The sequence below is a fragment of the Notolepis coatsorum genome (assembly GCF_963971535.1).
Source record: "Notolepis coatsorum genome assembly, chromosome: 7".
Lineage (NCBI taxonomy): Eukaryota > Metazoa > Chordata > Actinopteri > Aulopiformes > Paralepididae > Notolepis > Notolepis coatsorum.
In genome coordinates, this window is record NC_140171.1 from 122,694,679 (window position 1) to 122,838,857 (window position 144,179).

The 144,179-nt window shown below is 44.5% G+C and overlaps 5 protein-coding genes across 8 annotated transcripts in view; 2 read left to right on the plus strand and 3 right to left on the minus strand.

The window, feature by feature from the left end:
• The first annotated feature begins 6,768 nt into the window (after positions 1-6,768).
• On the plus strand, positions 6,769-26,640 carry LOC311231917 (ras-related protein Rab-40C-like). The gene is made up of 6 exons (XM_084318548.1): positions 6,769-7,355; positions 7,775-7,835; positions 7,925-7,985; positions 8,091-8,168; positions 18,307-18,529; positions 24,259-26,640. Exons 1-6 carry the CDS (start codon positions 7,202-7,204, stop codon positions 24,546-24,548), a joined length of 867 nt encoding a protein of 288 aa, XP_084174674.1. The 5' UTR covers positions 6,769-7,201; the 3' UTR covers positions 24,549-26,640.
• Positions 26,641-27,194: 554 nt separating this feature from the next.
• Positions 27,195-29,996, plus strand: wfikkn1 (WAP, follistatin/kazal, immunoglobulin, kunitz and netrin domain containing 1). The gene is made up of 2 exons (XM_084318094.1): positions 27,195-28,211; positions 28,413-29,996. The coding sequence occupies exons 1-2, from the start codon at positions 27,948-27,950 to the stop codon at positions 29,931-29,933; spliced, it is 1,785 nt and encodes a 594-aa protein (XP_084174220.1). The 5' UTR covers positions 27,195-27,947; the 3' UTR covers positions 29,934-29,996.
• A 1,370-nt stretch (positions 29,997-31,366) lies between these two features.
• mettl26 (methyltransferase like 26) lies at positions 31,367-34,532 on the minus strand. The gene is made up of 6 exons (XM_084318159.1): positions 34,182-34,532; positions 33,608-33,770; positions 33,060-33,119; positions 32,492-32,559; positions 31,900-31,978; positions 31,367-31,694 (listed from the first exon to the last, which is right to left on the minus strand). Exons 1-6 carry the CDS (start codon positions 34,379-34,381, stop codon positions 31,638-31,640), a joined length of 627 nt encoding a protein of 208 aa, XP_084174285.1. The 5' UTR covers positions 34,382-34,532; the 3' UTR covers positions 31,367-31,637.
• A 127-nt stretch (positions 34,533-34,659) lies between these two features.
• On the minus strand, positions 34,660-97,339 carry ccdc88aa (coiled-coil domain containing 88Aa). 4 transcript variants are annotated; one of them, XM_084319377.1, is made up of 29 exons: positions 96,931-97,339; positions 96,752-96,843; positions 94,422-94,527; positions 90,695-90,764; positions 87,940-87,998; positions 85,663-85,746; positions 83,444-83,569; positions 82,410-82,588; positions 74,141-74,222; positions 71,063-71,221; positions 68,778-68,924; positions 67,005-67,149; positions 63,628-64,227; positions 63,116-63,321; positions 62,323-62,517; positions 62,002-62,132; positions 61,503-61,644; positions 61,109-61,282; positions 59,084-59,245; positions 58,512-58,789; positions 56,170-56,313; positions 54,556-54,742; positions 52,594-52,739; positions 49,838-49,930; positions 40,311-40,546; positions 39,117-39,197; positions 38,159-38,437; positions 37,860-37,928; positions 34,660-36,587 (listed from the first exon to the last, which is right to left on the minus strand). In XM_084319377.1, the coding sequence occupies exons 1-29, from the start codon at positions 96,991-96,993 to the stop codon at positions 35,470-35,472; spliced, it is 5,553 nt and encodes a 1,850-aa protein (XP_084175503.1). In that variant the 5' UTR covers positions 96,994-97,339; the 3' UTR covers positions 34,660-35,469. The 4 variants fall into 4 exon arrangements, with proteins under 4 accessions (XP_084175503.1, XP_084175502.1, XP_084175501.1 ...); XM_084319376.1 differs by having other exon boundaries at positions 37,860-37,925; positions 83,444-83,584; XM_084319375.1 differs by having other exon boundaries at positions 83,444-83,584.
• A 28,330-nt stretch (positions 97,340-125,669) lies between these two features.
• pld5 (phospholipase D family member 5) overlaps positions 125,670-144,179 on the minus strand; it is a gene marked incomplete at both ends in the record, with an annotated part of 91,711 nt that continues 73,201 nt past the window's right edge. The window contains 6 exons of the mRNA XM_084318368.1: positions 125,670-125,902; positions 126,375-126,465; positions 130,209-130,380; positions 130,961-131,112; positions 135,204-135,401; positions 137,710-137,837. Coding sequence (XP_084174494.1) covers positions 125,670-125,902; positions 126,375-126,465; positions 130,209-130,380; positions 130,961-131,112; positions 135,204-135,401; positions 137,710-137,837 — 974 coding nt within the window. The remainder of the gene's footprint in view (positions 125,903-126,374; positions 126,466-130,208; positions 130,381-130,960; positions 131,113-135,203; positions 135,402-137,709; positions 137,838-144,179) is intronic.

Consider the following 144,179-nt stretch of genomic DNA (forward strand, 5'->3'; position numbering starts at 1 on the left):
CAAGATCCAAGCTGTGGAGGATTGGCCTGAACCCACCACTCGGAAGGAGTTACAGAGTTTCCTCGGGTTCGCCAACTTCTACCGAAGGTTCATCCGGAACTACAGTCAAGTGGCGGAGCCACTTACCAAGCTAACCTCCCCCGCTCTGCCGTTCGACTGGTCCCCAGTGGCATGTGCTGCGTTCCGCTCCCTCAAGAAGAGGTTCACTTCCGCCCCTATCCTGCTCCACCCTGACCCCAAGAGACAGTTCATTGTGGAGGTGGACGCCTCGGATACTGGACTGGGCGCTGTCCTATCCCAACGTTCTCTTTCAGACCAGAAGGTACATCCTTGCGCCTTCTACTCGCGTCGTTTCCTCCCTGCCGAGAGGAACTACGACACCGGCAATCGGGAGCTGCTGGCGGTTGTGGCTGCGTTGGAGGAGTGGCGTCATTGGCTAGAGGGAGCAGAGGAGCCTTTTACCATCTGGACGGACCACAAGAACCTGACGTTCATCCGCGCTTCCAGGCGCCTCAACGGTCGGCAGGCGAGATGGGCCAGTTTCCTCAGTCGGTTCGACTTCTCGCTGACCTTCCGCCCCGGTTCCCGCAACACGAAGGCCGACTCCCTGTCCCGGTTACACTCCAAGGGGGCTCCACCCTCTGAGGACCCTACTCCCATCCTCCCGGAGGCCCGAGTGGTTGGAGACATCACCTTGGGCATCGAGGGTGTGGTTAGACGTGCCCTACGCTTCCAGCGTGCTCCAAGCAACGTTCCTATTCGTCGTCTCTTCGTCCCCGACTCTGTCCGGTCCCGGGTACTGCTTTGGGGCCATACCAGCCGGTTCGCCTGCCACCCTGGCGTCCATCGCACGTTCTCCTTCCTGGCTCGTCGTTTCTGGTGGCCCACCATGCGGAACGACGTCAAGGAGTTCGTATTGGCCTGCGCGGTCTGTGCCCGCAGCAAGGCCTCACACCAGGCACCCTCCGGGCTCTTACAGCCACTTCCCGTTCCAAGCCGTCCTTGGTCACATGTGGCGCTAGACTTCGTCACAGGTCTTCCCTCCTCCCAGGGGAACACTTGCCTTCTGACCGTGGTGGATCGATTCAGCAAGGGGGTTCACCTCGTGGCCCTTTCCAAGCTTCCCTCGGCGGCCGAGACGGCGGACCTCCTGACTCATCACGTGTTCCGCCTTCATGGGTTTCCCCAGGACATCGTCTCTGACCGGGGGCCCCAGTTCACCTCCCAGGTATGGCGGGCCTTTTGCAAGGGATTGGGGGCGACGGTCAGTCTTTCCTCTGGTTATCATCCCCAGACTAACGGACAGACGGAGAGGATGAACCAGAGCGTGGAGTCTGCTCTTCGGTGTGTGGCAGCCGAGAGACCGGCATCCTGGAGCCGTTTCCTTCCCTGGGTTGAATACTCCATCAATTCAATGGTCAGTTCCGCCACCGGCCTCTCACCATTTGAGGTTTCCCTGGGCTACCAACCCCCTCTTTTCCCCGCACAGGAGGCGGAAGTGGCAGTTCCCTCCGTGCAGGACCACCTCGACCGCTGCCGACGAGTTTGGGAGATCACCAGGACCGCGCTGCTCCGGACATCTGAGCGCGCCTGTCGTGGTGCCGACCGGCGCCGGGTTCCTGCGCCGACTTACCGCCCTGGGCAGAGGGTGTGGCTCTCCGCAAAGGACCTCCCGCTTCGGTCCTCGGCCAAGAAGCTCAACCCCCGTTTCCTCGGACCTTTCGAGGTCCTGAAGGTACTCAGTCCGGCGGCCCTACGCCTGAAACTTCCTGCGTCCATGCACATTCACCCCGTGTTCCATGTCTCCCGGGTTAAGCCCGTCTCCCTCAGTCCCCTTATGCCTCCAGCTCCTGATCCTCCGCCTCCCGTGTTGGTGGATGGTCACCCCCAGTGGCAGGTCCGCCGGTTGATGGGCGTTCGTCGGCGGGGCCGGGGGTTCCAATACCTGGTGGACTGGGAGGGTTACGGCCCTGAGGAGCGTAGCTGGGTCTCCCGGCAGCTCATCGTGGATCCCGGCTTGATCACTGACTTCCATCGTGCCCATCCTGATGAGCCGGGTCGGCCTGGTCGCCGGGTGGCTCCCGTGGAGGGGGGGTACTGTGAGGTTTTTGTCCTTTGCTCACTTACTCGCTCTGTTCCTTTAAGCCTACTCGCTCTATTTCCATTTGTTTTCTGTTAATCATTTCATTCCCCTATTCACACGCTTCTTCCCAGAGACGTCGTTGATTGGTTCTCCCCCGTCCACACGCTTATCAATCACATCCCTCAGCTGTCACTGCTTGTCAATTAAGCATTCCCGTATTATTTATACCCCGTTTCCCCATTCAAGTTTTGTTGGATCGTTTTGATATTTCAGTTGCATTCGCCGTTCCTGCTGCCTGCTGTTGTTTCCCTGTGCTTTGCCTCCAGGATATTCAAGAAGCATTCCTCTTGGACACCCTTTCCCCGTGGCGACGCGCTCGCTCCGTTCTGTTCCAACGCTCTTTACGCACAACGCCTGGGTGAGTTTTTTATGACTGTCTTTGATCCAATTCCGTTTTTCGTGTGTTTATATAACACTGAAGATTTCCAGCTTTTTATCAGACAGTCACTCACCCAGCGTTTAGCCTTTTTTGGATTGTTTCATTGGGATAATATTTTGGTCTAACATCTCCCACTGTGTGTTTACACACCGAAGATATTATCACATTGGATTTGTATTTTGGGACTTCGCTCACAGTGTTTATTTTGCACCGAAGATATCTATCACTTGGGATTGTGTTTGGAACGTTACTCACAGTGTGTATTTACACCGAAGATTCAGTCACTTGGATAACTCTGTTTTCGGGTACAAGTCACCTCTCCTGTTCACCTGCTCTGTTCCACCTGCACTCTGAGTTAACTCGCTCCCTCTCTCTCTCTCGGTCCCGCAACCACCTCGGAGATTCTGCCGAGAGAAGTCTGCAGAGCGGCTCTGACGTCAGCGTCTGCTTCCCCTGACTACCATCCCGGGAGAAGCTGCAGAGCAGCAACATTCATCCTTGCTTGTATTCCGGTCTTTGTTTGAACTCTTCCAAGTCTGTGCTGTTTATTTAGTCTTAATAAACAAGCCCTTGTTTTTGGCAACTCTGAATCCTACTCTCTTGTGTCGTTGCGTTTGGGGTCGGTGTCAAACCATAACAATAATTGACAATATCAAAACATGCTAGGGCTGTACCGAATAGTTCGAAGCTTCGTTCATAATGTTGACATTCGAATTCTAAATCAACATAACAAATTGTAATATAATTTTTTTTGCCAAGCATACCAGAACGAGTAACGACGCCCCTGCACTGTACACTGTACATTGGAATATTGACAAATATGCACCCTTTACCGAACAAGAAATACTAGCAACAATTAATTCAATGCCTATAGACAAAAGTCCAGGACCAGATGGCTTCCCGGCACAGCTATATAAGGAGTACTGGAATGACTTGAAACCCATTTTTATGGGAATGATTAACAACTTTGGACGCAACAAGGCACTTCCTCAAACAATGAGCTTGGCAAACATCACAGTACTGCATAAAAGTGGTAAGGATCCACTAGACTGTTCATCATACAGACCTATAAGTCTTTTAGATCATGATTATAAGACTATCACCAAAGCATTAGCGAAAAGACTTGAAACCATCACGCCGAAATTGGTAAACCCAGATCAGGCTGGATTTGTTAAGGGAAGATATGCTACCGATAACATCAGAAGGTTATTAAATATAACCAATCATTTGAATCTAAAACAGAGGCCCTCTCTACTCCTATCTCTGGATGCAGAGAAGGCTTTTGACAGAGTCGAGTGGAACTTCCTTTTTAACGTGTTGCAAAAACTTAATATAGGGTCAAATTTTATCCAGTGGATTAAAGCAATTTATCAAACTCCAAAAGCAGCAGTTATTACTAATGGCAATACATCTGATCCGTTTCTCTTAATGAGAGGAACAAGACAGGGGTGCCCAATGTCAAGCTCATTATTCGCAATAATAATAGAAATTTTGGCTGCATCTGTACGAGACAACATTAACATAAAAGGAGTGTATATCGATAAGGTTGAACACAAAATATCTTTATATGCTGACGACATTGTTCTATACATTGAGCAACCAGAAAACTCCTTATTACATCTGTATAACACAATCGAACAATTTGGAAAGTACTCAGGATACAAGATAAATTATAATAAATCTAATGCATGTCTCCTACATATGAAACCAACAAAAGAAATGCAGAAATCCTACCCATTTCGATGGTCACCAGGAGGTTTCAAATACTTGGGAGTACACTTTACACCGCAATTAAATTATTTATTTGAAAAAAATTACACTCCTCTTACAATTGAAATTAACACAGATCTAGGCAGATGGGACAAACTACCCCTATCCCTTCTAGGAAAGATAAACGTCATCAGGATGAATATCCTTCCGAGATTGAACTTTCTCTTTCAAAATGTACCCTGCTACCTATCTATAACATATTTTAACATATTGAATAAACGTATCTCAAAATGTATTTGGTCCAATAAAAAACCAAGGATTAAATTAGTGACTCTTATGAAACCTGAGTCCATGGGTGGTCTAGGTCTTCCCAATCTCCAACACTACTACTGGTCAGCCCAACTTCGAACTATAGTATCATGGTCATTGGGAGGACCAGACTCACACTGGATACAGATAGAAGCGGGACAGGTTGATCCTTTACCTCTAAACTCTCTTTTTTTTATAAAGAATTTTGACAAAATAGAAAATATAAAGCAATATTTCACGGTTATGAATACCCTATCTGCATGGAAAGATTGCTCGAAAAAGTTTGGCATAACTAAATGCATCTCTGTTTATTCACCTATTCATCAAAACCCTGACCTAAAAAAATATTTTCATTCAACTGATATAAACAAGTGGAGACACTTGGGGGTAACTCAACTTAAAGACCTTTTTCATAAAAACTGGAAATTAAAAGCATTTCAGGAGCTAAGAGAAGAATACAACATTCCTAACTCAGACTTCTTTAAATATATGCAAATTCAAAGCACTTTAAGTTCACTTACTAAAGAAAACAAGTTAAGCTTTGAAAAGACAGAATTGGAAGAAAAACTAACTACCTCATCCACAATTAAAGGTAAAATCAGTGAACTATATGAAATTCTAACTAATGAATGCCAAACAGTCTTCCCAGCTCTATTAAGATGCTGGGAGACGGACCTGGCAACGAAATTTGAAGAAAACAATTGGCAAGATATCTGTGATCGAACTTTCTTTCCCTTTACAAGCAATAAGATCAAAGAAAGTAATTTCAAATTTATTCATAAATTCTACCTTACTCCTGTAAAAATGCACAAAATCTCGAAAGAAAACTCACCAAATTGCCCAAGATGTCAAATTAAAGAAGGAACATTTCTGCATATGTTCTGGCAATGTAGCAAATTGAAGCATTTCTGGAACAAGATCCACTTATTTACTAAATCTGTCATGGAGTTGGAATTTGAGTTATCACCATGTGTCTATCCATTAAATAATATAACAAACTGCCACTTAGACCAAAATAAATGCAGACTGTTGGTATACATAACATATTTTGCAAAGAAATGTATACTTCTTCTATGGAAAAATGAAATCGCACCAACATTCAATATGTTCATAGAACAAATATCTCAGTTTCTTCCCTTATAAAAGATAACGCTTGAAAAGCACAACCAGGGTCACTTATTTCAAGAACTTTGGAATCCACTCTATACTCAACTGGAAACTCATAATGTAGTCCTATAAATGTGTCATATCTAAATAACAGACGTGGAGTTTTAGCAGATTAGATTAGCTGATCTGTTGAGGCTCTTTGTCTGCGTATAAGTGCCTGGTTGCCTGCGCATGGCTGTCAAACCCTGCCCCCACGGGGTCGGGTCTGGGAAAGGGAGCTGAACACGCAGCGGCCCGGACAAGCGGGTGTGAGCAACTGGGTGCTATAAAATGTCACTGTTTACAATACCGACATTTGCACTTTTATTCCTTATTCCTTATTTACTTATGATTTACCTACTGTCCCTTTATTTTATTTTATTTTACTTTATTTTTATTATTTTCTTTTTTTTGTTGTCTAATTGTTTATTTGTGTATATGTGGGCAAGTGTGTGTGTGTATGTGTGTGTGTGTATGCCTGTATGCGCGTGTGTGCGCGTGTACGTGTGTGTATGTCCCAGTGTGTGTGAGTGTGAGTGAGAGATGGGAGAATGGATTGAGTGGGGAGCACAAGGAAAATTGTTAAAAATTGTTCATGAGAGTGACACTGAACATTCTGTAGATCTGTCGATTGAATGTGAAACCTCATGAAAAATAAAAAGATTTAAAACGGAATATTGACAAAGCCATACTTGGTCATTTACTGTGTTTTTGGAGGGGGTTGGGTTAGGATGTCATTAATGACTTAATGTCATTATGAATTGACCCATTCTGCAATCTTAACAACGTTTTCAATCAATCAATCAACCACAAGGTATTTTTTTCCACATAACGTTATTTTAGAGACAGTCTCTGGTATATGTAACATGTATATAAAGAATGTATTAATTTCTAGGAACCTCGTGGTTAAAAACATTTTTTTTATATCGTAATCTAAAAATCAATATGTAAATTGCTTTGGATAAAAGCGTCAGCTAAATGACTAAATTGTAATTCTCAGATCGCTATTATGAACGGATGTTGCGTAGTTATGACGTCAAAGGCGGAAGTTCCAACACAGTCTATTGGATTAGAGACCTTCTCGTCAACAATCTAGTTACATTTGACCAGCTAGCCAACAGTAGCTACCAAAACCAGCATTTTCCCTCAATGTCTTTTTATCGCAAAGTCCCCAACTGAAATCAAGGATTTGTATCTAATATTAGTGTGTAGCCCAGCCCTTATCGGTGGTAGAATCAGAATGCATTCTTGTCTTTATTATTGTTACCTGGCTGAATAGCTAGCTAATGTTGTTTTGACTGTAATACCACCGTTTATAACACGTACTTGACTTTGTTTAGTACGGCGATTACCATGCTAGATGGCTAGTTGCTTGCTGTAGATTTAGATTGAGTGAGTGTCAGCTAAATTACAAACGAGGAGCATGTTAGCTGACTAACTACGGAGGTTAGCCACTGCATGGTGTTGTACACAGTCCACGATTGACGAGCTCAAAGCTCTGTACATTGGAGCCAATGCGTGGGATGATGGGAACACAGGGCAGCCCTGTCAAGAGTTACGATTATCTTCTCAAATTCCTTCTGGTGGGAGACAGTGACGTTGGGAAAGGTGAAATCCTGGACAGTTTGCAAGACGGATCAGCGGAGTCTCCCTACGCCTATAGCAGCGGTGAGTGAAGTGCATGGACATTGATTGAAAACTTTATTTAAAAGATTGCAGAATGGGTACAATACAGTACGGCTCAATACACACAATTGTTAAGAGGATGCAGACCAGAGAAACACGTTTGTCTTGTTTACATCAGGGTCCCCCATTTTCAATTCATCATGACATTTATGACATACAGATATACAGTACTGTTACATCCAGACATTTATGACATACAAATATACAGTACTATTTAAGAGACAGAGATCCTAAAAGAAAATATATACATTCGAGGGGGAAGAAAGAAATTATGTTGGGGGGGGGGTTGGACATTTACCGGGGCCAGTTTGCAGCCTCCCGTGGGTGCTCTTTGAGAGCGGTTTTGAACTGAATGTGATTAACGTGGATTGATCCTAATTGTGTGGATTCTCCCTTCTCAGGAATCGACTACAAGACCACCACGATATTGTTGGACGGGAGAAGAGTGAAATTAGAGTTGTGGTAAGTATATGATGCAGTCCAGAGTTGGCAAATCATTGCTGATAGTCCTACATCTATTTAGTAATGTATTTGTTTGTGTCTTTGAACAGGGACACCTCGGGGCAGGGAAGATTCTGCACCATTTTTAGGTCATACTCTCGTGGGGCACAGGTTAGGACTTGTTGACTGATCCCCCTCCCATCATTGTGAATCTAAGTGAAGCTTGTATGTTTCAGTTCCTGAATTTATCATAACTTTTTGTCTCTTGTCTCAAAGGGTATCTTGCTGGTATATGACATCACTAATGTGTGGTCGTTTGATGGCATTGACCGCTGGATCCGGGAGATCGATGAGGTAAACCAAACAACCCATTACTGCTTTGATGTTTGGAGGAGGGAGCCCCCCCCCCCACTTCCTATGTTCTTCCTGCCTTGAGAAAAGGACCATGTCCACTTCCTGTTCGTACATTCCAAAGGTTACAATTTTTTTCGCCATATTTAAGGCCGTTCCAAAGCCGTAGCAAACACAAAGAGGAAGCCTGGCGTTTCCTTGCTTGTCGTCCAGCGTAGGACACGTACGTGTATCCTCATGCAGGAGTCAAAAAATATATATATACATATATCTTTGACGTAGGCTGGTGTATACAGCTCCTCCCACAAATAGCACTTCAAAATGGCACGTGAGGATGTTCTATTCCTTCTAAACACATTTTGTTTCCTCCACCTCTTCTTGCATCTCTTATTTGTTTCCCCTGTGGTGATGTCATCCCTGAGGAATCAAGGATGAGATGCAAACGCAAATAAACCTTTGGAATAGACCCTGGGTGTAACCAACGAGTACTAAGCTCCCTTCGTAATCTGGCCTAAAAGTGGGAGTGGCCATTTAGCTGCTGCCCGTGTGCATTACAATAGGAATTTTAGGTTGTGGTCGGCCGTCTTTAGGCCCCATTAACAACTTGTAGCATGCTGAGCATACCGCCCTCCACTTCTTAGTTGACAAAATAGTCTAGGACTTTGTCTACCTATTCGATTAGTTGATTTGACAAATAGTCTAGGTCAGGACTTTGTCTACGTATTCGATAAGTTGATTTGACAAATAGTCTAGGACTTTGTCTACCTACTTGACTTCTATTTTATACTTACTTTTTTTTTTGATCCACTTTTTCTCCCATTTTCTATATTTTCTCCCATCCCAATTTCGTATCATCCAATTCAACCCTCCCCTGTCACGGACGCTGTTTCTTGCCTCCCACAAGCCGGCTGCAATGTGGACTAAGTCATACATAGCACAAGTCCCCTCCGGTACTTGAGGTAACAGCAGTCGCATCTTTTCACCTGCACAGCTCGATCTCTCAGTGGCGAGGAGTAACGCGTGGGAGGCTCACGCTGCCCCCGACACTTCCTGATTCTACTGCGCAGGCGCACCAACCGACCTGTAGGAGTCGCTGTCCAGTCGCTGTCCACAACGCCCGATCCCCACCCTTCAGTTTCCCTCCCCGTAATACGGCCAATGTGTATTACTGTGGACGACCAGCTAAACTGAAAGCAAATGTGGAGCACTGGGCTCGAACTGACGAGCCCAGCGTCTCCAGCATTTTGTGGCGAGTGTCTTGCCCACTACGCCACGTAGCCGCCCCTATTTTATACTTACTATACTTATTTTATACTTATCTATTTTTATCTAGCACAATCTCTGGAGCAAAACAGAAAGAAGCATTTTATATAAAAGTATTCTGTACTTCTGTATGACAACTAATAAAGAAACTTGAAACCTATTCGATTAGTTGATTTGACAAATAGTCTAGGACTTTGTCTACATATTCGATTAGTTGATTTGACAAATAATCTAGGACTTTGTCTACATATTCGATTAGTTGATTTGACAAATAGCACTGCTAAGGAGAGGAAGGCACTCCAGCGAGTGATTAAGGCCCTTGTTACACACAGTGTTTTTGTGCTCGTTTTTACACATTTTGAATATGTTTGCTGTCCCTATTACATAGAAATGCCGTTTTTGCCGGAAACGTTGTGGCCCTACTGAAAACACTAAATTGTGTTTCCGTTTTGGAATAGCGCCAAAAACTCGCCGACAACATGTCGTGTAATCTGCGCGGAGCCGTTGTTGCTCAACGCCTATGCGCAGTAGATACCATCTGCATGCCCTTTCGGTGACAACAGAGCTGTCCCAAATAGCTGCAGCTACCATGTGTTGTCAAGTTATTGTTATAAGGACCCCAGTCCAAGCTACAACAGTCTGCATTCCCTTAACAATTGTTTGTATTGAGCCGTATTGTATTGTACCCATTATGCAATATGTTAAATAAAGTTTACATCCATTCATTCTGCTAGCATTACCGATTGCATGAGCACTGCAGCTGGCTAACGTGAGCTAGCGTTAGCTAGCTATCAGACCCTGTTAGCTCAAGCTCCTCTTTCAATCTTAACAAGCATTAAACAAAATGGCCCAGTCATCTATTCACCTTTGTTTAATACACACAGCGTTGTCTCTAATGTTATCTAGCTCCCGATATCATCAGTTTGGTGCTGGCTGGTTAACGTGAGCTAGCGTTAGCTTCTAGCCACAATGCTATACTGTTATACTGGCATATTCCATTCACGTTAGCATGTAGCTAACAATGTAGCTAACAACATCGCCGATCCTTTTTGAGACTAAACTATCCGCTCTTGGTGGTCACTTGTGTTGATGTTAGTTTTGTTTCATCAACAAATGAGAGGCAGAACACAGTGAATGTATCCGTTTTGTTTATTGCACTTTTTTTTTTATCCACTTTTTCTCCCATTTTCAATTTTTCTCCCATCCCAATTTTTCATATCGTCCAATTCAACCCTCCCCTGTCTTCGAACGTTGTTTCTTGCCTCCCACAAGCCGATACTCGAGGTAACAGCCGTCGCATCTTTTCACCTGCACGGCTCGATCTTTCAGCGTCGAGGGTCTGGGCTTTGGAGGGGCCCCGCCCCCGTCGCTTCTTGATTCTACTGCGCAGGCGCACCAACCGACCTGTAGGAGTCGCTGTCCACAACGCCCGATCCCCACCCTTCAGTTTCCCTCCCCGTAATACGGCCAATGTGTATTACTGTGGACGACCAGCTAAACTGAAAGCAATGTGGAGAGCGGGGCTCGAACAGGAAGCATCCTGTTCGAGCCCAGTCTCCAGCATTCGTTGCGAGCGCCTTGCCCACTGCGCCACGTAGCCGCCTTGTTTATTGCACTTTTATTACACTTTGCTGAAAAATAAGTGCTGCATTGGGTAAATAGGCATTTAAAGATGGCGGCGCCTTGTTGACATTTTCTTTGCAGGAAGTGTATTGGCACATTCAAGTTCTGATTGGTTGAAAATTGCCTTCATGTTCGCCACCTACTGCCACCTACTGCTTTGGCAGTGTACTACATCACTGTACTCAGGTTGCAAAACGTATGTCTCACTCGGCTAACGTTGCGACCTGGAAAAGCGAAACTCATCTGAAAACGAAACTAAGGTGTAACCGCAGCCTAAAACTGCTCAGTACATCTCTGGAGCAGCCTTCCCCTCACTACAAGACATTTACTCTACCAGGGCCACCAGGAGAGCACACAACATAATTAAGGACAGCACACACCCTCAACACAGACTCTTCAACCTCCTGCTATCAGGCAGGCGATATAGGGGTCTGAAAGCCAGAACTACGAGACTGACCAACAGTTTCTACCCACAGGCCATCAGACTCTTGAATGCCTAGCCCCCCCCCCCCTCCACACACACCTTCTACTATGAACTATGAATCACTAAAGACACTTTTAACTGCTGCTGTGACCCACTGTCACCTCCATTCACATGATCGGAACGTGCAATGTAACTCACTGTGCCTTGTGTATATATTTTTTATCTATTTTACCTTATTTTCTAGCACTCTCTTGTATTTAAATTAGGGATGCACCGAATGGAACCGATACCGAAAATAGGAAACAGTTGGCCGAAAACCGAATGCCGAAAGGCCGAAAATGATTAATATAAAATTAAATATATATATGTTTTTTCTTTTTCTTTTTTTAGCTACCTGATTATGGCAAAAGACGTGATTATGGCTAAACTTAACTTAAATAATATTAATACCGTAATTCCTCTAATAGTAACCCCGGCTTGTATTTGTTTCAACTGTAGCGGATACCAGGCTTGTATTAGGAGGAGGCATGTATAAGAGAGAGGCCTATATTTCTAATTTTCAAACAGATCATAATGAATAAATCAACATTTTGTGTCAGTTTGAACCCAGTAAAATGTACTGGGTTCATTTATTGAAACCAAGTACTGTATGAAATACGGTAGTAAACAGTGCAATTACAGGTGGTCAAAAAAAGTTAAATAAAGTAAAATAGTGCAATCACAATACTGGTATAATAATAATAATAACTTCGTTTTATACAATTCTGAGGTAGGCTTACTCTCTTGGTAAACATTAACACCATACCATTATATGGTATTTACTGCACAGCCAGGCCAGCATATAACAACAATAACAAAATATATTACCTATGGTAAATCCGTTGAGGGAAATACCGTAATTCCTCTAATATACATGAAACCCGGCTTGTATTAGGAGGCCGGCTTATAATTGCTTAGCTCAACAGCGCACCCGGTCATTAATAGAGACCCGTTTTTAATTGAATACCGGTTACTATTAGATAGGGCTGGGCGATATGGCCTAAATATGATATCACGATATTTTCTGACCTTTCGGCGATACACGATACACATCACGATGTTTTTCTTTTTTACCCCAAACAATTCATTATGAGGCTTACCAAGACAGTATTTGATTTTGCAAGCTAACATTAAAGACAAAATAAAATACCCATGCATTTAGCATTTTTATATTATATATTAGATTTAGATTATTAGATTATATATTGCATATATTTAGCAATGAGATATTATATGATTTAGATATGAAATATGATGAATTGAAAATGGGGGACCCTGATGTAAACAAGACTAAAGTCTTTCTCTGGTCTGCATTTCCTTAACAATTGTATGTATTGAGCTGTACTCTACCCATTCTGCAATATGTTAATAAAGTTTTAAATCAATCAATCAATCAATCAATCAATCAATAGCATTTTAATGAAACTACTGTATATATGTATGTCTCTAAATGTTTTGATGAATTGAAAATGGAGGACCCTTATGTAAAAAAGTCGAAAGTCTTTTTCTGGTCTTCATCCTCCTGTACTGTATTGTACCCATTCTGCAACCCTTTAACAAAGTCTTCACTCATTCATTCTGACGGAAACATATAATTTTGATTGACAGTCGAGTCTGCCAATTACGTCACAGCGCTTGCACCCGCCCTGCTGTTCTTAGCACCAATCGGCAAGCTCCTAGTTTTTTACTTCCTGAATGTCCTGTGGCTGAACAACGTCAACAAAGCTACTAACGTTAGCTCCCCGCGGCCGTCGAGTAGGAGACCAGTGCTCAACAGGATGACTAAATGAGGCATAATGATTTTACTACAACGAATGTTATAATAAAAGCCTTTCCATACATCTGTCTGATTGAAAACTTTATTAACAGACCGCGGAATGGGCATATCTCAGCACGGGCTGAGATATGAACGAGTAACGTGTGGACAGATTGACGCGACACAATCCTCTTGGGCAAAACATCACGATATCCACGATACGTTGAAAAAGTGTATCGTTAATGAACTGTACCCGATATTTATATAATATCGTCATATCGCCCAGCCCTACTATTAGAGGAATTACGGTAATCACTATTATGGGCCCATAAAACATTTATTCAGCACTTTTGAATGCATACATTAATTCCAGACTGTTAAGACTAAAAGACTACAACGATTGATGACGACTTCCTGTCCTCGCATTTCCATTTCCGGTTTAACGATACATTTTCAACAACAGATTGCTGCTAATTAAACACTTCATTTAAACGGAGTAACGTTAACGTTATGTCGAGTTCATACGTGTAGTGTAGTATGAACTCGTCATAACGTTAACATTACTCAGTGTCCACTGTTGCTGCCACCGTTGCGTCGCAGATGGATGGTACACTGTTAGCTCCGTAGCTAATCCGCTCCTAGACTACTGATAGCAGTACCGTTAACGTCGGAGCTGATCAATACTCCGGTTTTTTCTAATTTAGTTTAGAACCGGGTTTCGGGGGGCATCCCTACTCCCAAGAGGAGTTAGTTATCACAGGCTGTAGAATGCAGGAAGAGCTGCCAAGCTGCTCACGTTACATGTTGCGCATGCTACCGGTATGTCTGTAGTCGCGTTTAAAAAAAAAAAAAATTTTACTTTATTTTTTTAGCGTTTATCGCTTTTCTGGTCAAGCATGACCGACAGAAACAGGTTGAAAATGGGATGTAGAGCAGGGGAAGACATTCTGAGAAATGACGGCGGGTCCGGGAATCGAACTCGTGTCCCCCAGATCCGTGACGAGCACGGTTTTCCCCGACGGAGAAATAGCGCCGAGATATGCGGTGAGCTACGGGAGCTCCCCTGTAGTCGCGTTTTGATGACATCATCACAACAACACGTTATTTGACTTTCGGTCATATATTTTCAGTGCTAAAACCCTTTCATTTTCGGCCGATAATTTTCGGTAGCCGAATTTTCGGTGCATCCCTAATTTAAATATGTTTAAGTTAAGTACTGTGTGATTTTTTTGTGAAGGGTGGACTAGCAAAGTAAGATTTTCATTGTATGGCAAACTGTCGTTTTAACACTTTGATCGCCATGGGTTAAATTCATAATTTACCATCCCTCGCCAGCTCTATTTGTCTATGGAGAAGTTCCCCTTTGCAGGGCTATAACTTTTTAAATTCTATTGCTACATTGCCATTATTATGGCCCATTCAATGTCCTATATGTATTGTTCAGGGTGTAGCAACGTTAAACTTTTTCATTCACATATTCATACTAAAATATGGTCTAAAGTATAAGTATGTTTTTATCGTTTTCTGCAGCTTTCTTCAGAACGTGATTTATAGCCCTAGATGCATTATATTGATGATGAAATACAGTTTGGTAGCGATCGGCGCGAGATGAAAAATTTCAACTGGACGTACTTCTAGAATGATCTACGTATGATCTGATGATGACCGGATGGGCGGGGGATCGTTTATAATTCCGTGGGCAACGTTAGATGATTCATCCAGAGTGGGTCATATGTTCATCATAGCAGTTTATATTGAACACGTTAGAATATAACGCTGAATCTTACCGTATGTTCCTCGCGCCGTTGGACGATCAGCGTGGAGTAGACCGTTTTCCATTATGGGATGTAGAAATGCCCGATCCATTTCCAGGTTGTATAATAGTATATACGTCCAAATAACGTTGTTTATTGAGTTAGGGCGAGCGATCTCAGTGTTTCGCGGGAGCTATAGAGAGTGGCCGGACCACATTTGCATGAGTACTACTGGTTCAAAGGTTAATATCCGGTTGGCGATCTGCCGATTGGCCACCAGATGGCGCTCTTGAACCGCTAGAGAGTTGAGAGGAGATCACACTTGTGTCTCAGGGCCCCGGAAAGGAAATATGATTTCGATGACAGATTTTTGAAATATTGACATCAAAGACTAGTTAAGGCGTCCTCGGCGGAATGAGCATGGCGGGGAATGACGAGTTCCGGCGTTTTCGGCGGTTAAAGTGTTAACTGTGCATATGACAATTAGGGCTGTCTTAAATACTTCGAAGCTTCGTTCGATGGCACAAGCTTCGAACATTTAAAAAAAAATCGAAGTTTTAAAAAAAAGGAAAAATGTATTTATTTTCAAAAAAAATCAATTTTTTTTTTTTTACTTCGGTGTGTGTGTGTGTGTGTGCATGGGGCCATTGGGTGGGGCCGGGGGACAAATACACTGGAGGAAAGTAACCCAGCTCAGCACTGCCCAAATTATATCATCACTATTGCCTGTTTGAAGGATATCATCCTCAAACACATATACACCACCTACACGCCTATTCTCAGTCCTTGCCCCACAATGGTGGAATGAACTACCCACCCCAGTTAGGACAGCCGAATCCCGTCCAATCTTTCGCCGTCGACTAAAGACGCACTTCTTCAACCATTATCAAATAAAATAAAATAAATCTAACCCTAACTAACCTTACTGTCATGCACTTGTCCTAATAAACTAACCTACACTGTAACACGCAACACTTTGATGAATATTGTTACTCAGCTGATAGAGTTGTATCCTTCCTGATGACCTGTCGTACAGAACTTATAAGTCGCTTTGGATAAAAGCGTCAGCTAAATGACTAAATGTAAATGTGAATGCCTTGTAGAATTCCACACATAAGAAAGAAAGATACTGGGATGAATAAACAAAATAGGAAATAAAATGTAGAAATGCATGCAATACATAAATAAATATGAATCTCCATATATGAAATAGAACATTTAGATAAGGTGCTACTGAGATGTTTTGGTGAGTTCTTTGTTTTTTTGTGGAAGTAGCCCTTCTTAAAAATGCATGAACATTCACTGATAATTGGTCTGTAGTGGAGTCTACAAGGTCTACATTGCCGGACCTTGTAGACTGACATAATTCTGTGCATAGTTTAGTCTACACAGGCCATATTTCAAATAATCAAAATCTTACTTCATTCATCTTAAACATTCTTGATTTGGGGGATTGGTAGTTCCCATGAAATCTGAAGTTGTTCAAACGACAACAGCGATCCACCTTGAATTAAATCACACAGCCGTGTTGGCTGTGTCACAGTCACGAAAGGGGCTACTTAATTCATTAATCCAATCCACTTTATTTATAGAGCACATTTAAAAACAACAGTTTACCAAAGTGCTGTACAAGTCCCACAACATAAGATAAAAAAAAAAATATATATATATATATATATAAAAAAAAATATTATATAAAAAAAAGAAAAAATTAATTAATTTTTTTTTAATTCGAAGCTTCGAATTAAAATCGAAGCTCGGCCCCGAAGCTTCGATTGCCAATAAAAATTCGAAGGTCAGCCCTAATGACAATAAACAATCTTGAATCTACCTATTCGATTAGTTGATTTGACAAATAGTCTAGGACTTTGTCTACTTATTCGATTAGTTGATTTGACAAATAGTCTAGGACGTTGTCTACCTAATCGATCGATTTTATCCATACATCTGTAGAAATTAGTTTGCTACATGCAATCATGCAGAATGACTAACTAATTTTGTAAAAAAAAAAAAAAAAGCACAATAACCGACTGAACCCTTTCACTGCCGTGCTACCAAACGGTTAACCCTTTTCACTGTGACAATTCACAGAAGGTTAACCCTTTCACTGCCACACAACAGCCGGTTAACCCTTTCACTGCCACACGACAGAATGTTAACCGTCGGTTGTGTGATAGTAAAGGGTTAACCTTCTGTCGTGTGGCAGTGAAAGGGTTAAAGTCTTAAGTTGACTAGGAGGACCAAACCAGCCTAATTATTGACTTAAGAAGGGGCAGTCCTACACTCTCTGGAACAGTATCCCTCTAGGCCAGAGGTTTTCAAAGTTCGAGGCTCTCCTCCCCAGGGGGGCACAAGAGAGTTTGAGGCTCTCCTCCCCAGGGGGGCACAAGAGAGTTTGAGGCTCTCCTCCCCAGGGGGGCACAAGAGAGTTTGAGGCTCTCCTCCCCAGGGGGGCACAAGAGAGTTCGAGGCTCTCCTCCCCAGGGGGGCACAAGAGAGTTTGAGGCTCTCCTCCCCAGGGGGGCACAAGAGAGTTTGAGGCTCTCCTCCCCAGGGGGGCACAAGAGAGTTCGAGGCTCTCCTCCCCAGGGGGGCACCAGAGAGTTTCAAGGGAGGGGAGGGTTAACATACATGTTCATGAATGAGACAGAGCACACACTTCATGATCCCATGAGAAATGGGCTATTAACCCTTTCACTGCCACACGACATAAGGTTAACCCTTTACTATCACACAACCAACGGTCGCCGGTTAATTTGTGCTCAAACTCACTGCATGATGCCCGTTTACTTTCACTTTCATTATCAAATTTACTACTAAAAACTCTGTTAGCAAGTGCAGACCTAGCTGTCATCAATAAAGCTAACAGTGAACTTAATTTCATCCATTTTGTGTCTCTTGTTATTCAATTGTTATATTTTATCAGATGCAAAAACAATTATTCATACTAGGCATTGGCTGCCCAGCTCTCTAAATATCGGTATCTGCATCGGCCATTGAAAAACTCATATCAGTCGACCACTCCTGCACACATTTGCTCAATAGATGAGGCTCAACACGATCCTGAATTGTGTGTGTGTGTGGAGGCGTGTTTTCTGAAGGAAGGCTCGCTGTCTCAGACTTTAAAAACCTCTGCTCTGGGCATTTGATAGCCTCATAATAACTAGGGTGTATAAATAAAGGGCAGAGTAAGACAATAAAGTATGACAGACTCTTTTTGGATGACTGATATTTTCACCTAATAATAAAATGCAACGTCTGCCCTCGTTCCAATTCCACCAGCACGCTCCGGGTGTACCCAGGATCCTGGTGGGCAATCGGCTCCACTTGGCCTTCAAGCGGCAGGTGCCAACGGAGCAGGCGAGAGCTTACGCCGAGAAGAACGGCATGACATTCTTCGAGGTCAGTCCGCTGTGCAACTTCAACGTCATCGAGTCGTTCACAGAGCTGTCTCGCATCGTGCTGATGAGGCACGGCATGGAGAGGTTCTGGAGGCCCAGCAGAGGTGAGGAGATATGATTTATTATTCTGGTTTCCCACACCACAGCACCATGCTTTACCCATCATGGGGGTTTAAGCACTACATGAACTTAATGGAAACGGCAGAAATAACACAATCAGTGCTGAAATACATAGTTTGTTTGTTTTGTATATTTATTACACATATAAAAAACAATTGCATATAATACAATATAATCCACAAAGCTTATTTGCCATCTACCCTGGAGTTAGACAAGCAGATGCATACCATTTCCTTCTCTGTGTATGCATTAGGCTTAGGGAACAGCCGTGCCGTTAGCCTAGCTTAGCGTCATTCACTGGAAGTAGGTGTGCCAGTGTAGCCTAGTTCCCAACAGTCACCCCCAATACACCAAAACGTTATGACCTGTGTATTTACCACGTGGAGAAATAATAATATTTTATTTTATTTTTTATAATAATTAGTTCGGCATTTTCGTTTTCTAAGCAGATATATACTCTGACATTTTTTTTGCCGAACCACTGCTGCCTGGCCGCAGTGATTTCATCACCTCAAAAGCCCTGTTTTTTGAAAACTGGGCTTTTGAGGTGATGAAATCACTGCACCCAGGCAGCAGTGGTTCGGCAAAAAATAGTTCCGAGTATATATCTGCTTAGAAAACGAAAATGTCTAATTGATTTTTTTATTCTCCATGTGGTAAATACACAGGTCACAACATGTTTACAGGACTACACTTGCACACCTACTTCCAGTGAATATCAAGGTGTCTTTGTCCTATGAAATTTTATCCAGTCATATAATAATAATTGAGTATGTTTACTACATCATGCACACAAAAACAGATAATATCTTGCTTGAGCAGATCACCACAGTATATGTATAGTGTATTCCATTATAAATTGGAATATTGAGGTGTTTTTGGTCTAGCTGTTGGTATAAATATTGTTTGTCCACCAAATTGTTCAATAAACGACTGAAAATGGCTTAGCAGCGTCTACACATTGACAGTCATTGAAAATGCAAGGATCTATGAATAATGAATATGCAAATTTACATATATGTCAATTCCTACTCAATACTAGGGGTGGGAATCACCAGTTTCATCACGATACGATATTTTCCGATATCACAAAGTCTGCCACGATACGATACGATTCGATTCAGCTGCCTGCGATCGATATGAGACGATATTATATGCCCATTTAACACAATCAGTAACATTTAAATCAACAACAAAAAAAGGCAATGGAAATATCATTTGACATTTTTATTTTTGATCTCTTCCAGACATTTAAATTAAAAACAATCTATTGTTTTTAATACAAATAGACCTCCTGTTCACTGTTTTTGGTTCGTTTTTCTTTTTTTCCTGATATTAATATATCCTATTCACTGTCACAGCGCTGTATTTTGTCTGGAAAAGGCATATTGGGAGTCAGAAGGTGCAGTACCGGCCAGATCCTGTTAGTGGGGCTATCTCGAGAATGCAGTAACCCCCCCTCCTTCCCAGTCCCTAGTGGACCTCTGCTGTTCTCTTAGCTTAGTTAGCTTACGCTAACGCAACGTTAATTTCGGTATTTAACGCGACATGGGCATAAAGGAATGGCGAGGATGGAAAGCATGTTAGATGCATTTGACTCCTTGTGGGGGAAAAAACAACAGGCACTTATTTCGGGTCTCAAAATAGGCGGACTCTGAAGCAATGCTGTCTAACGTCTACACACGCTGAGCTGCGCTGAGCTAATGTTGTTGTTCCGGCCGGGCGGATATGCTCAACAGGGGATTTTCAAAATAAGAGTATCGCAATATGAATTGATCTTTTTACGTTGCATCGATCCTATTTTATAATTGATAATAGATCGATATATCGATCTGGATCAATGTATCGTCCCACCCCTACTCAATACCTACGCTTTTGTGTCAAGTGACGACACCAATATAACTAAGATGTCAGGGAAGTTCAGGGAGAGAAGCTCTCCCTCTCCAGTGTGTTGGATAATCCTGTTTATCAGCCAGTAATCTCTCCCGTGAAGTCTGCGTTGTGTTGTTTATACCTTACTCATCGTACTGGCTGATACCCGATATCTTCCCCCGTTGATGCATTTGGCTCAAAAGAATTAAAGACACACTGGAAACATGATACCTTTCCATAAACAAACAGTTCTGAAAGGTCTTTGACTGCTATTGAATTCATTATCTCTACTGTCTCTTCTGCTATTAGTCCGATGGTAGTTGAGGCTTAGTCGTTAGCCAAAAGCCTTCCCTGTTAGCCGAAGCTAGCCCTCATGGCCTAGGAGGGTGGAGGCCCCTCCCCCACCCTTCAGCTATTGCAGTCTCTCCCTACGTGTCAGTCTCGTCTCCTAGTCTTGAGTCAAACTAGTGTCCCTAGTCTGGGAAGAACTCCCAGCTATAAAGTTATAGTCCTTAGCAACGGCTGACAGCCCATAGCAACCGTGCAATGCATCTACGTCTCCTGTCACCTACGACCCAAATCTCTCAGTCTCTCTCTCTACCCTGCCCCCATCACCTATAAGCGATGACCAGACTGCCACAGCGCTGCTCACTGGTGTCTGTGGCTGATGACCTTGGCTGCTATCACTCACACACCCTGCTGGTCTGTTTATGGAGAGTCTAATGCCTCTTTTCCATTGCATAGTACCTACTCGACTCTACCCTACTCTACTCGCTTTAGGTACCTGGTACTTCGTTCGTTTTCCACTGCAGGTAGTACTCAGTTTGTCTCCGTGTGGGGAGGCGGGGCCGCTGGTGTACAGCATGAGAGCTCCGTGAGCATAGCTATGTCCGTGAGGGGCTTGGAGCAAGCCAGAGTAAACACAGTTTTCAATCAATCAATCGATCAATAACTAGGGATGTCCCGATCACGTGATCGGGATCGGCGCCGATCACGTGCTTTTCAGAGGATCGGGATCGGGATTTTCTTTTTTAATTATTATTATTTTTTTTTTCAACAAACATGACCATGTTCACGTCTTAAACTCATACGGAGGCCTTAGTTTTGGTTTTAAATTACATATAATATATCATTAATGTATTTATTGTCACACAGAGCAGAATAATTGTCCACAACAAACACATTCCCTTTAATTTACACCGTTGCAACAAACACATTCCCTTTAATTTTAGACGCTCACATCACAACAACACGTTGCTCCCGAAACACGGTTATCCACTGACTTGAGCAGCTGCTAGAAGTTTGGAACTAAGCATTTAAAAATAGAAAGTCAAGCCAGTCCAACAGCAATTGCAATGTTTGCAAGGAGGACATTTAGCGTGGAGGAAAAACTCATGAAGCAGCAGCTTGAGGCGGAGTTTTCAGACTAACTTTTCAGATAACGGCAATTATTTGCTGTGTGACTGAGGATTATCGTCTGCGTTTCAGACCAGAATGGAGCTAATCATTACGTAAGTTGAACACTGAATGTATAGGGGGAAGGCTAAGAGAATCATCAAGGACTCCAGCCACCCGAACAACTGCCTCTTTGAACTGCTGCGGTCAGGCAAGCGATACCGGAGTCTTAAGGCGAGCACAGAAAGACTCAGAAGAAGCTTCTATCCCCAGGCCATCAGGCTGCTAAACGAACAATAAACACTATGCAACAACCATCAAATGCACACAGCACACACACCCACACACTCACTTAAACAAACAACACACTGCAGCACCCACTCTCCACACTTTAGATCACACAAACACACTTTATATTTATTGATAAAGGATTTGCACTACAACTCGTACACCTACTGTAAATTGTACCTAAATTGCACCTCATCCCATTTCTGCCTTGCACTATATAGTATTGTATATTAGTACACTGCATAGTATATTGTATATTATATGGTAACTCAGTTACGTCTATTCTGCATCGAACATTGTACATATGTCTATACTGAACACTGTGACCTCATTTTTTTACTTCTAATTCACATGCTATACTATGTTATTTTATTTCATACTTATCTTGTCTTGCACAGTCTCTGGAGCGTAACAGTAAGAAGCATTTTGTATAAAAGTATTCTGTACTTCTGTATGACAACTATTAAAGAAACTTGAAACTTCAACTTGAACTATACTAATGTGCAAACATATATTGAAACTTTTAATATTTCTCATATGAAGCACATATGAATGTAATAACAAGAGCCGCCGCGCTCGCGCCCCGGACTATAGGCAACAGAGGGGCTTGTCTTGCTCCGCCAGTTTCTGACAAAAATGCGTCAAAATTGATTACTAATGTGAAAGATCGGATCGGGAACGATCGGAATCGGTAGATATTTAAAATCACATGATCGGGATCGGATCGGGAGCAAAAAAAGGCGATCGGGACATCCCTGTCAATAACAACATTAACCAGACTCTCGTGTCTATTCTGCTAACGTTAACGTTACCTCTCGTGTCTATTCTATTACCGTTAACGTTACCTCTCGTGTCTATTCTACTAACGTTAGCATTACCTCTCGTGTCTATTCTACTAACGTTAGCATTACCTCTCGTGTCTATTCTACTAACGTTAACGTTACCTCTCGTGTCTATTCTACTAGCGTTAACGTTACCTCTCGTGTCTATTCTACTAACATTAGCATTAGGTAATAACCGGTTTAAAATGGATGATGATGATTATTACCTCACGTTGTGTCTATTCTACTAGCATTAACGTTACTAGTACAAACAATCAATAGCGAGTTATATTGATCTTTGCACGCTATGTACGCTAGCCACAATGCTAACTATTATAATGGTAAAACGCAATCACATTAGCACGTAAGCTAACAAATCAGCGATATTTCTGCGAGACTAAACTCTCCGGTCTTGGTGGTAAATTGTGTTGATGTTGGTTTTGTTTCATCAATAAATGAGGCAGAATACACAGTGAATGTATCCTTTTTTGTTTATTGCACTTGTTCCTGCTGCAAACAAATGAATGCTACGCGAGGATAAAGATGGCGGTGTTTGTGTTTTGTGCAGAGGCTCCAACGTGTGACGCTTCTCTCTTCTGACCAATCGGTGGTCTGCAGTGTTTCACATCACTTTTTTGGTATCACTTCTACCCGCTTGGAACCTCGAGAAAGCAGGTACTAAAGTACCAGGTACCAAACGCAAATTTCGGCAATGGAAAACCGAAAAGGCAGAGTAGAGTAGAGTCGAGTAGGTATCATGCAGTGGAAAAGGGGCATAACACTCTGCCCCTGTCTGCTCCCCAGCCCTGTCGATGTTAATTAGAAATCCTGAGTGTCAGAGTAGATGTCTGCTGTCATTTACAGATATTTACATTATATACACATGAAAAACAAGCTATTCTTTCAAGGGGAACAATGAAAAGAGAGAAGCTCTCCCTCTCCAGGGGAACAATGTGAAAAGAGAGAAGCTTTCTCTCTCCAGGGGAACAATGAAAAGAGAGGCTCTCCCTCTCCAGGGGAACAATGTGAAAATGTTCTGCACAGATAGCAATCTGTAGAGTCAAAAGTAATTCCTCCAAGAGGAGCTAACCATGAAAATCAAACACGTTTCTGAGTGGAGGGGATCTTTTGAATATGGAATACTTGAATGTCCCAAGTAACATTTGAATATGACCCCTTTCAAGAGTACTTTTTATTGTTTGGAATGTTTTCTTGGAATCTATTAACTAAAGCTTTCGTTTAACAGGAGCCATTTATTATATGATCGTTCTCAAAGAATCTCATGTGTGGTGATGTCATGCAGCATGTAACATGCAATATAACCCCCGTCTCCCCAGTCTTCAGCCTCCAGGACCTGTGCTGCCGCTCCATTGTCTCCTGCACGCCGGTCCACCTCATCGACAAGCTGCCCCTCCCCGTGGCCATCAAGTCGCACCTCAAGTCCTTCTCCATGGCCAACGGCATGAACGCCGTCATGATGCACGGACGCTCCTACTCCCTGGCCAACGGCGCGGCTTCGAGCGGCACCAGCAGTAAAGGCAGCAGCCTCAAACGCTCCAAGTCCTTCAGGCCTCCGCAGACCCCCCCGTCATCCTCCTCCTCCAAGGGGAACTGTAAGCTATCATAGTGACTGCTGGGTGGGGGGGGGAGTGGACAACGGGTCGCCTCCGACTGGGCCGGTGTCGGTTTCAGTAGCACTCTCTTGAGGTCGTCAGAGTAACGGCAACGTTCCAACAGCCTGTGGCACAACATCTGTGAACTGACCCTCTCTCAAACCCTGCCCTCTTTTCTTGATCCTCCAATCTATTCTAGGGACTATTGGGAGTGGACTTGGGATGATTGGCGTGGGGTGGTTCTGTCCCCATATAGGCCCACCAGTACTCGCCGTGAAACGGTCAAAACTAAACGGTCACTGGGACCAATCACAGGTGTGAAAGTTGAGGATTATTTCTCACCCATCAACACTACAAATGAAAAGGAGGGACATTTGGTTTGCTTTACGTTTTTAAAGGATTGTGTTTTTTTTAATATAAAGGACTTGTAATTGTAAATATACATGCTAGTTGTTATGGCCTGTTTTCATTGTTTTTTTTGTTTGTTTCTACTGGTTTCGGGACACTGCTGTGGTTGGGATCGTATTTATGTCTCTTCTACCCTTCATTCTTTCAGTATCCTGGGTTGTTTAAAAATTCCTGTGGCAACCTGAAGGGTACGGAGCTATTTATAGATTTGGTTTAAAGCTCGCATTTAGCCTGACAATGGGATGTGACGAACACACAGACTCCAGCCAGGTGGGTTTGTTTTGAGGAGTTCCCTGTAATGTCCTAGATGTGTTTGTTAACCCTAACGCTTGCTATTAATTTCCCTTATATCATGCTGGGTTGTGCTTCTGTAGACCTGCTCATCAATACCTAAGGGGTAACGTTGCTACAACTGGTTTGATGTAAGGCTGAGGCGACGATATGCCATTTGGAAGAATCGATAAATCGGGCCAAAATTATCGATAAATAATATCGATTTTTTTTTATTATAATTTTGCATGTGTAAATAAATACAATTTTAAATACTTTTTTTGTACTTTTTTTTTTTTAACATGCACTCACTAGTTTTTGCGATGCTGTAGTTGGCCCACGACACACACACGAACTGACGTTAAATAATATATTTTTTTCTTTTTTAAGAAAATTATTTAAATTATATATCTTTTTAAAAAGAAATTATACACGCATGCAAAATCAATAAATCAATAAGTGGTCTCAGCCTTAGTTTCATGTGACAAATATGTACTCTGCCATGTCTATTTTTCAAAGACCCCCAGCAGTTATTGCTTTGAAATGGTGACTGTGCACCGAATGCAGATGACGAAAACCATGTCTTTTTTGCACACTATTTTATCCTCAGAAAAGTAAACTTAAAGTGCTGACTATTTTTTGCTGATCCCAGTGGTGGATGAGGAATTGGTGGGATTCGTGTGGTGTGTGTGTGTGTGCATTGTCTTCTATGTGAATCGTGGAATGTTGGGGGCTGTTGGATCTTAACAAAATGCCATAGTCTTACCTTTTGGACCTTGGTAAACTTCCATGTGTTGTTTTAAATAACGCTCTAGACAGATGGAGAAAATTGTTTATTTTGTTCAATGGATTTGTATTATTTTACAGGTTACCTATTTGTTTGTGAAACTATCCCCTTGTGTCCCTTCTTGCAGCCATGTGTGATAACGTAAGGGACACTATTAAGAATGTACTGTACACTGAAAACATTCCCAATGTCATGGTCATGCGAGAGATGGGATACCAGATGAGAAAATAGCTGCATGCTTTCTATGGTCCAACAGTTTATGTGCTGTATTGCAGAAACGAGCACAATGGGCCAACATGACAACACTGAAAGCACCATCCATGTGTTTTTTTTTTTTGGACAATGATTGTAATCACAGCTGTCTTATCTAAAGCGATATGCCTGGCATTGATTGTAAATGTAATGTTTTTTGTCTCCATATAGTTGCCATGGAAAGCAATGTCCCACCTATGAGAATAAAGGGTAAAACGCGGGATTGTTTCATTTTAAGTGTTTTGCTCAATTAAAAATAATCAATCTGACCAAAAACCCTACATTTGGAAATGCTTTTTTATTTATTTATTTTTTTAATTTTTAAAATTTGTTTTATCAATGTCAGTGTGCAAATTGTGGGAATTTGTGTGCTCCCTTTGTCCTGTCCGTCCAGGCTGTCGGTATCATGATGCAGCCAAAGTGTAATAAACCCGGGGGGGTGCTGCATTGATTAGCTGCTCTCGTGTTATTGGCCAGAGGCGCGGAGAACCGGGACACCGCCGCAGCGCCTGAATGCTGTTGCGGTCAAAAGTCATCCAAAGGTTGAGGGGTCACTTTGGATGAAAAGAAGAGGGGAGTCGCTTCTCAGAGCTCCGGAGCGACGCAGGGACAAAGATTATAGACGCAACACTATTGAAAATGTGGCGCTTAGCCTCTTCCCACCTGGCCGTGGCATCTCTGAGCTTTGTGTGAATGAGGGATGGCGGTCAATTGACCGACGTCTAGACGAGAAGAACGTAAACAACACGTTTTCCGATTATTCTCACGCGTGGTGCGCCACCACCACACCCCGTGTGTTTAGTTGCCCACCACCACCATCCCGTGTCTGGACTACAGAGGAAAGGAAGGATAAGGGATATATTCTGTTCAACGAAAACGTTAGTCTTGCCTAAAAAACCCTATGACACCGCTTAAAACTTTTTGAGCAAACGAGCTGTCAGCGATGATAGCGTTTGAAACTCCCCAGCAGCAGATAACACGGGATCGCCTCTGAATAATTGAGAAAGGCTTCCACTTATCACCTCACTGATGGCCACGGCACCTCTCTAAATGCCGTCTGGACGCATGAAACATTGCATTTCTCACCGGAATGTTTGTCTCCTCGCCGCGCCTCGGTTGGTGGGACAGCTTGCCAACATGGCCCCACAATTTCTTTGATGTTTTTACTATGTTTGTCCAGTTGCTTAGTGCACGGTGCGCCTTCATAAAAGTTTCCGACACTGGCCGACCCTGGGGGGCGGTCAGGGGGGCTGCCCTCTCCACCTCTATTCACACCCTCCTGAAAGACTGATGTCGCGTCTCGCGCTCTCATTGTGCAGCTTCGTCCGCTCATTGCCTGTTGTCTGGAAAGACGACTACAATAAGATTTTGTGCAATTTTCTCCTCTCTTAGTTATATCCTATGTGGGTACTTTATTTTTTATTTTTTATTACAAGACAATCTCAATCAATTTCTTCGTTCACATTTGGGATACTTGTATCCAGTCAATGTCCAGTCCGTGTGGGATTCGTTTTGTTCGCTGGTAAATGGTTTCTATTTTTTTCCCTCTGCACCAAACACATTAGCGCTCGATACTTGGGGAGAGACACAAAATGAATTGACATCTTGTTGTCACTGTGATCAGAGAAATATTGCTTATTTGAATGTCTAAGGTATGGAATTAGTCGGGGGTTGACTTTAAAGAAAAAGAGCAACAATGTATAAAATGACACCAGTACACGGGAAGAACGGAGGTACAAATGATTCACATTGGAGCAAAGCACATCGTCCAAATAAATCACTCGGAGGAATTAATTTAACCTTCATAATGGTTTGCCTCTGCGCATTACCCAAACTCTGTTTGAGTGCAAGTGTGACAGGACCCAAAGTTAAACATCCAGGAGTTTGTCCGAACAAGCTAAATGCCAATCTGTGGGTTGATGCGCAGAGCACCTGCGAGAGGGAATGCGACGTTGATGAGGTGACTATGTATCTTTACACTCTTTATTTCAGAAAAACAATAGTATCAAATAATATATTATTATGCATCTGCAGCTTGTTTTATCTTCTGTCAAAGTATAAGCCGGTCATTACTTTTGTATTGACCTGTTATCATGTTTGATGTGGCTCATTTTGGTTTCAGTATATCCCGTTTCCCCCCCTCCCCCACATATTTTTGCAGGACTGTGCAGACTTTGAGAAGTGCTGTACCAATGTGTGTGGCCTGAACAGCTGTGTGGCTGCACGCTTCTCCGACGGCTCGCCCGCCCAGCCGGACGGTCTGGGAGGAGACGACCCGGGCTCCGAGGCCACCTGCCAAGGCTTCATCTGCAGCCAGCAGGGAGCGACCTGTGGCATCTGGGAGGGCCAGCCCATCTGCAAGTGCCAGGACCGCTGCGAGAAGGAGCCCAACTTCACCTGTGCCTCGGACGGACTCACCTACTTCAACCGCTGTTACATGGACGCCGAGGCCTGTGTGCGAGGAGTGCTTCTGACCGTGGTGACCTGCCGCTTCTACCTCGCCGGGCCCCACACCAGCCCGCTGCCCCGGGACACCACCGCTCACCCCACGCCCACCTCCTCCCCGGAGGACCCCATGCCCCCGGCGCTGCTCTCCAACCCTAGCCACAAGTCCACCTACGTGGGGGGCACGGTCAACTTCCACTGCAACGTGGTCGGGGTCCCGCGACCCGACGTGACCTGGGAGAAGCAGAGCGAGCGGCGCGAGAGGCTCGTCATGAGGCCCGACCAGATGTACGGCAATGTGGTCATCACCAACATCGGCCAGCTGGTTATCTACAACGCCCAGGTGTGGGACACGGGCGTCTACACCTGCATCGCGCGGAGCACCGCGGGGGCCCTGCGCGCCGACTACCCGCTGTCCGTCGTTCGCCGAGCAGACGACGACTTCTCTGATGAGCCGGAGATGTTCATGGGGCGGCCCTTCTCGCCGGCGGACTGTCTGGCCGAGGTGGACCGGAGACGGTGCAGCGGAGAGCGCCACGTGGACTGGTACTACGACAGCAAGCAGGGGACCTGCGTGGCCTTCAGCAACAGCGGATGCGAGGACAGCCGCAACCGCTTTGAGACCTACGAAGAGTGCCGGGCGTCTTGCCAACGAGAAGGGACGGGCCTCTGTTCCCTGCCTGCCGTCCAGGGGCCCTGCAAGACCTGGGAGGCCCGCTGGGCCTGGAACTCCATCATGAAGCAGTGTCAGGCCTTCGCCTACGGAGGCTGCCACGGCAACGCCAACAGCTTCCGTACCAAGAAGGAGTGCGAGGCGAACTGCCCGCAGCCCAAGAGCAAGCCCTGTAAGACCTGCAGGGTGAAGGGGAAGATGGTACCCAGCTTATGCCGGAGCGACTTTGCGATCGTGGGGAGGCTGACGGAGATGATCGAAGACCTGGACTCCGGGATAGCTCGCTTCAGCCTGGAGGAGGTCCTCCGAGATGAGAAGATGGGCTTGAATTTCTTCAACACAAAGCACCTGGAGGTGACCCTCGCCAAGATAGATTGGAGCTGTCCTTGTCCTAACATCACTGTGGAGGACGGGCCTCTGCTGGTGATGGGTGAAGTGCAGGACGGCATGGCTATCATTCAGCCAGAGAGCTACGTCAGGCCCCTCACTGAACGCAGGCTTAAGAAGGTCCATGAGGTGTTGGATAAAAAGACCTGTGAGATATTGCAGCGCTTTCAGGACTAAGGCTGTTAGCCCACAGTGATTTATAATGATTAATGGTTCTGTGGTCACCTGTACTCTTAAAGGAACACGCCAACTTTTTGGTAAATTAGCTTATTTGCCATCTACCCTGGAGTTAGACAAGCAGATACATACCCTTTTCTTCTCTGTGCATGCATTAGGCTTAGGGAACAGCCGCACCGTTAGCCTAGCTTAGCCTCATTCACTGGAAGTAGGTGTGCCAGTGTAGCCTAGTTCCCAACGACCTCAAAAGCCCAGTAAAAAAATAAAAAAAATAAGGGCTTTTGAGGTGATGAAATCACTGCGCCCAGGCAGCAGTGGTTCGGCAAAAAATAGTTCAGAGTATATCTGTTTAGAAAACTAAAATGTCAATTTTCTTTTATTTCTCCACGTGGTAAATACACAGGTCACAACATGTTTACAGGAAAGTTTTGGAGTTGTATTTTGAGTGTATTTCGTGACTGTTGGGAACTAGGCTACACTGGCACACCTACTTCCAGTGAATGAGGCTAAGCTAGGCTAACAGTGCGGCTGTTCCCTAAGCCTAATGCATACACAGAGAAGAAAAGGGTATGTATCTGCTTGTCTAACTCCAGGGTAGATGGCAAATAAGCTAATTTACCAAAAAGTTGGCTTGTTCCTTTTAATGTTGAAGACAAGATTCCGAATTACAGCAAGTTAAACCAGATTGAAATATAAGTGACACCAACTACCAAGTGTCAAAGAAAATGCAGCAAAATATCCTTTTATTTACAGCATTTTATAAGTATGCTATAGAGCACATTCCATATTACCTCAAGTTGCCAGTGCTGTAACGTTCCTGTCTGTCTAGATCGTTGTTAAAAAAAAAAAAAAAAAAAAAAAGGGTTTTTTTGTGTATTCCATCTTAGTATTTGGAAATAAGGAATTTACTTTCTCCATGAATTGTACATGTATTTGTTTATATTAATGTATCGGTTGTGACGTTGAGGCCACTTTCTTTACCAAGGTTTGTTTTTTAAGCCTTTTGTCATGTAGCCTACTGTATTATTTATCTCATCCTTATCGAACGTACTTTGTGCGTCCCTCTTTATTCCATTTCTGCTTCTACAACACACTCCTCTTGAATCAATTTGATTGATTATCTCTGCATATTGATTGAAGAAATTAAAAAAAAAGAATCTGACCCATTTGAGTAGGGGGCAGTAGGTCTATTTACCGTTTGTAAAAAATGATGTATGTAGGCAAAACTTTCCTTCCAAGACTAAATCAAGCACACATCTTTTTGGGGAAGAGAGACCCCAGGGACAGTGAATGAAACCATGCGAGATTCGCTTTCACAAAAGCCCCCCCCCCCGTCTCTCAAAACACGTGTGCATGGGTTTGTTTCTGAAGCAGCGTTATGCCTACAAGATGACGTTGACGGGGGAAACGTCAAACAAATAACACAACGCAACTAAGAGCCATGTTCATTTTACTGAAATGCATTAGTGAACAATATATTTCAGATCAAACAAAGTATAAAACTTGTGCTACAATTATTTCTGTTGATACACTAAGTAATGGGGGGGGGGGGGGGGGTATGTGGAAATATAATTTATTTACATTTATGGACAATTTGGCAATGTTCGATGACTTGTTTCAGGTTCCGGTGGTGATGAGATGGCGGTCAGTGTTGTGGGAAACGGGTTCTTCAGTCAGCGTTCAGAAACGGAGCGGTGGGATAAGTCACACCAAGCTCTCTTTTCTGAACAGAAGACACTTGTTGTTAGCGGGCATGTCCACCTACAACGAAAAAGTAGAAATAAAACAAACATCACAAGTCTGATAGAATTGAGTGAAACAATTTTAAAAAATGGTCAGGAATCGTGTCGGTAATGTTTATTATAGCATTGTAAACGAGAACTCACACGATTGCATTTGCTGAAATCTCTCATCATCACATATTAAAAACAAATGTGTTGGACGTTGAAGGGAGCTGGTGACTTACCACTTTTTCCAGAAACAAGCCACTCTTTTGTGCAGTAGAACTGAGCAGGGAGATGTCCCTGAGACCCCACTCTGGGTTCCTGTAAGACGAGACGACATGAGCCACGTTAGGGCTGGGAGGAGGTACGCCATATACTAAGGTATAGTCATGGATCCATGCAAAGTTACTGATTGCACCATTCTTCGTGATTATATATATATATTGTAAGAAAATATATATGCATACTTTATATCTTGAAGTTGATATAAAAAAGAAGCCATATCACATTGTAAATGGTACTGGAAAACTAAGAAAAATATCCTGATATGATATTTTGTCTGTCGCGCCCAGCCCTAAGCCACATCAGGGTGATTAGATGAGGAGCAAGGATGTTGTGAACAAAAACACTAAAGAAATATACACACCAATGGATTTTGGGAAAACAACAAAATATGGGACTTATTCCATTGAAAGCTGATAAGGGAGGACATTTTATCCTTAATTGACCTATCTCAAGTTCCACCCCCTCTCAGCTTGACCAAGGAAAGCAACGTTTGTGATAGGAGGGTCCAGAAAAAGGGTGGAGCTTGAAATGATACAACACATACTGTACCTCTGCCTCAGACTGTGGTCAAAGTCCACGTTGCTTTGTGGGGTGATCTGGCCGCTCACAGCATACGGCTGGGGGTCGGAACACAGGAAATGCGTGTAAGGGGCTGTGCAAAATACGTTCTTAATACAACAAACATCACAGAATACACACAATGTAATTCCTATCACGGTAATCATCTGAAATTAGTTTTTCCATCATTGATTTCCATCATCTTGATTTATTGTGATGTTTCTTCTTGGACTTGTTTAAAGAAGACTTGTCCAGCCCATGGGGACATTAACGTGCAATTGCGGGCTTTACAAATACATTTGATTTGATATAGTATATCATGGTATCTGTTCATGTATGCAAAATCACAAGATAAATAATCCAATTACTGTTTGTTAACCCATTTGGGTGGCAGAATCATGTGCAACAATGATATCACAATATCATGATAGGATCCCAATACAATGATATTGAATTATTACCCAACCCTACACACAATAAAACGAGATATTACACTATAATCACTTGTATGCTAAAACTGTTAATAGCGCTTATGACATAGAACTCATTTCCAACTCACCCCATATGTCAGCAGAACTCCTTGTGGTTTCAGGACTGTCCCTGTCCCTTTGAATAAACCCTAGCAGATTGAAGAAAAAATGTCATGTGTCATGTTAAAGGGCCACTTCACCAAACTTCAGCAAACAATGCTCAATTATTGTGCACGCCACACGTCCCCAAAACTAAAACAATTCTGCACACATTTATTTAGTTATTGAGAGTAAATTAGTTTGACTATGGCCACCAGTGATGTCTTCAAGGACATTGAATCATTGTGCTGTGTTAATTACAGCTCAATGAAATGATAAGGTAGCAGTCCCTATAAGAGATTTTTTTTAAACATAATTCCATGGTACTGTAATAATTAACACTCAATGTCGCCGTATTCAAACTTAATTTCCTTTCAAAAACTGTCAGAGTTTTTGGTTGTGTGTGAAATTATGTGCAAAATAAACCAGCATGGCTTTTTGGTGAAGTGCCCCTTTAATAAGTGAACAGGGTGCTAATATTGTACGTGTTGAATTGTAGATGTATTCACGTGTTTTAGGGCCTACTCCCCTACTGTACCTCTGCACAAGCCATGGGGCTGATGTGGATCATGTTTATGTTGACGACCAGATCCAGGCTCTCTGGCTGGATCTCTCCCCAGTTCTCACATGGCAAAGAGGCATCTAGGTGAATGGCAGGCTTCACATTGTCCAGTTTGTACTGGGCTCTGTACGCTTCTATACTGATATTGGGAACAACAAAGGAGATGGTTCTCAATGCAGGCAGCCAGAAACGAAAACACAAGCATTGTATTATGAATTCCAATGTATGAGTGTCCTGTACGGAATCACGATAAATCAATCTCTTATTTAAATAGATTGGAATCTAGATTATTCACAATGATTAATGCATCATTTTCAGATGGTGGGAAAACCTTGTCTTCTACAAGGCATGGTGGTTTCAGTCTAGCCTGCCGACTCCACACGGGTTCAAATCCCGGGGCTCATGTTTCCAGTAGATGATGAATGATGTCTTATTGTCTTCTCATCTCTGATGATCGCCACCACCAATCCGTTTTCATGTTCATCAACCTCGACCACTTCCACTGTCAATCGCATACATCATGCTAACACGCCCTCAGCAGCCTACTTACCTGGCCAGAGACTGACGGTCATATTCTGACGGCTGCCAGGTTATATTTCGTAAGGATTGGGCGAAGTGTGTGACATGTTGACCGGTGCCGGAGGAGATCTCCAGCGCGTCCAGGGCTCTCCCAGTGTTCACGCACTCACGGAGCACCGCTAGGATGGGCTCCTTGTTCCTCTCGGCAGCGGCAGCAATCTGAATCGACATATTGCCAAATTCCGGGTATACACGCCGCGCTAATCGATACAATCTGTGAAACCACTCCAGTTGAACTGATGACTGCAACACGCGATACAGTAACTAACGATCAAAGCTAGTTGCTGTTATCAGGGTATGAATGCTACAATGAATGTAACAATATTTTACTTCCGCATTGTATCACATGGTAGATTTGAGACCCAATAAGAATATTGGACAAGGGCTACCTCATGAATCATTCATTTATGTGAAAGCGCTGCAGAAAAACACACAATGCAAAAAAGACATCTGATAAAGGGATTCTTTATTTAAGGGGAAAATTACATCCAGATACACGTTATATTTTACAAGATTTACACATTTTCCATATGGGACCATGATACATTTCCCATTAGGCCCAAATTCAAATGCAAGCCACAAAACCACCATCATGTACACATTTGAATAACAGAGGAATCAACATAGGATGCTAACAAAAATATTGATCTAGCAACTTGAGACCATCTTGAGGGGTAATGATATAAATAGATAGAGAATAATAATAATAATAATAATAATAATAATAATAATAATAATAATAATAATAATAATACAAAAGAAAAAAAGATTTTTGCACAATGCAAAAAAGGTTTTGGCAAACATAAATATACACAACAAAGGATTGTCAATGTGCTTTTGGGTATGTAAACATTTCCATCACAAAACAAACATAATACCTTTCTGGTGAAATCACAACAAAACAAGGTATCTCTACCCATTGTTCACTTATTTACATTATTCCAAGCTTGTACCAAAATAATAGTTAAGAGGCTACTGTGCATAATCTATTTACTACATTTGATTGTGATCCTGAAAATGCTAGCACTGCTATGAGAACACGAGTTGCTGCTGGAGCTCTCTGAAAAACAGAAACCAAAATCTATCTACTTTACTACAGTTTCGTGCTCACCTATTAGGTACTACTGAATAATCAGAATATCCATGGCAAAAACATAGATAATAAGTTACAGATATTTAAATGAAGTTGTGTGCTTCTCTCGGTGGAGCACCAGGCATCACAGCGACCTGCATGTTTTGCAACATAGTATGACATGTTTTCATGTAGTTATGAACGCCTCGTCTTTCTTCTCTTCCACACCAGTCCCCTCGTTCTCCACCTCACAGCAATGGCCTACGTTTTGGTTTTGCTCAGGCTCCACGTTTGTCAGTGTCCGCGCTGTGGCCTCCGGTCTCAGAGATGGACAGGGGACGCTCCGCCCCGGAGACGGATTCAGACCGAGGACGGCCCGGTTCTTCTTCTGGTTCTCATCCGGACGGGTCGTCGCCGTCGTGACCACAGAGTCGCTAAAGATGGTGTTGGAGAAGACAGAGTTCAAGGTGAACGGGGAGCCGAACAGCGTCTCCTGGACGGTGGCTGTGGGGCGGTCGGTGGCGCTAGCCACCGTTGGGTCTCTGGGGGGCTTGATGGGTGGCACGCGATCGGAGTCACTCTTATCGCCGTCCGGTTGTCGACTCTGATGCAGCTTGATCTGGTCCGACACCTGGGCGCTCGCCACACAGTCACTGAGAACACTGGAGCGTCGGGCGGAGCCCTCTGCCGTGGAGATCACACTGCTGGCTCTAGGGAGGGTCCCGGGGGCCCTGGATCCCCTCAGACGCCCCTCTTTCCCCAGAGGGGTGGAGAAGCAGTTGAGGCAGCCGGACACCGAGGACGACTTCCCCTGAAGGTAGAGCACCGTGATCGGGGAACAAGCGGAGGAGCGCGTGGTCTCGGCTTTCGTCGAGGCCGGTTTGGAATTCACGTCGCCGCCGCCGCCGGACCCCTGGGTTTGTTTGAGGGCACCTTCCACGTCGGAGGAGGAGTGGCGAGAGGCTTTCCCGCTTGAACCCCTCCTGATGCTCTTAGCGCCCCGGACGGGCCAGAGTTCCTGAGTGGCCCCCGCTTCTTTCAGTTTGGGTGCGGACTGCAGCGCAGAGGCGGCCCTGGCGGAGGTCTTCTCCTTGTGTGTGGGCGTGGTGGTGAAGGAGGGCTGCTGCTGCGGTGCGTGTCGCGGGGTGGATGCGTCACTGGGAGGCGGGTAGGAGGAGGAGGAGGAGCGGCGCGACGGGGGCTGCTGGACGGGACTGCTGCCGTTGGACCAGGGTTCGTTATCCAGACTCATGCTGAACTCACCGCTGCTCTCGCTGTGGGGTCGACACGGTGTGCCGTTCGACCCTGGAGAAACACAACCAGCCAGGGTTGGGAAAGAAGGGAGGGAAGGAAGGAAACATGGTAAATGGACTGCATTTATGTAGCGCTTTTATCCAAAGTGCTTTACAATTCATGCCTCGCATTCTAGTTGGGTCATCTGTGGCACTTCCGTGACCGTGGAGAGCGAAGGTCCGTTTCTCAATGGATTTGTCATCTAGGAGGGTTAATAAACAAATTTAGCCGGGGTGTATTTTTTAGAAAAGGCAGGGACATTTTGTGAGACCAAAATCCAAAACGGCTGCCGTGGAAGTTTACTTTTTAATGGCTTGACCTACAATGATGCACAATACATGGTTTCAGAGCTTATTTTGGTCAGGGAATATATATTTGGTGTTTATATAATGAAATCACCTATTTTGACCTTCAAATGCAAGATGGCTGCACATTTTTAGCTCCAAAAGGGATTTTTTTCAAAATGGTCTCAGAGCCTTCATATTAGGCTCTAATGAAAGAAAGCTCTGCTCATGATGAGTTGAATAATATACAGTATAAATACACAGAAGTAATCTCTAACGTCAATAAAGTCAATGTTTTTGTGTAAACAACAGTTGATGATTTGCGGTTTTCCATTAAATAGGGTAGGCTACTGAGAATATGGTGTTCAGTTCATCCCATCACATTTTTGCAAGGTTGCGAGGTGCCAACCAGAGAAGATGTTACAGATACCCATACAGATTAACCATATCTCCAACAATCTCCCAACCCTTACTTGGCATTCCTTCACAGTTAAAGAGTTACTACATTTAGTTGAAAAACAAGTACAATATTCATACTCTTTCCTATGAGATGTTGAGCCGTACATTTGAAAACAAATTCATGAAAAATGTAAGATAATTATATAATTATAATAAAATAATAAATATAATTTTTAATTATAGCTTTTTCTAAACAGCAATATTTAACTTTACTGCCATTTAATAACGGCAACATCATATCCAAAATCCCATTCCATTTAACATAACACGCTCATCTTAATCCCATGGGATTATTTACCCCCCACTGCCATATTGTATGAAACAACTGTTAATGGTGTCACCATAGTATCTTTAGCCACCAACAGGGGGCAGGGGAGTCAAGCTCTTGTGGCAACTGATGGCCACCACTGCAGTCAGCACTGAGATTAACATGAATCAAGGGCATGTTTAGGATTTGAAGGATTTTACTCCTAATTCCAGAGATGCTTCCACATCTGTATACATGCAGAATCCTCTAAAACGAGCACTGAGAGGGCTTTACCGTGATGCTGGACCTCGTCGTTGTCCTCCAAGCCAGATGGCACGGCGCTGTCGTTGGAATCCTTGTCTGCTGGGCACAAAGGGTCAATGGACAGAACATTAGACATGAGTGAATGGGTGTCAAGGGCTGACAGTGTTGCCACTCACACTGTCAATCTCTCTAGCACCGCTGACTAAAAAAGCAGGAGCACACGGGGAGGGTCGTCTCTCTGCTGCTCTACTCAACACAGGAAGCCAGGTAGCTAGCTAATGAAGATGACATGGAAAATGAAAACAATGGAACGATTTGTCTCTATATACCTGTCACCCATGGCTCTGAAATGCCTGGGGAGGTGGTGGTGTTGGTGGAGTGGAGATGGGTGGACGGAGTGGTTTGATGGTGGTGGAGGTGGAGGATGGTCAAGATGGAGGAGGCGAGGGACGAGGTCGACCTGTTCTTCTGCTGCTCCTGATCCTCCTCCTCCTCCTCCTCACCGTCTGACCCCTCCACCTCACCGTATGACCCCTCCAGCTGCTCCAAGCTATCGGCCCACTGGTCCTCCTCGGACCGGGCTGAGGGGTATGTCAGGTCGCTCACGGCTGGGTTGAGGATGAAGGGGGGATGGGTGGATAGATGGATGGATGAAAGGAGTAGGATGTAGATGAGGGAGGGAATGGAGACAGGGGTTGAATTGGTCATAGATATTATTTAGTGGTATATCTCTGTGGTATCATGTGTGTGGAGTGGCCTCAGTAATGTATGGAGATGGAGATGGGATGTTCGCTACATAGACGTGACAGTGGATCATACAATCATTGTTTTAATCCGTGTGCTTCTCTCTCGGCCCTCTGGCTACAGCTGGGTGGTGGTTAAGCTCCTCCTGCAATGCAGTATTATCCCCTTGACCTCTATTCCTAGAACTTCAGAATGACTCTTAACACTCGCCTCTTGAAACCAAGTGACCCATATCTAGGTTACCGTATTTCATTCATCAAAGTGTGACGTGGTGAAATGAGGTTAAGTATATTATGGACACGACATTTAACAGCGGTGTCCTTTCTGAAGTCTCACTTCGGGTTAGTTAGTGTGTATAGCACAACATCCTCATGGTAACTAATCATTTGAACTTCAGGGTCACTCTCGCTTGCATTATGACGACGGTTGACGGTGTGATAGAAAAAGCGCTGCGTGTTATAATGTATTTTCTTTCACTAAACTAAAAAGACAAGCGGCTGCGAACCAAGATGAAGTGAGACACTGGACCTCTGTGTTTCTTACACATGGAACGACGGAAGAGGGACTTGACTTTGTCTCTGTCCTTCAGCCGGTTCCTCAAACGGGGAAAGAGTTTCAGTGCAGCTACTTAACGGCAAGCGTGACCACAAGGGGAGGCAGGGAGGGGCGTGGGAGGAGGAGAGGAGGAGAGGTGTACATCAGTAGAAACAGGGAGAGGAAGGAAGGGATGTAGGGAGGGAAGGAAGGAAGGAAGGAAGGAAGGAAGGAAGGAAGGAAGGAAGGAAGGAAGGAAGGAAGGAAGGAAGGAAGGAAGGAAGGGAGGGATGCATTGAGGAAGAAGGATAGGAATGAAGAGAACACATTAACGCACAAAGGACTGACACAGAAACATACATGGGACTCTTTAGGGAAGTGTGTTCACACACACACACACACACACACACACACACACACACACAATCATCATGCCTTAGTGATATTGCCCCATTTACACATGACACGTACAGCTCATGACAGGTGTTGGATGTATTCAACTTTGACATTCTGGATTTAGTTGGTTATTGTTCCTCACCAGCCACTTGTATATTGGGGCTAATGTTAGCATTATTAGCCACATTGAACCCATGGGTAACAGCTACATGGAAGCTAGCTGTGGTCGTGGTCCTTGGTTTCAGTGCTAATGCTGAGATCTAATTTTAGGACAGACTTTTGGAGCATCTGGTGAAGAACAATAACTCAAACTGAAAGCCAAAACATCCAACGTATGCCTTTAACAAGACCAAACACTTTGATATAATGGTTTGAACAGACAACTTCCCAAACAAGAGAAGCCAACATTCACATTATACTGAACAATGTATAGTATGTGAGTGAGGGGAGAGCACTGTGTCGCAGGGCCTTCGAGTGTTGATGTTACAGGTGTAGCTACTAGTTGACCTCTGCCTCCCTGTCCTGAGTGTGTAGAGGAGGATCCTGCGGTAACCAGACTAGGCCAGCATATATATATATATATATCTTACACATGTACAGTATATCTCTGTACAACAGCTTCACACATGTACCAAGATATGCCTCAGCAATAAACACAATTCAAACTCGTTCACATAACTGTTTATATCAATTCATATCTGCTAACACAATTACACTCTCTTCAAGTCAACGAGAAGCGCCGCCACATCCTAGACGTAGACGGTCTGATTGGGGTAGAGGGGGAGGGGCGGGGCCCGCAGTACTCACTGCTGCTTTGCCGAGGCGAGAGGGCGTCGGCCGCCACAGTGGAGGCGGAGCTCCCGGAGCCGTCCGAGCTGACGAAGGAGCCGTTTTCGTGGCAGGCGATGTGCGTCGTGCCGCCGAGGGCCTCGCAGGAGCCCGAGTGTGTCGGGGTCAGAGGGGTCAGGGAGTGCTCGGTCACTCGCTCGCGGCTCCGCGATTTAATCAGCTTCTTCACTTTCAGGGCGATCCAGTTCCCGCGCCTGGTTGGGAGGGGAGGAGGGCGGAGAGAGAGAACAGAGGAGTGAGGGCCGTGACACACAGGAGGAGCAGGAGGCGAACACGGAGGAGCGGCTCCTTCTCGGGTCAGCCGTCGGGACGTCCCGTTAAGTTCCTCTGCTCTCGATCCCGATCAGTTTAACCCTTTCACAGCCGCACTACAAGATTCAAGATTCAATAGTTTTATTTCAAACCACAGTGTTAGTTTGGCTACATTTACCATTGTCCGGCAAAACAACATTTGAAAAATAAATTAAATGGGAAAAGAGGAACCCCCCCCAAAAAAAAGTTAAAATAAAACAACAGCCAGAAACTATACACTGTTTGAAAAGGAGATGGAAGAAGCAAAGCGTATCTGTTTCCATCCCCCATCAATAACTAATTGCAATATTATATATACTTCAGCAAGTACAATATGACACGATTTCCAATACATGATACAATACAATTTGCAAATACTTCAACTACACACAACACAAGCACGCACACACACACACACACACACACACACACACACACACACACACACACTAGACTAGACTCTCATGTCACCCTTCAAATCATTCTCATACAATAAGTTGGACTTCCTCCCTGGTATAATTTGTGAACACCATCTTTTTGAACTTCCTCTTTAACACTTTGAGCGCCACGCCGGGTTTTCCTTTTTACCCCCTGAATGCCACCATCGGCGCCAATGTTAACGTTAATATCGCCTAATCTATGTTTTAAATTATGGCTATGTGTCTAATCTGCCCATCGCATTATCAAAGACTATTTCCCAGTCAGTGCTGTCAAGGCAGATTGTTTTTTTATCACTTCATTTCCGTTTCAGAGCATTTAGAAAAGCACTCGTTTTGAGATAAAAAACAGTTCATTCTGGACCATTCTGTGAAAATCGTCTTTTACTGTAATATTCCATAACGTTGTTATTTGTCGGCCTATTTATGAATTGTTTTCAAATAAACGCTAGATGATCAATATTATACGTGCACGCAAGCACATTCGGGCCGCGCACGGATAATCGCCGTTTTCATTTCCTCTTCGACTTTTACATAGAAACCGAAAGAGGACATTTCACAAAACAGCCTATATCTTCATCAAAATTAGTCTGATTATCCTAACACTGATAACATAGATTCCTTACCTGACATCAGATGGTATCCAACTGGTATATTCCAATTCCTGATCACCATTCGAAAAAATCGATAAGTGTATTGATCCAACGTGTGTACAGTGCAGTACATGAATCCGCGGGGCTCAGAGCCCCCTGAATGAATGCTGGGACTCCGGCTGCATCAGTGGACTGGAAAATGTGGAGTACCGGATTTCTTTCCCCATTCATTTTCATTGAGTCCATTCCAAAATCCCTTATGTCATCTGGGAGACGACAGGGGGCGCTTTTTTCCACAATGATTGCCGGCGCCGCTCGGGTATACTCGGGTAGGCTCGGGTGATGCAATATGATTTCAGATCGCTAAAAAAAAAAAAAAAAAAAAAAAAAAAATCTGGAAATCTCGTGAGTGGCTTTCAACCACCTATAAAAAAACCCGAGATATCTCGTGAGTGGCACGGAAAGTGTTAATATACTTATAGATTGACTGGATTTGATCTCCTCCTCCAGATCATTCCACAAGGTAACTCCACACAGAGAAATACACATAGCCTTCCTGGTTGTTCTTGAAGATTGCTGTTCCAGTTTGAGTTTCCCTCTAAGGTTATATCTTTGAAGTCCAGCTCTCTCACAGAACAATTTCTGTATCTTGTCAGGAAGGCTGTGATGTATGACTCTGTACATGAACTGGGCGGTTCACATAATACCCACTCTTTGAAATGTTTGCTCTTACATGGCTTATGTGAGGCTTCCAACAAATCTTTTCATTTATGATCACTCCTAAAAAAGTGGTTTGCTGAACTCTTTCAATAACGGTATCATCTATCGTAACTTGGATCGGTGTGTCATAATTACGATTTCCAAAAATCATTAGTTTAGTTTTGTTCAAGTTTAGAGACAATCTGTTTTTGTCAAACCACTTTTTTTTTATTTGACCAATTCAGTTATGGTTTCATTCAAAATCTGTTGTAAACTCTCACCAGAGCAAATCATATTTGTATCATCTGCAAAAAGCACAAATTTCATTGTTTCAAGTTTCTTTTCAAGTTTCAAGTTTCTTTAATAGTTGTCATACAGAAGTACAGAATACTTTTATACAAAATGCTTCTTACTGTTACGCTCCAGAGACTGTGCAAGACAAGATAAGTATGAAATAAAATAACATAGTATAGCATGTAAATTAGAAGTAAAAAAAAATTAGGTCACAGTGTTCAGTTTTGACATATGTACAATGTTCGATGCAGAATAGACGTAACTGAGTTACCATATAATATACAATACTGTGCAGTGTACTAATATACAATACTATATAGTGCAAGGCAGAAATGGGATGAGGTGCAATTTAGGTACAATTTACAGTAGGTGTACGAGTTGTAGTGCAAATCCTTTATCAATAAATATAAAGTGTGTTTGTGTGATCTAAAGTGTGGAGAGTGGGTGCTGCAGTGTGTTGTTTGTTTAAGTGAGTGTGTGCGTGTGGGTGTGTGTGCTGTGTGCATTTGATGGTTGTTGCATAGTGTTTATTGTTCGTTTAGCAGCCTGATGGCCTGGGGATAGAAGCTTCAGATACTTTACAGATATCGTTAATGTACAAAAGAAACAAGCTTTTTGAAGGTCAATACAAATTCCCAGTACATGGTGTTTTTTGTCAATTGAAGTTGTTATTTCCTCTATTAGCTCAATGAGGGCCATGGTAGTGGATCTATTCCTCCTGAAGCCATATTGGCTGTCAATCAGCAATTTGTGTTTCTCAATGAACTCTTCAAGAACATGTTTTTCTATGTGTTTGCCTGTGTGCCCTCCCATAAAACGGAGTGTGATTGTTGTCTATATGTATCTTGTGTATTTACCCTCTGTACAGCACTTTGGTTGACACGCGTCATGTGAAATGTGCTTTATAAATAAATTTGATTGATTGATTGATGTGGACATTGCTCTGCTAAGCGAAACGCACATTCTAGGGAAAGACATAGATAAATTAGCGGACAACATATACCATAATATCAGTCACTCCTCTATTGGTACGAGAACTCGGGGTGTAGCAATAGTCGTTAAACGTAAGTTGAATATTGTACTAAAGGGAGTATGGTCTGATGTAGAAGGTCGGATAACTATAGCTAAGATTGAACATAAGAACAGGAAAATAGCGTTGATAGCGGTATACGCCCCAAATTTGTACGAAGAAGATTTCTTCACTACATTAACCAATGCAATGTTAGACATTCCCGATTACTCATTTATAATAGGAGCGGATTTTAATGCCATCTGGAACCCAAGGATGGACAAATCTTACCTCGCCTTTTCCAGCGAACAAAAGAATTCATCGAAGGCATTAAAGGATTGGTCAAAGATTACAGGTGTAAATGACTTATGGCGGTTACTTAATCCCACGACCCGAAAGTACTCTTGTCGATCTGCGAGACATAATACACTATCCAGAATAGATTATGTCTTTGCATCACAGAGACTATTTGATAATTATGAAGTGGAAATGATACCCAACGCACTATCAGATCACTGTTATTTACTCCTTAAAGGTACATTTGGTATACTATCCTCCCGAGCCCCAAGATGGCGATTTAACTCGTTGCTGCTTAATAACAAGGAATTCATTACACAACTCAAAGAAGCTCTTATAGTATTCCAACGGGAGAATGCAAACTCGGTGCAAGACCCCAGAATAATATGGATGTCGGTAAAGGGAATGATCAAAGACTTCACAAATAGCTTTTCCTCCAAAATGCGCAAGAATCAAAGCACAAAACTGGCTGAGCTGGAAACGCTTTACTCAACGTTATTTAATTCTCTGAAATACAACAACTCAACTCGACTAGAAAATCAAGTTAACGTACTAAAAATAGAGATCAATGCCATATACAGACAACAATCGGAAATACAAATACGCAGCACAAGACAACAGCAGTACTCCCATGGTTCCAAACCCAGCCACCTATTAGCCATGCGATTAAGAATTAATGCAACATTTGCAGATATAACTTCCATTAGCACAACAAGTACTTGTAACAGATCCTGTAAAAATAAACGATACATTCAAAGTATTCTACTCCGACTTATATAAATCAGAAATGACCTTCGATCAAAACAAAATGGACACATTTCTTAATCAAATTATTCTCCCTAAACTTTCAGAGGATGACGCTAAACAGTTAGAAACACCGATCACACTAGAGGAACTCAAGAAGGCCATAACCGCAATGAAAAGTGGTAAGGCTCCTGGAAGAGACGGTTTCCCATCAGAAATGTACCTTTCTTGTTGGGACATAATTGGCCCCTTATTACTAAATATGATCTTATACTCAGTCAAGGAGGGGAACTTCCATAAAAATGACAATATTGCACTCATAACAGTCCTCCTTAAAAAAGACAAAGACCCCAACGAGTGCGGTAGTTATAGACCTGTAAGCCTCCTCGGAACAGATATCAAACTGTACTCTAAGGTATTAGCCATCAGATTACAAAAGCATATGACGTCTTTAGTTCACCCGGACCAAACTGGCTTCATAGGAGGCCGCCTGATCACTGAGAACATAAGACGTATACTGCACGTACTTGATGCCGACAAGGAGGACACCATACCTAAGGCGATGCTGTCCCTGGATGCTATGAAGGCCTTTGACAGGCTGGAATGGTCGTATCTGTGGGCAGTGCTAGAAAGGATGGGGTTAGGAAAAGGATTCATCGATATGATTAAAGTATTATACAAAGACCCATCGGCCATGATTACAACAGGCACAATCATCTCCCAAATATTTCCGGTATCACGCTCTGCCAGACAGGGTTGTCCTCTTAGTCCCGGACTGTTCAATCTATCATTAGAGCCTTTAGCACAATATATAAGACAATCCCAATCCATAGAACCAATCGTAATCAAGGGCACACAACAAAAAATGTGTTTATATGCGGACGATGTAATATTGTTCATGCAAAACCCCAACACCACATTGCCTCATCTGCTCAAGTTGATTGAGGACTTTGGTGATTTATCGGGATTTAAGATAAATTGGCCGAAGTCGGCTTTCCTTCCACTTAACACCCCTGCAAAAAAAGATACAACCCTCCCAGGACAGATACCGATGGTAAAACATTTCAGATGCTTGGGAGTGGAAATATTCCCTACCATAAGACAAACGGTGAAGCACAACTACACAAAAATCCAAAACAAAATCAAAGACGACCTTGATAGATGGGCAAAACTTAAAAACACAGTACAAGCACGGATATCAATAGTTAAGATTAGGGATGCTCGATATTGGCTTTTTTACCGATACCGATATTCCGATATTGTCCAACTCTTAATTTCGATACCGATACCGATACCGATATCAACCGATACCGATATATGCAGGGTTTCCCCCCAAAAAAACTGAATAATTTCAGGTAATTAATAATTTAACTGGATGCATTCAAAAGGCTTTCTAAATGTAAGCATTATCTGTGCAAAATATGATAATTAAAAAAGTAAAAATTAACATTACATATCTCTTGTTGTTGAATTAAACCAACATGCATACTTTTGACAATAAATAAAATAAGAATTGGTTCTTACTTGCTTGCCTGGGTAAATAAAGGTTAAATAAATGTAAAAAAAAAAAAAAAAAAAAAAAAAAATCTTTTTTCGATACCGATATTTTCCGATATCACATTTTACTGCCGATATCGGCCGATAATATCGGTCGGCCGATAATATCGGACATCCCTAGTTAAGATGGATGTACTACCTAAAATCAACTTCTTCAGTTCAATGCTACCGTTACCCCCTCCAGAGGGTTACTGGAAAAGATTACACTCCTCCACATACAAATTTATTTGGAATAACAAACCACCACGTATAAAAAGATCCACCGCACAGAGAAATAAAGCAGATGGTGGCATGGCATTTCCAGATTTTTTCCTATATTTTAAGGCGTACACATTAAGTCCATTGACAACATGGTTTGACTCCCAAGCATTAGCATCCTGGAGAAAAATAGAAGAAAACATAGTAGCCCCACATAGACTGAAGGACATAGCATACACTAAACTACCAATCAAGCACTGTGAACGAAAATTTGGCCCCATAATTACTCATGCGATCCGGATATGGCGTGAATCACAAAAAAAAAATCCTAACCCACAAAAATGGCACAATCATACTCCCTTATTCAATAACAATGCACTCTTAATTGGAAAACGACCTATAAGATTCCCTATATGGGAAGAGCAAGGCATACACTCATTAGGGGATGTTTTTAACAAACAGGGTTTTTGTAGTGATAAAGAAATACGCAAATTTTTTTATCTCACCAAGTCCACATGGCTTTTTCACAAACAGTTAGAGCTATGTTTGAAGTCTCACGGTGTTCCATTAGACAGACCAATTGAACACCACAGATACCACAAATTCTTCTACGCAAGAGAGACATCGAGAGGTTTTGTTTCAGAATTTTATCATCAATTACTAACGTCCTCGTATGAAACCCTCCAACTTGACTCTGTCTGGAGGAGGGATATACCAGACCTGGAAAATGACTTTGATTGGCAAGGAGCCTGGGCAAATGTCCGACTTACATCAAGGAACCCGGATCATCAACAAATCAATCTTAACTATATTCACAGGACATACTTGACTCCTATAAGACTGTGCCGAATGGGGCTTAAACAAGATTCCAAATGCACCCAATGTGCAAATGGGGACGAAGGGACATTTATGCACATGTATTGGGACTGCTCACCAGTTAAGGCATTCTGGAAAGATGTGACCCAACAAATATCAAAACTCGTATCTTGGAATATACCTGTACACCCCTCTGTATTATTATTGAATGATGTTTTTGAGTTTGCAGTGAATCCACAGCTAAAGAGATTGGTTTTATCGGGTATCACAGTAGCCAAAAAGCTGATCGCATCACGCTGGTTTCAACCGGAAAAAATGTGCCGTAAAGTTTGGTTTCTTACATATCTCGATGTAATTTACCATGAAATATCTACAGCAAGAATTCTGGGTCTCAATGAATCCAAAATGTCAATGTGGTTAGAAGTGGTGGAGAGAATAAAAGCTAGCTTATAATGGTAGTGTCTGGTTAGGTGCGAGGGATAGTGGAGGTACTTCTCAAGGTGGGGTCCGGGAGGGGGGGGTTCGAGCTGAGCATATGTGTGTAGGTTTTTTTAGATAACAGGTATTAGGGGTATATCTTATATAAGACAACTAACTAAAATGTGATCTCATTGGATGTGCCCTGACAATTAATGCTTGTATATCTTATCGTGTGTTGTCATGTTTGTTTATATGTTTGTTTAAAAAATAATAAAAAAAGAAAATACAAAAAAAGAAAAAAAGTCTTTTTACATAAATCTTCTCCAGAATCTTAGAAAATTGGGAAAGCAGAGAAACCGGCCTATAATTTGTAAACTGGTGTTTGTCCCCTGTTTTAAATATCGGTAATACTTTTGCAGTTTATCATACGAGGAAATATTCCCCATTGTAAAGACAAATTACAGATATGTGTGAATGGTTTGACAAATCCTTCCGCTACGTTCTTAATCACGGTCATGTCAATGTCATTCCAATCCGTTGATGTTTTATTTTTACAGTTCTTGAGTATGGCCATGATTGCATTTCCATCTGTTGGAGTAAGAAACATGGAGCTTTGGTTTCTATGGATTGAGTCTTCTACACCCACATTTAGTGTCGGACCGCTTTCTGTGATTTTTTCAGCTAGACTAGGTCCAACCCCTACAAAGAACTTGTTAAAGCCATCGGCCACTTCCTCCATATTACTACTTTTCCTGCCGTCCTCCATGAAGTAATTTGGATACAGTCCACCTTTTGGCCCTTTTCGTATTATGTCATTAAGCACTTTCCAAATACCCTTGCTATCATGTTTATTCCTTTCTAGTAAGTTGGCATAAAAAAACCTTTTTACAATTCCTCATAATATTACTTAGTTTGTTTTTATATTGTTTATATTTCAATTCAGACTCTTCCGTCCTATTTATAATAAATTGCTTATACAAAAGGTTTTTCTTTTTACTGGCGTTCAACCTTGGTTAACCAGGGTTTTGTACAGTATTTTTTCTTGTTACATTTTACTAATGGGCAAGGCTTATTGTACAGATTCATGAATATATCCAGAAAGGACTCATAAGCAGCATCAGTGTCCTGTTCTAGGTACAGTTTCCCAATGCTGGGCCATTAACTCATTCTTAAGGGCATTCATTGAACTATCAGTCTTAACCCGTATATATTTGGGTGCGGTATCTGTTCTGTTCTTTTCGTAATTAACTTCATACACCGTAAACACAGGTAAATGGTCCGAAATGTCATTGATTAATAATCCACTAATGGTGTTACCAAAACTGTTACAAAATATGTTATCTATTAGAGTAGCGCTATGTTGGGAAGTTATTCTACTGGGTCTGATGATGTTTGGAAGCAAACTCATACTGCACATTGAATCAATAAATGCTTCTGTTGTTTTATGATGCTTAGCCTTTAATAAATCAATGTTGAAGTCACCACATAAAAACAAGTCCTTTTGAACGTGACTTGAAAATAATGTCTCCATCCACTCCGTAAATTCTCCAGCCGCACTACCAAAACGGTTAACCCTTTCACTGCGACAATACACATAATGTTAACCCTATCATAACCGTCGGTTCTGTGATAGTAAAGGGTTAACCTTCTGTCGTGTGGCAGTGAAAGGGTTAATATTGAGTATCTGCCAAGTCCCGATCAAATATTAAAATGTTCCTAGATAATTTAGCTGCACAGTGCACTTTCAGTATATTAAAGTTAGTAAAAACCATTTCAATGTTGTAGGTAAGATATGCTTGGTAATTGAATAGTTCTGCTTAAAGACAGAAATAGCCTACATCACAGCTTTCCCTGTTTTCTTTTTTTTTTTACAAAAAATGATCTGAATTTGATTGGGCTTAATATACCATGACACCGATCAATTAAAATATCCGATCTGTCTGATCGGGACAACCCTATAGTCAGCGGAGTTTCATATACAAACCAAAAGGTGTGTGTGTGTATAAAATTAGACGATGCACCACTCATGGTCCACCTTGCTGAAAAAATGTATAAACTCTAAACCAAATATGTCTGAAGTTGTACAATTTACTTTTCTTTATGTTGGCATTACTACTACAGGCTCTTTACCTGCGTTGAGGGGAGGGGTCATAGAACTTGTACTGGTCCATGATCTTCTCCTCCAGCTTTTCCTTCTGCCTCCTCAACTCATTCAGCTTGTCACTGAGGAGAGAGAGTCGCGTTAACGGTAATATATATTATTATTACTATATATTTCTTCGAGAGCTGCAGTGGGTATGACCCTCACTGAATCTCTGGAGATATAGAGGCACTGCCTCACGCGAGAGTAAAGACAGAGTCGATAGAGAGCAAACAGGAGGTGGGGGATTCGCTGTGGAAATGAACAATGACCTGTTTGACCTCATTCGACTGTCACACTGTTCCACGTCCGGCAAATTGAACATCAAGTTTCAAGTTTCAAGTTTCTTTAATAGTTGTCATACAGAAGTACAGAATACTTTCATACAAAATGCTTCTTACTGTTACGCTCCAGAGACTGTGCTAGACAAGATAGTATCAAATAACATAGTATAGCATGTAATTTAGAAGAAGAAAATGAGGTCACAGTGTTCGGTATAGACATATGTACAATGTTCTGAGTTACCATATAATATACAATACTATGCAGTGTACTAATGTACAGTACTATATAGTGCAAAGCAGAAATGGGATGAGGTACAATTTAGGTACAATTTACAGTAAGGTGTACGAGTTGTAGTGCAATCCTTCATCAATAAATATAAAGTGTGGGGAGTGGGTGCTACAGTGTGTTTGTTTAAAGTGGGTGTGTGCTATAAAGTGTGTGGAGTGGGTGCTACAGTGTGTTTGTTTAAAGTGAGTGTGTGCGTGTGGATGTGTGTGCTATGTGCGTTTGGTGGTTGTTGTTGTGTAGTGTTCATTGTTCGTTTAGCAGCCTGATGGCCTGGGGATAGAAGCTTCTTCTGAGTCTTTCTGTGCTCGCCTTGAGACTCCGGTATCGCTTGCCTGACCGCAGCAGTTCAAAGAGGTTGTTCGGGTGACTGGAGTCTTTAATGATTCTCTTAGCCTTGCCCTTGCAACGCTTGTTGCCGGTCAAGATGCTCTCTATTGTACATGAGTAGAAGTTCTTAAGGATCTTCTGACTGACTTGGAACTTCCTTAGGCGCCTGAGGAAGTAGAGGCGTTGTCGTGCCTTCTTCACAACACTGTTAATGTGTGTGGTCCATGTCAAGTCCTCGGATATGTAGGCTCCGAGGTACTTAAAGCTGTTGACTCTCTCAACCGGTGCCCCGTCGATGCTGAGGGGGCTGTAGTCCTTGACCCCCGACCTCCTGAAGTCATCATCATTGGCATACCATATCCGTGTCCTGTGTTCAAACATCATCATCATTGGCATACCATATCTGTGTCCTGTGTTCAAACTGTTTCCATATTACTCACACGCCCTATGATATTCACTACTGATGGACAAGGGGGAGATTTATTCAATCTAGGCCAGCCTTTACAGTGACACACAGAGCGCAGGAATTGTAGGTCAGTCAACCTTTTTTTTTAAGCCGGCATCAATAATCCACACCCGGTCTGATTCGACAGATGTTCTGGGCATGCTCAGTGAGCATCCTGGTGTTCTGGGTGCCCTAAATAAGACCGGGTCCCTACACACTGATTACAACAATACTTTGGTTCCCTACACACTACTTACAACAAAACTTTGGTTCCCTACACACTACTTACAACAATACCTTGGTTCCCTACACACTGCTTACAACAATACCTTTGTTCCCTACACACTACTTACAATACCTCTGTTCCCTACACACTACTTACAACAATACCTTTGTTCCCTACACACTACTTACAACAATACCTTGGTTCCCTACACACTGCTTACAACAATACCTTGGTTCCCTACACACTGCTTACAACAATACCTTTGTTCCCTACACACTACTTACAACAATACCTTTGTTCCCTACACACTACTTACAATACCTCTGTTCCCTACACACTACTTACAACAATACCTTGGTTCCCTACACACTGCTTACAACAATACCTCTGTTCCCTACACACTGCTTACAACAATACCTCTGTTCCCTACACTGCTTACAACAATACCTCTGTTCCCTACACACTGCTTACAACAATACCTCTGTTCCCTACACTGCTTACAACAATACCTTGGTTCCCTACACACTACTTACAACAATACCTCTGTTCCCTACACACTACTTACAACAATACCTCTGTTCCCTACACACTACTTACAACAATACCTCTGTTCCCTACACACTACCTCTGTTCCCTACACACTACTTACAACAATACTTCTCACCAAGTGTTTATTATTGAGAGGGCCATGGTTGTTTACAGGCATGGTCTCTATTTGAAATGGAGCAGATATTTGTTCTCTTATGTTCTACTCAAGCAAGGTTCTATCCTGTCCCATCTAGTCATATACTAGCCTTTGTGGCTAGTATAAATAATATACTGTACATATTGTATACAGCAGTGTAGTTTATACTGGTCTAGGGTCCGTTTACACGTACCATCTAGTCCTATACTAGCCTTTGTACCACAGCAGTGTAGTTTATACTGGTCTAGGGTCAGTTTACACGTACCATCTAGTCCTATACTAGCCTTTGTACCACAGCACAGCAGTGTAGTTTATACTGGTCTAGGGTCAGTTTACACGTACCATCTAGTCCTATACTAGCCTTTGTACCACAGCACAGCAGTGTAGTTTATACTGGTCTAAGGTCAGTTTACACGTACCATCTAGTCCTATACTAGCCTTTGTACCACAGCACAGCAGTGTAGTTTATACTGGTCTAGGGTCAGCTTACATGTACTGTCTCTGCTCCACGTGGTACAGGTCTTTGCTCTCCATGGTCTGCTCCAGCAGGGTGCGGTTCTGCAGCATCAGCGTCTGGATCTGACTCAGCAGGTGGCGATTCTCCTCCTCCAGGGTACCTTTCAACTGGCTTAGCAGCTAGGGAGAGAGGGAGGGAGAGAGAGAGAGAGAGAGAGAGAGAGAGAGAGAGAGAGAGAGAGAGAGAGAGAGAGAGAGAGAGAGAGAGAGAGAGAGAGAGAGAGAGAGAGAGAGAGAGAGAGAGAGGGGGGGGAGAGAGAGAGAGATAGGGAGCAAGAGAGAGAGAGGGAGAGAGAGAGAGAGGGAGAGAGGGAGAGAGAGAGAGAGAGAGAGGGGGGGAGAGAGAGGGAGAGAGAGAGAGGGGGAAATAGAGAGAGGGGGGAGAGAGGGATAGAGATAACGAGAGGGGAGAGGGAGAGATGAGAGAGATAAAGAGAGAGAGAGACAGAGAGAGATAGGGAGAGGGGAGAGGGAGAGAGGGAGAGATGAGAGGGAGAGAGAGAGAGATGAGCGAGCATGCTGTTAAAAAGTCTGTTCAGAGAAGTCGGTTCACTCTGCCCCCGTCTTTAGTGTCACAGATTTACCTATTCAAAACTACCAGTGATCCGTCTCCTTATTGTTAAGTTGACACAATTGGTGTGATATTTGTCTTTGATCTATTATTGTGGCAAATGTCATGTTTCTATCATGTACAATGTCATGGGAAAACAACATTCTTTATGAAGGTTTTTGGGACGGATAAAACGCTGTCTATTCAATAAAATAGTTCTAGTCATAAGCTTAAGACAGTGTGCCGGAGGTCTTTCCTCTCCAAACCGGCAAGTCCCTCATTTTGCGGTTTTGCATGATTACCGACTACAATGGAGGCTTGTTAGCTAAGCAGATTCTCATCTGGACTCTGGAGCATCACGTCAGTTGCTGTGCTCCAGCGAGTGTCCATCCCTACCCAGTGTTGTAGTACTCGAGTCCAAGACTCGGACTCGCATTTGGACTCGGAAGGTGCAGAAGAGGACTCGGACTTGTTAATTGATAAATACAGTTATTTCTATTTTTTCTCCCCCTATTTTTCCGTATTTTTCTCCCATCCCAATTTAGTCGTTATGCCAATTCCCTTCCTGGTCGTTGCGTGCTTTTGCCCCCTACTGTCGGCCTGGGGAGGGAAAAGACTACCACATGTCTTCCTCCGATACATGTGGAGTCAGCCAGCCGCTTCTTTTCACCTGACAGCGAGGACTCTCACCGGGGGAGTGTAACGCGTGGGAGGATCACACTATCTCCCCCAGATCCCTTCCCTGCTGAACAGGCGCCCCGACCGACCAGTAGGAGTCGCTGTTTACAACGACCAGGACACATACCCCACCGGCTTCCCGCCCGCTAACACTGCCAATTGTGTCAGTAGGGACGACTGACCAAGCCGGAGGTACCGCTGACAGCTGGATTCGATCCCAGAGTCTGCGGTGGTAGGCGAGTGCTTAGTCCGCTGCGCTACCCAGCCGCCCTAAATACAGTTATTTCTTTAAACTTTTATTGTAATAAGCCCTAATCATTTGGCCTAAGATATTGATGGCTATATTAACACTGTAACATTATTTAATTTTGTGCAAGGGCAGGTGTGTTCCATCTACATGCGGATTCACGTCGATACCCTCATGTTCAGTACTTAAGATGCCTAAAGAGACTCCCCGAATCGTGCGCTTTGCTTACACAGATTTTACATAAAATTCCAGGAAGAGCAACTGCTAGATGTTCGATATGTAAACAAACTATTGAAGAGAAGACCGGGATAAGTGGACTCAACTGGAGTGGACTCAACCTTGACGGACTCGGACTAGGGTAATAACGGGGACTCGACTCGGACTCCGGCTTTTCTTCTGCGACTCGGACACTGGGGACTCGACCTGGAGATTTAGCGACTCGACTACAACACCGCCCTTACCTCACACTGGTTGGTGTGCTTGGTGGAGGCGATGTCCAGCTGCTGGTACTGCTCCCGCAGCCTGGAGAAGTCCTCCTGCAGCCGGGTGTGCTCCAGCTGGGCTCCGTTCAGCTGGCTCTTCAGCTGCTTGTGGTCGGCGGCCAGCTCCTTGTTGTCCGTCAGCAGCTGGCGGTGCGTCTGGTTCAGCCTGTGAGGGAAGGGTAGGACTCGGTGAGCCGTGCCCACGCCGGGAGGTGTACAGTACGCAGTGTGAATGTAGGGGCGTCTCGGGCCACATCTATGCGAGAGCCTACGTCTCAGGGTTTAGCGTCGATTCGCTTTTCTTTTCTATAATCGTTTGAATTTCTTTAAACGACAATCCATTCAATAAAGTAAAAATGTAGGTTTGCAAATGAGCATTCGTGGTCCATTAGTTTCAATTCATCTCATGTGACCTTTTTATGCCAAGGGTTTTACAATATTTAAACAATGACAAAAACCCACTTCCTGAAATGAGTGAAGTGAACTGAAAGTCAATCTGATCCCAGCCTGGGTGTGTACGTTTATCAGATGTGTGTGTGCGTGCATTTGTGTGTGTGTATGTGTGCGCCAGTGTTGTAGTACTCGAGTCCACGTGACTCGACATGGACTTGAGCACTGATGACTCTGACTTGGACTCGAGCATTGATTGCATTCGGACTCTGAAGGTGCAGACTCGGACTCGGACTTGTTAATTAATAAAGTTTCTTTTTTTGTAATAGGTCCTAATTAGGGATGCTCGATATTGGCTTTTTTACTGATACCGATATCCCGATATTGTCCAACTCTTAATTTCCGATACCGATATCAACCGATACCGATATATGCAGGGTTTCCCCCCCCAAAAAACGGAATAATTTCAGGTAATTAACATTATGCATACTTTTGACAATAAATAAAATCAGAATTTGTTCTTACTTGCTTGCCTGGGTAAATAAAGGTTATAGATTTAAATTTTTTTGAAAACCGATACCGATATTTTCCGATATCACATTTTTATGCCGATATCGGCCGATAATATCGGTAGGCCGATAATATCGGACATCCCTAGTCCTAATCATTTGGCACAAGATGTTGTAAGTAAATAAACTCCCTTTGAAATGGTGACCGCTGTGTCATTTATGTTTAAATGTAGACCTTTTTTTATTTGTATGTCTTTGACTGCCAGAGTGGAGTGGACTCAACCTTGATGACTCAGATTCAGACTTGGACTAGGGTAATGGGGACTCGACTCGGGCTCTTCTTTGGTGACTCAGACTTGGATTTGGACTCGGACACTGGGGACTCGAGACTTGGGCTGAAAAAAAGGTACCGTTGGGTACCGGTATCGATTCCCAGGTAAAAATAAACATTTTCAGGTAGGGGGCCCGAAAAGACCAGATGCAAGCCGCATTTTACAACAAACCTCTGTGAGGCTGCAAAAAATTTAAAAAAATGATAATCGCAAATGTAATCGCAATCGCAATATCTGTCCGAAAAATCCCAAAATTGTGCAGCCCTACTCGAGACTAGACTCGGACTCGAGATTTAGTGACTCAACTACAACACTGGTGTGTGTGCATGTGCATGCGTGTGTGTGTGTGTGTGCCTCCTCACCAGTCCTTCTCCTCTCGGAGCCTGTGGCACTCAGCAGCGGTGGTCCTATGCTGCTCCTTCTCCACAGACATCTTCTCCTGCTCCTCCTTCAGAGCCGTCTCCAGGTTCTCCAGCTTGGACCTCTGCTTCAGCAGGCTGTTGTACCTACACACACGCGCGCGAGTTCCGTTACTTAAGTAAAAGTAGAAATACCCAGATAAATAAGTACTCTGGTAAAAGTAAAAGTCCTCCATTCAAATTCTACTTAAAAGAACACGCCGGGGCACCTGCACACGTTACTGCACTGCAGACCTACGCGGTCGAACCGGGTTCGTCTCCCGAACCCGACGTACATTTGTCTTTCCCCCCCATATCTTCTCCCGACCATCCTCTCTCTCTGCTCTGTCGGTCATGTCTGACCTGAAAAAGCTGTAAAAATGCTAAAAAAAATGAACACGCCAACATTTTGGGAAATTAGCTTACAGTCTTCTCCAGAGAGAGACAAGAATATAGATACCAGTTTCCTCTCTGTGTGTTCAGTAGAAAGCTATCTGGCTGCACGTTAGCCTAGCTTAGCACAATGAATGGAAGCGGACATGGCCGGTTAGCCTAGGCGTTGTCCAACTAACACCTCTCCCGAAGGCTAACCGGCCATGTCCGCTTCCATTCATTGTGCTAAGCTAGGCTAACATCAGTAAACTGATGAAGTATCGGGGGCAGCGTGAGCCTCCCACGCGTTACTCCTTGCTACTGAGAGATCGAGCTGTGCAGGTGAAAAGATGCGACGGCTGCCTCCTCGTGTACCGGAGGGGACACGTGATGCAAGGCTTGGTCCACATTGCAGCCGACCAGTGGGAGGCATGGTCTAGCAACGTTCGAGACAGGGGAGGGAAGAATTGGATAATATGAAATTGGGATGGGAGAAAATTTGAAAAATGGGGAGAAAAAGTTGATTAAAAAAAATAAATGCAGGAGTAAAAGTATAATGTTCCCTAAAATGAAAATGCTCACGTAAAGTACAAGTAGCTCGAAATTGTACTTAAGTACATAACTTGAGTAAAAGTTACTTTCCACCACACACACACACACACACACACACACACACACACACACACACACACACACACACACACACACACACACACACACACACACACACACACACACACACACACACACACACACACACACACACACACACACACACACACACACACACACACACACACACACACACACACACACACACCCTACAGTAGTTACACTCGTGTTTCAATGCAATCGTTATCATCCAATCACGTGAGGAGGACGCATTCACCGGGGCAGGTCGGGACACGATCTGACGTCTGTTATTCTGGATGCAAGTCAGCCACCATGCATTGCACATGGGAGCAAGATTGTGAGGAGATGGAGAGGGGGAGTGAGATAAAAGATCAACACCAATTCATTAACATACAGCCACGGGAGACGTTTAAAAAAGGGATTGTCTGCATTTTTAAGAAGCTTATCTGATTTGTCACAAACCAGGAGGCTTTTAGTCCATTAAACAAGACTAGGCAAGCCTAGTTAAGCCGGACCCGTGTATGTGCCAGTGTGAGACTCACACACGCGTGGTTCAACAGGGTCAGTATGTGTTCCCACAGCCCTATGTTCCCACATTTCTAAGATCTTTCTCAAAATTAGGCCCTATGTTCCCACAGCCCTATGTTCCCACATTTCTAAGATTTCTCAAAAATTAGGCCCTATGTTCCCACAGCCCAATGGTCCCACAGTCCTATGTTCCCGGACGAACCCTCTACTACCAGAGGACAATTGGATAAGAGGAAGGGGGATACAATCAGATACAAATTTATGAAAAAAGGAAATGTGGGAACATAGGGCTGTGGGAACATAGGGCTGTATGGTTCAACAATGGGGAGTCGGTCAATCAGTCAGTAACAGACATGTCCTTGTATAGGGCTGCACCCTCTGGGTCTGGGCAAAGATAACTTGCACCAGCGTTTTGTTTTTTGAGATACTGGCAGAAATATAAGCGAGAGTGTTATAATTTCTCAGCATCTTGGTAAGTATGCTGGATGTATGTGCGGTATGTGGAAGTCAATGGGGGGGCTTAAATATTGCATAGCAACAGAATTTAGAAAGCTTAATTCTCCATAAAGAAAAAAAAGAAGAAGAGATAGCTTCTTTAAAGGGCTACTCCACCCAAAACCAATGTTGTGCTGAGTAGTACCTCTTCTGGCTAACTCAACTGAAGACATTACGAGTCCCAAAACCTCACCCAGCCTTCGACCGACATCGGGGGTGAGTGAACGATCACACGATTCTATAGTTTGGCCGTGTTTATCTCCTTCTCCCCCCCTTACCTGTCCTGCAGCGTGCGGTTATCCAGCTCCAGCGTCCGGTGGACGTTCTTCAGACAGCCGTGCTTTCCCATCAGCACCTCGTACTCGATGGCCTGTCGCTCGTGCAGCGCCGCCAAGCGCTCGTGGTCGCGGAGCAACTGCTCGTGCACGCCGCGCAGCTCCTCGCGCTCCCGCACGGTGCTCTCCCGCTCGCTTTCCACACTGGACCGCTGGCACTGCAGCTGGGCGTTCTGGGCCAGGAGTGAGGCACTCTGGGAATTGAGTGTGGACTTTTCCACCTGGGAGGGGGGGGGGGGGGGCAGCATGGAAATGGCTAATAAAGACACTGTGAAGTGAAACCTTTTTTTCCACCTTGCTACATCTCACACATCTAGATGTATTGTGCAGTTATTTACCAATTCATGCCAAAGAATTGACAAATAAAAAATTTTCTTCTCTATTCCTAGAAAACATGTTTTCACTGACCCACGCTGCATTAGAGTCTTACTACATAAAAATGCCAATCCGATAAAATATGACCACCAGTTTCAAGATGGGCCCTGTACAGAGAGCGGTGCGTGGCACAGTGGTACCTGAAGGGTGGCGTTGTGCGTCTGCAGGGCAGTGTTGTTCTCCTGCAGTGACGCAGTCTGCCTCTGCAGGGCGAGGATCTGAGCCTGTTGGCTCTCACACTGGTTCTCTAGCTGCCTTAGCTGGGCCTGCACAGCCTGACGCTCTGCTTCCAATGTAGCATTCTGCAGGGAGAGGAGAGGAGAGGAGAGGAGAGGAGAGGAGAGGAGAGGAGAGGAGAGGAGAGGAGAGGAGAGGAGAGCAGAGGAGAGGAGAGGAGAGGAGGCGAGAGGAGAGGAGATAGGAGAGGAGGCGAGAGGAGAGGAGAGGAGAGGAGAGGAGAGGAGAGGAGAGGAGACGAGAGGAGACGAGAGGAGAGACGAGAGGAGACGAGAGGAGATGAGAGAAAAAGGCAGAGGGTGATGAGAGAAGAGAGGAGAGGTGCAAGATCAATATACTGTGTGATATGTTCCTTATCTTGTCAATACATTGACACTACTCTGGCCCTACAGGCTGGTCTCTGGTTACTGACGAAATAAAGCACACACAAGAGTTGGGCTGTATTCCAAATGAGCACATTCCCTACTGTTGTTTTCTTCCCTTTAGTGAGCCCTCGGGCGAAGACATTCCTGACAAGTAAACCCTTCTGGGTCTCTGCAAGGGACCACCACCAGTGTATATATCAATTTCCTCTCTGTGTGTTCAGTAAAAACGTCCATTAATTCAGTCGAAAGTTATCCGGCTGCAAGCTAGCCTAGCTTAGCACTAGGGGTGTAACGGTACATAAAAACCACGGTTCGGTACGTACCTCGGTTTTGAAGTCACGGTTCGGTACGAGTTTTCAGTAGAGTGGGGGAAAGTTTGGCTTTCCATGTTCCACTCAGGGGTGATGTAGTGTGCAGTAACTAATTGTACTTGTAGGGCTGTCAACGAATATTCTAAATTGAAATTAATAATCGACTTAATTATTAATCGGAAAAATAATTACAAGTAATCTCTCAGTGTTGTGTGTGGGTTGAACGAAGACCCGGCCCTTTGCGCAAATAATATTTTGGGAATGGGTGAACTTTGGAGTTTAAAAAAAAATTCTGCACGCAAAAAAAGGTTCGGCACGTGCGGTCGTTAGTGGTTAACATACCGTTGTATTCCTTCGGTACACAGCCGTACTGAACCTAAGGTCCAGTTCTGAAACGGTTCGGTACGGATACGTGTACCTTTACACCCCTACTTAGCACAAATTAATGGAAGGAAGCAGATACAGATCAGCTAGACTAGCTTGAAACTCTGGAGGATGTGTCTTGTCTGACTCTGGAGAAGACGGTAACATTTACATTGAGTCATTTAGCTTTATGCTTTTTTAAGCGACTTACAAATTCTGTACAACAAGTCAGTACAACTCTGGCAGCTAAAGGTAACATTGCTCATCAAACAGTGTCGAACTTGAGTGCTACAGTCTTGAGTGCATAGTAGTACAAACATATTAGCATAGTAGGTAGGTAGTAGAGCTGACCTCGAATAGTCGTCTAATGAATCGATCGAAAGGAGCCATAGTTGACTGCCAACCTCTTAGTCGAATGCAACATTTAAAAAAAATTCTTTCCAAAAGCAAAGAGGCCTAAAAGCGTGGCTAATGCTAATGGCGCGCATACGAGAGGCTAACTGCCTAATAAAACGGGCACAGAGGCACTGAAAGAGGATTTCACCCGTCTAATGAACACACTAGACAAATATCAAGATGTATCAGTGGACCAATTGCATGCTTTCGCAGAGGACAAGAAGACTTCAGTCGACTCCTTCATACATTAAGCACCCCCCACAGCCCAAATGGAATTATTTCTTTTTGCATAGTCGACTATCTGCACATTTTGGCCAATAAAAGTCGACTATACAAATCCTTAGTCGGGGACAGGCCTAGTGGGTAGTAATATAGGCAAGGTCGATTACTTAGTAGCAAAGTGGATAATAGTAAAAGAGAGTATGAAGGTTAGTATTATTTTTAATTATTAACGTTTAACGTTGTCATTCTTGCGACAGGCTCAGCCACTCACGTTCCTCTCCACCTCAATGAGGCGGTCCTTGACCCTCAGCAGCTCCTTGGTGGCCTCTTTGCTCTCGCGTTGCCACCCGCTCACCGTCCCGGCCGTGTCCCCGGGAGGGGTGGAGCTCGATGCCGTCCTCTCCTCCTCCTCCCTCTGCTGCAGGGCCTCGTAGTTCATCCTCACCTGTGTGAAGAACAGGGGTCAAAGGTCAAATGAGGATTTGGCTGACTTCGCGCCCCTTCTCGACGTCAAACAAACATTCTACCTAACAGAGGCGTTTGTTTTGCATACAGCCGCTTCAAACATCAATGTCCAAAACTGAAAACCCCACGCTAAACTCCAATGTACTGCGAGTAGTTTTCATTTTTAAAGTGAAACTAAATGTCCCATAAGAGTTACTTACAGTCCTGAGCTCCTGGCGCAGTTGCTGATTGAGGGCAGAGGACTCTTGAAGACGAGCCTCCAGGGCGGCCATCTTGTCCTCTTTGATCTGGAGGGACCTCTTCAGAGACGACTCGAGCTCCGACTCCAGCATCTTGAACCTGCTGCATAGAAGGAGAGTTTTCTAGTACGGCAAACTACACCATTACAGCAGTCTTAATTTCCACCTTTGGTAATCCCCTGGATATATACACTTTGACGACAAAACTCCATTTCTTTCTCCAGGAAATAGAAGTTTAACATCTCATTGCTCGGTTCTTGTTCAAGTGCCAGTCAGAGTTAATAATAATAACAATAATAATAATAATAATAATAATAATAATAATAATAATAATAATAATAATAATAATAATAATAATAATAATAATAATAATAATAATAATAATAATAATAATAATAATAATTTCTTAAATTTATATAGCGCCTTTGTATGGTCCAAGTCCCATGCTGCGTGTGAATACCTGCTGTCCGGTGAGTCCGGGTCAGACTGCGGTGTGTGGTCCCGGCTGAGGAGCCTCATCTCCAGCTCGTGGGCCAGGCGCTCCAGCTCGTTGTCTCTCTGCTGGGTCTTCAGCTTCTCACTCACCAGCTCCTGTGTGGGGGAGAGGTGGTTCCAAGGAGAGTCACAAACAGATGACCGTTTATCTATAGACTATCTATAAATGTAACTATAGAAATTCAAAGTGCACAGGGTCTGATGTTAAGGTCTTCTTAATGCTAAGACCAGCACCCTCTGAGGAGCCTTGAGACAGCACTTGAACCATTTGACTTCATCTCCTCACCTCTCGGAGGGTAAGCAGGGTTCTCTGGTCGATAGCGGCGTGCTTGGCTAGCTCTCTGTTGTCCCTCTCCAGACCTTTGACCCTCTCTGCCGTCTCCCTCAGGCCCTCCACCTCCTTCCCCAGGGAGCGCGCCTCCTTCTCCAGGCTGACCATGCGCACGTTGCTGCTGTCCAAGGTGGTCTCCTGGATCTCCGCCTGGGGAGGACAGGGTAGAACAGGATCATAGTAATCATTTTGATCAACAATTGTTGTGAGCAGCATTAGTAGGGTGCCTTTGTGACTTTACTCCTTACTAAGTGCTGTACTCAGTGGAACAACAGCAAAGCACCAAGTCTGTTTCCAAATACAATCAAACCTTAAAATAGAACCACCAATGAATGAATGATCATTACATTTATACAGCGCTTTTCTAGACACTCAAAGCACTCCCCACAATGTAGGGTGTTAACGGCCTCCTTCACCACCACTGGTAGCACCCAACCTTGGGCTACGCAGGCTCAATGGCTGCCATACACTGGCACCAGGCACACATCACACTACACACAATGGATGAAAGTCTCAGGAGACAGGGATTGATATCAGCCAATTAATAAGGGGAGGGATGATTAGGTGGCCTTGATGTCAGAGACCTGATTGGGAATTTGGCCAGGAATGTTGGGGAACCCCCTACTCTTTGCGATAGACGGCCTGGGTTCTTTAACGACTAAATTCAGTCAGGACCTCGGTTTAGCCAGCACTCCCACTCCAGCACCCTCTGGCTACAGTTGCAGTCCCATCCCCACCGCCGACCAACCTGCTGGCGTAGGCGGCGGTTCTCCTTCTCCAGCCGCCTCTTGTCCCTCTCCAGGGCCGAGCTCTCCTGCTCCAGGCTCTGCTTCTCCACCTCCAGCTGCTCCAGGCGGCGGGAGGAGATGCGCAGCCCCTCCAGGGCCGCCTGCAGGCTCTGGTTCTCCGCCTCCAGCTCCTGCACCTCCGCCTCCAGCCGCTGGAGCTTCCGACCTGCGAGCGTTCGCAGGAGGTTGTGACAAGGGAATGGATGAAGGGACGAGTGAGTGAGTGAACAAGTTAGTGATTAATTGGCTGATTAGTTGATAGATTAACCCTTTCACTACCACACTACCAAATGGTTAACCCTTTCACTGCGACAACACATAAGGTTAACTCTTTCACTGCCACACGGCAAAGGGTTAACCCTTTCACTACCACACTACAGAAGGTTAACCCTTTCACTACCACACGACGGTTAACCCTTTCACTACCACACTACAGACGGTTAACGTATGCTTCCAGACACTTTGAACCTACCGGTGTTGTCAAGGGAAGCCTGGAGGCGTTGGTTCTCCGTGTCCAGGGCCCTGCACTTGGCCTCCAGCCTCTCTGCTTGTTTAGAGGCATACCAGGAGCGGGCGTGCAGGCCCACCACCATGCCGTCACGGTGGGGGCTGCTGCCCTTAGAGCCAGGGGAACGACCTCGAGGACCGACCGTGCGCCGAAGACCTCTATCGCCGCTCCCCAGGACCTCCAGGTCAGAGGTGAGCTCCTTCCGACGCTCTCCGCTCTCCCCTTCCTCAAGCTGTCCTTTCTCCTGATCCAGGAGGTCTGGAAGTTCTTTGAGGTGGGTCTCGCTCTCCACCCCCCCGACCACCTCGTCCGAATGTAGTCCGTTGAGCAACGTGTTGGTGCCGTTCTCCAACGCCGTGTAGCAGCTCTGGATCTCCGAGGGTTGGTCCGTGGAGGAGGTGCAGTTGTTCACGCGGTAGTGGCTGTGGTTGTGCTGTGGACCGCTGGCGATGGAGGCGGCTCTCAGCTCCTCAACGCTCCTCAGCAGGAGCCGGTTCTCCTTCTCCAGCCTCAGCACATGGCTGCGGGTCCTCTCACTCACCTCCTCGCTCAGGGACTGCTGGCCTGCGCACAACCACGTAGAAGACCATGGTCAATGGTCAATATCTAATGATAATAATAATCCATTCATTTCTTGAATTAATGATAATAGGCCGTCCATCCAAAACAGGTCAAAACTCAAGGGCTCACTGAATGGAAGCATTTACTGAACACAAGCAAGTGATACAATAATTACATCTTAAAAGGATGATGGATAACATGTATTTTAGTCCTACAGTTCTATTAACACATTGAGTGCCACCGACGACTTTAGTCGTCTTAACTCGCCATTAGCAATATCCATAAAATTTTCATCCATCCAGCCTGACGTTATCATTGGGAATGGCTCTGAGGTCGAAAAGGGCAAATACCGCCGCCTATCGTCTCCCGGATGGTATTGCACATCATTGGATTGGATTGGCTGGGACTGTGCATCAAAAAAAGAAGTCCGGTCCAGGTTTTACTTCTGGGGCATGCATCTGGATACTATTGCATTGACTGAGGGGACTGAAAGGAGTGTCGATTATCTGTTTCGGAGTATAACGTTGGATCAATAAACGCGATCGATATTTGGAATGGAGATCAGGAATTGGATTAATCTTTTTTCAGAACATCTGATGTGAGGTAAGGACTCTATGTTGCCAGTTTTGGGTTAATCAGATGTTTTTTTCACAGCGATCACAACGTGTGTGTGTGTGTGTGTGTGCGTAACGTTAACGGCTAAGCACGGCATGGATAATCGATTTTTCAGCCCGCTTCTCTAGCGTGCATAAGTACACATACTATCGATAATCTAGCGTTTATTTGAAAACTATTCATAAATCAGCCGAAAAATGACAACGTGTAGAGCTATTATCGCGGAATTTCTCTGAAATTACTATAACTCTCAGAAACTATACTCGTATTCAAAACGGTATAAAACTGAAATGTACCAATGAAAAAACAATCAGTTTCGTACATGTTGACTGCAAGCAAGTCATTGATAAGCGAGGGGTGTTTTAGACCCATAGCCATAATTTAAGATATAGTTTAAGCCTTCGCAAATTTCCCAGACCTCCCATTGACTAAAGCGCTGGCACGGAAGGGGTTATTCTAAGCATAGGGGCGTGGCTCTCAATGTGTTAACACTTTGGTTGCCACTTGTTAACATGGTAAAACGTGGTTGAATGCCAGCACCCACTTCAATGATAGCGTTGTGAACGCATAATCTCTGTCTTAAATTATGGCTATGTGCCTAATCTGCCCGTCGTTTATCAATGACTTGTTTGTAGTCAACATTGTCGAAACGGATTGTTTTTTTTAATCGGTTAATTTCCGTTTTATAGCATTTTGAAAAGCCCTCGTTTTTCAGGAAAATATATAGATTCCGTGATAAACAGCATTTACTCGAATATTCTGGCATACACAAAAAACGTTGTAATTTTTCAAATAAACGCTAGATTATCGATAGTATATGTGTACTTACCGGTATGCACGCTATATAAGCAATCTGAAAAATATATTCTCTCATTTCCTGATCAGCGCGCACACACACACACACACATAGGGCACACGCTGATATATAGGTCAAAACAGATCCGATTACCCCAAGACTGGTAAAATAAATTGCTTACCTCAGATCAGATGTTCTCCAAAAAGATTATTCCAATTCCTGATCGCCATTCCACATATCGATCGCGTTTATTGATTCAGCGTTGGGTACTGTAAATATGTATTCCACGTTGTTTTGCGGCTCTGCGATCACTTGGATCCTTCAGTTGGGGTGCAGTTACACAGGGAGAGACGATAGGGGGCGGTATTTTCCCAATGGAGCTCAGAGAGAGTCTGCAGCACTAACGTGAGGCTCGATTGATGAAATATGAATTCAAATCGCTAATAAAAAAAAATACGACAAACAAACGCTACATAGCGTTGCTGGCATTCAACTGGCGGCATGAACTAACGACAAAACGCGTCCGTGGCACTCAGTGTTAAAAGGGGAATGCCACCCAATTTTTCTTCCTGTGCCCCAGGACAGTTCAGTCAGTATTTTGTGATCATGCACCACTAAAGCTAGAAATCAGAGAGTGAACCCTCCAGTCGGCTCCATAGACAGTGAATGGGGCTCTGACTTCATGAGGCCATAGCATGTTTTGTGTCAGCTCTTACACTAAGAAATGAGGTTTATATTCTAGCATTGGTCTGAAACAGAATTAAAACCTCATTTGGGTGTATGAAAATCCAGACTCAAAACCTACCTGTTCTCCCAAGCATACAACCTTCCCTACCCATGACCACCCTCCTCCAACCTACCACCTCGCTTTCCCCTTCCCTACTTTCTCTCCATCTCCCCCCCGCCCCCTCCCTCCCCTCCCCTCGGTGTCCTTACTTCCCTGATTGTTCCCCTACTGGCTTTTGTATTTGTTGCTTGTTACTCCATGGTTTTATGTCTTGTGTATTCATACTGTTGCTTGTTCCCTGTGGTTCTATGTTTTTCTGTTCTTTGTTTTGCTTATTGTCAGCGTCTTTGGGTTCTTGAAAAGCGCTATATAAATAAAATTAATGATTATTATTGTTAATATGAGCTCAGACAAACACTTTATGGCCTAATAAAGTCAGAGCCCCAATCATTGTCAATGGAGCAGCCCCAGATTTTACACCCCTCACTGTAGGGTTCTCCCTCCAATTTCTAGCTGTGGGAAAAAAGCGGCGCGTGTTCACAAATACAGACACAATTGCCCCGGGGCAGAACACATGTTAACCCTTAAAGTGGGTGGCATTCCATTTTAATGGAACCCTTCCGTCCCTTCCCCAGATCTGACCCTGGGAGTTGTCGGTGGTCATGGACAGCTGCTCCAGCTCCCAGCCCAGGTGTTGGGACTCCTCCATGCTCCTCCTCTGGGACAGACACAGAGTGAGGTTCTCCTCCTGCAGCTCCTCCACACGCTTCCGGTCCACCTCCTTCTCCTAGAGGGGAAGATGGCGGAGAAGACGGTGAAAGGATTTTAAGAAATCGGGAAAAGACCGGCACATTAATGACCTCAGATTCAGCCTGAGTCTTTCTCTTATTTCTAATGTAAGCCACTGCATTTGTGACAACAGGACTGTGGGATACTATCTCACATTATGATTTAGACCCTTTATGCAAAGCAGTACATGTCATGCAAAGTGTTCGCAGTCACCTCACATCTCTTATCTTCTCATTACTAGTCTATTCATGATATTCCATTACACCACACAATCCTGGCCACACCAAGGTGTTTGTAATCTAACAGCCAATATAAACAGTCAATGTACTGGCAGAAAAAGTATTGAGAATACTACCAATTCTCAATTATTTGGACGGCAACTTCCCTTCAACAGATTTATCTCAGACAAGTTAAGTTTTAGAGCAAACTCCTGCATCTAAATATATTTTCATATATATTTCATATCATCTTAAGCATTTAATGTTGTTCTGTTGCAATTTTTTTTATTTGAATGTATGGGAAAGTGCGTCCATTTTTCTTTCCATGATGTCTGGTTCAGAGCCGGTTAGGAGGATCCTCAGTATCATAGCGCTTCTATAATGGGATCCATTCCAAAATGGCTGCCAATTGAGACAGTTTGGCTTTGAGGTCGGATTTATATTTGTTAACGAGACAACTTAAGGATTCTAAAAATGTATGTCTTATTAAATCTTCCGGCTGGTGCATGGCTGGTGGCCCTTGGCTACTAGACTAAAAGGGAAGATTCCACCCAAACTCTTTCTTTATGTGTTTCAGAGGTCCTATAAATATGATAATCTGGTAAGAAGAGCACCAGCTGCCCTGAACTCTGATCCTATGAAACAATGAATCCATTGGATCCAGTTCTTCCCGTGTCTGTGTCTCTCTCTGACCTGCTCCAGGCCGTGTCTGTGTCTCTCTCTGACCTGCTCCAGGCCGTGTCTGTGTCTCTCTCTGACCTGCTCCAGGCCGTGTCTCTCTCTGACCTCTGCTCCAGGCCGTGTCTGTGTCTCTCTCTGACCTCTGCTCCAGGCCGTGTCTGTGTCTCTCTCTGACCTCTGCTCCAGGCCGTGTCTGTGTCTCTCTCTGACCTCTGCTCCAGGCCGTGTCTGTGTCTCTCTCTGACCTCTGCTCCAGGTCGTGTCTGTGTCTCTCTCTGACCTCTGCTCCAGGCCGTGTCTGTGTCTCTCTCTGACCTCTGCTCCAGGCCGTGTCTGTGTCTCTCTCTGACCTCTGCTCCAGGCCGTGTCTGTGTCTCTCTCTGACCTCTGCTCCAGGCCGTGTCTCTCTCTGACCTCTGCTCCAGGCCGTGTCTGTGTCTCTCTCTGACCTCTGCTCCAGGCCGTGTCTCTCTCTGACCTGCTCCAGGCCGTGTCTGTGTCTATCTCTATATCTGATATGTCATAAATGTCTAGATGCAACTGTATGTCATGTATGTCATATATGTTATGATGAATTGAAAATGGGGGACCTTGATGTAAACAAGACGAAAGTCTTTCTCTGGTCTGCAATCCTTAACAATTGTGTGTATTGAGCCGTACTGTATTGTACCCATTCTGCAATCTGTTAATAACATTTTCAATCAATCAATCAATCAATCAATCTGACCTGCTCCAGGTCGTGGACCCGGGCCTTCAGCAGCAGGCTGTTCTTCTCTAGCTGGTGGAGCTTATCGGAGCGCGCCCTCCACCCCGCCACCTGGTCCTCCAGCACTGCCTTGGTCTCCTGCAGCACCTGATTGTCCTCCTTCAGTTCCTGAGACACACAGAAACACACACACACAAGCACTGTTGGTTTGTATAAAACACAATTTATCCTTTAACCCTTTTACTACCACACTACCAAAGGGTTAACCCTTTCACTGAGACAATACAGAAGGTTAACCTCTTCCACCCGTGCAGTCCATCGGCGGACCGCAAATTACATCACGTCATAAATCAATCTGTCTAGACTGTCTGACAAAAGTATCGTTTTATTTTTCAAACATATTAAAGTATAAACATCATAACCATGTCACAATCACAACAGCAGTTATAATGTATATTATCATCAATACGTTAGTTTACCAATAGGTTAAAGATTTTCGTTTTTCTATTGTTTTGGTCGCGAAAGTCGACCTTTTGGAAAATTTGAACGTCGGTAATTGTACCGAGAGCTTTCGATGAGTGTTGGAATTTTTTCGAACGACACTTCCCAAAAGGCCTCTATGGGGCTTCAAGCAAATTACTTCTGTATGCATTTTTTTAATATCTCTTATTACTCGGGATAATAAACCACAAAACGTAACGTCACGGTGACCAATCGCAGCCACTCTTATTGTCTGGGACCAAATACGGCCACGCCCCATTCCCAGTAAAAAGTGGGAATCTCTAGAATGGGTTTCGGGCGACGGTGTATACGGAAGTGACTCTAAAGGTGACGATAGACAACACTTTCTGTTGTCAGTAGATGGCAGCATTGGTTTAAAATTAAAATGTGAAAATGTTGAAAACTACAACAATACACTTCCCAAGATCCTTAGCACAGGTCACAGGGATGTGTCTATTCTTCGACGTGATCTGAACAGCAGTAAACTATTACTGCGGCCTCAGTATAGCGACCGCGAATGGTAAACTAATTATCTTAACAAAAGTGCGCTGGTAGCGTTACATATGTTGTCTAAAGGGGGACATATGGTACAATTAAAGATTTGAATGATAATCGGCATATAAAGGACAACATAAAGCATCGTTAATAACCTCAATGAAAACGGTAATATTCGCTATTGTTATGAAAATGTGATAGAATCCTATAAAAATGTGGACGCATTTGGTTTACGTTCCGTTAATGTTAGTGGCATATATGGGAGCGCAGTTAGTTTGTCTCCCCTATTTCTAGCATGTAGCAACAATCAGATTTGAAATTTGTTTCAAAATGGTGGCACCCTGGCAAAAATAAAAAAGCTACTGTACATACAGTAGATTTAATTATATGTTCTTATGCACGCCTGGTGATACTAAATCCAAATTGAACTCGGGCAATTGAAATATAAGATTTGGCACAATCCATAAATGTGCGAATTGGCTATAATAAGGTAATTTATAAGCCTGCTATTCTATATTTTATAATAATATTTCAAATTGCATTGGTCCGGATGGCAGAATTCAGTACTGTATCTACAGAACCTTCTGTTTAATCATCTTCCCTTTATTAATTTCCTTAGATTTGTAGATCATTTGTAGATTTGTACACATGATCTCAAGAAGGTACTGAACGAGATCAGTGGCAGTTTTTCCATGTCTGGTCATTTTTAGCATGGTGTTATTCACTGTCAAAGATGCAAAGAAAAATCATAATTCATATTCTCCTTTGTTTCATTACAATTTAAGCAAGCCTAGTAATAGACACAATATTTCCGACATTGGGAATACATTCACTGAGGTCCATAGATGTCCCTAGATACCAAGAACATGCAAATGGACCTTGTAGAAGTGGAGCAATATTTCATTTACTTAGGTATGTATTTTAGGCGGATTTTCAGAAAATAGGGCTCCGGGCTTAAGAGGTTAACCCTTTCACTGCCACACATGACAATGGGTTAACACTTTTACAGACACACTACAGAAGGTTAACCCTTTCACTACCACACTACAGACTAACCGTCTGTAGTGTGGTAGTGAAAGGGTTAATAACTACATACAAAAGACAAGAGATTAAAAAAACAACAACAACATATGTTCCTTTTTCATGATAGTGTTTACATTTTTCTATTTTGTTTCTTTCAGAGGAGCAAATGAATCCCCAAACCCAGACTTCTGGATATGAAATATCTACACAGCATCGCTAATACACATATACATTCCCCGGGGGATTTACAGCATTCCCATGTATATTGTTTTGCAGGGATTAATGACCTCCACTTTGGTCCTGTAGAACTCCATGTGGTGCAGCTTGTCCCGGTAGCGGCCCACTTCGCTCTCCAGCTTGTCCGTCCTAATGGCCCTCTCTCTCAGGGCGTCCAGCTCGTCACGGTACGCCCGGGCTGCCCGTGCCTCCGCCAGCAGCTGGCCATTCTGGTAGAAGCAGAGAGAGAGAGGGAAGGGCTTATAGAAACGTGTCTGTGTGTGTGTGTACAGTATTTGTGTGTGTGTGTCTGTGTTCAAGATCTAAGTACTATGGAATTATTACTCTCCACATGTCTCCACAGCATACAATTATTCTAAAGGCAATAGTGACAACACAATATAAAACAGGTGCTATAGATACGATTTTATTATGTAGAGTTGTTACGGATGCCGTCACTTTATGTATGGGGATTTCTGTTATGCGTGTTATGTATGTAGGCATGTCTGGTTTTGGTTGTTTTGTCTTCGGTCTCCCCCCTGTTTTCTCGATATATTTTTCTCAGATGTTCCCCTGACTTCAGTCACTATCACCACCTGATTGCAACCAACAACAAGTGACTGATTTCACTTTGCGGATGTCTGTACAGAACCTGTGAGTATTATCTGGCTTCGGGGTGAGCAGATATGGAGAACTCCAGGGGCTAGAGCTTGGCTTGGCCAAGCCATGCAGGTACTCTACCTTCCATTCCATAATACTCTGAGCAGCAGAGACTCTCCTTAGCGACCCTACAAGCCACATGCAGCCGCTCTTTAAACCTGCACACATAGGACAACACACCTCTCTCCGGAGGTTTGTTGTGCAGAGTCTCTCCCATAAGCGGATCCTTTAACACCCTCAAAGGGCCTCTTACTGAATAACCAAACACAAGTTCAGCTGGGCTAAAACCTAGTGACTCCTGAACTGTTTCTCGAACTGTTAGGGGAGCTAGGGGAACGCCTTCATCCCAGTCTCTACCGCTCTCCATGCAACACTTGCATTCAAAATCCATCCGTGATTTCCACCTCCGCATCAGCACATCATTTTCAACTAAATACGCCACTTCCTTGTTTCTAGCTATCTCTGGAGCAAGAGCAGTAGCAAAACATGTGGCTAATCGGCAGATCTGTGTAGAGTAACGTATAGTACACATTGATCTGTGTAGTAACATATAGTACACATTGATCTGTGTAGAGTAACGTATAGTACACATTAATCTGTGTAGTAGTAACATATAGTACACATTGATCTGTGTAGAGTAACGTATAGTACACATTAATCTGTGTAGTAGTAACGTATAGTACATATTGATCTGTGTAGTAACGTATAGTACACATTGATCTGTGTAGTAACATATAGTACACATTGATCTGTGTAGTAACGTATAGTACACATTGATCTGTGTAGTAACGTATAGTACACATTGATCTGTGTAGTAACGTATAGTACACATTGATCTGTGTAGTAACGCATAGTACACATTGATCTGTGTAGTAATGTATAGTACACATTAATCTGTGTAGTAATGTATAGTACACATTAATCTGTGTAGTAACGTATAGTACACATTGATCTGTGTAGTAACGTATAGTACACATTAATCTGTGTAGTAACGTATAGTACACATTGATCTGTGTAGTAACGTATAGTACACATTGATCTGTGTAGTAACGTATAGTACACATTGATCTGTGTAGAGTAACATATAGTACACATTGATCTGTGTAGTAACGTATAGTACACATCGATCTGTGTAGTAACGTATAGTACACATTGATCTGTGTAGTAACGTATAGTACACATTGATCTGCGTAGTAACGTATAGTACACATTGATCTGTGTAGTAACGTATAGTACACATTAATCTGTGTAGTAACGTATAGTACACATTGATCTGTGTAGTAACGTATAGTACACATTAATCTGTGTAGTAACGTATAGTACACATTGATCTGTGTAGTAACGTATAGTACACATTGATCTGTGTAGAGTAACATATAGTACACATTGATCTGTGTAGTAACGTATAGTACACATTGATCTGTGTAGTAACGTATAGTACACATTGATCTGCGTAGTAACGTATAGTACACATTGATCTGCGTAGTAACGTATAGTACACATTAATCTGTGTAGTAACGTATAGTACACATTGATCTGTGTAGTAACGTATAGTACACATTGATCTGTGTAGTAACGTATAGTACACATTAATCTGTGTAGTAACGTATAGTACACATTGATCTGTGTAGTAACGTATAGTACACATTGATCTGTGTAGTAACGTATAGTACACATTAATCTGTGTAGTAACGTATAGTACACATTAATCTGTGTAGTAATGTATAGTACACATTGATCTGTGTAATCTCTTGGTGCAGAACGGGGGCAGGATGAGGTCACTGTGTGTCAGGATGAGGTCACTGTGTGTCACTGACTATTGGGAGGAGGGGGAGTAGACGGGGCCTGAGACCCCCAGAGTTTGATTCGACTTTATATACATAATACAATACAGTATTTATAAAGTGGTGAGGTAAGAATTAGTCAGGGCTTGAAGGCGAATGTTAGTTAGTCGAATGAGAGAATGCAGGAGAAGAACATTCGTGAAGACCAAGATATGTCCAGCATGTTTATAATTGCATTTTTTTTTAACTCTCTATCTTTTCATTTAGTTTTAAATAGGATAAGATATTCCTTTATTGATCCCCTTGGGGAAATTCAGGCATCACAGCACAGGGGAGGCGGGAGGGGAGGTACAGGTATGGGCAGGGTGATAGAAGAAAGACATAAATATACAATAAATACAATTAAATCTGAATACAGTATACACAAGGTGCAGATGAGGATCTGTACCATATTGGTCATAATATATGTTAATAGTCCGTGCGGAAATCTACTGTGTCGTATTGTGACAACAACATACTTGACCGATCTCAAGCTCTGCCCTCTTTTCTTGATCCTCCAATCACAACAGTTGCTTCTCTCGGACAAACAAACAGACAGTTGTGATTGGAGGATCAAGAAAAGAGGGCTGGTTTGAGGGGTCTGCACACAGGGCTACTGTAGATCTACTTGGGGTTCCTTGATATGGAGCTTTATTCTCCACTGACCTCCTGCTGGAGCCTCTTCAGCTCCCCCTCCATGTTCTCCTGCTCCTGTCTGCAGTCCAGCACCTGCTCACTCTTCTCCTCCCTGTAGAGGAGGAACAGAGGATGAAGGAGGAGGAACAGAGGATGACGGAGGAGGAAGATGATGGAGGAGGAGGAACAGAGGATGAAGGAGGAGGAACAGAGGATGAAGGAGGAGGAAGAGGATGGAGGAGGAACAGAGGATGGAGGAGGAACAGAGGATGAAGATGGAGGAACAGAGGATGAAGATGGAGGAACAGAGGATGAAGATGGAGGAACAGAGGATGAAGGAGGAGGAACAGAGGAGGAGGAACAGAGGAGGAGGAAGAGGATGGAGGAGGAACAGGAACAGAGGATGGAGGAGGAGGAACAGAGGAGGAGGAACAGAGGAGGAGGAACAGAGGATGGAGGAGGAGGAACAGAGGATGGAGGAGGAACAGAGGATGAAGGAGGAGGAACAGAGGAGGAGGAACAGAGGATGAAGGAGGGGGAATAGAGGATGGAAGAGGAGGAACAGAGGATGAAGGAGGGGGAATAGAGGATGGAAGAGGAGGAACAGAGGAGGAGGAACAGAGGATGAAGGAGGAGGAACAGAGGAGGAGGAAGAAGAGGAGGAGTGGGAAGACAGAGGGAGGGTTGTGGTACTGTAGGTTGGTATACATATCCACATTACAAAAGTATAAACACAGTCACACACACTTATCATTCAAGCCCAATACAGAGGTTGTTAGTGATATTTGGGTAAATGTTTTACAAACTGAATCATACAGTATGATAGATAGGTCTACTTCATAGCCATCACCACCCACGCACAGCTGCACGCACCACACACACACACACACACACACACACACACACACACACACACACACACACACACACACACACACACACACACACACACACACACACACACACACACACACACACACACACACACACACACACACACACACACACACACACACACACACACACACACACACACACACACACACACACACACACACACACACACACACACACACACACACAATCTCCTGAATCCTCTCCACAGCCATCAGCTTGGCAGCCTATTTCCTAGTTTCATGCGTGACTTTGTAATCTCCTATGGGGGAAGAATCAGTTTAATGACAGGAAGTAAGTAGGCAGTTCTATCGAGAGCTATTATTAAATTTCTACTACGCAAACACAGAGAGGTGCTGTTCAATGCCGTTTTTTCTTTCCAAAAGCGCACAGTCATGCAGTACTTGATGGCTTTATGTGATAGTGTGTATTCCCTGGAGCAAGAGACAGCATATCTCAACAGAGAGAGAGAGAGAACGGTAGCAGAACAGAGATGGGAACGGAAAGCAGAGATGGAGACATGAGATTGAGGGCTTGTTCAGATTAGGGTTAGCAGCAATGCTGGTGGTGTGGTCGCATGTGTGTGTGTGTGTATGCGCACGTGCATTTGTGTGGGGTGTGCATAGAAAGGCAAAGCCAATGTGGGTCAATGGCAGTACAAGGCCATGGATCTCGCCAAGGCAGGCAGTAATGTGGGCCAGACTTCCCCCAGGCATCTTATACTGTAGTCTCTCTCTCTCTCTTCTCTCTCTCTCTCTCTCTCTCTCTCTCTCTCTCTCTCTCTCTCTCTCTCTCTCTCTCTCTCTCTCTCTCTCTCTCTCTCTCTCTCTCTCTCTCTCTCTCTCTCTCTCTCTCTCTCTCTCTCTCTCTCTCTCTCTCTCTCTCTCTCTCTCTCTCTCTCTCTCTCTCTCTCTCTCTCTCTCTCTCTCTCTCTCTCTCTTTCAATAGCAAAGTATGACTTTACTTTCAACTAAATAATTTTTGTTTGGAACATGAGACCTCTAGACTCTAGTCTAGAGCAGGGGTTCCCAAACTTTTCACGCCAGGGCCCAGAAAATAAGGCGTCAGAGAGCCGCGGCCCAATGCACATCGTCTGGCTTTTTTTTTCTTTTTTTGCCATGCGACCGATTTTTTAAGCCAAATATCACTTCAATCCTATTAAGTTAGTTCAAGTTAGTTATTCATTTATATGTGCTATTTATGAGAGGGCTAACTTGTTGCAAAATAATAATGATAATAATAATAGCCTCATTAAAATACTATTGTTGCTTCGGTTGTTTTCAGCGTTTTATGTGCATAATCTGTTATTTAGTTTGAAATGTTCGTTGAAATAAGTAGATTTTTCGTTTTTGTTTATTTATTAAGTTAATATAAAACCATATAGTCACATTTTAGAATACAATTAGAAACACTGTCCTGGCCTGCTTCTAAGTTCAGTGGCCTGACAAAAAAAAAAAAAAAAAAAAAAAAAAATTTAATTTTTTTTAATTTTTTTTTAATTTTTTTAAAATCATCTCGCGGCCCACCCGTGGCTGCTCGCGGCCCACCTTTGGGTCGCGACCCCGACTTTGGGAACCACTGGCTAGAGGATAGAAAGGTGGGCAGTGCTATGTGGTTCACTTAGATCTCTATTGGGGCAGTAATTCAACTAGAGAGAAACAGGTAGTGAAGTACAAAATACACTGACTAAGGTCACTGACAGAAGAGTGGCTCGTTTTCTATTGGAAATGTGACCTAGCATTATATACTGCAATGCCTTTAAAAAGGGACTCGAAATGCAAAACAATGCTGATTTAGTATGCACATTAAATGTTTAACACATATCCCAAAACTCTAACAACTCTAACACAGTTTTGAAACACATTAATTTAGTTTGGCAGCTATTGAGAGTTAACCCGTTTTAAACAGGTTTAAACAGTTTTAAAACTGTTCAGAGTTTAGGGATGTGTGATATTATGCATGCAATAGACCTCTCACGTATCTTTGTAATTTTGAAAAGCCCAGAGTCCTTTCTTTACCGCCTGTGGAGAAAGTTCCATTTCCATTCCTGTTTACCAGTAACATTGTCCTGGATACTGCATGTGGGGAAATTGCGTTTCACCAAAGAATTTTAAGTGTAGTTAAAGTTAAGATTTTTAAAAGCCAAATTGCTAACGCTGGTGAGCTGATCTGTAATGCTAAGCTAGTTTTGGCTTAGCGATTTTAACTGCCGCTTCAAAATATAAAAGATCCCCTGCCTTATCAGAGTGAGAAATGTCTATTAGAAGGCTTTGCTCATGGTAACCACAGTCGAAGCTGGGAGTGATGTATTAATAGTCCATTCATTGTCCTAAAGCTGCAGGAGACCCAGGAAAGACAGCATCAGCCGGAAATATGTCCCTGCCCTGCAGAAGCTAACCGCAGTAGCTACAATTATTTTCAAAACTTGAATTATAAGTGAAATTGAACTTCTCAATATCCGTTTTATGTTGTGACAAAGTTGCAGTAACTACAAAATCACTGGATAGTCTTTACTTTAAGGCCATTTCTCTCAGTTTCACTGTGTGCGTAGTCACTGCGGTTAGCTTCTGCAGGGCGGTATAGTTACTGCGGTTAGCTTCTGCAGGGCAGTGTAGTTACTGCGGTTAGCTTCTGCAGGGCAGTATAGTTACTGCAGTTAGCTTCTGCAGGGCAGTATAGTTACTGTGGTTAGCTTCTGCAGGGCAGTATAGTTACTGCAGTTAGCTTCTGCAGGGCAGTATAGTTACTGCGGTTAGCTTCTGCAGGGCAGTGTAGTTACTGCGGTTAGCTTCTGCAGGGCAGTATAGTCACTGCGGTTAGCTTCTGCAGGGCAGTATAGTTACTGCGGTTAGCTTCTGCAGGGCAGTGTAGTTACTGCGGTTAGCTTCTGCAGGGCAGTATAGTCACTGCGGTTAGCTTCTGCAGGGCAGTATAGTTACTGCGGTTAGCTTCTGCAGGGCAGTGTAGTTACTGCGGTTAGCTTCTGCAGGGCGGTGTAGTTACTGCGGTTAGCTTCTGCAGGGCAGTGTAGTTACTGCGGTTAGCTTCTGCAGGGCAGTATAGTCACTGCGGTTAGCTTCTGCAGGGCAGTATAGTTACTGCGGTTAGCTTCTGCAGGGCGGTGTAGTTACTGCGGTTAGCTTCTGCAGGGCAGTGTAGTTACTGCGGTTAGCTTCTGCAGGGCGGTGTACATCAGCATTGTTTTTCCGGTCAAGTGAGCCTTTACATTTAGGGTCTTCAGGTCTGTATTCTCGGCCAGTGACAGAGTAATGCTGGACGCTCTAAGCCGTGAGCAGACTTTAAACTGGCTTGGCTTAAACTGGGGTCTTGCTATCGTTAACCGTGTGGCGTGTTTCTGTTTTGTTTGATCGTATGTTTGACTTAAAGGAACAAGCCAACATTTTGGAAAATTAGCTTACCGTCTTCTCCAGAGAGAGACAAGAAGATAGATACCAGTTTCCTCTCTGTGCGTTCAGTAGAAAGCTATCTGGCTGCACGTTAGCCTAGCTTAGCACAATGAATGGAATCGTACAGTGCCGGTTAGCCTTCGGGAGAGGTGTTAGTTGGACAATGCCTAGGCTAACCGGCACTCATTGTGCTAAGCTAGGCTAACGTGCAGCCAGATAGCTTTCTACTGAACGCACAGAGAGGAAACTGGTATCCATCTTCTTGTCTCTCTCTGGAGAAGACAGTAAGCTAATTTCCCAAAAGGTTGGTGTGTTCCTTTAAGTGTTACGGATCCAAACAGGGAAGTTAAAGGAAGTATACATTTTTGGGGCAATATATGTTCTCACAAGGGTTCCCTGCCATTGCCCACACATGAGCGAAGGGGAAGCAAGCCATCTCCTGCACCGGGGAGCAGCTCTTTTTGACATCAAACAGTACGGTGAGGGAAACATAGACCTGGGTATTCTACCACCGGAGACCAGAGAGCAAAGGTGGCTTGGACACCAATTCCAGCGGAGAGACCTGCAGAGGAGGAAGAGAGGCAAGCGGGGAGGAATATGGAGGAAACTTCAGAGGCGCAAAACTAAACTCCCGCTCCCGACTATCCTCCTCGTGAACGTCGGATCATTGCAGAACAGGATCAATTAACTAAAACACAACATCGGATTCCTGAAAGAGTACAGGGAACGCGTGTATCATGTGTTTTACTGAGACATGGTTATCTGAGGATTTACAGAATGTCATCCTTCAGTTAAATGGATTCTCGGGCCAATGTGTGCAGACAGAGACTTGAACATGACACCGGTATAAAAATTAAAAAAAGGGGGAAGTCTGTTTCTATGTTAATGAACGCTGGTGCTCCTCTGTGCATGTTAAAGGAACACGCCAACATTATGGGAAATGCGTTTACTGTTTTCTCCAGAGTCAAACAAGAAGATAGATACCAATTTTCTCTCTGTGTTCAGTAAAGCTATCCAGCTGCAAGCTAGCCTAGCTTAGCACAAATTAATGGAAGCGGATATGGACCACTAGCCTAGCTTAAAACTCCGTGGGAGAGGTGTTTTTGGTCAACAGCTAGGCTAGCTGGTCCATATCCACTTCCATTAATTTGTGCTAAGCTAGGCTAGCTTGCAGCCGGATAGCTTTCTACTGAACGCACAGGAGGAAATGACTCTGGGGAAGACAGTAAGTGCATTTCCCATAATGTTCCTCTAAAGACAGAATTTGCACAGATGAGCTGGGGCTGTTGTCAATTTAAAGCTTTACCTACCCAGGGGAATTTGGGTAGGTGACTTTGACGACCATCAGCTAATACACCTAGGGCTTCTCAGACAGTCTACCAATGTATTGAGAGGCTAGAGACTGCCTCCTGTGGCACACCCAAGATCATCCTGGGGGATTCTAACACCTGGACTCTGTGCTGCCCACATATGAGCAGTATATCTCGTGTAACAAGAGGGGAGAAGCAGCTGGTTCTTGTGTAATGGCAACATTAATAATCAGGCCAACAGATCCCGACGGAAACCACCCGTAGGCACCAGACCATTTAGTTGATCAGCTGCTGAAGGAGAAACAGAGAATAGTCCAGTAAGGCAACACCAGAGGCCGCAGGCCCTGCACAGACTGGCGTGTTTTCATCCAAGGCCCATTAGAGACCAACCATCCTGTAGAGCTGAACGACTACCGACCTGTGGTCCTGACATCGGCCTTGAAGATACCAGTACTACCTCGCCTCCTCTTACAAGTAGGACCTGCCCTCCATTTGCTGCAGTTGGCCTACAGGCAAAACCACTCAGTGGAAGACGCGGTGATGACTAAAATTACACACCCGCCCGTTTGTGGATTTCTCCTCTACCTTTAACTGCATGCAGCCCCACATCCTCGGCACCACATCATCCACCTTTAACTGCATGCAGCGCCACATCCTCGGCACCACATCATCCACCTTTAACTGCATGCAGCGCCACATCCTCGGCACCACATCATCCACCTTTAACTGCATGCAGCCCCACATCCTCTGCACCACATCATCCACCTTTAACTGCATGCAGCCCCACACCCTCTGCACCACATCATCCACCTTTAACTGCATGCAGCCCCACATCCTCGGCACCACATCATCCACCTTTAACTGCATGCAGCGCCACATCCTCGGCACCACATCATCCACCTTTAACTGCATGCAGCGCCACATCCTCGGCACCACATCATCCACCTTTAACTGCATGCAGCCCCACATCCTCTGCACCACATCATCCACCTTTAACTGCATGCAGCCCCACACCCTCTGCACCACATCATCCACCTTTAACTGCATGCAGCCCCACATCCTCTGCACCACATCATCCACCTTTAACTGCATGCAGCCCCACATCCTCTGCACCACATCATCCACCTTTAACTGCATGCAGCCCCACACCCTCTGCACCACATCATCCACCTTTAACTGCATGCAGCCCCACATCCTCTGCACCACATCAACTGCAAGAGCTCCAGGTGGATCCCCACGTGATCCTCTGATCCCCACGTGACGTGACCCTCTGGACTTCCTCCTCAGTTTCTCAGGGTCAACCTCTCCTGTCATGCTCACATCCACCGGCACTCCTCCAGGGGACGGTGATTTCCCTAGTCCCGTTTTCACTATACACCAACAACCTGAGGGGCTCGGACAGCGTGAGCATGGCCGTGAAGGTTGCATCCGACACGGCACGGGTCGACACCTCCAGCAGCCCTGCCCATTTTGAGGAGGAGGCAGAGAAGCTGCGCCGGTGGTGCGAGGAGCACCTTCTCCAGATAGACGTTAGGAAGACAAAGGAGCTCCTCATAGGTTTCCAGAGGAAGGCTGACCCTGTCCCACAGTTGACACTCAACGGAGAGGGTTACAAGAACCGTAGCTACAAGTATGTTGGGACCATGATGGACAGTGACCTTCAACGACAACACAAACCATGTGCGAAAAAAGTGCCAGCAGCGGACCTACTGCCTATAGAGACTGAGGCATCTGGACATAGCCCCTCCCATCCTCCACAGCTTTTACATCTGGCTTGGTACGGGGGTCTCTCAGAGACCGACAAGGCCCAGCTGCAGAGAATGATCCCCTCGGGGGACCACGCTCTGTGGGGAGCAGTGCTCAATGCCACAGTGACTCTATGACCAGCCTCAGCACTCGCTTTCAGATCCTGCCCTCTGGTAGGAGATGTCCTGCCCCTGTGTCCAAAACAAACAGAGGCAGGGCCACTTTCATCCCCTCTGCCATTAGGCTCCTTCACAAACAGAACCCCCCGGGAACTGGACCCGTTGTGCTAACACCCGCATATGCACACACACACACACACACATACAGGCATAAGCTTACATGCACAAAAACGCACAGACACACAAACGTTCCCAGAATGAGTAGAGGGCTTTGCGTTTCTTTTTAAATATTTTCGGTTAGAATGATACCTCCTGTTTTTTTTCTTTCTGTGTAGCCTACTGTGTTTTACTGTGGCATTTTATTTTTACAGTGGCGTTATTGATTTATCATTGGCGTTATTGATTCATTGTAGAGGTCAACCGATTTGTAAAGGCTGATATAATAACGATAGTTTAGAGCAGGAAAAGGCCGATATCACAAATAAATAAAACAATAATTGGGCCTAATTCTGCATGTGACTAACATAAATTAGCCTGGCTGTAAAGAGGTCTTGTGTGGTTCCATTGAGCCCATTTTCATTCAGATCTTCTTGAAAATGGCCATGCTCTCAGATCTAGCATTACAGGCTGTAAGCTAGCAGGCCGGTACCTTTAGATCCCTCAAGATCTCTAGTTTAATATAGTACCAGTATCTTCTTGCTAGCTTCTTGCTGGTTCCTCTAATCCACTGTCTTGTCCGTCTGTAAGTATGCAAGGGATGAATCGAATTTCCCTCGTGGACAATAAAAGAACACCCGTCTATCTATGAGCATTCCGTACTCACAGCTCCTGACGGAGTCTCCTGATCTTGGCCTTGGAGTCGGCCAGTTCCACCGCTAGGTGCTGCTGGGTCCCCGCCTGCTGCTGCTGCATGCTGGGAAAGTAGCTGGACACACGGGGGAACAGCGGGCTGCAGGGCGAGCTCACCACGCCTTCCCGCTCCTGCATCAGCTCCGCTATCGTCTGCAGAACGGAAGGGACGGGGGAATGGACTAGGTTAGAGGTGGCAAGACGTGACTCGTTAAATGTATATGACCAATTTAACCTTCAACATCAATCAAGTTGCTCATCATAAAAGCCAGTGTGATGACACAGTGTGAGGAAGTGTTGAAACGACGTGTTCCTAGAGTACAAGGGCCAACTGGTAGTTTGGAGGGGAGCACTCCGATGGGTCAAATAGAGCTCCTGGCAATGCCCATTGATTCCCATAATGCATGGCTAGCCTCATTGCTAATCAATCTACTTGGGGAGCAATAGAAAGATAGCCAGCGCTCTCTGCCATCTCTTCAACTGCTCTTTCCGGGAGAACACCATCCCTACACTGTGTCAGCGTTCTGAGATGAGGCCTATCCCCAAGACCAAGACCATCCTGTAGAGCTGATTGATTAATAGATTGACATTTTTATAAATTTTTATTATTTTATTAATTATTAATGTCCGCCTTGTTTCAAACAGTTAAGCTTAGGCCCTCTTTCGAACTGGTTAAGGTTAGAGTTTGGAATCAGGGCTGGTGGTCTAAAATCTTCAATCAATCAATCAATCAAAGCGGGGAACATAGGACCCGGGGAACATAGACATGCTCCCCTGCTGACATTGGTCTTGGTATGTTAAGTGCCTGGAGAGACTAGTACCCCATTATTAATTAGTTTTTTTTTTTTACATTTGCAGAATGCCATTTTGATTAATTTGTAGATGTTTGATCGTGTAAATTGTCATTTTAATCTTGGTTTCACCATCACTTGTATGTGGATAATGTTTTGTCCCGAGGACTTAACTCTAAAAAGAGATCCTAGTAAAGTGACACAGGAAGCGGGTTACCTCCAGCTGGGCGTCTCTTTGGTCCAGCAGGCGTCTGAGGTGCAGGGCCATGTTCCTGGCCAGGGCCTCCAGCTCCTCAGGGTCCAGTCGGTTGGTCTCCAGCCACTGCAGCTCCAACACGCTGTCCTGACAGTGGGTGACCTGACACATGGACGAGAGAGGGGGAGAGAGAGAGAGAGAGAGAGAGAGAGAGAGAGAGAGAGAGAGAGAGAGAGAGAGAGACGAGGTCAGGACAGCAGAGGGCAGAGGAAGCCAGAACACTGCATCATTTTCACCTACCGGTATATGGTTTATTTATAAAGTAAAGACTGTGGCTTGGCCAACAAGTGAAAACCGACCTCACACAGAAGCATTCACTAAACGTCGCAGACGTGGATTCACCGTCTTCTCTTCCCAGTAAATCCTCAACACTAAAATCCCTGCTTTGTGCCACAATAAAAACACAGGTGTGACTTGGTGACTATCAGTGTGTGTGTCGTCTCATTAGGGTCGTCCACTAGTGGTGACGACAGCGACCCGTTGTCTCCTGAAGGGGAAATCCTAAAGAATTTCCAATAAACTTTGCATTTCAGTCAGCTTACAAGACATTCCATTGATCCACGTGATCATCATCTCTGCTGGAAGGGGATTATATTAAATGGGCCGTATTATTATTTACAAACATTTGCATGTTTTTATGGTCAAAGAAACGCCTACGGCTGTTACATCTGTACAGGCTGTGCTGCGGCACTTCAGGCTCCCGCTCTTTAAATGCAAATGAGCCGCTGCTCCCCTGTGCTGCGGCACTTCCTGGTTCTGATCAAGGAAACTATAAAAGAAGGAAGGGTCATCATGTCAGAATACCAGCATTCTATGTGCCGCTTGGTGCCAGACTTTGGTGCCAGTTCTATCAAAGCCTATGGGAGATGAATGGAGAAGCACACTAATAAAATATACAAGCTATCCGAGGAAGTATTCATAGTATTGTATATTAGTACACTGCACAGTATTGTATATTGTATGGTAACTACGTCTATTCTGCATCGAACATTGTACATATGTCTAAACTGAACACTGTGACCTCATTTTTTTACTTCTAATTTTACTATGTTATTTTATTTCATACTTATCTTGTCTTGCACAGTCTCTGGAGCGTAACAGTAAGAAGCATTTTGTATAAAAGTATTCTGTACTTCTGTATGACAAATATTAAAGAAACTTGAAACTTGAAATATCAACCAATATATCAAACATTAGCTAGTTAACAATGCGACAAATTGCAGATGATTCTGACATCCGAGGTAATAACCCGCTTAAATGACGGGTCATAGACGAGGAGATGGCTGATCCCATTCCACTAAATGTTGGCCGAACTGAAAGTTTCCACACTTGACACCAATGTGCGTTCACACGCTACACAGTGACCCTTCCTTCTTTCATTTATCCTTCCTTGGTTCAGATCAAACTGTAAAACTAGGAATTGCAGATACAAATTATGACTGAAGATACAGCACTTTTCAAAAACGGAGATACACAAGTGCTACGTGGTGACATAGACCTGTAACAGAGGAAAAGTCTAGACTACAAATTAGGTGTTTCAGACAGAGGGGGGTGGGGGGGGGGCAGGAAAATAATAACTTTGGCGTGGACTTGTGGGCTTTGTAACTCTGCACTATTTCACATGCAGCTCCAGCTATATAACACTCTAAAGGAAAGGGAAGCAATCCCACAAACATCCTGGAAGCGATGCCAATCACAAACTGATTTATGGGCCATGAGATTGCATTGTTTGCTGAGATTGTCTTGGGCATGTTCTGCACAGCTAACGTATGGGAAGCTCAATAATATCAAGTATGGATGTTTAGGAACCAGTACAAGTACAGTTCATTCAGTCAGAAAAGACATATTGTTAATGTCAGGAGTAATGTAATGTTTTTGAACCACTAGAATTAACAAAATTGTATTTCATTACTCGTTTGTGGACTAGCTAGCTGATATCCTTTACAACTACTGACAACTGACTGACTGATCAGGGCCAATCAGGGTAAATTAGTAGATAATGCAGCAAGCAGCAATCTTTTCAGGAACTAGATTGGCTATCAGAAGGATAGTTTCTCAAGGGAATTCAGTCATATTTCCACAATACTATAACATTTAGGGTAACTTTTACATTGACATGCCTGGTTTGCTCAGTACACACTCTCAAATCAGCACACAAACAAACGTGTGTCACCAGATACCTCCTTGATGTGCTCTGCTATGGAAGCTTTCGTGTCGTAGTCGAGCGTCTGGATCCTCTCGATGTACTCTTCTTTCTTCTCGCACTGAAAGCGAAGACGAAGATAGATTAGGATCTGTAGTAAATGAGCTGGTAGGGCCTCGGGACCCAGACGTCCTGCTGGAGGGGTGAGACAGTGTCTCCCCCCCCCCCCCCCCTTGAGCAAATACTTTGATATGCAAGTCGTCTCTTTTGGGGGGGGGGGGGGGGTTACAATTGTCCTTTAAACATTAACAGTCCACATTCCGCATGGGACACTTGATTGGTTGATTGATTGAATTGATTGAAAAGTTTATTAACAGATTGCAGAATGGGTACAGTACAGTACAGCTCAATACATACAATTGTTAAGGGGATGCAGACCAGTTACTGCTTACAGTAACATGGCTATTTTAGGAAAACTGAAGGGACACGTTTAGAAACCCTTTCACATAATGTGACAAGTATGTCCTGGACAAAACAAAATGAAGGGACTTCAACTCTAAATGTGTCTCTTCAAAGCAATATCTCACTTTTTAAGAGAACATGTCCACTGTTTAACTGACCTCCATTAGGAGTTCAAGAAGTGGTGAACCTTGAACATGAGTTACCCTGAGCATCTGCTGATACCAACAGACGTCTAGAGCTTTTCCTCCCAGCTCTCAATATCAACAATTGTAAAATAGACAAAACAACTGTGAAAAAGTGAGACCTTGGACATTGAGACAATGTGAGCCGATTAGAATTATTTTTATTTAAAACATTTTTTTTTTAAGATTCAAGGTTTCCTAAAACAAAGTTAATGTTTGTGACTACGGCTCCCCAGAGAAGCCAATACTCACGTTTGTGACTATATTCATTAAGACCCTTTTACTGTTTATCATCAATGTTGACATTTTGGCTCCGAAAGTCTCCGGGGACAGTCTGGATGAAACCAGGTCCGACGACCTGTCCATGCGTTCAGTCAATTATACATTTGCGGGCATATCCCTGAAGGGGCCCGAATCCTCAGTCCACCTTTTGACCACACCCCTAATCTGGTCAAACGGCCTACCAACTGCCTTTATACAACTTGGGGAAAAAAATTGTGGTCACTAGACGCCACACATGAGGTTTACTGAGAATCATGTGGACCTATATAAGAGGAAACAGAAGCTGTTTTTGAGAAATGTAAATGGTGCTCACTGCTCATATAGTTTTACATCTTACAAGCTAGGATATCACGAAGTAACAGTACATTTCAAATATCATCATGACCAGGCAAGCCCTTGAGGAGTAGTTCATGTTTTTAGTTTTATGAGCATCACCACAAGGCCAGATGACTCAGCACTTCAACAGGACTATCAATTATCTAAATTACACATTTAAAAGAATTCATCCCCAGATTCCACACAGCATGTTTGGTGAGGATCAGGAGGATCAGGTGAATAGGCTAGGGGGAGCGGGGGAATACACTTCTAAATGGCAGAAAATCCAACAGGGCGGGCCTCATAGGTCCTCATGGCAAATTTGTCGCGAGTAGACGCATCTCTAGATAATATCAGTTTCATAACTGTATGACTAATGGATTAGGAGATACACTCCTAAGCGCCTGATGGTGGCGCTCAAGAAAAGGCCACAGGGTCACACCAAAATCAAGAGGGTTCTTCCTCTAGGGGTCATGAATGTGCGGCACAAATTTGAAAAGATTAGAATGAACGCGATTGAGTCATTTGAGAGGATTCGTGTTTTGAGAGGATTTCAACTCAGGAGATAAATGTCTAGTTTGGATTAGGAAGCAGACTTATTATGTTGTTGAAAATAATAAGCTGCACATGTTCTGAAAAGTCAGTTGAGGAACTCAGAAACAAATTGTGTAGTAGTGTGTCTGAGGCTAGCCAAGAAGTGTTTGAGACGCTAAACCGAGGTCCTGACTGAATTCGGCCGCTAAAGAACCCAGGGCGCCTATCGCAAAGAGTAGGGGGTTCCCCGACATTCCTGGCCAAATTCACAATCAGGTCTCTGACATCAAGGCCACCTAATCATCCCTTCCCCCCTTGATATCAATCCGTCTCCTGAGCCGTTCAGCCATTGTGTAGTGTGATGTGTGCCGGGTGCCAGTGTATGGCAGTCATTGAGCCTGCGTAGCCCAAGGTTGGGTGCTACCAGTGGTGGTGAAGGAGGCCATTTCCACCCTACATTGTGGGGAGCGTTTTGAGTGTCTAGAAAAGCGCTATATAAATGTGAATGTTGTTTTAGATGTTAGGTGGCTGCTGCATACCTGGACAGCACAGCCCAACAGCAGTAGCAGCAACTTCTTCATTTCCTCCAGACTTTGCTCTGTTTGAGACAAAAACAAACAAGGATCACTTCTTAAAACAAGTCTGCAACGACTGAAGAACCGCTGGGATGAAGGAGAACAGTGTGCTGCTGGTGGGTGAATGTGGGTCGCCATTTGCCAAAACCTTACCATCAAAAGCAGCCATGGCGATCAGAATAATGGTAATTGAATTAAACCTTTGACCGCAGAAAGAGACAGTGAGGAAATCTCTCTTGAGGCTGTTTACATTTACATTTAGTCATTTAGCTGACGCTTTTATCCAAAGCGACTTACAATTTTTGTACGACAAGTCAGTAGGAAGGGTACAACTCTATCAGCTGAGTAACAATGTTCATCAAAGTGTTCAGACTTGAGTGCTACAGTGTTGAGTGTATGTTAGTACAGTATATTAAAAAGAGTGCATGACAGTAAGAAGGTTAGTAGTTTTTTTTTTTTTTTTTTTATGTGTTTCTAAGACCCCCAATGAGTAGGTAAACTCACACCATGAGGTGCTGGTATTGGCAGCAATAATCAAATAAGGATTACCACACACTCAATGTAGCTCCATTTGCCTGACATCAGACAGAATTGTCAACTCATTACACTCCCTTTCAATCACCGGTCTGACATTGCCTCCACTCTGATCGATTTACGTGGGGGAGGGGGATTCAATATTCCCTAACCAATCACCAGAGACCAACGTATCCTCCCCACGCAGCACTAACCAATCACCAGAGACCAACGTATCAGATCAAACTGTCAAACTAGGCGTGGCAGATCAAATATTAATTAAGATCCAGCAATTGCATATCCTATTTCTCACCTACAATGTTGTCAGAAACATATTTAACAGTTTATGTCGGAAAAAGAGGTTTACGAGCAAACTGCTGTGTTTTTCCTGCTCCCCGCGCTTAACAGCTTAAGGGCGGGCCTCATAGGTCCCCCCATGGCACTCATTGGATAACTGCCGTTTCATGTCATGATGCCAGACCGGAATCAAGTCATCGGTGGAGTGGGCGGATTCAATGGTCTGGTCCAGGCAAGCCCCATATAGATTATTTAATCACAGTTTCCACAGTGAGCTGCCTCCGTCAGGGTATCAGTGGAGGCAATTCTTTACATTTACATTTTGTGTTTGTGGAAACAGTGTGTGATTAGATCACGTGTATGGAGCTACACTGAGTGAGCAGTGTTTCTCCTTATTTGTTTCTAATGCCCCACTATTTTAGACATGAAAAGCAGCATGTGTCACTGGTCTACAGCAAGTCCACCAGTTAGGACAGCCTAAACCTGACCAATCTTTCGCCGTCGACTAAAGACACACTTCTTCAATCAATATTTGAATTATTTATATATTATACACTAACCTTCTTACTGTCCTCTACAGTCATGCACTCTTCTTAATATACTAACATACACTTGACACTGTAGCACTCAAGTTTGAACACTTTGATGAACATTGTTACTCAACTGATAAGAGTTGTGCCCTTCCTGCTGACTTGTCGTACAAAACGTGCAAGTCGCTTTGGATAAAAGAGTCAGCTAAATGACAAAATGTAAATGTACATTTATACACATAACCTCAAAAATTAAGTCTCAGGGCGGCATTCGATGTGAAAATCAATAGTACATGTTCTGAGCCTCAGCTTACATACTATATATTCAACCATGTACTGACACAGCACAGCCAATCTTTTTATTCTACATAGAGGTCAAACAGTGCCCTGAGTTTCCTTCATGGAAATGGAATGTTGATGTCACACTCCTATGCAGGGCCGTCTCTACACCTGTACGTCACAACCTGCTAAACACCTCTGCCTCTACACCTGTACGTCACGGCCTGTTAAAACAACTCTGCCCGGAGAGAGCAACGATTTGTACCAAATCCAGACATATGCAACCAAATTAGTTTGAAAGAAAATGCGACTTTGAATTAGGTGTATACAGAGTATCACAAATAACCACAAATGAGACTTGTCTGAACATTTATGAGTTATGCAGTGATGTAATTATCAGAAAGGTAATCAGACTATCGTTCTATGTCTTTTCCTGCGTAAGGAAACCACACCTTTATGACTTTCAACTCATTTCCGGTTCTTATTTATAAAACAGACTAAATAATATGGGGGGAACAATAATGTAATATTACTTATTCAATATGTTAAGGGAAAATAATATGAGTAAAAGGTAGCACTGGTTAGTTTACTTCCTCTTTGGGCAGAGATGTTTGACACAGTGGAACATCACCCAACTCTCTGCATAGGAGTGTGTTGATGTGTATGGTAATGTCTATTCTATGCATTCTACTTCTATGGTTTCCTTAAAGGAACACGCCAACATTTTGGGAAATTAGCTTATAGTCTTCTCCAGAGAGAGAGACAAGAAGATAGATACCAGTTTCCCCTCTGTGTGTTCAGTAGAAAGCTATCTGGCTGCATGTTAGCCTAGCTTAGCACAATGAATGAAAGCGGACATGTACAGGTAGCCTATGCATTGTCCAACTAACACCTCTCCCGAAGGCTACTTGTACATGTCCGCTTCCATTCATTGTGCTAAGCTAGGCTAACGTGCAGCCAGATAGCTTTCTACTGAACACACAGAGAGGAAACTGGTATCTATCTTCTTGTCTCTCTCTGGAGAAGGCGGTAAGCTAATTTCCCAAAATGTTGGCATGTTCCTTTAAAAGAAAGAAAAGAAAAAAAGACCAGCAGCGTACCACAATAAGGAGTCCTTCCGAGCACCGACACGCTGGGCAGAGGCGTCATGACCAACTGCCTCAGATGATCCTGCAAAAAGGACAAATGAGAGAGGGATGAGAAAGAAACAGGTAGAAGAAAAAGGCAAGATGGAAGCATTTCCAGAGTGAGACAAAGATGGCACAAGAAAACTCTTCTTGGGGTGCAGCCAGCGTGAACCTGAATGGGAGGGAGGATGTATGTATAGCGCACAGTGACTGCCTGAATAAAACGCGGAGCCATGGCCAACAGAATGAAAAGTGATCTGAATGGCTAAAGCGCAGGGGCAGTTTCCCTGGTGCAGCGGTGACACTCTCCAGCTCGCCACCGTTTGTGTGTTTGTGTATGGTGTGTATGGTGTGTATGGTGTGTATGGTGTGTATGGTGTGTATGTGTGCATGTGCGTGTGTGTGTGTGTAGAGTAATAATGATTCTTAATTGCTCCTCATGAGAAATAGAGACCCTCTTTATGTTCAGGAAACTATTACTAATTCCCAAGTGTGACGAAAGGCGCAATTGACAAGGGCCATTTAGCTTCAGAAGCAGCCTCCACAGACGGTCACATTTTCCAGTGTCTGCCACCCTATTACCAGCAGGGAACGTTTTGGCGTTCTGGACCGGCGCCCACGTCACCTCCTCCTCTACTCTCCTTCTCTAAGCTTCACACTGAGTATATGTGAGTGTAGCTCGCTTTAGGGTGAGTCTATGGACTTTTGGTGTGTTACCTAGAGAAACTTAGATAAGACGTCTTTGTTTTATGGAGGACACCATACAGGATCCCAACACGGGATATATGACGTCTCGTCGTTTTCTTTCCAAAAATGAGCTTTTCACATGAACCCCCCCACCTATCGGTCATAAACTAAACTAAATTGCTAGCATAGCCAGTGTAGCCATCTCATACATCATAAGAGAAAAGGGCTAGCCGACGTCTCCCGCACGGACAGTATTAAAGGGCTAGCCGACGTCTCCCGCACGGACAGTATTAAAGGGCTAGCCGACGTCTCCCGCACGGACGGTATTAAAGGGCTAGCCGACGTCTCCCACACGGACGGTATTAAAGGGCTAGCCGACGTCTCCCGCACGGACGGTATTAAAGGGCTAGCCGACGTCTCCCACACGGACAGTATTAAAGGGCTAGCCGACGTCTCCCACACGGACGGTATTAAAGGGCTAGCCGACGTCTCCCACACGGACAGTATTAAAGGGCTAGCCGACGTCTCCCGCACGGACGGTATTAAAGGGCTAGCCGACGTCTCCCACACGGACAGTATTAAAGGGCTAGCCGACGTCTCCCGCACGGACAGTATTAAAGGGCTAGCCGACGTCTCCCACACGGACAGTATTAAAGGGCTAGCCGACGTCTCCCGCACGGACAGTATTAAAGGGCTAGCCGACGTCTCCCGCACGGACAGTATTAAAGGGCTAGCCGACGTCTCCCGCACGGACAGTATTAAAGGGCTAGCCGACGTCTCCCGCACGGACAGTATTAAAGGGCTAGCCGACGTCTCCCACACGGACAGTATTAAAGGCGTGGAACTCTCGTCTCTCTCCGTCCTGTCCCCAGGCAGCTTAGATAACCACTGCACTTTGTATCAGTCCTTAGGATGGTGCTCTCTGTACCAAAGAAGACAATCACACATGTTGATTTTTTATCCTTAAAGTCATTGCTAGGTAAGCTGCCCTTATATATCTCCAGACTTCTGTCCTTTTATACTTGCTTTTTTAATACCAGACGAGCAGCAAATGGGATGCTTTTAAATGTTCCTTTGATGCAGTCCGAGCTTGGTAAAGCTGCATTCTCCCACTATGCTCCCTTTTTATGGAATACGCTGCAAGTCAAACTTTGTCTAGAGGCACTTCCTACTGTGAATGCTTTTAAAGGTATGCTACGATTAGCCCTTTATGAAACATGTAAATGTTTTACCTGATGCTATTGCTGATCTGATTATGCTCCTTGCCACTGCACAAATGGCCTTCTGTATTTATATTTGAATTGTATGTTTTTTGTTTAATGCCCTGTTTTATGTTGAAACTTGTTGTGTGCCGTGTTGCTCAGGACTCCCTGGAAGAAGAGATCTTGTATCTCAATGGGACATTCCTGGATAAATAAAGGATAAATAAAAAATAAAAAAAATAACTGTGATGAGAGTGAGCCGTATCCCACCATCTGCAGTGAAGAACAGATGAAAGGAATGGGTCTGTTGTCGTCTTATAACGCGTCATTATAACGCCATCTGACCCAATTAATCTCTACTTCTCAGAAGCACATACAGTAGAAGCTATTGATTGCTCTAAATAATCTCTACATACAGATATGGGGGGGTTAGATGTGAAGCACATCTATATACCTAGTGACGTCGCTAACTATTAGTAACTCACTCGTGGTTGGCCACTCTTCCCCTAGTGGCAGCTCACAGGACATACACTTCTATCTATACGCATCTATGACACCGCGTGTCCTTGTTCCCTTTTGATAGCAAAAAGCTTCCACTTCATCCTTAATCTGCTCTGTCGAGATCTCCATTCTCTTATCCTCAACCCGAATTAACCACTGCTTAGTGAACTTTGTGGAAAAGAGCGTAATTACTAAACAATGCCGTTGGGAGAGGAGGAAGATACGAGAGATAAGAGAAAAAAAACATGTTGAAAAGCAGTGGCATCTGCCGGGGGAATCTCCTGATCTCAAATGGGTCACACTAAAAGCTCTGCAGTCCTGGCCAGGCCCGACCCGGGTCTGATTGCACAGATGTTTACGTGACAGATATGTAGGGCATGTGTCTTAAGAAGAGCCAGATCATCAGCGGCCCAGCGGTGGCGGGACAGATGTGCCGTAGCGTAGTGGACTATGTATCCGACAGTGCGACAGTGGCTCTGGAGGTAGAGCAGTCGTCTGGCAATCCGGAGGTTCCCGGTTCGATTCCCGCTCCTCTCGGGCAGCGTGTCGATGTGTCCTTGAGCAAGACACTTAACCCCTAATTGCTCCCGATGAGCAGGTTGGCACCTTGCATGGTTGCCTCCGCCGTCAGTGAGTGAATGTGTGAGTGAATGGGTAAAATGTGAGTAACAAATTGTAAAGCGCTTTGGATAAAAGCGCTCTATAAATAAGCAGCCATATGCCATAATGGGTGTGTGTGTGTGCGTCATGTGTTTGTGTAGGTGCCCCGTACGAGTGCATAATGTGTGCACAAGTGTTCAATGTTAAAGTTGAAGCTTGATTCCAAGTCAAATGTTCCAGTACCATTCATGTGATGGTATAAAGTTAGAGCGAGGAGAGTGAGACAGAGAGAGATCCCATAGCTAGTTGATTTTTATGCTTGTTTTCCAAGCTGAATGAGATATTTTCTGAAAGCACATCTCTAGTAAGCACTAGATTTAAAGAGGTCCTTCTGTGTGATCACATGTGGGAAATTTTGGCAATTAAAACAACTAATACTTTAGTCGACTATTACCACTATCTATGACTAATTCTTTAGTCGAGAACAGCCCTAATTTATAATAAACTTTATTTGTATAGCACGTTTCATACAGAAACTGCAGCTCAAAGTGCTTCACAACAGAAAAAAGACAGCCATAGAATGAGCACATAAAGTGCAGACATATAAAATCACAGTTTTCCACATTAGGATCTAACATCCCAACAGGCCACCTTGTTTATATTATGGTTTATAATAGAAAAGCTGAGAGATGGGAAAATTCCCAACTCACCAGGTAATAGGTCTTGATTTGCTGGACCAGAAGGTTCAGGTTCTGGATGCTCTGACCTGGGTCGCTGCTGACCTTGTTCACATCCTTCAGTGTGGCTGTGGTATTTCTGAAAATAGAATTGGGGGGGGGGGGGGGGGGGGGGCAAAGCATATTACTCCATATCTGCATTCAAGTCAAGCGAACAAAGAGTTTGTCAAAAGAACAGGGTGCAACGAGGCTGCAGGACATCTGCTAAAAAGGCTCGGCTTCACAATTCCTACGAAATAAAGAAAATCTATCTTTTCATGTCTAACTTTAGCCTGCATGAATGACATCATCACTTTGGGCCGACGACTGGTCTGCATGTTCTCAGCCAAAAAATAAAGGGGAGGGGGGGTTAGCAAGAGCCTCATAGGCTGAAAGAAAGAGTTGGGGGGGGGGGGGGGGGTCAATTGAATCCATTAATGCCTGTTTTTTAATAAATGAAAGTGTCATGTCAGGTCAAATGCTTGAATGTAAGTGTCACATAGCTAACATTTTTATGCAAATCTCCCACAGCCCCTCTCAATGCATGATGCTGGTGATGATGATGATGGTGTGGACTATATATGAACCTGAGGTGAGGGATCTAAAGCAAGTCTATTGAGTTAGAGAATACAAAAAGTCCAACGCTGATCCTAGATCAGTCAATGAATCTGCTGTTGTCAAGCTTGGACATGGCATGTTTGGGACAACCCCGCTCAGTCTGGCTGGAGAGAGAGAGAGAGAGGGAGTGAGAGATGGGAGAGAAGAGAGAGAGATGGAGACCAAAGAGTGATGGAGAGAGAGGGAGACGAGAGAGAGATGTGGAGAAAGAGAGAGAGACCTAGTTGGCAGCTGACCTATATCTATGAGTTATCAGTGTTGTGTCTCCCTCTCAGCAATGCCCATCCTCTACCTCTCTCCCTCTCTCTGCTATTTCTCTACCTCCCCAGCCATCTGTGTCCCACTGCTGCTAACAGCAGCAACAAGACTCTAATCCCTGAGGGTCTCCCAATCCTGGAGATTATCTCCCCCCCCCCCCGCCCCCGTCAACCCAGTATTGTTTCCCCCCCCCCCTCAGAGCTGTTTATTGTGAGCCTGTGGGTGGGGGGTGGCGAGGGTGTTAAGAATACTGTTGGTAGCCTTGGCCTGGCACCATTATCCTCAAGAACATTAGATCATCACTGCCTCTTCTAATGGGCTCTCGAACACGGATATTATCAATGCAGTTAACATGATTCCTTCAGTAGCTGGGGTGTAGGCTTTCCCCAAGTAACTACTACATTTGACAATCAGTGACCTGCTGGATGTCACAGCCATCCTCACGTGCCAACCACTCTTTGTCGTATTGAAGACTGCCAGAAGACCATCAGTTAGTGTTCATCAGGGGTGGTGATAATTCCTTCTGAACATAAGGCACCCAAATCCTAATCTCTTAAGTAGCGTCTTGACCATGTCCATGATGTCTGTCAGGGCTCATCAGTACCAGACAGAGTTACTTTACCAAACTCTAGTTCTTGCCTGTTTATTTATGTTTGGCCAAGTGGCTGTCAATCAAAAAGGTAGACTATAGCAAAACAGAGTTTGTGTGTGCAGCCTTTATGCGGGCTAACCCTAGCTTTTAAAGGGCAACTCTAACCTGGAACTTATGATGAGGAAGTTTGACCTAACGACGAGACGACTACAAAGATCCCCTTTATAACTGCAGTGTGACAAAGCCAGCACTGTTGTTCACAAGTGAGGCTTGACTGGTTAAAATGTAACAGCAGGCTGGGTAGTGTATCAGTGCAGCTGTCTTCCATGAAGATACATGGAAGACACTTAATTCTAAAGGTAATGCACAACGCATGTTAAATTTCTTGAGTGGCTGCAGCTGACCCAGCAGAATTCACACTAAATATAGTAGCCTAGCACTGTCAAAGTGCAACCCATTGTCAAAGGCTGCCCATTATTATTAGCAGAACTAACATGTCAAATGGATGGTTAGTTTGTTATTAACTAAGTAGCCTATCACAGTAATTGATGACACCCGAGTGACAAGCCAAATATGGTAGGTATAACGAATTGACCACAGAGTGAAAATGTGCCCCTTTCGTGACTGTGATGCACGCCAACAAACAAGGTTTGGCCATGTTGGCGTGCATCACAGTCACGAAAGGGGCTAAATGAAAATTAGCACCAGGGAATAATATGCATAATCTGGACACTGCTAACAAACTTGATTGGGTATAAACGGCTGGACCAGCCGATGCCAAGTGCAGTAGGACCGACCGAACCAGCTAACGTTACTGCCAGCAACTGCCAATTGAGCCATATTCAAAATAACTTACATTTGGGTCATGATCTCATTCAGAAAGACCCCATCCAGTAATTCTGAGAAGTCCAACTGCATGCCCGCATCATTTGGACCGAATGTCTTCACCTAATAAGAAATAAATTACACAATAAGTTTGTTTGTGTGAAAATGAACGATGTTGTGGATGCGAAATCAATGATCTGCATTCCTTACCCAGGTGACAAGTGGACTCAGCATAAATCGCTCCAGACTGTGTAGAAAAACTCCACTTGCCATCTTTGAACGATGACGTTGATTATCCTCAAAACGTATCACCTCTCTATGGATCAAAAACACTGATATTGATCGACACGGTCCATTACATCCCTTATGAATGACACACACGTCCTGTGAGAGGGACCCTATCCAGCATTAGGTCGGCGGGGGGATCCCATCCCGTCAAATTTTCAAAACTATTTGAGAATTCGAGTAACAACCCTTCCTGCTGCTGCGACAGTGTGTTGTGAGTCAAACTAAAGCATCAACATAATATTATGATTTAAAAAATGTTTCGTTAGATGGTTACTAGGCTATAATGCTATGCCCTTGTTCCAAAAGAACTCCGTCCGCATTTCCCCCGCAACATTACACACACACACACACACACACACACACACACACACACACACACACACACACACACACACACACACACACACACACACACACACACACACACACACACTCTCTATCGTTCTGCTGCAAAGGCATCTGTCAGGTAGGCACTCCCCCCATCTCCCCCAACTCCCCCCTTACCACGCTCTCTCGCCCCCTCTTTTTCTTATACTCTTGCGCCCACCCCACTCTCCCCACACACACACGTACGTTCTTGTTATACCCCCATGGTATTAAATACAATTAAAATTCAAATGAATACAATTTATAAATTAATAAAACAAACTTGTCATAAATATAAGTCTATAAGGGAAAAGGGGGAAATTAAATGAACAATTGTCCTGATTGACAAATTGTATAATGTTGCACTCAGTCTTGACTTAAATCTCTTTTTTTGGCCCACTTTTGCAATAATATGCAGCTGCAGAGCCGCAGAGCCAGCGGCGCTCTCAGGGCCGCGCTGACGGCCGCGCTGTGATGGCCGCTCAGCAGCACCGATCAGCAGCGCCACCCACCCAATGGCCATACCTGTCAACCAGTGATGCGTTGCTCATGGGAAGAGGTTGCACTCCGTCGTCAGGTGTTACATTCCATTCGTAGAGGCAATTAGGCACTGTTTTTAGTCTGTCCTTATGTGAGGGAACATTTATGCACATGAGCACACTTGCCTGCAGGGAGAGAGCTTGCACCAGTGCATTAGTGTGCGTGCAACCAGTGTTGTTGATATGAGCATCGCAACACTGCTGTCAACCCTCCCGTTTTCCCCGGGATTCTCCGGTATTTCAACCTTCTCTCCCGCCGTCCTCCCGTTAAAATATTTTCCCGTATTTTTCCTGCGTTTTATTCATTTATACAAAATGGCTGCAATTCCCCTCTGTGACGACAGGTGGCAGAAGTGTAGATTAGAACATTAGGACAGGAAGTCAGACCGGAAGACCATTGCAGACAAACTTCTTCTTCTTCAATGGGTTAAATGGCAGATCACGCCCACAAAAGGCGCATACTGCCACCTACTGTACAATCCATTCTACAATGTCCTCTTACTCCTCTTCTTGGGAATTAATGGCGCATACCGCCACCTACTGTACAACGCAGGAATTGGAGCAGATAAAGCAAGAACCGACACTCGACAAACTGTCGGGCAAAGTGGGGTTTATCCAGAGAGCTGATTCTCGGCAGTGGTTTCTCAGTGTATAATGTATGGTGCTCTCCCTCAACATGCGAGTAGGGTGAGACAACACCATTCTTTAGTCCAAATAATACCCTACTTTATACTATATTATTGTCATTCGTTTAATGTAAAGTCAGTCTTACATTGGCACTGCTTTAACGTTGCATTTACCCATAATCCATTGCTGTATTAGACCCATGTGCCAGTATAACTTTTGTAAAGTAATGAAGCGCAAATGTAGTTAATCAATGCACAATGAAACAATATCTTTATCTATATCTTTATCTATATCAAGGACCACAATGGAAATAAGTCTTGACTTTTTTGTGTAGCATCCTTGACATTTTTCTGGAATCTTGTATTTTTTTTAAATGTCTAATAAAATAAAATAAAATATCACATGTCAAAACTACTTTAATAAAACAAGATTTCCGTTTTTAATTTCTACTCATTCATCCAAAACAAGATAGCAATTCTACTTCTGCATGCACCAGGAGAATTTAGCTCATAGCACAGATTTGGAGTTGATAGAATGGACATTGCTGTTCTGGAAATGTTGCACATGGTGGAAATAATGGAAATGAACATTTCTAACATGAACATTTAGTGTATGTTTAAAGTTGATACATTGAGGCATGGTAGAATTTCACTTTATATTACAGCAGTATCCGTTTTTAACATTACAATTAGTGTCTGACACTATAGACACATGTTAAAAGTCAAATTCAACTTTGTCATTTTCCAATTTGTGCAAGACATACAGAAAAATTCAATTACGTGCCCCCCTTCCCATGGTGTATATAGAGACAATAAACACAAAAGTAACATAGGACACAATATACAACACACAGGACTATGTACAATATAAACAGTACCTACAATTAAATTAATGAATGATAAGAGGTAAAAGAGAACTTAGTGTAAATATTCCTTACTTTGTGTCAACATTATAAAAATCCTATTGTATTCAACAAATTAATTATGACACACCACAATGTGCCCTTTCTATCTATTCTAAATCTATGGCCTTGCGATTCCACGGCTGCACAGTGCTGACAAGAGCAAGCGTTCCATCTCTCTCCAGAAACACTGACACTTCCATTCATTTAATGCAGGGATGTACACAGCATTTCACTTTCAACCAGGTATCTGATTAATTTAATGTAGCAATTAGTAGTTCACCCAGTCCTTGGGTACATACAGGTTTTGACCAGCAGATGGCAGCGACGAGGCAGCTCAGCAGCGAGCAGCTGTCAACAAACATCCTAACAGAAAATATATAGACCACTACACTTCCGCGTTACATTGAAATCAGGGAGGATAGCGGGGGAGCATATGAATGAATGTGGATGAGAGCCGTGATGTAAGTGCAGGCATGCGTTCTTCATGGGACGGGGTTGCTCTGTGCAACCCCACATAAGTACTCGCTATTTGCATATCAATAGCGCCGGTCGTCAGGTGTGTTAAATACGTTCTCAGATGCATTCACACCTAACTTGTTGTGAAGACATGTGTTACATTCCATTCGTAGAGGCAATTAGGCACTGTCTTTAGTCTGTGCTCAAGCGAGGGGACATTAAATGCGCATTCGCGGGAGCGCGCGTACGCGCCGGGAGCGCGCGTGCACGTGGTGCGTGTCACCCCAGATGATTTCAATAACGCACCACTGTGTAAGTGGTTGCAGATACGGCTGTGGGGGTGCTGGAGACATGATCAAATAGACTTGTATGCGCCTGAATCTCCTGAACATGGCAGATTGCCCACGGATTGTGACGCAACGCACACCGCCCTGGACTGTTCCATCAGAGGGGGGAGCTTCGGTGGCCAGTGTCCTTTCAGCCGAACAGGATAATGAAACAATGATCCCACTAAATTACCAGACGCGTCTTATGGCGACATCTACAATTACCTCATTGAGTCTCCAGGTAGACTAATGTTTATATTTAAGTGCAGTGGTCTGTAGCCACTCACACTGCACCGAAGCTCCCCCCTCTGATGGAACAGTCCAGGGCGGCCGGGCGGGTGTGCGTTGCGTCACAATCCGTGGGCAATCTGCGCATGTGCATGGGGAATAGGTGCTTAAAAACTGCTTTTTCTCGGCCGATTTAGTTTTGATCGATTAGGAAGGGCTCGCGCCGTGTTCAGGAGATTCAGGCGCATACAAGTCTATTCGATCATGTCTCCAGCACCCCCACAGCCGTATCTGCAACCACTTACATCACGGCTCTCATCCACATTCATTCCTCCCCCCCGCTATCTCCTCCCCGATTTGGTCTATACATACGAGGGGGAGGAGACTAGATTGGGAGGGGGCGGGGGAGGGGGGCGGGGCGGGGCGAAATCTCCAGTTTTTTCAAATCCCAATGTTGACAGCTATGCCAATGGCTGAATTGCCAATGGCTGAATTGGAGTATTGCACTGTGTTGGGGCACAGCTGTGAGATCCAGATATCTTGAATATATGTGTTTATTTATTTCTAACCTAAATTGAAAATAAATAATAATAAAAAACTAGACAATTCCGCGCTGGGAAATTGTGAAAGTGTGGCTGATGCTTGTGCACCACCGGCCAACGGGAGAGGGTCTGTATTGTCTCTGTATTGTCTCTTTCCACAGCAAAATGGTAGGCAAGGCACTTTGGTTGAGAAATGCAGGCTTCAATCTATGTTGTTTAGTCTATCTGTTCAGTACTGTTTCAAGATGCACAATGAGCTCTTCTGAGAGAATTGTTGAATAGTTACACAAATGTTCTAGAATGTTTGATTATGACATCATACTGTGACATCACAAATGTTCTAGAATGTTTGATTATGACATCATACTGTGACATCACAAATGTTCTAGAATGTCCGAATGTTCTATTATGAAATCATACTGTGACATCACAACGGAACATGTTTGAGTTCCATTTGAATAATATAAATAATGTGTTTGGTAAGGCTGTCCCCGAAGCCTGTTTTTGGGATTCAAACTTCGTCAGGGTTCTTCGAAAGGACGTTCGAACCTTCGTTTTTAATAAAAAAATTTAAATAAAAAGAAATAGACAATAGACAAATAGACAAAAAATAGACAATTCCGCACAGGGAAATTGTGAAAGTGTGGGTGATGCCTGTGCACCGCTGGTCAACGGGAGAGGGTCTGTATTGTCTCTATGACAAACGGTTCAAAAGATACAAAAAGGGGGCGTGGCCTAAGTATGTGGTCAATATAGACCAATGAAAGAGGATATCCCTACTGAGTACAATGGTACAACCCGCAAGTCTCTACGACAAACGGTTCAATTTAGAGGAGAGTCTAACTTCAAGAAACAGGCTGTTCATTCAACAATGTATGTATATTTCAGTTTGTGGAGTGAATATGAGTTGCATAAGATAATAGAGTGTGAAGGTATACTGAATACTGTATCTGTATGTCATGTATGTCATTATATGTTATGATGAATTGAAAATGTATTGTACCCATTCTGCAATCTGTTAATAAAGTTTTCAATCAATCAATCAATCAATCAATCAATCAATCAATCAATCAATCAATCAAGGGGGTAGGAAATAATACACACATTTACACTTCATCCTCCTACTCCTGCTTGTTTGTTTTTTAATCTGTTTATTACTTGTTTTTTATTATTATTTATTTTCAATGTATGTTCGAAATAAATAAACGCATTCATTCAAGATATTGTGTGAGCAAAAGTATAGTTAATTTACTCTGTACATCCTCTGGCCTCGCGCGGATCTCACAGCTGTGCCCGCACAGTGCAATACTCCAATTCAGCCATTGGCAATTCAGCCATTGGGTGGGTGGCGCTGCTGAGCTGCCCTCACAGCGCGGCCGTCAGAGCGCGGCCCTGAAAGCGCCGCTGGCTCTGAGGCTCTGCAGCTGCATCCTTCTCCACTTTTGGGCTGAAACACGCAGGGCTCAGTTCTGGGATTCTGTTGCTAGGGAACAATTTGGACCCAAGTGTATTTCCTGTATTGGCAAACACTGCAACAGGAAATAAACCTAGGTAATTTAGATTCGTTATGTTGTCAAGTTGAAAGCCGTCTATAAACATTTTCATATGTATAGTATATATATAATAATAACATTATAAAAGTACCCAAGTTTATTTCCTGTTGCAATGTTTGCTAATGCTAATAGTTGACAAGAAATACACTTGGGTCCAAACTGTTCCCTAGCAACAGAATTCCAGTGAAACTGTTATAGAGGACTGAACACTCCTACGCAGAGAGTTGGATGGCGTCCCACTGGCTGTGTGTAGTACAGGCGCAGAGACAGCTCTGTGTAGAAATGTGAGGTCTGAAATATCTTTGCCCTTAATCTGTTACCATAACAACGGCACCCTACCCCTCCCAATCAACTGCAGACCCTTTTTTATCCCCCCCACACCACTACAAAGCAGACAGCACCCAACTACCTACCTCACTAGTCAGATGGAATGGAATGGTGTCGTTCCAGAGTGAAAAACAGGATGGATTATTATTATTTATTTTAAAGAGGCATGACAAAAAATATCACCCAACCTCATCCCAAACCAACTTGGTATCAATGCTTGACTATAAAGTGCTGTAGCCTACAAATGTGGTACCACAGCACCACCTTGTGTTCAAGATTAGAATTAACCCTCTTCCATAGCCTAAGGCTGCTCCATTAAAGTCCCACTTTTATAATAAGAGAAGAAGAGGAGGAGGAAACATATTTTTTTTATACCAAAGATAGTCTGGCTGATAAGAGGAAGAGGATGGCGAAGAAGAGGATGAGAAGGACTCCTAGAGCGTAAGCAAGAGCCAGGGTAGTTGACAGGGATCTGTAACATCTTTGTCAAGAGGACACACCCAGCTCCAACACCCTGTAGGAAAAGTCAGTGCAAGACTGTCCTACCCACTATAGGCAGATCAGGCACTGCACTTAGGGCCCTACCTTCCTTAATAGTATTAGGGCCCCCAAACAAGGTGAAATTGGAAGGTCTCCCAATATTTATTTATTCCTAGGGTCATTGAATGGTCAGTGACATCATATAATTAAATTCAATGAGTGACACTACTATTACAGAGTTCTATGTCTAGTATTCATGCAATGAGAGATTTCTCACCCTGACAAGCAATGGTTTGGTCCTTTTCCCGTGCTTGCAAAATACAATGCTACTAGACCGGCCTGATTGATTGGCCCCCTGGTATTGCTGCTTGCAGCTCTTTCAAGAAAAAGCTCATTCAATCAACTTCAAGCTCGACACAGCACTTTCTTTGGTTCTCCGAAATACACACGGCAAGTGTGAAGTCGATCGGTTTAACGGTTCTCTAGAAAATCGAAAGGACAGACAGACAGACAGAGATTCCTTCCATTTTAGTTAGACGTACACACGTCCTTATGACTCTGAAGTTGCACCATTTGCCCACTAGGTGGCTTCATAACCTTGTAGCAATGCAGTTGTATGAATAAAATTGTGAAGTCAGTCCTTAGGATGGTATAATTGAACTTAAGACTTTTTTCTCTTATTAATGTGTCCTCTGGACAGTTCAGTCAATATTTGTGAAAATGTGCCGCTCTCTCTCTTCTCTACTCTTCTCAGAGTAGTTTTGGCCTGCGGACCACAGGATCTTTTAACTCTCTCTGTACCTGTTAGGATAGGGGTTTGGCGGAGCCCAATTGCAGAACACAGGAGGAGAGAGAATGGAGCGGTTTAGGTGGGTTTTAATTATGATTCCCCAAGCAGACAGTTTCACAAATAGGAAATGTGCGACAGGTACAAGAATGTTTCACTGGATGAGGAATGGTGCGTTCCTGATGACTTGTCGTACAGAACTTCTAAGTCGCTTTGGATAAAAGCGTCAGCTAAATGACTAAATGTAAATGTTCCATGTGCCGCACGGGGCGTCCAGGTGAGCGGTGGTCCTGGGGCACAGAGAGAACAGGATTAGCGACAAGGCAATTCAACAAGGTTTTGAGTAGCAAGGCTAGAGCTAGTCGTCGTACCTAGGAAGTGAGGTTAACACTCCGACGAGGGTAGAACAGGATCTGCGGGCTGAAGTATCCTCACGCTGATGAGGGAATCCGTCACAGCCGTGTTGATTGATGGGCTGGCAGCGTGGGAAACCGGGGAACGGATGCTGCCCATATAAGGGTGTGAGAGGATAAGGGGTGAGGGAGGCTTCCGCCGTGATGGTGATTATTTTATTTTTATTTTACCTTTATTTTACCAGGTAGTCACTTGAGATCAAAGATCTCTTTTTCGAGCAAGACCTGGCCAAAATGGCAGCAAAAACAAAAACAAACATACAAAAAATACACAAAACACAGACAGAGACATAAAAGGCAAAGTGGGGCAAGGGGATACATTTGAGCTGCAGCAAATTAGATTGAATGGGATTGGGGGAGATTGGAGGGTAGGGTATGGTGATGGTGAGGAAGGAGGAGGGGTGAGGAAGGCTCTCGCCGTGATTACAACAGTACCATTTGCCCGCACAGAACTCGGAAAAACAGCCGTTTCCTATTCTGCCCAGAGTCGGCGCCAGAACGAATTTTTTTTTTATCCACTTTTTCTCCCATTTTCTATATTTTCTCCCATCCCAATTTCGTATCATCCAATTCAACCCTCCCCTGTCACGAACGCTGTTTCTTGCCTCCCACAAGCCGGCTGCAATGTGGACTAAGTCATACATAGCACAAGTCCCCTCCTGTACTTGAGGTACTGTAACAGCAGTCGCATCTTTTCACCTGCGCAGCTCGATCTCTCAGTGGCGAGGAGTAACGCGTGGGAGGCTCACACTGCCCCCGACACTTCCTGATTCTACTGCGCAGGCGCACCAGCCGACCTGTAGGAGTCGCTGTCCACAACGCCCGATCCCCACCCTTCAGTTTCCCTCCCCGTAATACGGCCAATGTGTATTACTGCGGACGACCAGCTAAACTGAAAACAATGTGGAGAGCTGGATTCGAACACGCGAACCCAGCGTCTCCACATTGGTGGCGAGTGCCTTGCCCACTACACCACCTAGCCGCCCGGCGCCAGAACGAATTTAACGGGGGGTGTTACAAAGGATCAGATTAAACCGAATATATATATTTATTGATTGATATATATTGCATAATATTTGTATATCGTTTGATATCCCTTGTATATTCCTTGTACATATACACGGAATATCCCTTTAGCCTAGTACAGACCATAATATTTCATTCTCCTATTGGACAGCGGTCCACAGGCGCCAAGGCCATGCCTCCAAAGTCAGGTTCAAAGTCACCGCCGGGGACATGCCTGGACATGAATGGTATTGCGCAAGGATATGAGACAGGAATAAAGCTGGTACTAGTTTATTCATCTAAGCGTATAAATACGGCGCAGGTGAATACAGAAGTATGTTACCCAATAAGTTGAAGCCTCACCCACGATACTACGTGTGGTGAAGTATGGCCTGTTTGGCCCCAAATAGAGCATTGAGACCGCGTGCGAATTAATAACTGAAGTGTCAGAGTTTGGCGCTATACCGTCGAGTGCGACATATTCTATTAAGTCAGTAATAGTCTAATTTGTGTATAGTGTATCGTGCGGCTAAAGTTCTACAGTGACCAGCATCACCAACGTTTTCTTCGTATCAGCTAGAGTGCTTATCCAGGCTGGGCTGCTTTCATGGCGCTTTCACCCGAGGAGCCCTAGACGAGGACCGTGTGGACATGTACACTGGATTATCTCCCCGACGACTGCATAGCCCTTTACGGCTGGATTATATTTGCTTTTGGTCCTGTGATTAATGGAGCGGAGAATCGCCGACGCCCACACGTGTGTGGGATTTACCCTGTGAGGAGCCACGTCGAGTCTGCCCCTCAGAAGCCTGAGGCAGGCTAGCTTTCTTCCCTGTGGAGCTACAGGCTACGGAGAACAGCTGTATTCGTCTGTGGATCAAGATCTTATTGCACCGTCTCCCGTACTCGGAGTCTCCTTATCATCGTTGACCCAGACTCTATTACCGACAGATCCTCTACCCTTGCTGGCTTACAACCGGGGGGACCCTTCCAGTATCTCCCGCTATATATTACTAGTGTACCATAGATATAATTCCCTAAGATTCAGGTTGTATAATTACCTCCTGCGTAACCAGAGAAGGGACATTCGTTATTGATTTGCCTACGCACATTCCTTTGCCTTATAAGCGCATTCAAAGTGAAATAGAGAAGTATATTATGTACCTTTTGCTGCAATAAATACTTAATTACAACTTTGTGTGGAACCGATTTCATTGTGGGAAGTGTTCATCATTATATATATCATGTACTGTATGGCCAGTAATTAAAGTGCATAAGACGGTAGTGGTTTAATGATACCATACTTATCAATACAGTCAGGGAATTGTACCCCTCAATTACAATTGGTCCTTCGAGCCGGAGGGTAACTAGCGTAATATTAATATAGTGGTATTAATATTGACATGGCCAATGATGAACACTCCACAAAATGGTTCTCCTAAAATAGATCGCCCGCAGCGTAGACGGCAGACACCTCAGTACTTAGAGGATTACGTTGCCAATATACTACCTAGCTTTCTACAGACGGTAAACGCGGAAAAAGTAGATAGTAAAAATTATGTCCGACCCTATCGACCAGGCTACCCCGCCTATAGAGGCCCTAGTGGGTTCTAACGTAACTGACCAAGCTCACGGAGGGGACCAGGAGGGACCTGACATGACTTTACCCCCCGCCAAGACCGAAGAAGTAGTCCCCGGAGAGCTCCAGGATAAAGACAGCCCTCCAGGGATGGAACTCGACCCACTACAAGAAGAGGCGAGCACCCCGGAGATGGATCTCCTCGACTCGCCACAGGAGAACGGATCTCCAACGAGTACTACCAGGAGCGGATCACCTCAACCAGCGTCTTCCCCAGCGAGGCAGACAAGATGCTGGCACAGGCCTTCCTCGCCAGCCTGGCAGCCTCAACAGAGCGCGATCGACTCCAAGCACAGACGCTTAGTGAGCGCGAACATTCTTCCATGGAAAGAGAACGCCTTCAAGCGCAGCAACGGAGCGACGAAGATCGTACACGTCTAGAGATTAGACGCCTTCAGATGGAAGAGAATATGGGAAGAGACCGGGCCGAAGCCCAGCGCGCCGCCGCCGAAGCCCAGCTGCCGGTGCCCAAAGAGAAGCAGAGCGCGACCTCGCTCTCACCAAGCGCGAAGCCGAGCGCGACCGATTACAAGCGCAGATAATGGAGCAGCTGATCACCAGGGCAACACCCCCTCCCTCCGCACGGGGCTCCAGGGCCTCGTCAAGACAAGGGTCAAGGGCACCCTCCCCTACCCGATCAAGCGACCCTGAGCCCGACCACCAGAGAGAGCCTATACCCCCCTCCGAACCCCTTCCCCGTCCGGTCCAAGTGAGACCCAGCTACAAGGAAGAAACGGTCTACACCGCGGAGAGGCTAAATAGAAGACTACAGGATCTAGATGACCTGCCAGAGGAAGAAGAAGAGGGAGAGGAGGAGAGTCAAGCCCAACAGCAGCACAGTACTCCACAGGACCAGGAGGTCCAGTACAGCCCAGGCTTTACCCCCGCGGCTCTGCGCTACAGACCCCCGACTCAATTCACGGGTGAGCTTGACGCACGACCAGCCCAGAGGAACAGCACCTGGGTACGCGGGCCATGGTATCCAGCAGGTACCAGCCCACCAAGAGGCGTAAGAGGAGACTCGCCTAGGAGGCCTCTCTTCCAACGCTCACCGATGTGCCAGCCATCCATGGCATCATACATTGGCACACCGACGTTCCCGGACTTCACACACGAGAACAGAGCACAGTACACAGAGCTACGAATGTGCTTAGAGACAATGATGTCCGATGTAGCTGATGAACCGTACAAATATGCTATCCTACTGAAGCACCTCAAGGTGCCCCGAGCGCACAATATAGCGCTGGCCTATGCCACCTCTACTACCCCATACACCGCGGCTCTAGCAGCACTCGACCAAAGATATGGACGCATATGGGACTACGTAATACAAGAGATAAGGCATATTGACCGCCTACCCCCAGCCACAGACAATCGCTCACTAGATGACCTGTCTATCAAGGTACAATCCCTGGTAGGGATGCTGGGGGCGCAAAGAGAAAAGGGTATGCACGAACTGTACGCGAACTCTAATGTCGAGAGGATTTTAGAGAAGCTTCCGCCCGCCCGACAAGAGCGCTTCAGGCGGCAAAGAGACCACCGTGATCCTAACGGTCCCGAGCCATCCCTCCTAGACCTAGCCGACTTCCTGGCGAGAGAAGTCAACAGCCTACGGTTGGATACGTTCATGCGGAGCACACCAAGCTCCAGAGAGGGACCTAGGAGAGCAAACGATGGCCGCAGATTGGTGACCGTCATGCACCAATCAGAATCAGTACCGAGCAGCAAGAACCACAGTACCCCCTCGATGAAAGAGAAGTGGAAGATGGTGTGCCCGTACTGCGAAAATAAACACTGGCTGTCACAATGTGACACGTTCAAGAAGATGACCACCGACGAGGTGAGTCAATGGATAAAGGCCAACCGACGCTGTTACCGATGTGCGCGCAGTCACATGGCAGCCGATTGCCGCTTAAAGAAGAGGTGTAGTCGGTGTGACGGAGCCCACTTAGACGTCCTACACGACAGTAACAGAAGAAAGCCTGCACCCTCAAGCAGCACAAAGGCAAGTGTTATGTACATTGACCCCGCCAGCAGCGGGGGCGCCCGGGTGCTCTTAAAGGTGGTCCGCGTAACATTGAGTTACCAAGACAAGGTCATGGACACTTACGCCGTCCTTGACGACGGGTCAGAGAAGACCCTTCTCCTCGCGTCCGCTGCGGCCCAGCTGGGGCTGCTGGGGAGCGAAAACCAGATGACGATTCGGACAATAAGAAGAGATCTAAAGACGATAAATGGCGAGAATGTCTCCTTCACTATCGCAGCAAGCGGGCAGCCAGAGAGACGGTATAGGATTACTAACGCTTTCACCAGCCAAGAAATAGGCCTGTCGCAGTACACCTACCCCATCGCCAAGCTGATGGATAAATATGTGCACCTGCGTCAACTACCTATACCGCTCATAGACGGTGCCACCCCGACCCTGCTGATAGGCTCCGACCATGCAGACCTCATCGTCCCGATGGACCGGGTCCACACAGGGCCCAGAGGCTGTCCTGCAGCAGTCGAGACCCGCCTAGGATGGACACTACAAGGCCCCCTCGCTAGGTCCCTTAACCGAACAGCAGCCACTAGCTGCCTCCACTCCAGAGTGACAGAAGAAGACACCACCCTCCTACAGCATGTCGAGAGGCTATGGACACTAGAGACAATGCCCTTTAAGAACGAAAAGAAAGACATTCGCTCCAAGGAAGACATTTACGCTATAGCCCTCCTCGAGCAGGGGACAAAGAGAGTCAAAGTCAACGGAGTGATGAGATACGCAACTCCACTTCTGAGGCGAGAGGGTATGCCTACCTTCCACGCCCCAAAAGAAGCGACGGAGCGGTATCTATTGAACACAGAGCGGTGCCTAGCCAGAGACCCCGCTCAAGAGACTGTGTACCGCGCTGAGATTAACAAGCTAATCACAGCGGGACACATAAAGAAAATTGACATTAAAGAGGCCGATCAGACGACCGAATCATGGTACGTGCCGCACCACAAAGTCCACCACAACGGCAAGGATCGTATTGTGTTCAACTGCAGCTACCAGATCGGATCACAAAATCTGAATAAAGAGCTCTTGCCCGGCCCAACACTCGGCCCCTCTCTACTAGGCGTGTTACTACGTTTCCGCCAAGACAAGGTGGCCATCAGCGGCGACATCAAAGGGATGTTCCTGCAGGTGAGACTTGTGGAGGAGGACAAGCCCCTGCTGCGGTTCCTATGGAGAGAGAGGATCGGGTACGAGCAACCAGCCATCTATCAATGGGAAGTCCTCCCTTTTGGAACCACATGCAGCCCATGCTGTGCTACGTTTGCACTGCAAAAACACGTCGCAGAGGACCCAGCAGCCGATGAAGAGGTCCGACAAAGTGTAGGAAATAGTTTCTACGTGGACAACTGTCTGCAAAGCGTCTCGACGCCAGAAGAAGCCGAGGCCCTTCTACTCAAGCTCCGCGCCTCCCTGATCAAAGGCGGCTTTGATCTCAGGCAGTGGGCCAGCAGCGACCCGCAAGTATTGCGCAGCCTCTCCCCCGAGGACAAGGCAGCAAGCAGCGAGACCTGGATGGCGACCATCCCAGGAGAAGCCCAAGAAATGACATTAGGACTAGTCTGGCGCTTCAAAACAGACTCGCTCCATTATAAACACACACCCCTGACCAAGGAGCAGGGAAGGTCGACTGCACTACCGACCACCAGACGGAGTGTATACAGAACACTCGCCAGACAATATGACCCGTTGGGATGTATTCTACCTTACACCACCAGGGCAAAGATGATTGTAAGAGCGTTATGGGACAAGGACCAGGGCTGGGACGACCCCATACCCGAGCACCTTGCATCCACATGGAGAGAGTGGGAGACAGAACTCAGCTCACTCCCAGGTGTCAACATACGCCGCAGCTACTTCCCACCCACAGTGAGGCCGGAGACGTGCCAGATGGACCTGCACGTCTTCAGCGACGCCTCCGAAGTAGCCTACGGTTCGGTGGCCTACTTGCGTGCCCGAGAGGAGGGAGGAGAAATACATACTGCTTTCATCCTGGCTCGCTCAAGAATAGCCCCACGCAAGCAACAATCTATCCCGCTGTACAGGTATGTAAAGAAAGGAAGAGGAACCGAGAAGCGGTGGGGTATTGTATTCAAATGCATGACCACCCGAGCGATGCATATAGAACTCCTTCCAACCATGAGCACAGACTCATTCCTTATGGCCTTCCGAAGATTCACATCGCGGAAAGGCAAACGTCTATATTATTGTCTGATCACGGGACAAACTTCAAAGGCGGAGAAAGAGAGCTGAGAGAGAGCTTCCAAGCTATGGGCCCAGAACTTAAGACCCACCTCGCTCCATCCCAGATTGACTTCCAGTTTAATCCCCCGAATGCACCTCACTTCGGTGGAACTTGGGAACGAGAAGTACGTTCAATAAAGACAGCCCTGTACGCCGTGCTCGGGGCCCAGACCGTGGCGGAAGAAGTCCTAATGACAGTCCTCACGGAGATCGAGGGAGTATTGAACTCAAAGCCCCTCGGTTACGTCTCAAGTGATGTAGCAGATGTCGATCCAGTCACCCCCAACACACTCTTGATGGGGCGGCTGGACCCCGCGCTACCACAGACAATGTACAGGCCTGAAGAAGCGAACAGCCGAAGAATGTGGAGGTACAGTCAAGTATTGGCTGACAAGTTTTGGAACAGCTTCCTACTCCACTATCTACCGTCTCTACAGACCCGCCAGAAATGGGTGAAAGAGAGAGACAATTTGACAGAAGGAACAGTCGTCATGATTATCGACCAGTCACTACCCCGAGCTATGTGGCCGGCTGGCCGCGTAAGCAAAGTGATCACCGGTGCCGACGGAAAGGTCCGAGCAGCCGAAGTGCTCGTCCAAGGGCGGATCTACACCCGACCCGTGGTGAGGCTAATAGAGTTGCCAAGGCTCCCCGAGACTATTGATGACGACCATGACCCCATGACTTTGTGAACTGCCCTACCCCTCACAACAGACATTGAGTAGTGGACAGTGCGGTTAATCTGTCTCTGCTTAGCTAATTAGGTGGGACTAATTAGGAGGCGGCTGTTACAAAGGATCAGATTAAACCGAATATATATATTTATTGATTGATATATATTGCATAATATTTGTATATCGTTTGATATCCCTTGTATATTCCTTGTACATATACACGGAATATCCCTTTAGCCTAGTACAGACCATAATATTTCATTCTCCTATTGGACAGCGGTCCACAGGCGCCAAGGCCATGCCTCCAAAGTCAGGTTCAAAGTCACCGCCGGGGACATGCCTGGACATGAATGGTATTGCGCAAGGATATGAGACAGGAATAAAGCTGGTACTAGTTTATTCATCTAAGCGTATAAATACGGCGCAGGTGAATACAGAAGTATGTTACCCAATAAGTTGAAGCCTCACCCACGATACTACGTGCGGTGAAGTATGGCCTGTTTGGCCCCAAATAGAGCATTGAGACCGCGTGCGAATTAATAACTGAAGTGTCAGAGTTTGGCGCTATACCGTCGAGTGCGACATATTCTATTAAATCAGTAATAGTCTAATTTGTGTATTGTGTATAGTGTATCGTGCGGCTAAAGTTCTACAGTGACCAGCATCACCAACGTTTTCCTCGTATCAGCTAGAGTGCTTATCCAGGCTGGGCTGCTTTCATGGCGCTTTCACCCGAGGAGCCCTAGACGAGGACCGTGTGGACATGTACACTGGATTATATTTGCTTTTGGTCCTGTGATTAATGGAGCGGAGAATCGCCGACGCCCACACGTGTGTGGGATTTACCCTGTGAGGAGCCACGTCGAGTCTGCCCCTCAGAAGCCTGAGGCAGGCTAGCTTTCTTCCCTGTGGAGCTACAGGCTACGGAGAACAGCTGTATTCGTCTGTGGATCAAGATCTTATTGCACCGTCTCCCGTACTCGGAGTCTCCTTATCATCGTTGACCCAGACTCTATTACCGACAGATCCTCTACCCTTGCTGGCTTACAACCGGGGGGACCCTTCCAGTATCTCCCGCTATATATTACTAGTGTACCATAGATATAATTCCCTAAGATTCAGGTTGTATAATTACCTCCTGCGTAACCAGAGAAGGGACATTCGTTATTGATTTGCCTACGCACATTCCTTTGCCTTATAAGCGCATTCAAAGTGAAATAGAGAAGTATATTATGTACCTTTTGCTGCAATAAATACTTAATTACAACTTTGTGTGGAACCGATTTCATTGTGGGAAGTGTTCATCATTATATATATCATGTACTGTATGGCCAGTAATTAAAGTGCATAAGACGGTAGTGGTTTAATGATACCATACTTATCAATACAGTCAGGGAATTGTACCCCTCAATTACAATTGGTCCTTCGAGCCGGAGGGTAACTAGCGTAATATTAATATAGTGGTATTAATATTGACATGGCCAATGATGAACACTCCACAAAATGGTTCTCCTAAAATAGATCGCCCGCAGCGTAGACGGCAGACACCTCAGTACTTAGAGGATTACGTTGCCAATATACTACCTAGCTTTCTACAGACGGTAAACGCGGAAAAAGTAGATAGTAAAAATTATGTCCGACCCTATCGACCAGGCTACCCCGCCTATAGAGGCCCTAGTGGGTTCTAACGTAACTGACCAAGCTCACGGAGGGGACCAGGAGGGACCTGACATGACTTTACCCCCCGCCAAGACCGAAGAAGTAGTCCCCGGAGAGCTCCAGGATAAAGACAGCCCTCCAGGGATGGAACTCGACCCACTACAAGAAGAGGCGAGCACCCCGGAGATGGATCTCCTCGACTCGCCACAGGAGAACGGATCTCCAACGAGTACTACCAGGAGCGGATCACCTCAACCAGCGTCTTCCCCAGCGAGGCGGACAAGATGCTGGCACAGGCCTTCCTCGCCAGCCTGGCAGCCTCAACAGAGCGCGATCGACTCCAAGCACAGACGCTTAGTGAGCGCGAACATTCTTCCATGGAAAGAGAACGCCTTCAAGCGCAGCAACGGAGCGACGAAGATCGTACACGTCTAGAGATTAGACGCCTTCAGATGGAAGAGAATATGGGAAGAGACCGGGCCGAAGCCCAGCGCGCCGCCGCCGAAGCCCAGCGCGCCGCTGCCGGTGCCCAAAGAGAAGCAGAGCGCGACCTCGCTCTCACCAAGCGCGAAGCCGAGCGCGACCGATTACAAGCGCAGATAATGGAGCAGCTGATCACCAGGGCAACACCCCCTCCCTCCGCACGGGGCTCCAGGGCCTCGTCAAGACAAGGGTCAAGGGCACCCTCCCCTACCCGATCAAGCGACCCTGAGCCCGACCACCAGAGAGAGCCTATACCCCCCTCCGAACCCCTTCCCCGTCCGGTCCAAGTGAGACCCAGCTACAAGGAAGAAACGGTCTACACCGCGGAGAGGCTAAATAGAAGACTACAGGATCTAGATGACCTGCCAGAGGAAGAAGAAGAGGGAGAGGAGGAGAGTCAAGCCCAACAGCAGCACAGTACTCCACAGGACCAGGAGGTCCAGTACAGCCCAGGCTTTACCCCCGCGGCTCTGCGCTACAGACCCCCGACTCAATTCACGGGTGAGCTTGACGCACGACCAGCCCAGAGGAACAGCACCTGGGTACGCGGGCCATGGTATCCAGCAGGTACCAGCCCACCAAGAGGCGTAAGAGGAGACTCGCCTAGGAGGCCTCTCTTCCAACGCTCACCGATGTGCCAGCCATCCATGGCATCATACATTGGCACACCGACGTTCCCGGACTTCACACACGAGAACAGAGCACAGTACACAGAGCTACGAATGTGCTTAGAGACAATGATGTCCGATGTAGCTGATGAACCGTACAAATATGCTATCCTACTGAAGCACCTCAAGGTGCCCCGAGCGCACAATATAGCGCTGGCCTATGCCACCTCTACTACCCCATACACCGCGGCTCTAGCAGCACTCGACCAAAGATATGGACGCATATGGGACTACGTAATACAAGAGATAAGGCATATTGACCGCCTACCCCCAGCCACAGACAATCGCTCACTAGATGACCTGTCTATCAAGGTACAATCCCTGGTAGGGATGCTGGGGGCGCAAAGAGAAAAGGGTATGCACGAACTGTACGCAAACTCTAATGTCGAGAGGATTTTAGAGAAGCTTCCGCCCGCCCGACAAGAGCGCTTCAGGCGGCAAAGAGACCACCGTGATCCTAACGGTCCCGAGCCATCCCTCCTAGACCTAGCCGACTTCCTGGCGAGAGAAGTCAACAGCCTACGGTTGGATACGTTCATGCGGAGCACACCAAGCTCCAGAGAGGGACCTAGGAGAGCAAACGATGGCCGCAGATTGGTGACCGTCATGCACCAATCAGAATCAGTACCGAGCAGCAAGAACCACAGTACCCCCTCGATGAAAGAGAAGTGGAAGATGGTGTGCCCGTACTGCGAAAATAAACACTGGCTGTCACAATGTGACACGTTCAAGAAGATGACCACCGACGAGGTGAGTCAATGGATAAAGGCCAACCGACGCTGTTACCGATGTGCGCGCAGTCACATGGCAGCCGATTGCCGCTTAAAGAAGAGGTGTAGTCGGTGTGACGGAGCCCACTTAGACGTCCTACACGACAGTAACAGAAGAAAGCCTGCACCCTCAAGCAGCACAAAGGCAAGTGTTATGTACATTGACCCCGCCAGCAGCGGGGGCGCCCGGGTGCTCTTAAAGGTGGTCCGCGTAACATTGAGTTACCAAGACAAGGTCATGGACACTTACGCCGTCCTTGACGACGGGTCAGAGAAGACCCTTCTCCTCGCGTCCGCTGCGGCCCAGCTGGGGCTGCTGGGGAGCGAAAACCAGATGACGATTCGGACAATAAGAAGAGATCTAAAGACGATAAATGGCGAGAATGTCTCCTTCACTATCGCAGCAAGCGGGCAGCCAGAGAGACGGTATAGGATTACTAACGCTTTCACCAGCCAAGAAATAGGCCTGTCGCAGTACACCTACCCCATCGCCAAGCTGATGGATAAATATGTGCACCTGCGTCAACTACCTATACCGCTCATAGACGGTGCCACCCCGACCCTGCTGATAGGCTCCGACCATGCAGACCTCATCGTCCCGATGGACCGGGTCCACACAGGGCCCAGAGGCTGTCCTGCAGCAGTCGAGACCCGCCTAGGATGGACACTACAAGGCCCCCTCGCTAGGTCCCTTAACCGAACAGCAGCCACTAGCTGCCTCCACTCCAGAGTGACAGAAGAAGACACCACCCTCCTACAGCATGTCGAGAGGCTATGGACACTAGAGACAATGCCCTTTAAGAACGAAAAGAAAGACATTCGCTCCAAGGAAGACATTTACGCTATAGCCCTCCTCGAGCAGGGGACAAAGAGAGTCAAAGTCAACGGAGTGATGAGATACGCAACTCCACTTCTGAGGCGAGAGGGTATGCCTACCTTCCACGCCCCAAAAGAAGCGACGGAGCGGTATCTATTGAACACAGAGCGGTGCCTAGCCAGAGACCCCGCTCAAGAGACTGTGTACCGCGCTGAGATTAACAAGCTAATCACAGCGGGACACATAAAGAAAATTGACATTAAAGAGGCCGATCAGACGACCGAATCATGGTACGTGCCGCACCACAAAGTCCACCACAACGGCAAGGATCGTATTGTGTTCAACTGCAGCTACCAGATCGGATCACAAAATCTGAATAAAGAGCTCTTGCCCGGCCCAACACTCGGCCCCTCTCTACTAGGCGTGTTACTACGTTTCCGCCAAGACAAGGTGGCCATCAGCGGCGACATCAAAGGGATGTTCCTGCAGGTGAGACTTGTGGAGGAGGACAAGCCCCTGCTGCGGTTCCTATGGAGAGAGAGGATCGGGTACGAGCAACCAGCCATCTATCAATGGGAAGTCCTCCCTTTTGGAACCACATGCAGCCCATGCTGTGCTACGTTTGCACTGCAAAAACACGTCGCAGAGGACCCAGCAGCCGATGAAGAGGTCCGACAAAGTGTAGGAAATAGTTTCTACGTGGACAACTGTCTGCAAAGCGTCTCGACGCCAGAAGAAGCCGAGGCCCTTCTACTCAAGCTCCGCGCCTCCCTGATCAAAGGCGGCTTTGATCTCAGGCAGTGGGCCAGCAGCGACCCGCAAGTATTGCGCAGCCTCTCCCCCGAGGACAAGGCAGCAAGCAGCGAGACCTGGATGGCGACCATCCCAGGAGAAGCCCAAGAAATGACATTAGGACTAGTCTGGCGCTTCAAAACAGACTCGCTCCATTATAAACACACACCCCTGACCAAGGAGCAGGGAAGGTCGACTGCACTACCGACCACCAGACGGAGTGTATACAGAACACTCGCCAGACAATATGACCCGTTGGGATGTATTCTACCTTACACCACCAGGGCAAAGATGATTGTAAGAGCGTTATGGGACAAGGACCAGGGCTGGGACGACCCCATACCCGAGCACCTTGCATCCACATGGAGAGAGTGGGAGACAGAACTCAGCTCACTCCCAGGTGTCAACATACGCCGCAGCTACTTCCCACCCACAGTGAGGCCGGAGACGTGCCAGATGGACCTGCACGTCTTCAGCGACGCCTCCGAAGTAGCCTACGGTTCGGTGGCCTACTTGCGTGCCCGAGAGGAGGGAGGAGAAATACATACTGCTTTCATCCTGGCTCGCTCAAGAATAGCCCCACGCAAGCAACAATCTATCCCGCTGTACAGGTATGTAAAGAAAGGAAGAGGAACCGAGAAGCGGTGGGGTATTGTATTCAAATGCATGACCACCCGAGCGATGCATATAGAACTCCTTCCAACCATGAGCACAGACTCATTCCTTATGGCCTTCCGAAGATTCACATCGCGGAAAGGCAAACGTCTATATTATTGTCTGATCACGGGACAAACTTCAAAGGCGGAGAAAGAGAGCTGAGAGAGAGCTTCCAAGCTATGGGCCCAGAACTTAAGACCCACCTCGCTCCATCCCAGATTGACTTCCAGTTTAATCCCCCGAATGCACCTCACTTCGGTGGAACTTGGGAACGAGAAGTACGTTCAATAAAGACAGCCCTGTACGCCGTGCTCGGGGCCCAGACCGTGGCGGAAGAAGTCCTAATGACAGTCCTCACGGAGATCGAGGGAGTATTGAACTCAAAGCCCCTCGGTTACGTCTCAAGTGATGTAGCAGATGTCGATCCAGTCACCCCCAACACACTCTTGATGGGGCGGCTGGACCCCGCGCTACCACAGACAATGTACAGGCCTGAAGAAGCGAACAGCCGAAGAATGTGGAGGTACAGTCAAGTATTGGCTGACAAGTTTTGGAACAGCTTCCTACTCCACTATCTACCGTCTCTACAGACCCGCCAGAAATGGGTGAAAGAGAGAGACAATTTGACAGAAGGAACAGTCGTCATGATTATCGACCAGTCACTACCCCGAGCTATGTGGCCGGCTGGCCGCGTAAGCAAAGTGATCACCGGTGCCGACGGAAAGGTCCGAGCAGCCGAAGTGCTCGTCCAAGGGCGGATCTACACCCGACCCGTGGTGAGGCTAATAGAGTTGCCAAGGCTCCCCGAGACTATTGATGACGACCATGACCCCATGACTTTGTGAACTGCCCTACCCCTCACAACATACATTGAGTAGTGGACAGTGCGGTTAATCTGTCTCTGCTTAGCTAATTAGGTGGGACTAATTAGGAGGCGGCTGTTACAAAGGATCAGATTAAACCGAATATATATATTTATTGATTGATATATATTGCATAATATTTGTATATCGTTTGATATCCCTTGTATATTCCTTGTACATATACACGGAATATCCCTTTAGCCTAGTACAGACCATAATATTTCATTCTCCTATTGGACAGCGGTCCACAGGCGCCAAGGCCATGCCTCCAAAGTCAGGTTCAAAGTCACCGCCGGGGACATGCCTGGACATGAATGGTATTGCGCAAGGATATGAGACAGGAATAAAGCTGGTACTAGTTTATTCATCTAAGCGTATAAATACGGCGCAGGTGAATACAGAAGTATGTTACCCAATAAGTTGAAGCCTCACCCACGATACTACGTGCGGTGAAGTATGGCCTGTTTGGCCCCAAATAGAGCATTGAGACCGCGTGCGAATTAATAACTGAAGTGTCAGAGTTTGGCGCTATACCGTCGAGTGCGACATATTCTATTAAATCAGTAATAGTCTAATTTGTGTATTGTGTATAGTGTATCGTGCGGCTAAAGTTCTACAGTGACCAGCATCACCAACGTTTTCCTCGTATCAGCTAGAGTGCTTATCCAGGCTGGGCTGCTTTCATGGCGCTTTCACCCGAGGAGCCCTAGACGAGGACCGTGTGGACATGTACACTGGATTATCTACCCGACGACTGCATAGCCCTTTACGGCTGGATTATATTTGCTTTTGGTCCTGTGATTAATGGAGCGGAGAATCGCCAACGCCCACACGTGTGTGGGATTTACCCTGTGAGGAGCCACGTCGAGTCTGCCCCTCAGAAGCCTGAGGCAGGCTAGCTTTCTTCCCTGTGGAGCTACAGGCTACGGAGAACAGCTGTATTCGTCTGTGGATCAAGATCTTATTGCACCGTCTCCCGTACTCGGAGTCTCCTTATCATCGTTGATCCAGACTCTATTACCGACAGATCCTCTACCCTTGCTGGCTTACAACCGGGGGGACCCTTCCAGTATCTCCCGCTATATATTACTAGTGTACCATAGATATAATTCCCTAAGATTCAGGTTGTATAATTACCTCCTGCGTAACCAGAGAATGGACATTCGTTATTGATTTGCCTACGCACATTCCTTTGCCTTATAAGCGCATTCAAAGTGAAATAGAGAAGTATATTATGTACCTTTTGCTGCAATAAATACTTAATTACAACTTTGTGTGGAACCGATTTCATTGTGGGAAGTGTTCATCATTATATATATCATGTACTGTATGGCCAGTAATTAAAGTGCATAAGACGGTAGTGGTTTAATGATACCATACTTATCAATACAGTCAGGGAATTGTACCCCTCAGTTACAGGGGGGCATATGGTAATTTCGGGGGGCATAAAATATAGGCTTCAGAAAACGAATTTCCCGACAAACCAACATGCATTTCAAAACATGAGTGCGCATAAGAGATAAGACAGTCTCCCTCTCTCTCTCTCTTTCTCTCTCTCACGTCACAACAAAATTGGAGAGGGCGAGACTGTTCGCTGTTTTTTATAAACTTGTCAACACTGCTCAAAACGGCATTATTTCCGTACTTGGCTGCCTGGTGCGCCTGCGCTGTGATCACAGCGCATGCGCATCATGCACCCAACGCCGGAAATAATGCCGTTTTGACCAGTTTATAAAAGATATTTAAAATGTTTATCAGCAACGCAGAGCTTTCTAACCGTCCCGTATCTCTGTCCAAGACCCTCGTGCAACTGTGAGTATTTTTGAAATTTCTCTGTGATATTTGTATAACGAACGGTTCGGCCAGAACCAGTCCTTCATGGTCAATCTAGGTTGGTTTCCTATTGAGGAGCAAGTTACTGTGGATTCACTCGGCGCATCAGTCACGAAAGGGACTACGTGCGATCAAACATACACTTCTTTTAAGACTTTTTTTTTTTTTTAATTTCGTTTAATAATAGGCTAAATAGCCTATTTATAAAGGAAAACATCTGACTTTTACTATAATAAAAATAATTAAATGTTTAATTATTTGATTTTTTTATAATAATTGCCTATGACGTTTTGGAGGGGCACAGTGCGTCATCTGGGGGGGCATGGCCCGCGAATGCCCCCCAATTTCTGCCCCATCTACGTGGAACTTATTGCAAAAGGAACTGAGGCTCCCGAACCTAATTCCCATTGGAGATTTTAAACTTCTTATACGCAATATTGAGAGGGCATCCATGGGGGCCTGTTCTTGTTCTTGCTCTTAATTTAATGTATCTAGATTTTAGCCTCTCTTAGATTTTTAGTTGAGTTACTTGTCTTGTATTTGTCTGGAACATGTTTTATGTATTTGTTGTGTTTGTTTGGTTTGGTGGATCAGGTTGCTCTTGTAAATGAGACTGTGTCTCAATGAGATGTTTACCTGTATAAATAAAGTTTTGAAATGAGGGGGCAATGGGCAGTTTTGCGGACCCATGAAATGTATACCCAAATGAGGTTTAAATTCTGATTCAGATTGGTTAGCAATGGTATAATAAGCAACCATATAATATTACACAAATCTGCGTGTGAGAAGTCAACTCATCTAGCTCCACATAGTCAGTGTTCCATTCACTTGTCTATGGTGCAGCCCCAGATTTCACACCTGATTCCGACTGTAGTTTTGGAAGAGAATGGTGAATGTTTGCTAATATTAGCCGAGCTGTGGGGCACAGGAATAACATTATTTTTTTTATCCACTTTTTCTCCTTATTTTCTATTTTTCTCCCATCCCAATTTTCGTGTATCCAATTCTCCCCTCCCCTGTCTTGAACGTTGCTTGACTATGCCCCCCACTGGTCGGTTGTAGAGAGGATAGAAGCCTTGCATCACGTGTTCCCTCCGGCACACGAGGAGGCAGCCTGTCACATCTTTTCGCCTGCCAGCGCGGACTCTCATTGGCGAGGTGTAACGCATGGGAGGCTCACACTACCCTCGCCACTTCCTGTCTCTGCTGTGCAGGCGTCTCCCAACCGACCTGTAGGGGTCGCTGTCCACAACGTCCAATCCCCACCCATCGACTTCCACCCGCTGACTCTGCCAAATGAGCCAGTACGACGGCCGGCCCAAGCCGAAGGCAATGCTGAGACTGGGATTCGATACCGGAGTCTCTTGCATTGGTGACGAGCGCAATCTCCACTACGCCAGCCAGCCAGCCGGTCCAGGAATAACATTCTTAACTTCTTAATTAACCCTTAGAGACCTACTGTAGACGCATTTTTGTAATTTTTTCAGGCGGTACAGGGGATCTTTAGGGGGGAGATAACAGGTCATGGTGTCACACGGCACGGCGGTGCAGTGGTTATCACTGTTGCCTCACAGCAGGAATGTCCTGGGTTCAGTAGGGGGGCTTTCTGTGTGGAGTTTGCATGTCCTCACTGTGTTTGCGTAGGTTTCCTCTGGGTACTCCGGTTTCCTCCGGTTTCCTCCCACACCAAAACACATGCATGCTAGGTTTCCTGCCATTGCCCTTGACCAAGTCATTGGCATTACAACTGGAGTTGGTCCCCGGGCGCTGCCATGTGTGGCTGCCCACTGCTACTAAACAGTGAGGATGGGTCAATGCAGAGGACACATTTCCCCAAGGGGATTAATAAAGGCACAACTTAACTTAACTTAACTTAACTTAACTTAACTCAACAGTAGATGCCACATAGAAGTGGTATATACATCATCTGAAAAGGGAACCTGAAGATTAATTTGAGAGGCAACTTGTGTGTCACGTTTTTCTAGTCATGAATATATATTAAACATTGTATTTCGGTTAGGCACCCATTCAGATTTTGAAAGTTTAGAGTGTATATTGGCTTAGAACATTATGATGGAAGTACAGTATATGATGGCGATTTCCATGCTCAATTATGTCTCAAAATCGTTGGGTTGATACAATTTGTTACACAGATTTGGTGCAAAATGTAATTTTTTTTGACCACTCAGAAATGTATAAACATGGTCAAAGAGACATTGAGGAACAACTTAGAAAAATTCATGCTGATTTTGGTACCAAAAACCTTAGACATTTGGAGATTTCTGTAAGAATTGCATTTTTCAGAGATTTGATGGCGAGCACTTCTGTTCTGGAAATTACTCAAAACTCGCCCTTATTGTCAATATACCTAGGAAAGCCATACACACATGCCCTAGGACTTTAGTTTATGGTTGTAAAGTGTCATGAGGCTGTGATTATCCTAGAGGTCACAATAGGTCATTTTATACAGTTTATACTTTTATACAACTTTATCAAGTTGAAAAAATTAATTATCTCACTACAATGAAATGGCTACTATGGAGACTAACATGATGACACATGAATACAATTGGGCTAATTCTATCCTCAAGAGTCTCAGATGTCGAGTCATATACAATTCATGCAATTCCAAGACTGTTTAGGAGGAAATAACACATTTATACTGCATGCAAAAAAGTGCATGGTTTTTGCCCAAGACTGCATGGGATTAGCATAAAGTGGGCATGTCTGTAAATCCTAACTATAAGCCATTTACATTCAGATAACTTGAGGTTACAGGTCAAGTGTCCACTTTGAAAATGGCCATGGCAGTTTTCCCTCGCCAAAATGTTGCCTAACCTTTTAGAGCACTATTTAACGCCCTCCTCGACAAGCTAGCGTGACATGTTTGGTACCAATGGATCCCTTAGATAGTGAAATAATTTTTTTTATAGAGTAGAATGAAAGAAATTTGCTACAACATGCATGCCTCACTTCTCACACCCTTAGGGGCGACAGTGGCTCGGAAGGTAGAGCAGTCGCCTGGTAATCCGGAAGTTCCCGGTTCGATTCCCACTCCTCCCGGGCAGCTTGTCGAAGTGTCCTTGAGCAAGACACTTAACCCCTAATTGCTCCCGATGAGCAGGTTGGCACCTTGCATGGTTGCCTCCGCCGTCGGTGTGTGATTGTGTGAGTGAATGGGTAAAATGTGAGGAACAAATTGTAAAGCGCTTTGGATAAAAGCGCTATATAAATGCAGCCATATTTACCATTTATTGGTTTGACATCAAAGTGTACAGCCTGGTGGCCCGCCGGCTTCACACTGCTAACTAGACTACATACTTGCTATCGTATTATCACTCATACTGTTCTTGCTAACTAAATTCATAAGCTACACCTTACTTACTGTAAGAACATAGGTTGTTCTTAATATGTATGTGTGCTGACACTCCAATTCTGCACTGTGGCGCTGAAATGACCTCATGGATCTCCAGTTGTACTATATGAGGAGAGTGATTTAATTTCAGATGAAATTATATCTATAAAGGTTAATTATGGTACATAAGGTGTAATTACAATATACGGTCTGAGGTTAATTACTGTTGGCCCTATACAAAATATTCACACTAATTAATAGCAGTAGCAGTGGTAGGGCTATTCAAGTTTATTCTACATTTTTGCATTCATTAACATTTTAGGGTGTGTTCATTGATTGCACCATTTCCTGCATTTCAAGGCAGACCACTTGCTGGTGGTTAGGCAACCTCAAATTGTGTTTTCTATGGGGGGGGCAACACATGCTGTGTGTGTGTACTTGTTTTACTATACTTGTGAGATTCTTGTTAAACCACCTTTAACGTGAGGACATTTTGGGCTGTGAGGACATTTGGGCAGTCCACACACCAAAACAATGATTATCGGGTTAAGGGTTAGGATCAGGGTCCTCACAAGTATAGTACAACTTAAGTATAGTGCGTATTTCTCTCTCTCTGTGTGTGTGTGTGTGTGTGCGTGCGTGCGTGCAACAGACAGGGTTTTGTAGGCAAATCAATTCATATTATTTTAATAATTACAGGCAATGTATAAAATAGAGACTTACAGAGAAAATGCAAGTATGACTGTAAAAATACACCATGATAACATTGCAAACAAGACATTTGGTGCATCATAGTCAAATAAAATCTTGTTGTAGTGAAGTTTCATGGGAAGTTGAAAGAACAAATCTGTGTAAATATCCTGTTCAGAGCATATACCAAAAATATATATCATTCACATCATTTGCCTTAAAGGTGCACTATGCAGCTGTGGGAAAAAAAAAAAGAAAAAAAACCCAGATATGGTATATTTTCACAACTGAATAAACAAACTGTCAGAGGAAAATTTGGTCCCTGGAACACTGTTTGAAGCTAGAAATCTGCCTGAAAAGTTACCATTTCACTGTGGTTGTTTACAATGGCCATTTTGTTTACAAATGAAATATTCATAGCAGGCCTTGAAATTATTTTGTTTTTGATTTATGATGAAATAAGATACAATAACTCTATAAGCATTACATGTATAGTAAATATGTTTTGTACACTAATTGCAGCATATGCAAATGTTAACAAATCCCCTCCCCCGAAGCAACATAGTGAACCTTTAACTTTGCGATGACTAAAGTTTAAATATGAATATTGGGTTCAATATTCATGCAGCACATGCTTATACAGTATAATGACAATCAATCAGTCAGTTATATGGACTGTTTGTGCATCAAATAATTACTTCAACATTCTTTTCCTGTTCGCTGTAATTTGAACTATTAAGAAATACCTTTATAATATAAAAAGGCTAATAAAAGAATATTTTCCCAATATGATATTCATTGAGTCAATTACCTACACATTCCTATATTATATGTATGTTTTCTTTAGTAAACCCAGAGTAATCAAGCTGATTAGGTTGCATGATATAGAAAGGCATTCTGTGCTCATAAAGGGTTGTTGCACTGTTTCTTTAGTATCCATGGGATTTCTTAACCCTTGATTGTTTTAAGTTCCTGTATTTGGCCACTTGGTCCATAGTTTCTGTCAGGTTCTTGGCGTAACGTGATCTCCAGTCCCTCATGAAAGCAGCCTTGATGTGCTCCAGTATTGTGACGCCCCTGTCTTCAAGAGTCTGTTGCAGCTTGATCACCAGTCCAACTCCTGCATTAAAGGCAAAGTCACTGCCCACCCAGTCGTGGTTCCCTGTGATCAGACAAACAAGCATCAGATACTATAGACACATCTAAACAAATCAATGATGCCCAGTGGAAGTTGCTTCTAGAACAGGGGTTCTCAAACTTTTTTATACCACGACCCCATTTTATTTAGGATTTTTTTGGCGACCCCACACTTAACGTATCGCGTAATTTCAACATGGAATTAAAGAATATCAAAATAAAAGCACACGTTGTTGAACTTGATCATGCATATTTAATAGACAATTTAATTCCAGCACTATGCTATCAATACATATTTATAAAACAAGGCATATTTAGCCAAAATATGTTGCCAGAACATAAAAAAAATATTGATTATTAATTTTCTTGCCAATGCACTGTCACCTACCCGCCACGACCCCACTTTGGGTTGCGACCCGTAGTTTGAGAACCGCTGATCTAAACAAATCAATGATGCCCAGTGGAAGTTGCTTCTAGACACATTGCATACGTCTTACCAATGTACACAGCGGTGTCGCTCACCACATACTTGTTGTGGCTCAGTCCGTGTGGCAAGTCGTCCTTCTTCTCCCTCCGACTGTAAAACCTCTGCAACAATAAAATTGCATTTATACCATCGCGTAACAAAAACGTATACTGTAGAAACACAGATTCCTGGTACAATCTTTCAATTTCTTAATGTCAAGTAAGTGTAACGTTTGGGGTTTTGCTCTCCTCAGGGAGCAAAGCCCTAGCATTACCTGGTGGTAATTGACCTGTCTATCAGCCCTAATTGCATTCAGGTGGCTTTATCTGCTCTTCCGTGTTACTACTGACACTATGAGTCGGTCACTGAACGTTGCCGTGAGTAAGTACTATGCATTCATGTTAAAGCCTTATTGTCCCTCGTTGCCACGGCAGATAAGTAAGATATGTGTTTGCTTATAGTTATCGTGTCATTGATACCTTGCCGTGTTTAACGTGTTATGGAGAGTTTAGCTTTCCCCGCCTCGCCCCTTTTTTTTATTCCGTTTATTTAAATCCGTTTTTGGAGACTTGCTTTCTCCACCTTTATTTCCCCCCTGTTTATGTTATCGTTTTGTGTATTCATCTTACTGTCGTGTTTTGTGGAGACTGAGCTTTCTCCCCTTTTGTTTGTTCTGTTTAGACGTGTCACTCGCTACTCAAAATAAAGAGTATTGCTTTATTTGTGAAAATCAACTCCTGCATCCCGTCTCCTCCGTTCTGCACTGCACCTGGGTCCAACACACCAACCCAACCGTAACAGTAAGTGCCAATTAGCTCAATTTAACCCTCTCAGGTGTAAGTCCCTTTGAATGTCCTCTCTCTCTCTCTCTCTCTCTCTCTCTCTCTCTCTCTCTCTCTCTCTCTCTCTCTCTCTCTCTCTCTCTCTCTCTCTCTCTCTCTCTCTCTCTCTCTCTCTCTCTCTCTCTCTCTCTCTCTCTCTCTCTCTCTCGAACTCCATACCTTTAAATAGCCAGTAGTTATTCTTACATCATCATTAGAACTAGTGCAGTGGTCAATGGTAAATGGCTGCATTTATGTAGCAGCTTTTATCCAAAGCGCTTTACAATTTTGTTCCTCACATTTTACCCATTCGCTCACACATTCACATACCGATGGCAGAGGCAACCATGCAAGGTGCCAACCTGCACATCGGGAGCAATTAGGGGTTAAGTGTCTTGCTCAAGGACACTTCGACAAGCTGCCCGAGAGGAGCGGGAATCGAACTGGGAACCTCTGGATTACCAGATAACTGCTCTACCTCCTGAGCCACTGTCGCAGAGTGGGTCAATTGCTTGGTTCCCAGAGGTGCTGTTTGCAGTGTGACTGGAGACCCATGGTATGGCTGCTTACTTGTTCTCGAGAACCTCATCCGATTGACTTCATACTCAACACTGCATTCCCATGGGTCCTCAGCGATACACCCGCCAAATGTAGCATTCGTTGTTTTAGCGCCACCATCTGGCCAAATGGCAACACATTCAAGACTGCACTCCGCTGGGTCCTCAGCAATACACCCGCCAAGCGCGAAGTCGATTGGATGAGCGGTTGTCAAGATATGCAAAGGACAGACACACACTGTAGTGCCACCGTCTGGCCAAATGGCACCATTTTATTCGACACTGCACTCCCCATCCTGCACAGACCAGATTGCAGTGCCGCACATCATCGTAGAGCAGTCGATAGAGTGGAACTCGCCCCTGTACATAAACTTTGTGGACTATGAGAAAGCCTTTGACAGCCTAGACAGAGAGACCCTCTGGAAGCTTCTCCGACATTACGGGGTGCCGACCAAGATTGTTTCCATCATCAGGAACTCCTATGAGGGACTGACATGCAAGGTGGTCCACGGAGGGCAGCTCATAGAGGCATTCCAAATGAGGACCGGGGTCAGACAAGGTTGTCTGCTCTCGCCCTTCCTCTTCCTGCTGGCCATTGACTGGATAATGAAGACCTCCACAGCACAGAGAAGGTACAGGATTCAGTGGACACCTTGGACGCAACTGGACGACTTGGACTATGCTGACGATTTGGCACTACTGTCGCCCAACAACAGATGCAGAAGAAGACCAACAACGTGGCATCCACTTCGGCGCAAGTGGGACTCAACATCCACAAAGGCAAAACTAAGATCCTCAACACCAACGCAATCATGCTGGATGGCAAGGCTTTGGATAGAAGTTGAAGCCTTTACCTACCTTGGCAGTGTTATTGACAAGCAGGCCGGCACAGATGCTGATGTTAGAGCACGAATCAGGAAAGCATGTACAGCATTTGTGCAATTACGGAACATTTGGAGCTCAAAAGAACTGACTTACAACACCAAAGTCAGATTCTTCAACGCCAATGTCAAGGCAGTCCTACTATACGGAGCAGAGATGTGGAGAACTACAGCTGCAACCATCAGGAAAGTGCAGGTCTTCATTAACAGCTGCCTGCGGAAGATCCTCCAAATCCGATGGCCAGACACCATCAGCAACAGCGAACTCTGGCAGAGAACAAACCAGCTTCCTGCAGAACAAGAAATTAAGAAGCGCAGATGACGCTGGATAGGCCACACCCTGCGAAAGACCGCAAGTACCATCACCAGACACGCCCTAACATGGAACCCGCAGGGCAAGTGGAAAAGGGGTCGCCCAAGAAACACCTGGCGCAGAGACCGGGAGGCAGACACCAAGACCATGAAGATGACCTGGAACCAACTGGAGAGAACAGCTCAAGACAGAGATGCCTGGAGATCGCTTGTTGATGGCCTATGCCCCAGAAGGGGTAGCAGGCGTAAGTAAAGTAACTCCCCTGGGCCCGGCAATATACCCTGCTGAGCGTGAAGCCGATCGGATAAGCGGTTTTCAAGATATGTGAAGGACAGACAGACACACAACACACTCATGCACGCAGACAAGGGATTCCTTCCTTTATAGTTAGATGTTCAGTTCTCAAAATTCTGTTTGACATGCAGTGTTAATTTTGTCAACGAAAATGATGACTAAATATGGTCATCAACAAAGCTTTTTCCCCTGACTAAATCTAGACTAAAACAAAAAAGTCAAAACCGAGACTAAAATTTACTAAAATGCTCAGACCTGTAGTTGACTAAAACTGATTAAGACTAAAATGAAAAATAAATGAAGGTGACTAATATGATAAACGAAAAAGAAGCATTTGACACATGACTAAGACTAAAACTATTGGTTTGATTATGTCTTATGATGTATATATGTGGAGCACTTCTATGCTCTATATGTATATATATTATTTTTGTACAACCAGGGGTCATGTCTGCTTCACATGGGCTGTGGAAACGTTGGGTTCACTTGACTGTTTTTGTTATTTTAAGACTGGTGAGGGTCTTTAACTGTTTACATCTTTTACTCATTACATTATGGGGGGAGTGGGGAGAGGGGCGTCTACATGAATCTATGATCCCAATAGAGATTAATGTGAATTTGACTGACTGTAGCGGTACATAGAATTGCATTACAAGAGAATAAAATGCCTTTTTTTTCATTAACGAAAACTAGACAAAAATGTCATCTGTTTTCTGCGACTAAATCTAGACTAAAACAAAAAAGACAATCGAGACTAAAACTGACTAAGACTAAAATGCTCAGACCTGTAGTTGACTAAAACTGACTAAACGAAAAATAACTGAAGGTGACTAAATATGATAAACGAAAAATGAGCATTTGACACATGACTAAGACTAAAACTAAGATTAAAATAGCTGCCAAAATTAACACTGCTGACATGTGTGATTACACACCTGAATGGGCTGAATGCTGATCTGGCCTGATATATAACGTCTGAGGTGCTGCTTGGTCACTCACCGTCTCCAGGGAGCAGTTCTCCACCGGTAGCTGCATGCACAGCGATTCCAGGGAGGTCACAAAGTTAAAGGTGAGCGGGTGGGTTCGCTGCCAGTAATTTATCATCAGCCGCACTTTGACCCCCTTCAATACCACAGCTTCTCTGATCACCTCATCAATAGAGGACCAGTATCTGAAGATAAGATAAGAACTTTATTAGTCGCCATTAAGAAATTGTAACATCGTTATCATGTAAAAAGATAGAAAAATAAGAGCAATTATGTAAAAAAAATTATATATATATATAATATAATGTGGAACAAAAGAAAGTGTAAAAATTAAAAGGTGCCCTGGAATATAGAATATTAACACTGTGACAGGCACTCATATTCTTTTGTTAACAGCTGTGATTTGGATGTGGATTTAATAATAGGTACTGTATACCAGCACAAGGAAAATAGATGACGATAGTTGACGTGGCAAAAGAAAAAAGCAACAATATTGTAGAAATATTGTGACACACTCCAATCACTCTGTTCAGATTCTTGTGGATTTATTGAAGAATGAACAAATCATTAATATTGAGGGCAGAGCCGGAGCCTCAGTGAAATCTATAAGAAACACCAGCACCTTATAAGGATCTGAGTGAAACATGACAAGGCAAGCCTAACTGAATGGACAACACCTTTTGGCTTAAAAAAAAGAAAAGAAAGATAAGAGAAAAGAGGGCAGATAGGTCTGTTAGATGCTATTTGCTATATAGAATGCTGTACCTTGTGACCAGAGTCCCTTGGAGGCTCCTGGTGACCAGAGGAAGGTAGTCTGTGATACATATATAGATGAAGGTCTTTGCGCTCTGGAAGACATGGCTGATGGCGTCTATGTCTCTGGTCCGACCTCGAGGGCAGAAGAGCTCTGGAGAGGTCTGCACAAAAGATACATCACTTAGACACATCAATTTGGCATCAAAAGGTGCCTTGTTATTTTTGAATATTCACAAGTCTTTCTCTGACCTTTTCTGTAACAATTCAGGACAAACCAAAGTTGAGATCAATGTTTGCCAATTTATGCTCCACTAAAAAAATGAATTTCTACTACCTCTTAATATGCAATGGCCCACATGTGGGCCCTCTTGAGGACGATTTTCCCACCGGCACGACACACCACTTTGGCGACCTCTAGCGGCTCGGTGTGCATATTTCTTAATACAATATATAGCCTTATCTGTTGCATGTCGATTGCCGTTTGAGGCAACAAAATCCGCTCAGCGGTTCTCGAGTTACATGCCGATATGTGAGGCGTGCATGCAGACTTAATTTTTTTTTCGAATACCACTCCAGACTCCCGAGGCTCTACCTCCGTCAATCATTGGGTGATCTCGAAACGTATTGGACAGGGTTGTAACCAATGAGTGTGCCTTTCCAATGATACCCGACGTGGGGATGAGCGAATCAGGGATCTAGGTGAAAAGTCACAAGCGGAAACAGGAAGTAAAAAATTCACCAAATGCATTGGAGTCTATGAGAAAATGGAAATCGGCAGAGGTTTTTATTTATTTTATTACTTTTTTTTACATTTGAACTCGCTCTATATCACAAATTTCTGAACGGATTTTTTTTAAATTTGGACATGTACTACACAAGACTTCAGGCAGTATGGACCCAGCATGTTTCTCTAGCCATACCAATTTCTTTGGAAATATACTTTTGGATATTGCAACTACTACAGAAAAACGTGTACACAAGTTCAAGTTCAACTCAAATTCAGACCTATGTTACTCTATTTCATTAGCACTAAAAGTGAATGTTCTTTATTGTATCAGAAACTTCAGAATGTTATCTTTCCAAAGAGACAAGTGAGGTACCAATGGTGGTAATAACTTTTGGTCGATATTATTCTTCCGTCTGTGAAATAAATAATGATAAAGAAAAACATTAGAAAAATAATAGTTTACAGACATTTAGAGCCAAGTATTTATAACCAATACTACATTATACAACAGGTACGTCCGATCACGCATTGTGATTGGTCGAGAGCCTTATAAACCGTGAGTATATTCATGATACACTCACGGTTAAATCACCATGAATATACCACTACGCTGGCTTTAGAATGTTGTAGAAAGTTTCAACTGCCTGAAAGGGATTTTCTCATCCCTCGTAAGTCCTAGAATTGATATAGTTATGGACCAGCGGACCAAAGATTCACAGAACGACCAAGTTGTTTCCCACGGAGTCTTTATTTCACAGAGAAGAGAGCTCTCCTCAGCCCACGGGCTCAGCCCCTCGCACCAGTAGAAGAATGAATACATCACATTACATGACATTTATACCCTCTTGCACAGAGAGAGAAGGGGAGGGGTGTGTGTGTGTATATGTATCTGTGTGTGTATGTATGTGTGTGTGGTGTGTGTGTGCTAGTCTGTGTGGTGTGTGTGTCTAAGTGCAAGAGTTAATGGATGTTTTCTAAGGGGGCCATCTGGTTAACATCCATCTAATGGTTCGTGATATTCATGACAGTTCTCATAACAGTTGGTGTGTAACTGTGTGTATGTGTTTGTAAGTGTGGGTGAGCGATGTGTGTGTACGTGAGTGTGTGCGCGTCGGAAGAGGAGGATGTGTGTGTGTGTGAGGCACGTGTGTGTGTGAGAGGGGGCTAGTAATGACTCCAGATGTAGCGAGAGACAGCTACAGCCCCAAATCAGAATGGATGCAGCAACGGGATCATCAGGTCACTCAAGCTAGAGAGAGACACAGACTGAGAGACGCCCAGGCTACAGCTTGCATCATGGGGAGACAATAGGTGCACAGATACATAAGATATTGATAATATTACTAAATCATCCTGAGAGCATCCTGACTGGCAACATCACCTCCTGGTTTGGGAATAGCACTGCACAAGACCGTAGCAGACTACAAAGAGTGACACATTCAGCCGAACGCACAATTGGAGGGGGGCTTCCCACCCTCCAGAACATTTACAACAAGCGGTGCAAGGGGAAGGCTAAGAGAATTATTAAGGACTTGAGCCACCCGAACAACTGCCTCTTTGAACTGCTGCGGTCAGGCAAGCGATACCGGAGTCTTAAGGCGAGCACAGAAAGACTCAGAAGAAGCTTCTATCCCCAGGCCATCAGGCTGCTAAACGAACAATAAACACTATGCAACAACCTCAAATGCACACGCACACACACCCACACACTCACTTAAACAAACAACACACTGCAGCACCCACTCTCCACACTTTAGATCACACAAACACACTTTATATTTATTGATAAAGGATTTGCACTACAACTCGTACACCTACTGTAAATTGTACCTAAATTGCACCTCATCCTATTTCTGCCTTGCACTATATAGTATTGTATATTAGTACACTACACAGTATTGTATATTATATGGTAACTCAGTTACGTCTACTCTGCATCGAACATTGTACATATGTCTATACTGAACACTGTGACCTCATTTTTTTACTTCTAATTTACATGCTATACTATGTTATTTTATTTCATACTTATCTTGTCTTGCACAGTCTCTGGAGCGTAACAGTAAGAAGCATTTTGTATAAAAGTATTCTGTACTTCTGTATGACAACTATTAAAGAAACTTGAAACTTGAAACTAAATCAATGAACTAAAAAACGATCATGCCATTCATCAAACCGTAACTGTCATGACCTACTCCATGGACAACATTACGTTTAATTTAACGTACCCGTACCCATAAACGAGTGGATATATAAAGAGGACAGGCCTACATCTACCGGTATTCAGAAAAACAGCATTATTAGACATGCTGCCAATCCAACGAAAGACGAGCTAGACGAGCTGGAGAAATGAATCCTTCAACACCACTAAGTCGACGGCCTGGGCATTGAACTGGCCCAACTCCCGGAACTGTCCGAGGTGCTGATGACTTTCTCAGACTTTCGCTTGCGTTAGCCTAATACGTCCTTGCGTTGCCAAGCTGGTTGATAGCCTACCCCATTTGAAATTCCATAGCAACGAGACATCTTTAGGAACTATTTCTCTACACCAAGTTCACTGAAATCTATATAAAAGACCCTAGAATTGTCTGTATTCATCCTATATTTTTCCAGACGGTGCAACTTGCTGTATAAAAGCAATAATACACTCGAACCTGTGGTGTGTCATGAATATTGCCACTCTGTGATGCCTCGAGCTTCGCTCTCGTGGCTGCAGGCACATCACAGCCATGGCAATATTCATGACATACCACAGGTTCTCGTGTTTTATTGCGTAAGTATATTTATATGGACAAACACTGGGACCATGAAGACAACAACAACAATGACACAGGTTATGCAGAATAAACACATGGTTGAGTCCATACGGTTCTCATTTCAAATGCAATTTTTTATTTTTTTTGTATCTTTGTCAGTGTATGTTGGTTCGTTCTCACCCAAAGCAGCCAAGTCTAGCAGTGTGGCTGCTTTCAATACATTTCCGATGTAGAGGAGCGTATAGACCACTGCACTTCCGCGTTACATTGAGCTCATGGGAGAGAGAGCGGGGCGAGAACATTAATGAATGTGGATGAGAGCCTTGACATTAAGTGGTTGCATCGGCTCACGGAGTCTCTCTGGATTGTCCAGAAATCTAGGTTTATCATCTGCGCATGTGGAGTTGGGGAGTAGGTGCGGAAAAGTTACTATAGCTCGGCAGAGAAAGTGCAGATGGACTTGGGACTGGTCTCTCCGTGTTCAGGAGACTCAGTCGTATAAAGGTATATTGGATCATGTCTCCAGAACCCCCACAGCCATAGCTACAACAACCACTTAATGTCAAGGCTCTCATCCACATTCATACATTTTCTCCCCCCGCTCTCTCTCACATGATTTCAGAACAGCGGAAGTGTTGCGGTGGTCTATGCAGCCACGAGGTACAATGCCAGGTACTGCATACATATGCTCCTCTACATCGGAAATGCATTGGAATGCAGCCACGCTGCTAGACTCGGCTGGAGGCGGTTGGAACGGCCCTTTACTCACAGATACGTACGCGGTGGCCTGGGTAGCGTTGAGCTGCAGCTCCAGGGGGCCGTACTTGCCGTAGAGTGCCGTGACCCGCTTGGACCAGATGGACGGGATGTAATCCCTGTACTGGAGCTGCCAGTAGAAGGCAAAGATCCGGTGAAGGTCCAGCGCCAGGCAGCTGCAGTTGAACACCATCACCCCCAGCTCCTTGCTCTGTGGAGCGTAGGAGAGACAAGAGCAGTGGTGGAAGAAGTACACTGTTCCTTTGTAAAAGTAGAAATACCCAGATAAATGAGTAATCTGGTAAAAGTCCTCCATTCAAATTGTACTTAAGTACAAGTATTTTCTATTGAATGTACTTAAGTATCTAAAGTAAAAGTATGCATTCTACATGACGTTTGTGTATTCCAGTGCTTTGGAGCATTCAATCTTCGATCCATTGACCTCTAAAAGTTATGTTAAAGTGGTATGTGGTCCAGTTATGCTGCTCTGATTAAAGGTTGTGTTAAAGTGGTATGTGGTCCAGTTATGCTGCTCTGATTAAAGGTTATGTTAAAGTGGTATGTGGTCCAGTTATGCTGCTCTGATTAAAGGTTGTGTTAAAGTGGTATGTGGTCTAGTTATGCTGCTCTGATTAAAGGTTATGTTAAAGTGGTATGTGGTCTAGTTATGCTGCTCTGATTAAAGGTTGTGTTAAAGTGGTATGTGGTCTAGTTATGCTGCTCTGATTAAAGGTTATGTTAAAGTGGTATGTGGTCCAGTTATGCTGCTCTGATTAAAGGTTATGTTAAAGTGGTATGTGGTCCAGTTATGCTGCTCTGATTAAAGGTTATGTTAAAGTGGTATGTGGTCCAGTTATGCTGCTCTGATTAAAGGTTATGTTAAAGTGGTATGTGGTCCAGTTATGCTGCTCTGATTACGTCCTCTTGAAGTTGACAGGCTTCCAATGTGAAAGCATATAATCGTCATACATCTTTGCCATGTTTTCTATGCAAAATCTTTTTCTTAGTAACTAGTAAATGATGGGTTCAGATAAATGTAGTGGAGTAAAAAGTACAATATTTCCCTTTAAATGCAGTGGAGTTAAAAGTATAAAGTTCCCTAAAAGGAAAATACTCACATAAAGTACAAGTAGCTCAAAATTGTACTTAAGTACAGTACTTGAGTAAAAATACTCATAGTGGTTACTTTCCAGCACTGGAAAAGAGGCAGCGCAGCTAAAACAGCTGTGGTTATGACCTTGGATGGATGAATTGGTTGGACATGCAGTATGTAATTTACACAGGCTAGCTATGGGGGTTGGAACATTATGCAAGGTAGAGGTGGGAAATTGGTTATAAAAATGGCTTTATGGGGAGAATAAATGTACATTTTGCATGCAGTGGAAGGGTTTAAACTCAAGACTTGTTAGATGAAATGTGTACAGTGTGGAATAGTTCTTTTCAAAGCAGAATAATGAGTCTTGGCTGAGGAGGCTCTTTAACAAACTGAATCAGCAGAATGGGACACGGTGCTGACAGCCATGGAAGATCTGAAGAGATTATGACTTGTTATGTATTCCTCCCTGCGGCCACTCAATATTGTTTGCTGTTGATTCTATTTTGGTAAAAAGCTATTTAAGATAATTATTTGTGTTGTCTGGATCTCTGTGTGTGTGTGTGTGTGTGTGTGTGTGTGTGTGTGTGTGTGTGTGTGTGTGTGTGTGTGTGTGTGTGTGTGTGTGTGTGTGTGTGTGTGTGTGTGTGTGTGTGTGTGTGTGTGTGTGTGTGCGCTATTCCCTGTAGCAGCCCAAGCAGAAGTGTATGGCCATCTTTGTCCTTATGTTTCTCCGCTGTGCTAGTGGCACTGGTGTTCTTGGCAGTGGATGTGCAGATGTGTACAAGTCTGTGTGTGTTTGTGTGTGGGTGTGTATGTGTGTGTCTGTGCCCACCCCATCCTTCTGGCTCCACAATTAATTACACTCAACAGTAGTTCTGCCAGCCAGCACTGAAGCATGAAAAGTGCCAGGTAATCACTTTAAACTACAGTCTGCTAATCTACCCTGCAGAGGCAAACAGCAGCAACCAGTGTAATGAAATGGAGGAGAATTACTTCCAAGTTCATCTTTTGTCCTGTCATATAGTGTTGGCACAAAGGTGGATACTACAGTATACTGTATAAGATACTCGATCATATTATGATCTGTTTTTGTACCAATAACACATTTTGCAAGACATTCTTCTCAGCTTCATGACTGATGCAGTTACTGCTGTTTGCCTCTATAGGGCAGTGATGCTCTCCGGTACCTTGGACAGCAGCCTTTAATCTATTGTGATCTCCATTAAGGTTAAAACCTGGAAGTGCATTTACTTACTAGACTGCAGCTTTATTCTTACATTATGGATTTAGTTGAATGGGTTATTAATTGTTGTGTATTTCTACTTTATTCTACTACATATTGTATTTATGTGTAGTACTATAAATGAAAGTGGTAGTGCGCTGTCTGAGCTCTTGGGTGAGAGCTGGGGTTTTGAATTGGTACCTTGGAGAGCGACCTCCAGCTCATACCAGCACTCCCAATGTACATATGTTTCCGATCCACAATCCAGAATGAGGAATGCAGTCCGCCTGTGGTCAAGGCCGTCATATTCACAAAACGAACCTCTGCATCTGGAGAGAGAGAGAGATAAAGAGATAAAGAGAGAGAGAGAGAGACAGACAGACAGACAGACAGACAGAGACAGAGAGAAAGAGAGACATGTGGAAAGAGGAATGAACATAGAGAGAGTGAGAAGGGAGCAAGGGAGCGAGGGAGGGAGAGAGACAGAGAGGTTGAGAGAGAGAGGTGAAAGGGAGCAAGGCAGCAAGAGAGACAGAGAGAGGTTGAGGGAGAGGTGAAAGGGAGAAAATGGGTGAGGGCGGGGGAGAGACAAACAGGGAGGAATGAACCTAACAAAGAGAGAGAGAGAAGGAGAGAGGCAAAAAGAAGAGAGAGAGAGAGAGAGAGAGAGAGAGAGAGAGAGAGAGAGAGAGAGAGAGAGAGAGAGAGAGAGAACAGGGAATACTGCAGAGCAGGCAGGCAGGCAGCCTCCGCAAAAGAGCCTTTGACAGGGAGCAGGTCAGATACATTTGCACATGTGTTGTCTGACCCTGGGGGGGTGGAGACGTTTGGTGGGGTACCACGCTGTGGGATGGATGAGGCTGCAGGTGATATCAATCCAAGCCTCCCAGTTACTCCTAGTAGTTACACTACTCCTCTGATCATTCCTACCTGAATCACTGTTGGATATCATATTCATATATGTATTAGTTCTACAGATTGTGGACTTGAACATTGCTCTATTGGACTACAACTACTTGTATGGGGGGACAGAATAGGGAGGGAAGGAGGGGTGGTTATTTATGTTAGATTAGATAGATTGGGCTTCTCTCTGACAGCTCTAGATGCCCCATCCTGAACTTCATTGCCTATACCGTACAAACTCTGACCTCTGTTGCCTATAGTCTAACGCCTTTCCCGTCTCCCTGTCTCCCTGTGAGTGGCTGTCCTGGAGTGATGACCGGAGTGCTGGACGTCCCGTGATGACACCCACCCAGGATGCGATCCCCCTCTGCGTGCCCCCCTGTCTCCCTATCTCCGGTCGGAGTGATGACTGGAGTGCTGGACGTCCCGTGATGACACCCACCCAGGATGCGACCCCCCTCTGCGTGCCCCCTGTCTCCCTATCTCCGGCTGTCTCGTAGTGATGACCGGAATGTTCGACGTCCCGTGATGACCGGGAGGATGTGACCCTCTCTGCGTCACCTCCTCTCTTCGGCTGTCTCGGAGTGATGACCAGAGTGTAGAACGTCCCGGGAGGATGCACCCCTGTGCCTCAACTAGAGCCGCTATCAGCTCTATCTTTAATCTTATAAAATGTTCAGTTGTTATCACTATCAGCTCTATATTTAATTTTTCAAAATGTTCAGTTGCTATCGCATGCACTCATCTGTGTTTCACTACACACATGGGTGCATGCTTACCAGCTGTTCGCCTGTTTTTAATGCAACATGCAACACTAATATCACCGACATCTAAGAAGGGAGGTTTCTCTCCTCCACATTGCCTGTGGTGCATTTTTTCCTATTGTTAGGTTTTAGTGAGTTTTTCCTTACCTTCGCGTGGGGTACGTCTGGGAGTGTTGCATGCATGCATGCATTTATTATTTATTTTGAGTTTATGGACCTTATGGTATTCTTGTTTTTTCTTGACTTACTGTGTTTTTTCTTCTTGGCTTGTTTAAAGAAGACGTGTTTCTGTTAAGCACTTTGAGTTGCACTCCGTGTATGAAAGGTGCTATATAAATGAAGATTATTATTATTATTATTATTATTATTATTATTATTATTATTATTATTATTATTATTATTATTATACTCAATTTATGCATATCTACTGCCTTAACTGCCTACAACTGCTTTACACTGTAATCATAACTATCTGCCTCAACCTATAGTCTACCCATATAACACTGTATGATAGCCATGCACAATAATACTGTATATGCTGCATCTGGATGAATATATCTGCACATATTCCCATTCCCATTCCCATACAAACCTGGATACATACCTGTATACTATATCTGTATATATCCATACCTACTCTTATTCGTTATTCCACCGGCCAGTACCTGTATCACTGTACACAATAATACTGTACATACATCAGATTAGCATATTTACTCAGTAGCTTTGTTTGCTAAATATGCCATTTAATCACTTGTTACACTATATTGTTATGCACTTTGCTGTTACCCTGCACTCTGGTTAGATGCCAACTTCTTTTCATTGTATTGTACAATGCCAATACATTTTAATCTAATCTAATGTCATCTAAACTGAGTTGGGGCCTGCCTCAGTGGTTGTGGCAGGAGTCTACAGACCGTCTGCTGATCTAGGTTCTATTTATGCAATAGCAGATGATTGTTGTGGGTGACTTTAACCTGAACTGGCTGAATGATTAATTCTATTATCTAAAGGAGACTAGTGGCCTCAATTGATCCCAGCTGATAACAGAACCCACTAGACCAAATTTGTACGACTGTTCTAGGTCTACTCTAATTTATCTCGTATTTTCCAATAAGGTTGCCAACATTATAGCTTGTGGTGTCTTTGAATTAGTCTTGGAATTAGTCATCACTGCGCTATTGCTTGTATGAATGAATGAATGAATGGATGAAAACTTTATTTAAAAGATTGCAGAATGGGTACAATACAGTACGGCTCAATACACACAATTGTTAAGGGGATGCAGACCAGAGAAAGACGTTTGTCTTGTTTACATCAGGGTCCCCCATTTTCAATTCATAGTGGAATTTATGACATACACAACATACATGACATCATGACATTTCTGACATAGGGACATACATGACATACAGGTATATAGTTACATTTGTGACATATACGATATGCAAATATACAGTACTGTTACCCAGAGATCCTAACAGAAAATATATACATATGATGGGGAGGAGACTGTACATTAGGAGGGGGTGGGCGGGGGGGGGGGTTTGGACATTTACGGTGGCCAGTTTCGAATTGCAGCCTCCCGTAGGTGCTCTTTAAGAGCGGTTTTGAATGTGGGTAGGGATTCACATCTTTTTATGGCTGTGGGTAGGGCGTTCCACATTGTTGTGGCATAATTGCGAAGCGTGTTTAGTCCCTTGTTTGTGCCGAATCTGGGTTGCACATGATTTGTGGAACTCCCTCTGGTGTTGTGGGCGTGGTATTCACTGACCTTTGGGAAGTATTTCGACATGTACATGGGTACCTGTGTGGTGTAGTCTATCTTGTAGACCAGGCCCATTGCAAGTTGCTGTACTCTGTCGTTTACTCTAAGCCATCCTAGGTAGTCAAAGTGGGCAGGGGTGAGGAGGTTTTAGGAGTAAGGTCAAGTAGTACTCTGACCCGTTTGTTTTGTGATGTCCACGAACAAGCACAAGTTGCAGTCACAAGATGACGACATGTCATTTGCATAAATTAGGAACAGTAACGGTCCTAGTATGCTTCCTTGTGGAACACCACAGCTCACTGGGAGGGGGGCGGATAGAGTACCGTTTACCTCCACCATCTGTTCTCTCTCCTCCAGGTAGGATTGCATCCAGCTCACTGATAGACTATCAAAACCAATTGCTTTTAGCTTGTCAATCAGAATGGAGTGATTGACAGTGTCAAAGACCTTTTGTAGGTCCAGCATGACCATGCCGCAGTATTTGCCCGCATCCACCTCTTGTTTGATGTGGTCGTTCAAATAGAGAAGGCATGTGTCAGTGGAGTGGGATGTTCTGAAGCCAGATTGGAATTCGTAGATTCGATTTTTTTCCGCAAGGTACTTTTCGATCTGTTCGTAGCAATTTTTTTCCATGACTTTCGAGATGGAGGTAAGAATAGAAACAGGGCGGTAGTTGCCTGGGTCTAATTTGCTGCCTTTTTTGTGCAGGGGGGTCACTCTCGCAATTTTGAAGTCTTTGGGGACGTGTCCCTGTTTTATGGAGAGGTTTATTATGTGTGTGATGACTGGGGTGATGGCGGCTGCTGAGTCTCTGAGGAATTTGGAGGGGATGTTGTCATGGCCAGTGGCCTTGTTAGGTTGGAGGGCGCTCAGTTTTTTGAGTACCTCATCTGTTGTTACCATTTCAAGTTTGAAGTCGTCTTTGCGGACCCCTAGGTTTTTGTAGTATGCTACTATGTGTTCTACCCCCAAATGCCCTGAGTGGGAGGGTAGTTTATTAACCAGTGTTGTGGCTATGCTTGTAAAGAATATGTTTAGGTATTTGGCCACATCCAGTTTGTCTGTGATGAGAGTGTTTTCTGTCTTTATGTTTATGTTTGTAAATCTGGTTTTTAGTTTTTTTGCTGCAGCCTAGTTGGTTGTTGAGTAATTTCCAACGTTTGCGGGGGTTTGTTTTTGTTTTCCTCAGTTTTGTCATTGATGAAATCTTTTTTTGCGGGTTTGATCATGGTGTTTACGTCATTTCTTAGTCTGTTTCTTTGAATTTTTTGTTCAACCACGTGTGCTTGGAGTTTTTTGTCCTTGGTTTTCATAGCGGTCAGTATTTCAGTGTGCATCCATGGCTCAGTGTGATTTTTAACCCTGGTGGTTCTTAGGGGGGCCAGTTAAGTATTGTTGTGAATTTGGTTTTGAATCCAAGCCATGTTTCTTCAACTAGTGTACCACTGAGCTCATCTGACCAGTCCATGCTCTCCAGTTCTTGGTTAAATGCCTCTCTAGAGTAGGTTTTGAGGTCCCTAGATGTGACTGTTTTGTGACAGCTGGCCTTTTGTTTGAGCATATAATGATCACTTAACCCGCATCGCATGCTATCACCCCTTTGTTGGAGATCATGGACTTGTCAGATGTCAGAATGAGATCAATGGTAGTTTGTGTTGAATCACATACTCTTGTGGGTTGGGTGATTAGCTGGCTGAAACCGTGCAGATCACAAAACCTACCGAAGACCTTGAAGACGGGTGCTTCTTTACGTAGCATATCTGTGTTCCAGTCCCCGATAAGAATCTTTTCTACACCTTCCACCCCAGCTCAACACCCATCCAGTGTATCATAGAAGCCACTCTGTTCTGGTGGTCTATAGATTGTGCCTACTAGTATGGATTTCGCGCTTTCGAACAAGATTTCGAACAAGATTTCAACCCAAACAGAAGTATGCAATTAGAGAAGACTAAACCTCTCACAAGGAGAAAGCTTAAGAGAAACTTTTAATGACCAAGCAATTTTATGAACATTTTCCATAGCAACATACACTATACAACTGAGATTCCAGATGTTCAAATGGCACTGGACAGTTATTGATCAACATGCATGCACCATTCAAAACATTTAGCTGACACTGGGCATCTATTTGAAAAGGAATACACAGGACCCCTTCTTATTGGTGATGATTGTCTCCAATATCCAAACTACTGCTTAGCAGAGATCCTGGATTATTGAGTAAACAACCAACTCAGTATTTTCTTTCAAATCACTCAGTATTAATCTGCACCAATCAGGATGTAGAGCCAATCACAGCAGCAACTCACCTATTACACTGATTGATTGATTGATTGATTGATTGATTGAACATTTTATTAACAGATTGCAGAATGGGTACAATACAGTACGGCTCAATACACACAATTGTTAAGGGGATGCAGACCAGAGAAAAACTTTCGTCTTGTTTACATCAGGGTCCCCCATTTCCCCACGTCTTCTTCACCATTTATATTATTGATATTGGGTCTCGTTCACCAACGGACTTAAGAAAAAAAAAATGCTCTTAGGGCCATTTAAGACCTTTTCGGGCAGATTTTGGGATTCACCAACCGTCCCTTGTCTTGGATTCTGCTCTGACTAAAAGCAGTATTTAGGAGCACTGAGGAGCAGTCGTTAACTCGACAGACTGGTGTGCTTAAGGACTTTATTTAATAATAATAATAATAGATCAAATTTATATAGCGCCTTTCATAGAACCCAAGGTCGCTTCACAATCAGGACAAAAAATAGGGCAAGGAAAAATAGGGGGGGGGGGGGGAAGAGGGGATGAGGGAAGGTAAGGGATAATGGACCTAATCTAATCTAAACTAACTGATGGGGAAAAGCCTTGGTGAAGAGGTGTGTTTTTAGAGCGGATTTGAAGGTGTCCAGGGTTGGGGCGTTGCGGATTTCGGGGGGGGAGAGAGTTCCAGAGGGTAGGGGACGCCACGCTGAAGGCTCTGTCCCCAAAAGTCTGTAACCTGGTGCGAGGGATGGAGAGGAGACCTAGATCAGAGGATCGTAGGTTCCGGGATGGAGTGTACTGGTGGAGGAGATCAGACAGGTACCGGGGGGCGAGGGCATTATTTGGGAGGAATCATAGTGATTCCTTCATGTCAACTCTACAGGCCTCCTTGGAATTAATTAATCACAATTTAAATAAATATGACAATATTTGTATGATAAAAAATTATCCATTTGATGTCGGAAAAATAAAT

Coding starts and splice junctions, on each gene's coding strand:
- ccdc88aa (XM_084319375.1), bottom strand. CDS start 96,993: ATGGCAAGTGGAGTTTTTCTACACAGTCTGGAGCGATTTATGCTGAGT. Junction 90,765..94,421: donor AAATCAAGACCTATTACCTG/GTGAGTTGGGAA, acceptor TCCTTTTTGCAG/GATCATCTGAGGCAGTTGGT. Junction 74,223..82,409: donor AGGAGACTCCGTCAGGAGCT/GTGAGTACGGAA, acceptor CCTCCTCTACAG/GGAGGAGAAGAGTGAGCAGG.
- LOC311231917 (XM_084318548.1), top strand. CDS start 7,202: ATGCGTGGGATGATGGGAACACAGGGCAGCCCTGTCAAGAGTTACGAT. Junction 7,986..8,090: donor CATACTCTCGTGGGGCACAG/GTTAGGACTTGT, acceptor CTTGTCTCAAAG/GGTATCTTGCTGGTATATGA. Junction 18,530..24,258: donor GTTCTGGAGGCCCAGCAGAG/GTGAGGAGATAT, acceptor CCGTCTCCCCAG/TCTTCAGCCTCCAGGACCTG.
- wfikkn1 (XM_084318094.1), top strand. CDS start 27,948: ATGTATAAAATGACACCAGTACACGGGAAGAACGGAGGTACAAATGAT. Junction 28,212..28,412: donor GGGAATGCGACGTTGATGAG/GTGACTATGTAT, acceptor ATATTTTTGCAG/GACTGTGCAGACTTTGAGAA.
- mettl26 (XM_084318159.1), bottom strand. CDS start 34,381: ATGTCGATTCAGATTGCTGCCGCTGCCGAGAGGAACAAGGAGCCCATC. Junction 33,120..33,607: donor GCCCCATGGCTTGTGCAGAG/GTACAGTAGGGG, acceptor TCAATCTGCTAG/GGTTTATTCAAAGGGACAGG. Junction 31,979..32,491: donor GACCACAGTCTGAGGCAGAG/GTACAGTATGTG, acceptor CTCGTCTTACAG/GAACCCAGAGTGGGGTCTCA.